General features: G+C 49.7%; 1 protein-coding gene across 4 annotated transcripts; it reads right to left on the bottom strand.

Moving 5' to 3' along the window:
- Positions 1-31462: 31462 nt before the first annotated feature.
- PAX2 (paired box 2) lies at positions 31463-116243 on the bottom strand. Of its 4 annotated transcripts, none has more exons than XM_030940035.1 (11): positions 115522-116243; positions 111873-112041; positions 110895-111092; positions 82142-82227; positions 80375-80494; positions 54301-54476; positions 51778-51904; positions 36649-36750; positions 36414-36496; positions 34305-34391; positions 31463-33857 (listed from the first exon to the last, which is right to left on the bottom strand). In XM_030940035.1, the coding sequence occupies exons 1-10, from the start codon at positions 115562-115564 to the stop codon at positions 34305-34307; spliced, it is 1191 nt and encodes a 396-aa protein (XP_030795895.1). In that variant the 5' UTR covers positions 115565-116243; the 3' UTR covers positions 31463-33857. The 4 variants fall into 4 exon arrangements, with proteins under 4 accessions (XP_030795895.1, XP_030795894.1, XP_010354403.1 ...); XM_030940034.1 differs by lacking the exon at positions 36414-36496 and adding an exon at positions 74747-74815 and having other exon boundaries at positions 31463-33838; XM_010356101.1 differs by lacking the exon at positions 36414-36496 and adding an exon at positions 74747-74815 and having other exon boundaries at positions 115522-115564.
- Between the last annotated feature and the right edge of the window lie 26478 nt (positions 116244-142721).

Below are 142721 nucleotides of genomic sequence, written 5' to 3' on the forward strand. Positions count from 1 at the left end.
AATAAACAAGCCAATAAATAAAAAGAGACACCAGAGAGCTAGCTAGTCCCTTCCACCATGTGAGGACACAGCAAGAAGGCACTATCTTTGAGAAGTGGGACTCATCAGACATGAAATCTGCTGGCACTTTGATCTTGGACTTCCCAGGTTCCAGCGCTGGGAGAAATAAATTTCTCTTGTTTATATGCCACCCAGTTTCTGGTATTCTCTTATAGCAGCCTGATGGACTAAGACGGTTCTCTTTAGGAAGGCCTTATTTTCTCTACCTCCAGATAAGGAGATCCTTTAGGACACGGCTTGTTTTGTTTTCATTCATCTTTACACCCCAGTGCCTAGCATAGTTCTGGGGACATATTAGGTGTTCAGGACTATAAACTGTGCACTGAAGGCAGGCTGCTGTTGAGATCGGGCTGGAGGGGCAGGTGGGCTGGGTGTTGGGCAGGGCTGATTTTAGAGACAAGGCTGGTTTTAGGGGGCTGATGTGGGGTGGAGGAAGCTTTGGCATTTGGGGTAACAGCTGGGTGTTATGGTAGGTGGTGGGAGGTGGGCTGAATGTAGTAGGGGTGGATCTGGTGTTGGGTAGTGTGGGGTGTTTGCAGGGGGGATGGACGTTACAAACGTGGTGTTGAGAGCTAGGCGGGTAACTAGGTGTAGGAGAAAGGGGTGAGCAGGGGAGGGAAGGGGAGGGAGCTGAACGCAGGAGCACAGGAGAGAGTCCCCTCCTGAGACCTCTCCAGGGTTCTGACTTTTAATGCTGCTGATCCAGCTCTTCCTCAGTAACCAGCTTCTCCCCAGAAGGAGAGGAGAGGAGAGGAGAGGAGACCTGGGGAGAAGAGCCTAAAAGGGTGAAGAAGGATTTTCATTATGAAGTTAATTAGCTTCAGAGCCGCTGCACCTTTCAGGACGAGGAATTAGAGGGATTTAATTGCTTTATCAGCCTTCCCTTTGATTTTCAGCAATCAGGCTGATTCCATTTAATTTAACTGCCACAGACGAGGAGAAAATTGATGCGCTCACCTGCCTCGGAGCAGAAAGAGAGAGAGTGGGGAAGAGGGAGAGGGGGAGCCAGAGAGACTGGCAAACACAGAGCCTGTAGATTAATGAAAACCAACAGCATTTGCTCACAATTGGAGATGAAGTGTGCCCTGGAGGTGTTTGGAACTGTGTGTGTGGCCCTGTATGCGTGACTCTGTGTGAGTTTGTGTATGGGGCCGCGTGGGAGTTTGTGATGTGCTTGTTTGTGTGGGTGTGACAGTGAGTGCCTTGGTTGACATGGAGGTGGGTGTGTGGGTGAATGTTAGTATGTGGCTGTAAGTAAGTGATGGTAGAGGCACGTGATTGACTGTTGAAGACTCCTCATACATTGAAACAACAGTGTGAGGGAGGATGGCTGTCTCTGTCTGCGTCACCATGAATCCAGTGACTGTGTGTGTGTGTCATCACATAAATAAGAATTTTGCTGTGTGTGAAGCTGTATACCTATTCATCCATTTGTTTAGCAAGCACTGAATGAATTTGTGCTAAGAAGCAGGCACAGTGCTGTGGGGCAAAGGAGACCGAGATGGAGTCCCTGACCTCAAGGATCCCCAGTCTAACAGAGGAGAAAGACTGGTAAATATGCATCATAGTTAAGAGTACTCCACTGCATGGGTTGCCCTGGGAACACTGTCTGGAAGGCCTCCAAGAAGAGGTGGCTTTCAAGATAAGAAAGTCTCTAAGTAGAGAAGGCGTTGATGGGGTCGTGGTATAGGAAGCACATTGCAACCAGATCAAACAGTATGGGTCACATAAAGGGAAGCTGGGGGTGCTCAGGTGGGCAGACCCCGAGAAGAAGGACTCTGGAATATGCTAAGAAATGTAGGATTTCCTGCAGGGGGTACTGAGTGGGAGGTAACTCTCAGATATATGTGATAGAAAGATTGCTGGCCGGGTGTGGTGGCTCACACCTGTAATCCCAGCACTTTGGGAGGCCAAGGCTGGCGGATCACTTAAGGTCAGGAGTTCGTAACCAGCCTGACCAACATAGTGAAATCCTGTCTCTATTAAAAATACAAAAATTATCTGGGTATGGTGGTGTGAACCTGTAATCCCAGCTACACGGGATGCTGAGGCAGGAGAATCGCTTGAACCTGGGAGGTGGAGGTTGCAGTGAGCCAAGATCATGCCACTGCACTCCAGCCTGAGTGACAGAGTGAGACTCCATAACAACAACAACAACAACAGCAACAACAACAACAACAACAACAAAGATTGCGCTGATTGTTGTGTGGAGGTTAGACTGGAGAAGGCAATGGAACGATCTGGGGAGGGGGCAGGGCAAAAGGAGGTGAACATTTCTGAACAGCTAGGTTGTCGGTGATTCCATAAAGGGGGATATTAGAGGATGAGGAAGTTGGGGGACGATTCAGTCTGGAACATGCAGAGTTTAAGTTGCTATGGGACGTCCAGGTTGAGGTATCCAGTAGACAGCTAAATATGGGTTTGGAGCTTAGCAGAGAGGTGAGAAGTCCAGCCTGAAGATGGAATTGTCCGCATGTGTAGGCTGTAAATAATGCCTTAGGAAGGAATGAGGTGACTCAGGGAAAATGTTGAGATCAAGAAAAGAGGAGGGTCAAGGACAAAAGCCTGGAGATCAGTCATGTATACGAGACTGGAGGAAGAAAAAGAAACAGGGGAAGATGGTGAAGAATCAGACAAAACAAAGGAAAACTGAGAGAAAGGTAGAGAAAAGAGAACATTGTTGAGAAGCTGAGTTTCATTTTTAGACATGTCGGGCTTGAGGTTTGCTATGAGACATCCATGCAGAGGTGGGCAGGATCTAGAACTCAGAGCTCTTAATGTGAGTGAATGCTTGGGGATGTGACAGTTTATGGGGGAAATCTTGCATGGCTGGAGAATAGGATGAGTTGATGGATGTAGAATATTATGAGATTGGAGAAGTGGGTAGGGTTGTGTAGGGCTTTGAATACCAACCTCCAAGTTAGTACTTTAACCTGAGGGCAGTAGTTGTTTACTGTCTTTAATAAGGAAGATGACTTGATCAGATTTTCATCTTAGAGATATCACACTGTCTTAGTTTGTTTTTCCCCTAAATCAGAGCTTGAGACAAGGACTTAGGTGAAGGCAGTTTATTTGGGAGGTGATCACAGGGAGCGGTAGTGAGGGAGTGGGGAAAGTGAAACAGAGAAGAAATCTAGTTGTCTCTATGGGCAACCAAAGAGCCATCCTTGGAGATCCTCTGAAGAGTCGTGTAGAATGCACTTCAGAATTGTCCCTTTAAAGGCCAGGAAGCTGGGTACTTATCTACTACTGGGTACTTATCTACTACTGGGTACTTGAAAGAGATCCCTACTGGTTGACAGTTGCTGCCAGACCTATTACATTTCCTTTCCTGGGCTAGCTGCACTGAAATCCGAGGTGGGCCAAGAGGAAGAGATGCTAGGAACAATAAAAGCATCTACCTCATTCTGGCAGTCTCTTGGGAAGTGGATTAGAGAGGGAGAGGTTGGAAGTTGATAATTGTAAACTGGAAAGGGAGAGGTTGAAGATAGATTGTTGTAATGTCTAGACAATCCAAGATAAAGAACACAGGAACTGATAGAAGGGCTGTCTTGGAGGCATAGAATTAATGGGACTTGAAGATCAATCTGATATTTGGGGTTTATGGCAGGCAGAATAATGGCTTCCCAAGTGTACTATTCTGTCTTGTGTTACTATAAAGGAATACCTGTGTAGAGGCTGGGTAATTTAATTGATAAAGAAAAAAAGTTTATTCGGCTCATGGTTCTGCAGGTTGTGCAAGCATGGCACCAGCATCCACTCAGTTTCTGGTGAGGTCTCAGGAAGCTTTTACTCACGGTAGAAGGCAAACTGAATGGGCATGTCATATGGTGAGAGAGGGAGCAAGAGAAATGTCACAGTCTTTTAAACAACCAGCTCTTACATGAACTAATAGAGGGAGAACTCACTCATTACTGTGGGGAGGGCACCAAGTCATTCATGAGGGATCCATCCCCATGACCCAAACACCTCCCACGAGGCCCCACCTCCAACATTGGGGATCACATTTCAATACGAGATTTGGAGGGAACATTTTAACTATATATCAAGGTCTATGTCCTAATTCCAAGAACCTGTGGATATGTTATATTACAGAGCAAGGGAGAATTAAGGCTGCCAGTCAGCTCCAGGGGATTTATCCTGGATTATCTGAGGAGGTCCAATGTGCTCACAAGGGTCGGTCCTTACAAGTTAAAGAATGCAGATGGGTCAGAATCAGAGAGAGACTTGAAGATGCTATCCTGCTGGCTTTGAAGATGAAGGAAGGGGCCACAAGCCAAGGAATGCAGGCAGCCTCTAGCAGCTGGAAAAAGCAAGGTAGTAGGTTCTCCTCTAGAGCCTCCAGAAGGAACCAGCCCAGTCAATACCTTGATCTGAGCTTAGAGTGAGACCCATGTTAGACTTCTAACTTCCAGAACTGAAAAATAATAAATCCGTGTTGTTTTAAGCCACTAAGTTTGTAATAATTTGTTACAGCAGCTATAAGAAGCCAATAAAGGGTCCAAGAAGGATTCTCTAATAACTTTCAAGATTTCTAGCTTGGGCCACAGAGGGAGGAGGAATTCATGGAGAAAGGGAAGAGAAGTAAATTTGGGAAAGCAGCTTCAACAGGAGGGATTTCTATGTGGAGCTGTCCAAATGGAATATGAAGTCAGGGTATAGGAAAGATTTTGGGGGAAGGGGGGGCCTCATCAACATGGTGATATTTGAAGCTGGGGAAGCAGAGGACATTTCCTAGCAGAGGATGAGGACAGAACCTTGCAGAGATGCCAGAGTGTTGAGGCCAATGCAGAAGCTGCTGCTGCTGGAGGTTCGTTCTCTTGATCTCTGTTTCATCTTAATGAGCTCGTTGAGTTCCAGTGTTGGTTCCATAGCCTCCACCCTGCCTTCTCCAGTATCCTCTGACCTTCCCCAGGACCTTGGTTTCTTAGGAGGTAACCTACAGGGCTGCTCTGCTCTGTTGTGCTGGTTGTACACTGCACAGCTCTAAGGGCATCATTCACATAGGCTACAATATGAATGTGGTGCCCTCCTAGCATTGTCAGTGCACAACCTTGTGAACAGTACACGATGGCCTGGTTGGTCTATTTAGAGAGACAGGGAATTGGACTCTCCCTTGCCTCTAACTCCATAGCTAGAGTCTCAGTCCTGGCTTGAATCCAGGATGCAAAAGAGGTTTCAGGAACAAGGCCCAGACAAAGTGGGAGCGAGCAGCCCCTGGAAAGATGGGGCTCTGGAGGCTAGGCTCTCAGGTGTCTAGGCCTGGGCCCTCCCTCAACCCCCCATTTCTTGGGTGGACAGCTCTTCCCTCTTCCCCCAGTGTCCCACCCTGTTGACTGCCTTTTGATTAGAATGTGGACTCTAACTTGGAATTAACCTGATTAATGTAATGAAGGCAGGGCCGGCTCAGCACCGCCTGGTGATGAGGGGAGATGGATTGGGAGCGAAGGCGCTCGGATGGAGGCGCGGCCGTAATTGCTGCGTTTACTGCTACCTGCCTCGCTGACCCTGCTGTTTAGCCCATTAATGATGATGCACAAGCCTCACTTTCCAGAGATAATGACAGAGAATCTTGGGGGAGGGAAGCAGAACTGGGGGTCTGGGGTCTGAGGGAGACATGGATCTGAGGATGGGGCCATGGTGAGGGTGAGGGGCTGAGGGGCCCGGGGCTCAGAAACATATGAGGGGACAGGGTGCAACAGTACAAGATGGGGGGCCTGTTCTAGGCTCCTGTCCCCTTAGGATAATTCAGGATAACTGCCCAGCACTGAGCTTTGAGTAGGGGCTGCAGCAGCTGGCAGGGCTCTCTGACTGGGCAGGAGAGCAGCACCACTGCCTCCCCAATTCAGGAGGGCTTCCTGGGGGAAGAATCTTGGAAAGAGGAAAGAAAACCCAGAAGATGGGCAAGAGCTGAGAGGTGCTTCTCTCATGCCTTCAGCAACTGCCTGAGGCAGGGAGGAGAGCATGTGGGGGTCAAGGCAGAGCCTTGTAGGGCTTGGTGTGGGCACACATATATGTACCCACATACTGAGCACAAAGAACCTATGCATATCAATAGGAAGACTTAGCACTTTCATTAATTTCTCTTTGATGCCTCAAAGAAGATGAAATGGATGTCTCTAATCTCATCTGCTGTCCCTCTGTGTACTTGATCCTTATCTATGTACGTCATTCATTCATTCATTTGTTCATTCATTCGAGATAGTCGAGAGCTGCCCTAGTTCTACTGCAAACCTGCTGACCCCACGAGGTAGACCTCTTCTCCTCTCTGGGACTCAGCTGGCTGCTCTGTAAATGAAGGAGATGGACCAGGTGGTCAGCCCTGATATGTGATGATGCAGAGATGCTGCCCGTCTTTCTCGACACCTGCAGCCTGCCTGGTGGCTCTGGGTGGAGGGAGGGCCCTCTCAGAGCAGCCCAAGGACCGTGTCTTTCCATGCTGTGTTGGACTCCTTCAGAACTGCCCACACCTATATCCTAGCGTTCTAGTAGCCAGTTGGCTTTGTGGACCCACATGGAGCTCCTGGGCACCAGAATTACCTGCTTTTTCTCACACGAGCCACGGCAGCCAGGCCTCCCTTACTGTGCACTGGGGCAATTGATTTGCAAAACAAATTCAGGACTTGACATTTATCGCTTAAATTTCATTATGTTAGTTTTGACCCATTATTCCAAGCTGCTTGTGAGGCCCTAATTTTGTCCTCTGTCATTTAACAAGTTTTACATCTTCTGATGATCTGATGAGACTGGAGGTCATTAACAAAAACAGGAACTAGGAAGAGCTGAGAGTGGAGTCATGCAACAGAACTCTAGAAATTTCCTTTTGAGCTTACACTCATCTACTTTTTCAATACCTTTCTCCATTTTAACTAGTGGTTCTTGGTGAACCTACATTGGTTACTGCTGTGCATAAATATTCTCTATTTAGTGCCCATGCATTGTTAATAATGCATTTTCCAGAATGTAGACTATATGAGGGCAAGAACCACATTTGTCTGGTTCACTGCAGGATCTCCAGTGCCTGGTGGTCTCTGTCTGAGACATACACATAGAAGGTATAGAGTACAGGCCGGGCACGGTGGCTCACACCTGTAGTCCCAGCACTTTGGGACGAGGCAGGTGGATCACCAGAGGTTAGAAGTTCGAGACCACCCTGGTCAACATGGCGAAACCTCGTCTCTACTAAAAATACAAAAATTAGCCAGATGTGGTGGCAGGTGTCGTAATCCCAGCTACTCAGGAGGCTGAGGGAGGAGAATTGCTTGAATCTGATAGGTGAAGGTTGCAGTGAGCTGAGATTGCGCCACTGTACCCTAGCCTGGGCGATAGAGTGAGACTCTGTCTCAAAAAAAAAAAAAAAAAAAAAAAAAAAAAAAAGAGGTACAGAGTACAGAGCCATTGAGCGAATAATGGGCTCCTCTAGAGAAATAAGGATGGCAGTTGTGTTCTCATGGAGTGAATAGGAATGTTGGTGCGTGTGACCGCCCAGTGCTTGCCTTCTGGTCTCTCACATCAGGCTTTGACAGGAAGTGATGAAGAGGAGAGGGAGAGTTGGTGGAAATTTTTAAGCAAGTACTGAGGTACTTCAAGAGAGAAATGTGGTGTGTGTGTGTGTGTGTGTGTGTGTGTGTGTGTGTGTGTGTGAATTTTGGGGTTAGGAAGACCATTTTGCTTTAGTTATCTAATTTATTAGCTGCATGATTGGAGGCGATTGCTTATCATTTCAGAGCTTCAGTTTTTCATCTGTAAAATGGGGCAAATAATATCTAACCTCCCTCAGTTATAAGGATGAAATATAACTAGATGGACTGCGACTGGATGCAGTGGCTTATGCCTGTAATCCCAGCACTTTGGAAGGCCAAGGCAGGAGGAGGACTTGAGGCCAGGAGTTCAGGACCAGCCTGGGCAACATGGCGAGATCCCATTTCTAAAAAAGATAATAAAATAAAAATTTAAAAATAGAATAAAATAAATGATGGAGGAAGCTGCCAGCACGTGGCTTGGCATTGTGCCTAGGAATGACAGTCCACCCTCTTTCCCCATCTCCCTCTTCCTTATGTGGACTGAAACTCTCAAGGAGAGAGGGAGCAAGAGGAATGTTATTTGTGCTCCAAAGTATCTCTGTACAATTACAGAGATACTGTAAAGCCAACCTTGACTTTTTATTAAAAGCTGTTTCCTTAGCTGGGTGTGGTTGTGAATACCTGTTGTCCCAGCCACTCAGGAGGTTTAGGTGGAAGGATCATATGAGCCTGGGAGTTTGAGACCAGCCTGGGCAATGTAGAGAGATCTTGTCTCTAAAATACATGCATAAATAAATTAAAATGAAAAGTTGTTTCCCCTTATTATATGGGTTATAAATGTTAATCGAGGAAAAACTAGATTGAGATATGCAAAATACAGCAACGCCTGTAACCCTACTGCTCACATGTGTGTGGATCTGTGTCTATGGGGGGCGTGTTGTACTGTTTAGTTTTTAGACACACTGAATTAAGGTTTTCAGGAGAACTTCCAGGTGGAGGTGTCAACTAGGCAGATGGAAATGTGAGTCTAAACTGTGGGAAAGCGATCTGAGCTAAAGACAATAGCCTGGGCAGTTGTCTGTTTGCATGTAAGTAGGCTGTTGCAGCTGTAGGAAGGAGCCTGGGGCCTGAAGGAGAGGGTTGGGCTGAAGGCTGAGGGCAGAACCCTGGGAAGCACCAGCATTTGAGGGTCAGGTGGAATTAGAGGAGTCAATGATTAAGACAGGGAATCACCAGCAGGGAGGATGGAAGAAAGTCAGGGGAGAGTGTTGTCAGGAAGCCAAGTACAGAGAGAGTTTCAAGATGGTGGAGTGGGCAGCAGCATGACATGCTGCAGGGATGTCACACAGGATGAGGCCCCAGAAAGCTGTAAGATGCGCAGCAGGAGGACATAAAGACCTTAGCTAAAGCAGCTTCCCTGGGGTGGTGGAGGCAGAAGCCAAGTGACAACGGGAATGGGGCTCCAAGTGACAACGGGAATGGGGCTAGAGGCAGGGAGGAAAGTAGCAAGTGTGGGCTACTCTTCCAGAAAGTGTGGTGAGGAAGGGAAAGGGGCCTATGGGGTCCTGGACTGTGGGGGTCAAGGGATGGTGAGGTGAGCACATGTGCACACTTGGAAGGGTAGAGGTGGGGAAGGGGCAGTGGAGAGAGAGAGGAGAATAGTTGGAGCAGAGTCATTATAAAGCATGACTTGATTTACAGTTTATAAAACATCTCTGAGGCCAGGTGTGGTGGCTCATGCCTGTAATCCCAGCACTTTGGGAGGCCAAGGTGGGTGGATCGCCTGAGGTCGGGAGTTCGAGACCAGCCTGACCAACATGGAGAAACCTCGTCTCTACTAAAAATACAAAATTAGCCAGGTGTAGTGGCACATGCTTGTAATCCCAGCTATTCGGGAGACTGAGGCAGGAGAATCACTCGAACCCAGGAGACAGAGGTTGTGGTGAACTGAGATTGCACCATTGCACTCCAGCCTGGACAACAGGAGTGAAACTGCATCTCAAAAAGAAAAGAAAAGAATCGCTGTATCTTCCACAAAGTCTGCTGAGGATATTGTCCATTATGTCCATTACATAGGTTCATCTCTTCCACAAGGAACCATGTGAGAGGTGGGATGCACAGGGGTTAGGAGCACAAGCTCTGGAGTTTGCAAACCCTCATTTGAGTCAAGGCTCAGCCATTTACCGATGATGAACTCTTGGGCAACCTCTCCAATCCTTGGTTTCTTCACATGTAAATTGGGAAAATAATACCTAATTTATGTAACTGCCATGCAAATTAGATGGGGTGATAGATATTTAACCTGTTATATAGCATCAGGTTCATAGAACTCAAAAGGGAGAAGTTATTACTATTATTATTTCTCATTAAGAGTTCAGTCACAGGAAAACAAACACCCATTCTATATTAAGCAGAAAGGAAAGTAATACTGGGAACTAAGGGAGTTCTAGGCTGCTTCTCAGCAGTGACTCCCAGGACCTTCTATGGTCTGCCTCCGAGGTCTGGCTGAATTCTGTCCACACCCGTTCTTCATTCCATATGCTGTCTGCAGAGCTTTGAGGCACTAGTTAAAGACACAGATGAAATTTGGGTACAATAGAGGGTGTGGGAAATGATGTTTCATTTTTTTCTGGTTTTGGAGTTCATGCTTCTGGAGGGAAAGGTGAAGAAGGCATTTGAGCTGTGAGCTTAAAGATGGTTCTAAAGGCCTCAAGTGGTGGCTCACACCTGTAATCCCAGCACTTTGGGTGGCCACGCCAGGAGTATCGCTTGAGCCTAGGAGTTTGAGACCAGCTGGGCAACATGGCAAAATCCCATCTCTACACAAAATCTAAAAAATTTGCCAGCTGTGGTTGTGCCAGCTACTTGTGGGGGCTGAGGCTGGAGAATCACTTGAGCCCAAGAGGTTGAGGCTGCAGTGAGCTGTGACTGCACCACTGCACTGCAGCCTAAGTGACAGAGTGAGACCCTGCCTAAAAAAAAAAGAAAGAAAGAAAAGAAAAACAAACAAACAAAAGAAGATGGTTCTGAAGATGAAAACTGAGGATTTGCTTTTAGGCACTGTGCAGGGGTAGTCGGAGAAGTTTTAAGAAGAGACCTGCTGCCTGATGAAAAGAGCTTTAAACAGCAAGTTGATTATGGTGTGTCAGGGAAGGAAAAATCCAGAAAATCTTTAAAATTGAATGCTACGGGGACTGCAGGTGTGATGGCTGCTGTGGTGTCATAAAAGGAGGAAGGCTTTAGGGACAGGCAGACCTGGGTTTGAATTTCGCTTTATTTACTAGCTGCATGATTGATTGTCATTTTAGAAACTCAGTGTTTTCATCTGTAAGATGGGGTTAGCTTCACCTCACCTTCCTTTGTCCTTGTCTCTCCCCAGTCCAGGATCTCAGGGTCTCCTTTCCCTTCATCACCCAACTTTCTGAAAGAGTCAATATTATTGGTAAAATTTACTCCTCTCAGTTGTGAGGATTAAATGCAGAGACGGAGATAAAACCCCTGCCCGTGGCGTGGCATTGTGCCTACAAATGGCAGCCCCAGTCTCTTTTTCTCTCTCCTCCCTCCTTCTTATATGACCGGAAAATGAAACTCTCAGGGGAGAGAGAAGCATATGGAGGAATGTTATTTGTGCTCTAAGATAGCTCTGAATTACCAGAGTCCAGGAAGTCAACCTTGACTTTTTCAAAAGAGCTGTTTTCCTTCATTACATGAGTTATGAATGCCAATTGAAGAAGAACTGGAAAATTCAGATGTGTGAAATAAAACTTCACCTGTAATTCTTCCGCCCATATGACCGCTGTTAATATTTTGGTATGTAGACTTCTGGACTTTATTTTTATGTGTACATAACAAATGCTTTTTGTTTTTTACAAACATGGAATTATAAAATCGTATTGCTTTGTAAACTTTATTTTTGACTTAACAATGTATTGTGGACACTTTTTAACATCAGTGAATATAGCTCTACAATCCATACCAATATTGTGAATGGCGTCAGAGTAGTCTACTGTAAAAGGGTTCAGATAGATGTCAAGATGATGTGTAATCAGGAATCTGCTGTCAGTGACTTTGGGGGATCCTGGAGACTGGGAGGGGTGCTATGGGGTGTAGTTGAACGAATACTGCCATCATAACCAGCAAGGAGTAGGCTTTGGATATGAAAATTAAAGAGTGTCCAAATTAATGCCGATTCCTGGCAAAATTCTAGAAATGATTATTATATATGGGGTCTGGTAATGCTCAGCAAGGAGAATGATGTTTGGCAGAAGCCAGCATGAGGTCTCTACAAACACATCCCAAACTACAGAATATCATGCTTCTTTTGTTGATAAGGATACAGAATGAAGAGGTTAGGGGAATGTAGAAGACACTGTTTTTATACCTACAACAGGGCGTAAAGCAGTTTATCATCGTATTCTTGTGTATGTGATGGGAAAATGTGGGCTGCATGATGGCCCTGCTTGGAGGATTCATAGCTGCTGACTCACTCTACCCAAAGAGATATGATGACAGGTTTTCTGTCTTGCCAGCAGGACGTCTCTGAGCCTGTGACTCAGCCCTGGGCACGTGATGTTTGTATCAGTGACTCAGATGAAGACGTAGGTGTCCAGCTCATCACACCTTCAGATGACACAAAGAGGAACAGGCTTACTAACAGATTGGTTGACAGAATTGAGGTTCAAAATGATCATGGCAGGCTGGAATGATGATCCAACATGAGCAAATGACATTTGGAGAGCGTGGATGTGGAGTCTTGCAGGCAGGTTAAAAAGATCAGAAGTGCAAATATGGGGCCAGGAGTCTCGGCTTAGAAATGAATCACATGAAAAAGACAAAGTTTATCTGACAGCTAATTCATTGTGAGTCGATTGTGTGGCACTACCAGGAGCCTGTTGACTCCCAGGCCGCCTTGGTAAATGCAGGAAACCTGGAAGAAGAAAGGTCAGTGTTCCCACCGGGTCCCATAGTTTGCTAGGTTCAGGCCTGGGGACGCCTAAGAACAAAGTCCTGAGGAGGACAATCCCCATGGTGAAGAATCTAAACAAACACAAAGTCTTGTTTTTGTTTTTGTTTTGAGATGGAGTCTCACTCTGTTGCCCAGGCTGGAGTGCAGTGGCACGATCTTGGTTCACTGCAACCTGCGCCTCCCAGGTTCAAGTGATTCTCCTGCCTCAGCCTCCCGAGTAGCTGTGACTACAGGCATGCACCACAATACCCAGCTAATTTTTGTATTTTTAGTAGAGACCGGGTTTCACCTTATAGGCCAGGCTGGTCTTGAACTCTTGACCTCGTGATCGGCCCACCCTGGCCATCAAGCCTGGCTAAATTTTGTATTTTTAGTAGAGATGGGGTTTTGCCATGTTGGCCAGGCTGGTCTCAAACTCCTGACCTCAGGTGATCCGCCCACTTTGGCTTCCCAAAGTGCTGGGATTATAGACGTGCACCACTGCGTCCAGCCCTAAACACAAAGCTTTAAAGTAAGGTGGTCATTCAAGTTATTACCTAAACTGGGACAGATTAGGAGTGAAAGTGTTCTTAATAACTAGAATGCATCATTCTACCTTGGAGGCATCATTGGAGGGACTGGGACTTTTTATACTGGAGAAGAAATAACCCAAGAGTTATTATGTATTATATATGAGTCAGAAAACTTGTTTTTGTAGTCCATTATCTTTTAAAAAATTATTATTTAGAGGTCAAGACTGGGGGATCACTTGAAGCCAGGAGTTCAGTACTAACCTGGCCCACCTCTAAAAACAAATAAATAAATAAAAATTGGCCAGGCATGGTAGCCCCTGCCTGTAGTCCCAGCTACTTGGGAGACTAAAGTGGGAGGATCCTTTAAGCCCAGGAGTTTGAGGTTACAGTGAAGCTTGGGCAACAGATGGAGACCCTGTCTCTAAAACAAACACATAAATAAATATTTAAAAAGGAATTCCTGCTCACTGAAAAAAATTCAAATGATAAACAACTTTCATCTATCAAATAAGAATAAAACTAGCACACACCTCATCGATTTGCTATGAGGATTAAATGAGTGTAAAGTGTTTAGAGCAGTGCATGGCATAAGTTTGTAGGATACAACTAAAAATAAAACTGTTTAAAAAAGAAAAAAGCTCTTCTTTTCCTCACCCCTCTCATCTCTGTATCAGTCACATGTTTCAGAGGTAGCCATATTATTAATTTATTGTGTATATTTCTAAAATTAAAAAAATTTAAATTTAAAGTAATATGCTTACATGAAGCAAGTGTGGCAAAATCTTGATAAATTGCTAGTTCTGAGGGATTAGAATATGAGAGTTCATTGTACTATTTTCTCTACTTTTGTGTATATTTGAATTTTTCATTAAAAGTTAAATATAGGCTGGGCACGGTGGCTCACGCCAGTAATCCCAGCACTTTAGGAGGCCGAGGCAGATGGATCACCTGAGGTCAGAGTTCAAGACCAGCCTGGTCAACATGGTGAAACCCTGTCTCTACTAAAAATACAAAAAAAATTAGCTGGGCATCGTGGCGGGCACCTGTACCCAGCTACTCAGGAGGCTGGGGCAGGAGAATCGCTTGAACCTGGAAGGTGGAGGTTGTAGTGAGCCAAGATGGCAGTACTGTACTCCAGCCTGAACGACAGAGTGAAACTCTGTCTCAAAAAAATATATATATAAAATAAAAATAAATAAAAATTAAATATAGTTGGCCGCAAGTGGTAGCTCACACCTGTAATCCCAGCACTTTGGGAGGCTGAGGCAGGAGGATGGGTTGAGCCCAAGAGTTTGAGACCAGCCTGGGCAACATAGCAAAACCTCATCTCTACAAAAAATCAAAAACTTAGCCAGGCATGGTGGTGTATCCCTGTAGTCCCAGCTACTTGGGAGGATGAGGCAAGAGGATTGCCTGAACCCATGAGGTCAAGGCTGCAGTGAGCCATGATTGTGGCCCTGTTTCAAAAAAAAAAAAAAAAAAAGTTATATATAGTTGACCATTGAACAATGCAGGGGCTGGAGTGCTGACCCACCATGTAGTTGAAAATCTGTGTGTAACTTTTCAAATGACCAAAAAACATGAAAAAAATGCTCAACATCACTAATGATCAGGGAAATGTAAATCAAAATCACAATATGATGCCACCTTACTCCCACAAGAATGGCCATAATAAAAAAAAATTTTAAATAGATGTTGGCATGGATGAGGTGAAAAGGGAACACTTCTACACTGTTGGTGGGAAGGTAAACTAGTACAACCACTATGGAAAACAGTGTGGAGATTCCTTAAAGGACTAAAAGTAGAACTACCATTTGACCCAGAAATCCCATGACTGGGTATCTACCCAGAGGAAAAGAAGTCATTATTCAAAAAAGTACTTGCACACACGTTTATAGCAGCACAATTCACAATTGCAAAAATGTGGAACTAACCCAAATGGCCACCAGTCGATGAGTGGATAAAGAAACTGTGGTACGTATATGATGGAATACTGCTCAGCCATAAAAATAAATGAATTAATGGCATTCGCAGCAACCTGGATGGGATTGGTATTATTCTAAGTGAGTAACTCAGGAATGGAAAACCAAACATTGTATGTTCTCACTCATAGGTGGGAGCTAAGCTATGAGGATGCAAAGGCCTAAGAATTATGCGGTGGACTTTGGGGACTCAGGGGGAAAGGGCAGGAAGGAGTGAGGGGTAAAAGACTACACACTGGACTCAGTGTATACTGCTTGGGTGATGGGTGCACCAAAATCTCACAAATCACCACTAAAGAAACTTACTCATGTAACCAAATACCACCTGTTTCCCCAAAACCTATGGACATAAGTAATTAAAAAAACCAGAATCTATGTATAACTTTTGACTCTCCCAAAACTTAACTACAAATAGCCTACTGTTGCTCAGAAGGCTTACCAATAACAAACTGTCCATTAACACATATTCTGTGTGTTATACGTATTATATACTGCATTCTTACAATAAAGTAAGTTAGAAAAAAGAAAACGCTATTAAGAAAATCATGAGGAAGAGAAAATATACTTACTATTCAATAAGTGGAAGTTGATCATCATAAAATTCTTCATCCTTGTTGTCTTCACACTGAGTAGGCTAAGGAGAAGGAGGGAGGAAAGGGGTTGGTCTTGCTGTCTCGGGGGTGGCAGAGGTCAAAGAGGTGGAGGATGCAGAACAGAAGGCAGGAAAGGCAGGCACACTCAGAGTAACTTTTTTTGAAAAAATCTGCATATAAATGGATCCATGCAGTTCAAACCTATGTTGTTCAAGGGTCAACTGTATTTACATAGCTCAAAAAGTAACCAAATACAAGGTTATAATTGTCTTCTACTGAGTCCCTATAGGCAACCATTTTGAAATTGATTAGTTATATCTTCTGATGTGTACTTCCCTACTTCTGTGGCTATGTCATGTTTGTATTGCTATTTTTGACTTTTTACTTTATCTCTAATATTATAGATATCATATATATTATGTGTACATATATATAAATTTTCAGGAGTTTTAATTATTATTATTCTCTGAATATACCTTAAAAACACACCCTGGCTGGGTGAGGTGGCTCATGCCTGTAATCTCAGCACTTTGGGATGCCAAGGCGAGTGGATCACGAGGTCAGGAGATCGAAACCAGCCTGGCCAACATGGTGAAACCCTGTCTCTACTAAAAACACAAAAAATTAGCCAGGTGTGGTGGCACGTGCCTGTAGTCCCAGTTACTCGGGAGGCTAAGGCAGGAGAATTGCTTAAACCTGGGAGGCGGAGGTTGCAGTGAGCTGAGATCGCACTACTGCACTCCAGGCTGGGCAACACAGCGAGACTCCATCTCAGAAAAAACAAAACAAAACAAAAACCGCACCCTGTCCTTTTTTCATGGATGTGTTTCTTTTACCTCTCTGAGGTTTTTATTTTATTTTATTTTATTTTTTCATTTATTTTTTTTTTTTTTTGAGACGGATTCTCGCTCTGTTGCCCAGGCTGGAGTGCAGTGGCGCCATCTCAGCTCACTGCAAACTCCGCCTACTGGGTTCACACTATTCTCTTGCCTCAGCCTCCCAAGTAGCTGGGACTACAGGTGCCCGCCACCACGCCCAGCTAATTTTTTGTATTTTTAGTAGAGATGAGGTTTCACCGTGTTAGCCAGGATGGTCTCGATCTCCTGACCTTGTGATCTGCCCGCCTCGGCCTCCCAAAGTGCTGGGATTACAGGCGTGAGCCACCGCGCCCGGCCTCTCTGAGGTTATAAATTGTATGTTTGTTTGTTTTTACTCCTCTTCCCTGAATATTCTTTGATTCTTTCGAGTTCTTTTTTTTTTTTTTTTTCCTTGAGACGAAGTTTCTGTCATCCAGGCTGTAGTGAAGTGGTGCAACCTTGGCTCACAGCAACCTCCACCTCCTCGGTTCAAGTGATTCTCATGCCTCAGCCTCCTGAGTAACTGGGATTACAGGCATGCACCACCATGCCTGGCTATTAACTAATTATTATAGTTAATAGTTAATTATTATAGTTAATTGGGATCTCTTATGTCACCACCTACAATCATATTATCTTTGGCCCAATACATTTATATCATAATTTGGGGTAAAAATCAATATTTCACATTTATGTATATAAGTGTGTAAATATTTTTTAACACCTGAGCCATGTTGTGATTTCCATCACATTTCGTTTCTTGTATAACTATTTTTTTTTCTTGGAATTAATACTTGCCTCAGGTTTTTTGTTGTTGTTTGCTAAATTTTCTGGCTGCTTATTACTAATTCATCTCCAAATTTCCAAAAGAAGTATGAAGCTTCTTTTATTTTTGTCAAACATATTTTATAATCTATTGGTACTATTTTTTAAATAGGTGGCATCCTTTTTGGATCTAAAATTTTCCATTCAGGGCAACCACTAACACAAATGGTCCTTTTGAGTAAGTTAGTAAAAGACACCCCATCTGAACAGATGAACTATAAGAAGGAGCTTCGTGGAATGACAAATTATACAATAGTGCTGCTTCTGGGAAGACCAATTAGGAAGAAATTCCTCTTCCTGTAGGTTTGATGCAACCCCTCATCAGGATTGTGAATTGGCAGTCTTGACAGAGTACAAGAACTAAGGATTGTCAATCCATTGTACTGGATATTTGGCAGGGCCTTTTAATCCAGAAAGCCAAGTCTTTCATTTCTGGGGGATTTCTGAAATTACTTTTTGATAATTTTCTCACTTTCATTTTTTTGGTCTTCTTTTTCTGAGACTTCTAGTTGGATGTCTATACTTTCTGTATTTATTATCTAGTTTTCTTTTTCCTTTTTTTCTTTTTAAGACAGCCTCACTCTCTTGCCCAGGCTGGAGTGCAGTGGGGCAATCAGAGCTCACTGCAGCCTCGACCTCCCTAGGCTCAAGTGATCTTCCCACCTCAGCTCCCGAGTAGCTGGCACTACAGGCATTTGCCACCATGCTGGCTAATTTTTGTATTTTTTATGGAGATGGGGTTTTGTCATGTTGCCCAGGCTGGTCTCGAACTCCTGGGCTCAAGTGATCCACCTGCCTCGGTCTCCCAAAATGCTGGGATTACAGGTGCGAGTCACCACGCCCGGCTTATCATCTAGTTTTCTTATGTTCTCTTTTCTAGTTTTCTCTGTGGCTATTTGTTCTCCTTTTTCAAGGCGTTCTCAACTTTATAATATTCTATTAAATGTTTTACCTCTAATATTATATATTACATATGTAATATGTATATACTTATGTATACATTTTCAGGAGTTTTAACAGTTATTATTCTCTAAATATACCTTAAAAACACACCCTGTCCTTGTTTCATGGGTGTGTTTCTTTTACCACTCTGAGACTATTAATTGTCGGTTTTTTTGGTTTTTAAGTTTTCTTTTCATCCCTGAATATTCTTTGGGTCTTTCGAGTTCTTTTTTTTTTTTTTTTTTTTTTTGAGACAGAGTCTTGCACTGTGTCCCAGGCTGGAGTGCAGTGGAGTGAACTCTGCTCACTGCAACCTCTGCCTCCTGGGTTCAAGTGATTCTCCTGCTTCAGTCTCCTGAGTAGCTGGGATTACAGGCACCTGCCACTATACCTGGCTAATTTTTTTATGCCTGGCTAATTTTCATTTTTAGTAGAGATGAAGTTTCACCATGTTGGCCAGGCTGGTCTCAGACTCCTGACCTCAAGTGATTTGCCCACCTCAGCCTCCCAAAGTGCTGAGATTACAGGTGTGAGCCACCGCGCCTGGCCCCTTCTGGTTCTTTTTCTTATAGTTGTTAATTCTGGTCGTTAATTCTGGTCTTTATCATTCTTTCTTTCTTTTCTTTTCTTTTTTTTTTCTTTTTTTCTTTTTTTTTTTTTTTTGAGACGGAGTCTCGCTCTGTCGCCCAGGCTGGAGTGCAGTGGCCGGATCTCAGCTCACTGCAAGCTCCGCCTCCCGGGTTTATGCCGTTCTCCTGCCTCAGCCTCCCGAGTAGCTGGGACTACAGGCGCCGCCACCTCGCCCGGCTAGTTTTTTTTGTATTTTTAGTAGAGACGGGGTTTCACCGGGTTAGCCAGGATGGTCTCGATCTCCTGACCTCGTGATCCGCCCGTCTCGGCCTCCCAAAGTGCTGGGATTACAGGCTTGAGCCACCGCGCCCGGCCTCTTTTTTTTTTTTTTTTTTTTTCAGACGGAATTTTGCTCTCGTCACCCAGGGTGGAGTGTGCAATGGCGCGATCTTGGGTCACTGCAACCTCCACCTCCCAGGTTCAAGCATTTCTCCTGCCACAGCCTCCTGAGTAGCTGGGATTGCAGGCACCTGTCACCACGCCCAGTTAACTTTTGTATTTAGTAGGGGTTTTACCATGTTGGCCAGATTGGTCTCGAACCAATCTGTTTCCCCTCAGGTGATCCACCCACCTCAGCCTCCCAAAGTGCTGAGATTACAGGCGTGAACCACTGTGCCCGGCCTGATCTTTATCTTTTATGTTAGAAACTTGTCCTAAATCATTAGCATCTTTTCCTGTCCGTCAATACACAAAGGTAGGGCACTAAATGACCGCTTGAAAGCTCTGTGCTAATTTTAGGACCTGTTGATTAGTGGACATCACTGAAGAATGATCAGCTGGAGACCTGGATGTTTTGTGGGGGGACTCTGATTGTATTATTAAAACTCCTGAAAATGTATACATAAGTATATAATTTAGAGGTCTTTTTTGGGGGGCTGGTCAGTTTGTTCAGTTTCCAGCTTGGAGGGCTAAACAATGGAAGACAGCTGTCAGCTTTCTGAAATTCAAGATGGGGGAGATAGCTACTCCCCAAATTTAACCCCAAATTTAACCAGCTCATTTCAATATAACACGGGTGAAACTTTTTTTATTATTGAAAACTTCAAACATATATAAAAACAGAGAGTAGTATAATGAACCCAGCTCCAATGGTTATCAATTTATGGCCAGTCTTATTCTACATATTTCTCAGCCAACTCTACCCCCTAGATTATTTTATAGCAAATCCCAGATAGCACATCATTTAATTTATAAATATTTCAGTTTATATTTTTAAAGTAAAATGACTTTTAAAATAACCATAATATCACTAGCACATCTAAAAACGTAATAGCGTCCAATTAATGCAGTGCTTACATATCCCCGATTGCCTCATAACATCTTCTACTCTTCTTTCTCTTCCTCTTCTTCCTTTTCCTGCTCCTTCTCCTCCTTTTAATTACTTGCAAGATTAAAATATAATGCAATTAGTTGATATATCTCTCAAGTCTGTTTTAGTCTATCCATTTTTCTCTCTCTTTTGATTTTTTAATTGAGGAAACCGGGATATTCACCCATAATCTGGAGTTTTTGGATTGCATCCTTGTGGTTCCTCTGTTGACAGTATTTTCTGCAAGATAGTAGTTACATCTAGAGGCTTGATTAGATTTAGATTAGATTTTTTTTTTGAAAGACTACTTTATTTATTTATGTATTTATTTATTTATTTATTTATTTATTTATTTATTTATTTATTTGAGATAGAGTCTCACCCTGTTGCCCAGGCTGGAGTACAGAGGCGCAATCTTGGCTCACTGCAACCTCGGCCTCCTGGATTCAAGCAATCCTCCCACCTCAGCCTCCCAAGTAGTTGGGGTTACAGCACCATGACCAGTTAATTTTTGTATTTTTAGTAGAAACGAGGTTTCACCATGTTGGCCAGGCTGGTCTCGAACTCCTGACCTCAAGTGATCTGCCCACTTCGGCCTCCCGAAGTGCTGGGATTACAGACGTGAGCCACTGCAGCCAGCCTGGAAACACTATTTTATGGAGTTTTGTTTTGTCTTGTATTTTCTCCATGAAGCATCTAATGTTCAGTTGTCTCTCTTTAGGCAAAATTAACAGCCACTGATCATCATTACCTAGGTCCATTATTTCATTAGAGGTTGCAAAATGGTGATATTCTGATTCTATCCATTCCTTTTCCATGTATTGCCTATAAGAGAAACTTCCTTTTACCCACAATTTGGTTACCAAGGTCTATACAGCTCATGTAAGAAAGGCAGTAGATGTGCTTGTTTTTTTTTTTTTCTCTGATCAGTTTACCAAATAATGAGTTGGCTCTCTACCATCCTTCAAAGAAGATTAGTAAGGTTTCTCTTTTAAGTATAATTATTATTCATGAATTTAAATTTATCAGATGAGTTTCAACCAATTGCAGCTATTATTCTCACGGATGCTCAATTGTATCATCTTTGGCAAATGGGAGCCTCTAATTAGTGCACAAGTCCTTTCGATATGACCCTAGTAGTCTTTCACAGCTTCCTTGCTTGCTGGTTTAAGATTTCCAGAATGATCTTGTACATGTCCTGTTTCAGATCTGAAATTTTTCATTTCCCCCAAAGAGCCCTGGTTCCTTTTAATGAAAAATGGTATTTAAAGACCACAGTCTGGAGACAAGAGGTGCTTATTGCTCCTGAGTTGGTTGGTTTCTTGTCCTTTTCAATGCATAAAGCCGGGAAATACATTTTTTAAAGATAAAATACATCAACAGTTATTACTGATACATCCAACTCAAATGTAAGACTATGGGGATTTTACTAATCACCATTGATCTTCCACCTGTTTTTGTTTGTTTATTTCTCCCTTACCAAAAAACTCTAAGAATATCAATCTCATTACTTATTTGCTTTATTGGTATATATTCCACTAGGGATGTATGTAGAGTCAATTACTGGATTTTAAATTACTTGAAATAGTTTCTGTATGTGATTATTATACCAACTCAGTAGATAAGTTCATTTGTTTCATTTTGCTTTTGAATTTTTATGGATTACTTATTTATGTACTTGATTTTATTGTGTTATTATATAAGGTATCTATATGGTTTTAATCTGCTTTTAAAAATCTACTGAAAATTTATACTCAGTGATGTCTACCTTCTACCCCATCCTCTTCACTTTGTTTTCTCCTTTCTCCAATAATAATTTTTAAAACATTTTGTTTATCTTTTCATTTTGAGAAATGTAAGCAAATAAGAACATATATTCATGTCCATCCTTTCTTAAACGATTGCCCATTACACATATTTTTATCCATCTTAATATTGACCTTTTAAAAAAAGTATGTCTAGGAATATGTCACATGTATATGGTATTATAGGATTATTTTGGGTTAATACTATACTGTTGCTTTGTTACAGAATTAAATTGGTCCATCCAAACTGCAATGCAAAACTGGAGACTAGGAGAGTGGGGCAGGAGGGTATATCTCCCAATTCTACATCCAGAGGCCAATTTACTCCCCTGAGCTACTTCCCTGTAATTCTGTCTATTGGCCATCATGCCCTGGCATGTCAAACTCAGGCAAAAATCCTCAGTATACAAAGGCACCTCACGATCTCTAGCCCCAAGTCAGCCTCTCTTCTTACCTCTGCTGGTGGCCCATCAGCCACCAGGCTCTTGGAACACCCTTGGAGGCAATCATCTTTGCCCTATCTCTCCTCCTCGCCTTCATAACCAATTAGCAGCCAAGTCCAGATATGTTACTTCAGTGAGGCTACCACCAGGCCTTCTTGGCCAGACACTTGGAGATGGAGCCCACCCAGCTTACCTGTCCCACTCTGTCCCTCAGGGAGACTTCCCTATCACAGACTTTCCTTCCACAGGTCAACCTGCATCTATCTCTCTCTCTCTTGCTCTCACTCCATCTCCATCCCCCTATTTCATCATTGTACTAGCCTTCTAATTGTCTTCCTGCCTCAAACTTTCCCTTTAACCACCTTGTCTGGCAGCTAGAATTAACTAGTAAATAAAACTTTGCATCAGGTCACCTTAGAAGCAGTCAGTGCCCTCCCCCAGTTAAGGATAGGAAAATGGTCAAACTCAGTCTGGCATTCATTGCCCTTCACCAACTGGTCTCCCTGGCCCTCATCTCTCTCATCCAGTCAGTACCCAAGTCTTGTCAGTTGAGCCTCCAGTAAATATGTGAATATCAGTTTTGAAAAGTTCCCTTTCCAACTATTACCCAGTATTTCCAACTATTACTTCTCCGTTGAACAATCCCATGCTTCAGCCAGCCCATGTTTGCACAGAGCCTGCTTCTTTCAGATCTCACTTCCCTACTTTTCTGGGAAGTCCTCCTAACCATTCTCTCTGCTGTTCTACTCTCCAGCTCTCAGCAGCCTGGTCTGAGCCCACATGGCACAGCTGATTTGGGTCAGTTTGATGGGCTCACAAGTATTCTCTGAGGGTTTCTCAGCTCTCCAGCCAACCCAGCTTGTCTTGGGCTATCAGGAGAGTTCTGACATCGGGGAACTTGGCCTCAGACAAGCGGGAGAGCCAAGACAGGGCTAGGCAATTCTTCATTCAACACATTTATTCTGGTATCCATTAAATGCCAGGGTCTGAGAAAAAAGACATTGACTCCACTCTTGTGAAACTTAACATTTTGGTGGAAAGATAGATAATGTACAAGTACTTGCCAGATGACACGTTGATGAATGAAAAAGTTTGAGGAGCCGTAAAAGTATATCAAGCAGTCAGGGAGGGCTTCCTGGTGGAGGTGACATTTAATCTGCCATCTTAAGGATCATCAGGAGTTAGTCAAGTGAACATGGGGGTTGCAGGGTAGGAGTACTTCATGCTGAGAGAACAGCCTATGTGCAAAGGTCAGAAGGGAGGGCCAGTGGGGTTGGAGCAGAAAGAGCCAAGGAGCATGCTGGAGGCAAGGCTGGGGCAGAGGCTGAAGCTTCGTGGCTTGTAAGACAAGTTAAGAGTTTGAACTTGATCTCTTGCAGACCATGATGATCCCCAGAAGAGTGTTAAGCTGGGTGTTAGTATCAGGGAGGGAGGCAGTGCAACAGGATGTTATATGCGTCTAAAAAAATAATAACATTATCCACAAGCAAGAGCCTGAATCAGGAGAGCAGGCAGAGCAGGAGAGCAGGCTTAACCTTGAGTGGTGGTAGACAGCTAGAAGCAAGTGGACCAGATGTGATGTATGTATAGGAGGCTGAACTCCCAGGACTTGGATTCTGATTGGATGAGAGAAGATGAGGGAGAGGGAGGAGTCAAGGATAATGATGGGATTCTGGCTTGAGGCATGGAGTGGATGATGGTGCTGTTCTCTCAGATTAGGATCAATGGATGGGACAAAACTATGCCTTGGGTTCTGCACACATGTTCACCTAGGATGTTTGAGAATAATGACAAGGGAGTGTGGGGAGTTTGGGCCTCACTCAGTCAAGGAGTTGAAGAAGTCTTCCCGGCTGGACTAGCTGATGGCAAGGCCATGACTAAATGTGGTTGAGGGGCCAAGATAGGAGGTTGGGCCTAGGACTGGGATCTGGGGGGACCTGGAAGTCAGAGGAGCAGGAGGCCTGGAGACTTGGAAGGGGACCCAGGGTGGCCCAAGGCTTGGGTGACTCCAGCATTGGTTGGTGACAGACGGCTAGGTTGGGCTGGGCTGCCCTCTCCTCCTCCGATAATTAATCCCGCACGGGGGCCGCGGGCGATGACAGGGCTGTCTAGCGTGCACTTAAGCATTAAATGACCAATTTCTGTCAGACTAACTTCCCCAGCCTCCCTATCCCCTCCCCTGCTACCCACCCTCCGCCTGTACCCCCTCCCTGCGCTCGCTGCACTCTGAGTTTTTCAGCAACTGATGGCTCCTGGTTCATTTCTGTGGAATTAATTGGTCCCTGAATGAATTCTGTTGACAAGGCAATTTATCATGTGTTTGGGCTGACAGTGCGGGTGTCGGGGGTAGGGGGTGGGGATATGGACTGGGGAGACAGGATGAGGGGGAGGAGGGGGTTTGATTTGGGGTGAATGTTGACCCTAGATGGTACCAGTGCAAGGGCTTGGGGTACCATAGAGCACCTCAATTGTGGCTTCATCCTTGGCTACACATCCTGACCCCACAAGTTTGAGAGAAAACCTCAAATTGGAGAGGAGTCCCCAGACTTTGTCTAGTCTCTTTCCAACTCTTCAATCAACCCAAATGGGAATATGGTCACTGGGGAAATTCAGCACCACCCTATATTAACACTCGTAAGGCTAGAATGGGGCCTGGGGTTTTGGGTGAGAATAAGGGAGGGTATGTGTGTGTGCGCATGCATGTGTGATGAGGACGCTCATGCACTCAAGAAGTGAAGAACTGATTAGTCTGCGGGGTAAAGGGGCTGGTCCCCAGGGAGTTGGGCGCTCAGCCGGCCTGCCTAACAGGGGCCTAAGGGACTGGCTAATTAGGTTATTGGAATGGTTTGGTCATGCAGAGGTGTGGGGGGAGGCTGGAAGTGTTCTTGGCCCCAAAGAGCAGCTTCCTTTGTCTCCCTCCCCTAGTGCCCTACCTTGCACCCTCACCGGTCCCCTCAGATCACCATTCATCTGCCTCAATGCTTACAGAGACCCACCCAAGAGACCTCTGGGCAGAGAGTGGGAAGAGAAATAGGAAAAGGCAGTCCTAACTCTCAGATGGGGAAGGTGGCGACATATAAATAAATCCATGGCTTCTCCTTCTGTAGATTAAAAAACTTTCCCACATCCCCTTCCCCATCTGAGTGCACCCACCTCACCTCTACAGAGTTTAGGCGAACTCCTTCTGGTCACAGAGATTGCCTAAGCACCCACAGTCTAGAACTACGGAAGCCTAGAATGTCCAAGTGGGAAGGAGCCCTAGTGATCATCTGGTTTTACACACAAGGAAACTGATGCACAGAGAGAGAGTGAGCTTTGTTGAACTTGTGAGCCAGCCTTGTGACTCTCTTGCGGGTCCCTTTTGCCCTCAGCATGGAGATGCCTCCATACACACATGGTTTTCTTCTGCCTGTAGGTTGCATGCTGGGAATTCCTTGGGGGGCAGGTGGTGGCTTTCCCACATAAGGCAGCTGAGGCCACACGTGGGCACTTGAAGATGAACAGTCACAGAGATCAGACTATGAGCATGGGCTCAAGGTGCTGCCGGGGTTCAGTCAGCTAGGGAGGCCCCTCAGAGAAGGGAGATGTGGATGGAGTTTGGGAGGGGGGCAGTGTAATTTTGGGGGCCTGGCTTCTGTGTCTTGAAGGATGGAGCCTAGGACCTCCCCACAGTGTGAACTCTCCCTGCTGCTGTTGGCCATGTGCTCCTGCTGCCCTCACAACTTCCTTCTGAATCCCCAGGAGAGATTCTTCCAAAATTCTCTACCCGCTCAAGGCAGGATCCAGTCCTGCTCCCCTCACTCTCAGCAGACAGCAGCTGTGGCTCCTACAATCTTTCCAAGCAAATCTAGAGGACCCTGTCCCTTCAAGACCTTCCTCTCCCAGGCAGAATTCTCTGGTTCCTCCTGACCCCTCCCCACATGCCTCTGCCCCATTCTTTCAGGCCCCTCATGTCCATCATGAGCAGCTTCTCTTCATATTCCTGCCTTTCACCCTCTGCCTCAGCCACGGGCTTGTCCACATAGCCCTTGGCCAAAAAGAACCTTCTCTTGAGCTCACAGACCATACCATCCCCAGGCCCCCATCCTGTTCTGCTCCCTTCCAAATATTTGAAAAGAATCGATTACATTCTGCCCCTTTCTTCATCCTTACATTTTAGCCACCCCTCACTTCCATCTGCAGAAAACACTAGCTTGGAGGTCACCAGGTATCCGCTATTCTCCAAATCAAATGGCCTTTCCCTCAGTCATAGAACATCAAGAAAAGCCAAATTTGGCTTATTCATTATGCTTGTATGTGTCAAGGACCTGGTTGTCTCTTTACCTTTCTTAATTGAAATTTTATTTTTCATTAAAGTCAAGATTAGGTTTTAAAAAATTATAGTCGCAGAAATGACTATACTTGCCCTGTCCCATCCACATTGTTCCCAGCTCAGAGACAACCATTTTATCTTTCTGTTTATGTGTATAAAGCAAATGCAAGAAAGATTCTTATTTTCTCTTTCTCATACAGCAGGTCTTCTGATCTGCATTTATCTTTCTTTTCTACTTAAAAATAAAACCGTGTCATGCTTCCTTGTCAGTTTCCTTCAGGAGCTAATCTAGTCTTTAGCATACATTCCCATTATCCCTTGCCTGGACCATGGTAGTGGTCCAGTTCTTCCTGTACCCACTGTCTCTCCTTGTATTCCACTTCTTCATTATGGATAGAGCACTCTTCCAAAAATGCGACTTAGTAAGCTATTCTCTCTTGCTCAAAAAGTTTCCATAGCTCACGTTGCCTGTAAGGGGAAAAAAAAAATCCAAAGCTCTTAACAGGGCATGTGTCTTCCAGAACTGTTTAAATCAGAACTTTTTTGGTTGCAAATGACAGACCCAGCACATTTGCTTAGCCAAAACAAGGTGGCCGGGCGCGGTGGCTCAAGCCTGTAATCCCAGCACTTTGGGAGGCCGAGACGGGCGGATCACGAGGTCAGGAGATCGAGACCATCCTGGCTAACACGGTGAAACCCCGTCTCTACTAAAAAATACAAAAACTAGCCGGGCGAGGTGGCGGGCGCCTGTAGTCCCAGCTACTTGGGAGGCTGAGGCAGGAGAATGGCGTGGACCCGGGAGGCGGAGCTTGCAGTGAGCTGAGATCCGGCCACTGCACTCCAGCCTGGGCGACAGAGCGAGACTCCGTCTCAAAAAAAAAAAAAAAAAGGTATTGAATTTTGACCCTGGAAATCCGAAAACAGGGCTTGCTTCGGGCCTAGCTAGCTCCAGAGGTTCGAATGATAGCACCAGATTTTTTTTTTTTTCCTCTACCTCTCAGCTCTGCTGGTCTCTGCTTGACTCTGAGCATGACTTTGCCCTCAGGCAGACATTCTCCACATAGTGGAGTCCCAAGCCCTTATCATTGCAGCTCACAGTCCAAAAACCCCTCCTGTCTTCCAGAACTCCGTAACACCGCTCCTGAGAGAACTCCCATTGTTTCTAACTTTTTATCTCTGTGCTGTGGCCAGGGACATGGGTTCCTCATTGGCCAGAGGAGCATCACAAGCCCAAATATGTGTTAGGAGCTGATGGGGCATTGTGATTGACAGTCCCACGAGAACTACACAGGATGGTAGAGGGGCAGCTTCCCAAGGGAAGGAGGGATGCACTCTTGATGCCCCCCACGGGGACTGTGGGAGGTGCTTTGGGTTGTAAGGAACAGAGAGTCACCCCAAGGAATGGTGGGAGTTATTTGAGGAGTTTAGTGCAGTTTGAGTCTCAATCTTCTGCACTGCAGGAGAGGCAGGAACATCTGCCCTCTCAGTCCTCCTCATTAGAGACTCAGCTACTCTCTCTGTGGGTCATCCTCCTCTTCACATGATTGAGGGCTCCTACCATCAGGCTCAGAGAGCACAGTGAGCCGAGGGAGGTGATGGGAGGTGAGCTAAGGTGGTGGTGGGGATGGGGAGGGATTTTGACTTTGATGCTGAGAGAGATGGGGAGCCACTGAAGGTTTCTGGGCAGAGGAGGGACATGAATTGCCATACATTTTGGGGGACCATTCTGGCTGCTGGAGGGAATCTAAGATGGAAGCAGGAAGGCCAATTAGAATGTTCTATTTGCAAGCTCAGGTGAAGGACCACGGTGACTTGATCCTGGATAGTCCAGTACAGGTAGTTGGAAGAGGTCATGCTCTGGATAGATTTTAAGGTAGAATTGTCTGGTTTTGCTGATGAATCAAATGTGGGATGCAAAAGACAGGAGGAGTCAGGGAAGATGTGGGTTTGGGACTTGAGTGACGGTAGAATGGAGCTATACTGAGATGAGGAGGCCTAGGGAATACCCTCAGGGCCTCCTTTGGGCTTTTCTTTTTCATGGTTAATGGCCTCTTTCTTTCCATACTTCCTAGTTTCCCCCCCTACCCCCCACCCCAGAGAGGTGGATTGATTGGTTCAGCGTAGATTTGTGTTCCAGTCCAATTCTGTACCAGTAACAGAGTCGCTGGTACAAATACATTGTCTACATGGGCAGGAAGTGACTGTGGGTAGGGCAGCTTCCTTAAAGAAGCTGTGTGTGTGACAGGCACCATTTTGGCATGCCCACGATAGTGTTCTGATAACCTTTGTAGCTTCATCTCCTGCCAACTCCCTCCATCCCCACCCCTCCCCCAGCACCTGATACTCCAGCCACATTGTATCTGGCGTATTTTCATGACTTCCTGTCTTTGCTCCTACCCTTCCCTCAACCCAGGACACTTCTGTTCATCTGTTTCTAACTGTCATACTTGGTGTGCCTCGGCTGGGAACTCTGTAGGGGTAGGATGGGGACAGAGCCAGCAGAGTCAACATGACTTCTGGAGAAAACAAACTGAAGCAGGAGAACAGGCTCTTTTTGTGTCTGGGGTGGGTGAGTGGGACTGCAACTGGCCAAGGATGACAGATCATGTTTTGGGGCCCTCAGGTTGATTCCAAGCTGGAATCAGCACTCTAGGAGGGACACCTCATGAAGCCTCTGGGCAGAGGTGCTTACTGTGAACAGTGGAATGTTTGCTGTCCAATTCAGTCTGAGAGAGACCAGAAATAGAACAGAAGAGGTTCCGGTGAGACCCACATGAGGCCATGGCTCCCAAATCGATGGGTTGGGCAGGGCAAGGCTCCCTGTCTGGGGTGGACCTGGAAGAAAAGCCAGGCACTGGGGGTCTGGTACCTGCTATATATGATAAGGGATATGTTCACTGGGCTGCCCTGGCCCAAGCCAGTGCCCTGGCAACTTCCAGAAACGTACTCGCTGGGCACCAGGCAATAGTCAGGAGTTCTGCCATGCTGGGTTTTCATGGGTTATGACCAGGATCTCCAAGGGTGCACATCTTCCAGGGAGTGCAAGATAATCCATTTGGGTATGAGAACATCAGAACTTCTATTTTTACATATTCCAATCTCTTCTTTTAATATTTTACCTTTTACAAGATTTATGATATGTTAGTCCAATAATATACTTATGAAATTTGTAAATCAGTAAATATACTTATATTGGGAGTACACATTCAGAATTCTTTTGGCTGAGAGGGTGTATGACCAAAGAAGTTTGAAGGCCACTCTTCTAGGAGGCTGGTGGTCAAGAGAGCCAACACCAGGCAGGGTGAAGGGAGCAACTACCATTTGCTGAGACGAAGAATAGGGAGGAGACACAGGTGCAGAGGGAGGGGGAAGGGAATGGACTTGATTGAGGGTTTGCTGATTTGTAGAGGGTCCTGTACATCCCCCAGAGGTGCCATGATATGGGTGAACCTGGGCAAATTGACTTGAAAGAAAGGTCTCTGGGATTCTGATGGGAAGGAGGTGTCTAGGAGACACTGTCCCAAACCAAAGGGGAAGGTCACTTCTTAGTCTGCCCCAACGTCCTGCTTGCATCCCTGGCAGCTCAGAGATTCAAGAGCCTTTCAAGTGGGAGGAAGCTGTGATAGAAGCTGAGCTGGGAAGGTGTCCCAGGGGCACAGAAGGAAAGTTTCCAGGTGGAAGCTGGGCCCTTTGTGTTGGCAAGAGGGTGGGAGGGCCAGAGCTGGAAAGTTGTTGAAGGGATGGAAAGGAGGCCCTCCCAAGTATCTCTGATGCAGCAGAACAATCCTGGACAGTCACCACATCCCCCAACCCCTGCAACACCTCCCAAACAGAGAACAGAGAGGTGGAGACATACAGATCTTTCACTGGGCACCTGGACATAAGAACAGCAAGGATGGCTAAAATAAAAAAATTATCCTACTACCACACCCCCAGACCCATCCAGGGACATATAGACGAACACATAGATGAACAGAGAGCCGTACGTATGCAGGAAGCCGCCGACCGCCCCACGACAGACATAGGCGTCTGAGCGCTCTCTTCGGGACACACGCAGACCACAGCACAAGGCGCACCAATTTCAGCCGCTTCTTGCTGGGGCTCGGGGCTCCGCAAGACACTGGAGGCGCGTGAAGACCCATGAACCAGGTCTCGGGGCCTCTGCGGGACATTCTTCTGGCCCAGAAGTAAACGCAGAGAGAGGACATTTGCGGCAAGCCTGTGCGGTCTTCGCGTCTCATGGCAGACTCCGGGGATAAAATTGCTGCTGCGCCCACGAGCAACTGCACTGGATGGGGAACGGAGGGAGGAGATAGGACAGACGACCACCCCTCCACCCACGTGGAGAGGGCCTCAGACGTCGGGTTCTGAGAGCCAGCACCCTAAATCTGGATGCGGGTGTACTGGTAGGACCACAGAGTTGGCCTAGTATAGGCGCCTAACTGGGAGTTATTCTACAGTTTCGGAGAGTAAGAACTTCCAGTCCCAGGGCCAGGGTGCACGGGCAAGGGTGGCTACTAAAGGGCAGGCTTGTCTCGGCCTTCACCGTGGTTCAGCTGCCGCCAAGGAGGTCTCAGCAAAGGAGTTGGAGGTCGCAGTGGGAGTGTAGTTGGGAAGATCATTGAAGGGACTTTTGGGGATCGACCAATCGAGGGGAGGCCCATCTCAGAGACAGGGAGAGACAAACTTGGAGCCATGGGGAGTGACATACAAAATTTTATTCTTTCTTTATTATTATTATTATTATTATTTATTTCTTATGTGCACAAAAGAAAAAGAATGAAAACGAACCGACGCGCTGAAAGTGGCCGGGGAGACCAGAACCGTCCGGGGACCTTTTAGCAGGTTAGGCCTGGGCCTGGGTCTGGGGCCTCTGCCCGGCCAGCCCCACAGGACTGGGATGGGTCGGACCTCGGGGCCCTTGCCGCCCCGTTCGGGCCACTGGGGGCCTGGCTGGGTGCCGGGTTCCCTTAAACGATTCTCTTTTCTCTTTTTCCTTTTCAAATAAAAAAGGCTCGAAGGGGAGAGAGATCTGGGCGAGGACTCCAAGCCTTTTCGGATTTGTTCAAGGATTTTTATTTATTTATTTTCACTTTTATTGACGTTGTTTCTGTTATTTCGAGTCGTCACGATCCACGGGTGAGGAGACATGCAGGGCGCATCGCCACTACCGAAAGAGCAACTACGGGGTGGGGCGGGGCGGGGCGGCCCGGCCTTTGGCCGCACGGGGCGACCGGGGCACGGCCGCGTAGGGGCGAGCCGGGGGCTGGAACTGCCACTTCGGATCTAGCCTGCGGAGACAGGGCGGCCGGGCCAGGGCTGGGAAGAGAGGCCGAGGAAGGAACAGAGACAGACAGACGAGGGCGACAGAGACGGAGAGAGACAGAGCGGGAGAGAAGCGGAGAGGAGAGAGGGGCAGAGGGAGAGAGGGGCAGGGAGGAAAAAGCGAAAACACGGAATTACAGAGAAAGAGCCAACAAAACAGGCCAGAGGAGTCCACAGGACCATGTTCGTCATTTTGCATAGAGATTTCTTTTCTTTCGTAATTTTTTTGTAACATAAAAAATGCCCCCCTCCCCCAGGACGTGCTGTGCTTTAATGGGCGTGTAGCTGTGTTCCCCCCTCCCCCCCAGCGAGCGGCGACTCTCACAGCACAGACAGCGGGGCCTATCTACAGGCAGGGCCGGCGGGCGATAAGGACTCTATGGGGCCGGGCGGGACAGGGCGGAGGGGGAGGGGTTATGTACACTGGGGTTCGCCTTCACACAACACACACCATCTTTCCACAAAGCAGCAGCCTGGTGGCCTTTTGTGTTGTTTTGTTCCTTTTTGCAAAGACCATCATATTAAATAAATGTAGACTTTTTGTGGTTCTGTTCAGTTCCTGCCGGAGGAGGAGGCTGGGAGGGGGTGGGAGGAGTGGAGTGGGCAGCCCCCCACTTCCACCCCGCAGCAGCTCAGACGCCAGCTCAGAACCGGTTCTTACCACCGGCAGATTGAGAGTCTGTGTCGCGGGAGGGGGAATCAAGTAACTGCTGGAGGAAGATCCCAGTCCGCAGCCTTTGGAAACTGGTCCTGCGGCGGTCCCGGAAGAGCATCCGATGGGACTGCGAGTCAGGGAGGAGGATGCAGGGCGTCGAGGGACGGGCGAAGGACGGGCAGGAGGGGAAACTGGGAGACCAGCAGGTGGAAGAGACGGTGAGGTAGGGGCAAGGCAGGGCTGAGAGCTGGTCTCGCAGCAGGAGGTTCCGGGCCCTGGGGAACTAGGCAGTCCAGGCGGAGCAGTGAAGAGCCGAGAGTCCAGCTCTGTCTGTGCGGGACCCCCCGCTCCTGGGGTCCCAACGTTGGAAAGACCTGACGACCCCAAAGCCCGTTCCTAGAGCCGGACCCCCACTCCCTCATTCCACCTTCTGCGGCAGGGCACACCCGGAAGGCGAGGGCAGTCCGGCTGGCACTGGGGGTAAAGAATTTTCCCCAAGGATTCGGCAGCGAGCTCTTCCTACTTCAGCAGAAAGTCGTTTTGTTCTTAATCTCCTTGGCCCAGCCCCTCCAGCGAAGCCTCCCCGCGCCCGAGCGTCCGAAGCGGGTGCCTGGGGCTGGGCCGCGCTGCGGTCCGCGCTGATTGTGTGTCACAGAAACTTGCGGCGCGCGCCGGCTGGTCGCGCCCGAGTCCGGCCGGGTGGCTGGCGGGCTTCGGGGCTGGCTCGGTAGAGGCCGGGGCGAGCTGGGCCGAGTCGGCCTAGCGGCGCCGCGCAGTCTAGGCAGGCGGGGAGGGGAGGCGGGCGGGGTTGGAGGCGGTGAGCCCGGGCCTGAGGGTCCCGCCCGCGGCTCCACCCGTCCTGTCCGGCCTTCGAGGGGGTGATGTGAAGGGTTGCGGGTGTCCTGGGATGGGGTGAGGCTGGGGCGGTGGCTGGGAGGCATCGCGTCGCGTCGGTCCTCCCTCCCTCCGGGGTGGGGTCAGACGGGGACGATGTGGAGGCCGAAGCTGTCGGCCTGAAGCTTGATGTGGTCCCCGCGGTAACTAGTGGCGGTCATAGGCAGCGGCAGCAGCGGCAGGGGCGGAGCCCCGGGGGGCGGCACTATAATAATAAGGGGAACCTGGAAGTTAACACAGGAGAAGAATGGGCTGGGTGAGAGGACAAACAGGAGAACAAAAAAGGAAAGAAAAGCAAAGAAAAGACCTCCCCTGGCTGGGGTCCAGCGGGATCCGGACTGGGAGACCTTGGCTGGGCGGTGGAGCCAGTTGCCCTGGAGAATAGTTGCGTTCACGGGGCATGAGAGGGACCCGATCCGGTGAAGCCCGGCTGCGCACCCTCCAGGGGATCCGAGGGCGAGGGCGGCGCAGAGCCTTCGAGCGACCAGGGAGGGGACGGGAGGGCAGGAGGTGCGGGCGTCCTCAAGGGGTCCCCGGGCCTCAGTACTGCACTAGCAAACCTGTCCCCCTGGCCCAGCCGGGCCCCCAGAGGTCGGGTCGCCGGTAGTGGGACCGTGTCCAGAAGCCGCGCGGCAGCGCTGAGCCGCCGGCCAGGCAGGTGGCGTACTCACTTAGTAAGGCGGGGTTGCTGAATCTCCAAGCCTCGTTGTAGGCCGTGTACTGGGGGTGGCTGTACGGGTTGCCGGAGAACTCGCTCCCTGCGGGAGGGTCGGGGAGTGGGGATCAGACGCGTGCACGCCGGAGCGGACCCCACGAGTCCGGCCGGTGGCTTCTCCGCCCGCTCCTCCCTCCGGGTCTCAGGCGCAGGTGTCGCGGGCAGGGTAATAGCCTGGCGGTTGGGCCGGGCGGAGGTGGGGCGATCACCGCGTCCGCGTGGGGAGAGCCCGGGCAGGCGGGAGGCACCGACGCGCTCGCACACCCACGGGTGGACCCTGTGGGCCAGTGCCCGCCCGGGGCTTCCCAGCGGAGGCGCTCGCGGCCACCCACGAAGGCTTTGTACTGGGGCGCGTCCACCCTGTCGCACTGGGGGCCAGGGCCTTTATAGAGGCCACTCCGGTTCTAGGAGGCATGGCCCCCAATGGGCGGAAATGGGGATGGGGGACAGTGGCGAAGAAAGGCCTTCGGGACACTTTTCTCCCAGAAAGTCCTATGAATGGCATCAATGCGCGGTGCCAACACAAGAGGTGGGGGCTCTGTTGGGAGACACCGCCCTCCCGCTTTTCCCTCAAGAGGCTGGATGCGTGGGCTACGCGGCAGGGGATGGAGGCGGCAGGAAGCAGGTGAACTGCCCGCTGGTCTGCGAGCGGTGAGCAGAGGGCCCGTGGGTTGGGAGCCGTCGGAAGCTGCCTCCCTCCCTCTGCGGGAGAAAGGCCAGGCCTCCAGGTTTCCCCCTCGCCCTTTCTCCTGTGTGATGACCCCAGACTGTTTACAGTGATCCCTAACCGCGGGTTAAGTAGAGGAGAAGGGGCCCCTCTTTGAGAGGGAGCTGGGGTGGGGGTGGGGGATGCAGCCACTGGAAAGCCTGTTTATTGACGAGGAGGGAAAGCATGCGTGCAGCAGGATAATGAGCTTCTGAGCTCAACTGTGACCAAGAGGAACTGAGCTATCTCCTTCCCCATCGCTAATGAAACAAGTGTAATTTCCTCATCAGCACTAGATTCTGTTTAACGACTCCCCCCTCGCCACCACGAGCTCTCTGCAGCTCCCCTCTTCCCCACCTCCCTGCAGACTCCCTGCCCCCACCTCCCCACTCTTCCCTCACCCCCACCTCTTTAAAACCTCCTCCACCCCCCACCTGCTCATTGCTGGGAGCTTCTCCCTAAAATCTCCTTGCCCCCCAATAAGGCTTCTACTTCCCTTCCCCTAAATCTGGGCAGGAATCCCTTTACCCACACCTCTAACTCCCTTCAGCCCCTAGTCTATAAGACCCAGCAGCAATCTCCCTTTTTGCCACTGTCCCACCCCAAGCTCTGCTTACCCATGGTTATCCCTAAATGTCCCTGGATGGATGGGGCCAACCACTCTCTTCTATCCTCCCCCTTCCCCATGCCAATGAGAGTTGAACTTCAGGGAAAGGCCATATAGAGGGCGACCAGAGGGAGTGAGTTGCTGGCTGAATGAGTCTAACCCTTCTTAAGACAAGAGTGTTTTGGTGTTTGTGCACATAGGAACTTCAGCTCTCTTTGGCTTCAAGCCCCTGCTCGCAATCTGGGGATTGGGGATGGGTATAGTACAACCTCCAGCTGCAGTCACCAGACGTTAAATAGAGCCTCTGCCTCTCTGATCCAAACAACCCAAACCCAACTCCTCTGATGATCAGGGATGGGTCAGAGCCCCAGGGGAGCAATGGAAGGCTTGGTGCCTCTGAAGAGGTATAGGGGTGTTCTAGCTTGTCTCGCTGCAGTGAGTCTCCCTGGTTCCTGCCGCAGCCTGACCTCCATTCCTCTTAGGGACTAGCTCCCTCTTGCCTCTGGTTTGGGGTTGGTTCTCAACATTGGTCTTCCCTTGTGTCTTGGTGTGGACCAGGGTGGCTTTGTCTGAGTGACTGACATGCCCCTGGAAATGGTTCTTGGCTCCAAGTTTCCATGGAAACCCGGGCAGGCTCTTCCAAGCAGTGTCAGCTGGCTGGGGTGGGCTGAGCACTGAGGGTGGAGCTGAGGCTGAGTGCTCCTCGGGCACAGACTTGGGTGGGTGGGCGCTGTGGAGGGGCCATGACATACAGTGGGTTGCACACAAGGGGGCACTTCTGAAAGCTTCCTCCCCGGCTTGCTCATGAGGGAGGATGAGGGACCAACTGCAGCCTCTAGGGAGAGAGAGGGACAGAATAGCAGTGGTTTGCAGGGAGGGGACGTTGGGTCTCCCCCCACCCCAGCCTCAGACTACAGACCATTCAGCAGCTCACCCACAATTTAGTTCCCCCCACCTAGATTAGGCAGCTGCAGCATTGTCACCTACCAGGCACCATTCCTGCCAGGGTGGAGGTGGGGTAGCTTCCCTGGCCAGTGGGGGGCACGTGAGGGGGGTAACCAGGCAGAGTGGTGCTCGCCATGTCACGACCTGGAAAAACACAAAGGGGAAGGAGTGAGGCCTGGAAGAAAGGGGCCTGCCTCTACTCACACCAGGGTACTGCATGGAGAGGAAACTCTTGGAGAGGAAAGAGCTCTGTGCAGACGTGTGGGGGTACGTGTGCCGGTCTGCACCTGAATGCGCAAGTCTGAGTGTGCCTTTGCATGTGTCTAAGCTAAATATCTATGATCAGCTGTGTGTATGCATCTCTGTTTTGTGTAGCTCTTTGTGTCTCTCCCTGTGCATTTGTGTGTGTGTATATGTGTGCGTGTGTGTGTGTGTGTGTGTATTTGCCTTTGCCTGTGTCTCTGTGCATTCCAAACCCAGATGGAGATGGGAGGGAGATGACCTGGTTTTACTCCTCCTTTTCAGCAAGATATTCAGCCGTGGTCTCTCCAGTAGCCAAAGGGAGCTCTATCATCTTGCTTATCTTTCCTCTCCCTAATACCCCATCTTTCCTTCAGGCTTGGAGGACACCCCACCATCACCCCTACAGGGACTGATGGCTATTCCTTGTCCTCTCCAAGTGGAGCTGCAGGTGCTGGGCCTGGCAGGTATGGAGAGCAGGGGGCCAGCCAGTGTACTATTTTGCTGTTAGTGTTTATGGCATTTACATGATAGAAAACCACCCTGAAGTGAATCAGGAGCTTTGAGCCAACAGTGCAAGTGGACCAGATAAAGTTCCAATGAGTAAAATCTGCTCCCCCACCAGCTGCTGGACTTCTGTCCCTGGAGGGTTCTCCAGCTAGAGCCTGCAGGGTGGGAGACAAAGCGAGTCAAGATGGGAGTGCTACCCCTGGTCCACAGACATGTCCTCTGGGACACAGCTGCACATGACTGGGCTCCCTTCCTTGCCTGCACCCTCCATTGCTATGAAGGGGTCACCACCTCCCTTTGCAATTTAGCATTTTCTGATCTCTAATAATAATTTGCTTTCTCCCCTCTGCTATAATCCCTTTATCCTCTCCTGGACCTCCTGGAACCCCCTTAACCCCTCCAGATTCCCCTTATCCTCCTCACTAGCCAATGCCACTCTACCACTCTAATGCCTCTGTCCATCCTTGGGAAGGCAAGGCATGGCTGGAGAAAGTCACAAAACTATGCATATCCAGGCCCGTTCACTTTCTTTTCATCAGCTGGACCGTAGTCATTAGTCTCCCAAAGGCTATTCCAAAACATCTCTCTCTCTCTTTGCTACACTCCCGTTGAAGATGGCCTCACCTCCCTGCATTCCAGAGATGTATGAGTTTCCTCACCCCTACCTTGACACATCTGAGTGATCCATCCTTCCCTAGCTATACAGAGCTACAGCTCAGGTTTTTGCATTTCTAGCACCCTGCTGAACATTTTCCTTAGCTGTCCCTCTGTCACCTCAAACCTAACTGGAATACAAACAGATTCATCTTCCCTCCGTCGGTTCTTATGATCTTGAAGATCATAAGACCAAAAACTTTGGAGTCCTTCTTGACATAGCCTTCTTCCTCCCATTCTAGATAAAGTCAGTCACCAAGTATTGTCAATTCTCCTTGGCAATGTCTGTTACATCTGCTCCATTTCCATTTCTTCCACCACCTTCATAGCTCAGCTTTTAAGCACCTTCTTTTTGCCACACAGTATTTTTGCTTGCATTCCCTGCCTCCACATTCTTCCCCTCCTGTCTATCCTAAATGTGGCTGCTTGGCTAGTCCTCATGAAACATTGCTTTCATCACACCACTTCCCTTGTAAAAACCATCACTGATTCCCCGTAGTCTATAGTTTGAAATGAAACTCTGTGGCTTTTAAAGCTGCTAAGGTACTCTCTCCACCCCACTTAAGATTCTCACCCCTCCTGGTTTAGTTTGACTGTTTTTATTGGCTTGTGTGATGTGAACCCCCTATGCTTTTGCCATGACCTTTTCTTCTTCCTTGTCATTTTCCTCTCCTTCCCCCTGAAGTCTTAAAATCCCTACCCTTCTACCCACCAGGGAAATTTCTCTCTTCCAAACTTCCACAGCATCTGTGCTGCATGGTTTACCATGCCATTATATATCATAATGCATCAGCCCTGATGTTTCATATCATAGCTTGCTTCTTCAAACAGATCATAAGCAACCTGAGGGCAGGACCCTGTCTTCTGCTTTATCCTGCATAGTTGAGAACATGGTAGATGCTCAATAAACACTTGTTGATTAATCCTCCATCAGTCTATTGCACTTAACAGCCAATTCCTGATGGGTTATAATTTTTTTATTGTTTCATGTATATTGGTCTCCTTAAAGAAGTAAAGGCTGGGATAAAATGTAAATATTAGAATATGCTTTTTCTTTAAAAAACAATTTAAACAATAGATTATGATTTTTATAAGCTGATGAGAAGTTTACAGTGAGGGACTCATACATTGTGACTTTATCATGCAATAGAATGATTTTCCTCTATACCTGTCTAATATAGCCAATATCTTACATTTCCTAAAACTCGAGAACAAGCAGAGTAGAACTGCCAAACACGAGATCAGTTTTGACTCCTAGAGAGACAGAAGAAAGGATTTGTGTTTGCCTTGATGTGGGTTTTCTTTTATTGACTTCTGTTGTCAATGAAAGCTACACTCCTCCTGACTGTCTCTTAGTGGAATGGACCTGAAGTAGACAATGACAGCAATATCAAAATCAATTCCTAGAGAGATTAATAATATGGCACTTATTGGTCAAAAAAGGCCCAGGACAGGATCGAGTAAGGGATGATGCAGGGATTTGGAAGCTAAACAGATAAAGAAACCTAATTCCTCCTTCCCTGTCATCATAAAGTCTGCAAAGCAGCCAGGAAAAGGGGTGTGCCTCTTTCTTAATAAATAGGAATTTAAATGCATCTGAATTCTGGTTTTCAGTTGCATGATTCCCACAACCTGTCACCATGAATTCCTTATAATCTAAGGTTTTGTCACAAAATCTCCTACCTCATTTCAGGAGGAAGGAAGAAAGGCTGGATGACTAGAAACATGTTTCCGGCTAACCTGGATGCAGTCTTATCAGAAAGTTTTATTTCCACTGGCTTTCTCTCTTACAAAATGGCAGCTTCCCTCAGGTAGGAACTTTCGCATGCTGAAAGTCACCCACTGGACAGTTGATTGAAAGGCACATTGCCAAATTCTATTTAGAAAACTGAAGCTGGGCAGTGCCACGTAGAAATTTTAAAAATGTGAAAGAAGAGTCCCAAGACTAGGAAAAAGCAGGCAAGCTTCCTTGTGTTTTGCATACAGCTGTGCACCTGCTGCTGCGGAGTCTATAACACCAGTATCACCACAAAGAGGTACCCTGTTAAGGACCCCTGAGCCACCAACAGTGCTGGCCACTGCATACAAAGCACTCTCAATTGCTTCATTAGCACACAGGTGACACCTAAATAACAGAAAAAATTGACCAAACTCTTGCCAGAGCCATATATTTTTCTGGAACACCATTGTCAATAATGGAAAACACATACTGCAGGAAGTTTTCAAATTACTAAGACCGTCATACCATTTGCCCAGCAGCATTCTTTGAGCAAGCCTCTTTTAGTGAAAGAATATGAATGGGTAATGGAATCTGTGCAAGCAAGAATCGACAGAGCACTGGGCCTTGCTGTACTATACATGGGTGGAAAAATAGGAGTGCAGACAGACTCTAAAACTGTACAACAGCACAGCCACCTCCGTTATACCAACAAGCAAAAGCACAGAAAAAGGAGAAAACAGCTATGTGACAGAATACATCAGTTATAAAATACGTGCCACCCAACAGAAAGCAGTAGAGGATTTTCGTTGCTCACTGACAATGGCCAGTAACATAAAAACAGCATCAGAAATTATAAATGACAAAAACCCACATACTATTACAAGAGGATGGGCATTTCATGTTGGACACTTGCTTTCCAAGGTTACAAAGTTGTTTTTTGTTTTTCGTTTTTTGAGATGAAGTCTTGCTCTATCGCCCAGGCTGGAGTGCAGTGGCGCGATCTTGGCTCACTGCAACCTCCGCCTCCTGGGTTCAGGTGATTCTCATGCCTCAGCCTGTAGCTGGGACTACAGGTGTGTGCCACCATGCCTGTCTAATTTTTGTATTTTTAGTAGAGACAGGGTTTCACCATGTTAGCGAGGCTGGTCTCGAACTCCTGACCTCAAGTGATCCGCCTGCCTCGGCCTCCCAAAGTGCTGGGATTACAGGCGTGAGACACCGCGCCTGACCAAGGTTACAAAGTTTTTAAAGATGAAGAGCCTTCCAGATGATGAGGTAACTTCCTTGTTTCAAGGGTGAGACAATGAAGGCACAAAGATGCATCATGGTTTTACCATGACTACACAGCTAATAAATGATAGAGCCAAAATTTGAAGCCATGTTTATACCACACTGCCTTTTAATAACATGAAGCCAGATACTCCCCAAAAGAGCCAAAGAAAAGGAAAAGAAGTCATCTGACAAACAAAAATCTCATATCGTCATGGTTGTTGATAAAAAAGGACGCAGAGAACAAAATCCCGACGCCAAAAGTCTGTAATAAAACTCCATGGGGTGGACTATTAATTTCCTGCGAGAGTTTTCTGAAAAACAAAGAGGGTCTTCAAGAAACAGTGGTAGTGGAGAATCTTAAAGTCCCCAGAAGTGTTCAAAGCACTGTACTTGATGAGGATATCTTCTCAGTTCAACTGCAGAAGTCCCTGAAGATGCTACAGCCAATTTCTACAGCAATCACTATATCTGCATCACAGTGCACTTTTGTCAGACATTCCTTACCAAATGGGCCAGATCAAATCAACTGTTTTGGAGAATCTAAGTGCAGCTCCTCTTACAAGTACAGAGAAAAGCAAAGTGAAAGCCTTTATTAAGAAAGTTAAAAAATTGTAGTCATCAGGTAATTTGCGCTACTTTCACTATCAGGTCTAAGATTCAAGGTCAGAGCTGTGTTTCTACTTGTGCCAGGACTAGCTAGCATTCATTGAGCACCTACTATATGCTAGGCAGTGTCCTTCGTATTTTATATGATGTATTATCTCATTTAATCTTCATATCAACCCTATGATGTTGATATTTTATTTTTATTTTTATTGAGACAGGGTCTTGCTCTCATCAGCCAGGCTGGAGTGCAGTGGCACGATCTTGGCTCACTGCAACTTCCGCTTCCCAGGTTCAAGTGATTATCCTGCCTCAGCCTCCCAAGTAGCTGAGATTACAGGCACCTGCCACCATGCCTGGCTAACTTTTGTATTTTTTAGTAGAGACGGGGTTTCACTATGTTGGCCAGGCTGGTCTCCAACTCCTGCTCTCAGGTGCTCCGCCTGTCTCAGCCTCCCAAAGTGCTGGGATTACAGTCGTGAGCCACCAGGCCCAGCTGTTGATATGTTTTTAACCTCCCACACTTTTTTTTTTTTTTTTTTTGAGACAGAGTCTTGCTCTGCCTCCCAGGCTGGCGTGCAGTGGTGTAATCTCCACTCACTGCAACCTCTGCCTCCCAGGTTTAAGCGATTCTCCTGCCTTAGCCTCCCAAGTAGCTGGGAGTACAAATGCCTGCCACTGCGCCCAGCTAACTTTTGTATTTTTTAGTAGAGACACGAGGTTTTGCCATGTTGACCAGGCTGGTCTCGAACCTCAGGTGATCCACCCACCTCAGCCTCCCAAAGTGCTGGGATTACAGGTGTGAGCCACCACGCCTGGCCTTTAATCCCCAGTCTATAGATGAGAAATAAACTCAGAAGGGCCAAGTATAATGTCCAAGATTTCACTGCTAGTAGATGGCAGAAACTGGATTACAGAACAGGCTGTATACTTGGGAACTGATCCTGGAATGATATTATTCTCAAATAGTGCAGACCCAGAAAACAGACAGATGTTTGGTCCAGGAAAGTAATATGGGATCATGCTAAGTGAATCTTTCCTATAACAGAACATCTTGTCACTTCTTGTTTCTTATGTTTCAATTTCTTCCACTTTTTTACAGTGGTGGTTTTAAATTGGGGTTAACTGATCCCTTAGGAACCCATAGATCACTTCAAGGGGTCTATATAAATCTATATATAAGATGTTATAGACATTATATATCTGTATCTTTCTGTGTAGATGGTATATGACTTTTATCATATTCTCAAAAAATATGGCTTAAAGATTAATTAGCACTCTTTATATAAAAAAAAAAAAACAAAAGAGCCCCGTTGTTTAGCGTAAGACACTGATTTGTTTGCAACTACTTGAATTGTATCAATAAACAAGATGATACAAAGCACAGCAAAATAGCATGTGAAGTAGCAGGGAGGTTTATCTCAAGTCAAGGAAAATGTCAGCATTCAGAAGATCAAGGAAATAAAAAGGACGCCATGAAAGAAGCAGAAACTGCTGCTCATGATGGCTCAGATGAGACTTATTAGACATAGATTTATACAGCAAAAGTTCTATTGAGGAGTTCGGAGATGCTTTTCCTCAGCATCTTTCTCTGAAAATAAGCACTTTTGCTACCCACTTGACACTGTGGAGGACCCTAAGGCCAGAAAACATAACTCTTGTTTTACTACCCTATCCTCAAGTTCTGTCTGCTTCTCATAAGGTAGCAAAAATGAAGACATTAGATTTCTTCAAGGCTGGCAGTCTGTGCCTGCATTTGACATAGGCATTTATAATACTTACAGGAATACACAGTTATTAAATTTGTAATTGCTGCCTAAATATATAAATGCATAATTGGTATTTACTATAACAATTATGAGCACCTTATGACCAATTCAACTTACATCTATTACACTAAAGGAACAAACTTTAAATCCACACAAGATGTTTTAAAAGGAGAGGAAAAGAATTATCTACATATTTCCTTTCATTTCTTATTTCCCAAGCTTCCAAATCCTCCCAGGATTTGATTTATCCTCTGGGGCAGAAGGGACTATGGGACGGCCCACAGCCCCAGGCTCTGCCTCAGCCCCATACCCTACCCGAGGCTTGCCTTCTCCAGGTTCCAGCAGAGGGGACAGTGCCTACAACTCAGGGTGGCTGCTCTTCCAGCTGATCTCAGCTCCCACTGACACCATGAGTCCCTGGTCACTGGTGTGTCCTAGGCAGGGATGTTACCCAGATCTGCAGGGGCTTAGTGAGGTCTACACCTTGACAGCCAACTGGCCGGACACAACCAGTCATGCTGTTTCCATTCCTTCTCCTAGCACCCTGCCCTCCTCTGAGGTGTGTAGCCTATTGGCTCAGGGCCTCACATGAGGCGGTTTCCTTCTAATTCAGCTGGACCATGGATGGAAATGCAGCTTCAGCATCCTAGGATAACACTAGGGAGTGTTGGGGAGAATCACACTTTCAAAGGGCTGAAAAGGAACTTGGCTATCTTCTAGTCCAACTCCCTCATTTTACAGAGGAGGAAACTGAGGCTCAGTCCTCTTCCCAGTTCACGTCCCTACGTTGACTTCTCTGGCTCCATGAGCAAATCACAAATGAAGATTGGAGTTGGGCAGGGGCTGGCACTCAAGAGGTTGGGCCCAGGCTCACAGATGGGCTCAGAGCATGAGAGACCCTCATGCTGGGTGGGCAGAGGTTAAGCCTGTTTGCACAGTCTTCTGATACTCCAGGCCTCCCAGTTCCTCTCTGGCTTTATTTTGTGCTCTGAGAGCACTGAATTGTCAGCTCTAATCCTTCCGAAAGCACAGTGTTTTTCAGGCGCTCTGTGTAAGTGAAACCCTAATCCCAAGGAAAACGGCCACTTAAGCCTCTGCAGCATTAGGCTGTTCTCCAAGCCCTGCAGGATTTCCTCCTTCCCTGCCTGCGAGCCCAGCCACCACCACCACCGGGCAGAAGAGGGGAGGATTCAGGCTGAAGGCACGCAAAGCCCTCTCAGAAGTGACAATAGTGACGGGGCCTGTCTCCCAAAGCTCAGGGTTGCAAAAGCACTGGCTTGTTTGTCCTGAGGCTACAGCTAATTGTGGAGGTGGAAGGGATTCTGGCTACCTGGGAAAGGAGTGGGGGGTCTTCCTGTCACCTTGGAGGTGGCCGGCCCTCTGGGGGAAACAGGTTTTCAGGTCTTGCCTAGGTGACTTTGAGGCCACTGGGACATTTCTGAGCCCTTGGTACCAATACATACCTGTTTCATTGGGACAGCAGTCTTTAGGATTTCTGGTCATTCAAAAATGTTGGGTTGACTGACCTTACTTTTACTTAGCCAACATTTTCTTCTTAAAAAGTACCAAATAATGGACTAAAAAGCTTAGTGCTGGGAGATCCCTTTTTTGGAGAATTCCCCTGTGGGACACATCAAGCATCTAAATGACATTTACAGAAGCTGAAAGGGTCCCCGTAACCTAATGAATCGTAAAGCGGTGGCCAGTATTCTCAACTGGGCAATCCTTTATTGGCCTGAGCTGGCTATTGTTATGCACTTGATAGCAAGATCATTGATTTCTTAGAAAATATTTTGATTCAAATTCAGACTGGCTCCTTTCTCTCTCTCTGATCTCTAATGAACAAGTGAGGCCATCCTTGGAGGAAAAAGCATTCCATTTGGCATGTTCAGCCTTTTGGGCCTCACAGACAGAGGGAAGAGATGAAGGGAGGAGGTAAGAAGAAAGGTCCAAGGTTATGGGCCAAATTTGAGCTCAGCGTAGAAAACACCAGAACTATATCTTTGCTAAGATGCCCCAGACCCTTCCTACCTTTGTCACCCTCCCTACGATGCTCCTCCCTCTGCAGCCCCGTTCTCAGCCTGGGTACTTCTGCCATGGCACCCTTCTGGGGAGGGCAGCCCAGCAGCACAGGGTGGCTGGTAGGCAAAGACAAGGACATGGGATTGGGACCTGGGATTGAGGTGGCACAGCTTTTATTCTGGTCAAATTTGGCCTGACTCTGATCCCGAGAGTGGATTAGTGCCTCTTCTTTTCCATATTCATTACCTCTAGCAGTGGACTAGGAGGAAGGGAAAAAGAGGACTGATCCAATGACTCCCTAGGCTGCAGGCCCAGAGCAGCCACATATCTGTCAATGTCTCATTGCTATGGAAATGCCCGTGTAATTAAATCAGAGCTGAGGTTGGGGGCTGGAGGTCCTTGGGGATGTGGCTTGCAGACTCAGGGATGTTTGGAGGAGGCTAGCCTCTTTTCTTGGGACCCTCACAGCCTAAAGGAAGGGTCTAGGGCATGTGAGCACTGAGGAGCAGCCCTCTGGCTTGTTTTGGCCTCCACAGTAAAGGGCTCTCTGACTTGCCACATGTCTGAAGTTGTCCTAGCCCTCTCCTTTCAAGGAGAGGAACTGTGAGGTCTGTGCCCTAAATTCCTCTAGCTAATCAGGGGCTTTGAGCTGACAGACAAGACTAGGAGACTCCCAGCCTCCTTCAGAAACATTTCTCAGTCTTTATTGCACTCTCCTCCCCTAGGGGCTGGCCAAGGGCTAAGCTGTTTGTTTTATGGAGGGAAATGCAGTTGCATTGGAAGGGGGTTGTTAACTACAGGAAAGAGGCAGTTCCTGGAGGTCCTCAGGATGCCCTGAGTAGGAGGAGGAGGTTTCCCAGGGTCCACACCTCTATCTGCTAAAAGGCCACTTTGCTAACCATCTGAGATGTGGGCCAGGAGGCTGAGCTTCTGAGAGTTGGCAACCCTTTCTCAGAAGCTACACCCACACTGCTCACACTGGTCCCTGCTGCTGTCCAGCTGTGAACTTTGCCTCTCTGGCCTCCCCCACCTCTGCTCAAATAAGCCAGCTTCTGGGAGACCAGCTTCTTCTGCTCCCTCTTCCTGCCTTGGGCACTTCCCTCTTGGGCAGCATCTACATCTCTTCCTGGATCTTAGTTACAGCTTCCTTCAAAACTGCAGTCTTCAGGAATTAAGAGACATTTTTCCCGAGCTCTTGAATAAAACCACCTTCCCCCAACCAAGATGGGGAAGCTACTGAGGCTTCCCACCTGTCCCCACCCCACTGGGGAGAAAGGTACTGTCCCCATCTCTAACTCTCTAATGTTCAGACATTTTCCCAAAGAAAACATAAGATTTTCTGCTGAGGCTTAGCAGTCTGGGAGCCTGGATAAGCCTGGAACAGGCTCTACTTTCAGAGTTGCCTGAGGCTCAGCTCTTTCCATGCCTCCTGGACCCCAAAGCAATAATCTATAGGTGTGGTCCTCATTCTTTGCCCTTTTTGATCTCCATTATCTGACAATTTGGTGAGCAGTGGTGGGAAGGGACTAGGGGATCTGGATCTGTGATAAAGATACAACTGATACTTCCTTTGATCTTTTTTAGAATATTAAACATGCTGAGTTTACAGCGCTTTTGGACTATTCTATTGTCTTCAGTTCTTGGGGAATGTTAACTGTTCTGTTTATTACTTCTACTAACTTTCCCTTTTGGAAGTTTGTGTTCACATGAGATGTGTACTTTTTCTTAGTAAGCTCATCATTAGTGGTGGGTTTTCCTCCCACCCACCCTGTGGGAGTCCCACGTGCCCTGGATTATAGAATGTCTCTACAAAGAAGGTTTCTCATTGCTCCCGATGAGGTTTCAGAATGGGTAACTATCCTGGACAAATTTTTATGTAAGTTCCTGGCTTGGGTTTCCTGCGAGATACTCATGGTATAAATTTGGACTCTGATCTGGCATCAGGCTTGGGGTCTCCATGTCTCATGGTGACATTCCCTGTTGCCCCCTGCTTCCTTGTTTCCCTGGGCTACTGGGATGATGAGTGTATGTGTTTGCCTTTCAAGGACAATATGATCCCTGTTCTGTCCCTTGCTTTAAGCAGGATGATACTCAATTCTAGCTTCCTGATTCCCAAATTCACGTTCCCTGACTGGTGTGTTACAACCCCATCCTCTCCCAGTCGGCATCTCCCTCCAGTGTAATGTCAACAGCCTCTCCAATACTGATCTGGCTTTGAGTTCCCCTTGATTTCTAGCACCAAAGAATGAGGTTTGCTGCGTATTAACATTTTTGTTGTTATATTTTATTCAGTTATGTTTTGGTGAGTTTAGCCTGCCTGGGTCCCAGACATCAATCTCCTTCCTCCTTTACCTCTCTGTGACTAAAACAAGGGCGATGACAGCTGCACTTGCCCAAGGCTCTGCCAGTGTGTGGCAGCAATGCCCACTAGAGGCCAGTGAAGCCTGCTCGGTGCAGTGGCTCCAGGGACTGGTGTTTTGCCTAGTTTCTAGAGCAAGCTTGCCCAATCCACAGCCCGCAGGCCACATGCTGCTCAGGACAGCTTTGAATGTGGTCCAACGCAAATTCGTAAACTTTCATCAAACATTATGAGGTTTTTTACTTTTGTTTTTGTTTTTAGCTCACCAGCTCTCTTGGTGTTAGTGTATTTTATGTGTGACTCAAGTCATTTCTTCTCCTTCTAAAGTGGCCCAGCGAAGCCAAAAGATTGGCCAACCCTTTTCTAGAAGGCATGGAACTGTACAATCTCTGACTTCCCCCAGCACTGTCCCTTGCATATGGGCTCTCTCCTTCAGGGTGGACTCACACTGTGTCAAGGGACTCTCTCATGCTCAGAAACATCCCCAGTGACTTTGGGAATCCTGGAGTAAGTTCTCGTCTTCTCCTCCCAGATCAACATCACTGCCAGCATCTCGGCATGCTCCTCTGTCACTGCAGCCCCGGCCAGGCATGGGGAGGGAGGCAAGGTGAGAAAGCCATGGGGAACAGGGGCTATCTTTTCTACCAGGGAAGGGAGACTTTAAGGAATGAAGGCTCCAGCATGCAGCTGGAGCCAGAGTTCTCACTGCAGATGCTCTGACCCAGAGGGCCCTGGGATTACTGAGAGGTGGATGGCAGCCCCCTGGGGTCCTTTGGAGGGTCAAGAAGGTGGTGAAAGGTACCAGCCACAGCCATCCAACCTGAAAAAGCCTGGGGCCAGAATGCCCCTGACCCATTCTCTCATGTAGCTGGTCCCTTTTTCTTTATCACTTAGGAGAGACTCGGCTCCGTTCCAGACCAGCAGCCTAGAGCCGTGGGCTGGAGAGAAGAGATGCCGCTGAGCTAGAGCAGCCCAGCGGCGGAAGGGAAAGTGGGTGATAAATTTAAATAACCAGCTTGACTTGGCAGCTTGCTGAGTTGTGATGCAGTGAAATTAAAATCTCGGCAGAACTTGCAAACACTACCCAGCAAAATCAGTCTCTTTCCTTGGTTCCCTGATGGAAGGTGGGGAGGGGAGGCTACGGGGCTGAGCCCTAGCCTCTGGCAGCCACCCTTGCTTGCAATGTGATTAGCTGTGTCCTGGCCCACTGGGCCCCACTCTCCCCTGCACACAATAGTCCAGGTTCCTCTCTCAGTCCTGACCTTGTGGAATAGCTGCATCAAGTGGCTGGTGAAGTTTGAAATCAGCCTCCAGTGCCAGGAGGTGGCAGGAATCTCAATAAGGTCTGGCTTTTCAGGTTGGGCTAGGGCATTCCTTCATCCCCTAAGGTTTGCAGCCACAGCTGCCAGTCCTGGGAAAGAAGATGAGCAGGGTACCTGAGACGTGGAGGATGAAGAGGGCTCCTTGAACACCTTGGCACTCCTAAGTCAGGCTATGGGCACAGGGTTGACCTAACAGCTCCCTTACCTTTAGCACACACCTCCCCAGCATCACCTACCCACCTGAAAGAGCCTTCTTTCCTCTTCTCCCACCAAAGCCCTTAATATTTGCCAAAAAATAAGTTTTTAAAGACTCTTTGAGGGCAATGTCCACAAATATACTAAGGGCCTCTCTCAAATACCAGTTCTACCTGGAGCCTGGTTCTCATATATGCCAACATCTTTCTAGAAGAACTCACCCAAAGTCCACTCTCCTGTTTCTGTTCTTCTTGCATCACTGCTCACTACTACCCACAATATCCTGGCCTGAAGGCCAACACTCTGGACCCACTGCTGAGATGGCCCATGGAGTCTGAGCAATGCCCCATTGCTCACCTTGACAGTACCTCTAGCAAATTCTGTTTGTCCCCATAATAAACACATCATAAATCATTCATCTTTAATAGATTATGCAAATTAGAAGGACATAAAATCAACAAAGATCAATAACTGCAGCAGTTTAATTGCCAGCAAAAACAGTTTAAGAATGAGCATAATCTGCAGCTCTTTCTTGGGTAATGGCGCTATTAATCCAAACACTGGATCTTGGCCTAAGTGTGGAAAAATCATTCCCTACCCCATCCCCATCTTCCCTCCCCCACCTCTCCACACACTTCTCTCTTTTTGGTAATTTCCAGTTTCTGAGAGAGTTTCCCCGTCATTACCACTGGTGAACAGCTCCGAATGTTAATGGTTCTGCTTTTGTTACTCCTCGCTTGATTGAAATGTCGCATACAGATTGAGATGTTAGTGCTAACTTGCCACCTGGGAATGTCAAGCTGGGTCTGAAATGAACTTTTCTCACACTTGGATCCAGATGGATCAGCCGGAGATGTTCGCAGGCTGAGCTGGGACTGTTCCAGGGCCATGCGGGGGGAGGCGGGTGGGGGCTGCTCAAGGTGGAGGCACTTCTCTGCACCAGCCTCTGGGTCTCCTATGGCAGAAGCCCTACCCTGAAGATCCATATCTCCACCCCAGGAAGTGCTCGCCTTCTGGACTATGGCCTGAGCACTGGGCAGCAATGGGGTTAGAGAAGTCTCCCGGGTTCTCTTTGCCCAGTGCTTGGAGTGGCTATCTTTGGGAAGTGACCACTGTACCTCTGAGCAGGTCAGAAGAAAGGTGGCCTCTGCCTTGGGTCAGAATACCTAGCAGGTCAGAGAGCTTCCCAGCTGGGCAAAGAATGGCTCATGCTGAGGGCCATTCGGTCATGGGCTATGTCCTGGCCCAGCTAACCCAGCTAAGGTCATCACTCCCGAAAGCCCAGTCCAGGTCTCCAACACTTCCAGAACTCAACCTCTGACTCCCTAGCCAAAGATCTAGGCTGGAAACAGTTGTACCAGTACAGCCCCTTAGGGAGAGGCTGGGAAAGCTGACAGGGCTCTCCTAAACCCCCAGGTGGAAGCTGGGTGGCCACTGAGCCCAGCTCAGGCTCAAGTGCAGCTGCACTCAGACCAGCTCCCAGGCAGAACCAGGGCCCAGTCCTAGAGTGCGCTGTGCCTGTTCCCTGCCTTTGCTGCTGGCTGTGCAGCCCCGCTGCCGGGTCCCCAGGCCACCTCCGCTTGCCTCACTCTGCAGGTAACGCCTCAGTGTCTCCCAGTCCCCGCCGAGACCCTTCTCAATCATCCTGTCTCCCAAGGAACAAACGGCACATTGGCTTTAGTGTCTCCAGAATAATTAGGTGAATTTTAATAACACCTCAATGTATGTCTCTCCCACTTGGGCAGTCTCCTGGCCTGGAAACCCTTCTGCAGTGGTACACGCCTTCCACAGGCTGGAGCTCTGCGGCCTTCCCTGGACCCCACCTCCCCTTCCAAACTAACTGGCCCTGCTGCTCTTCATCTGTAGGGGTTCCTGGCCATGGCACCCCTAGCTCTGCATTTGATTGTGGGCCAACCCTGATCCTACCTGGCCTTGAAATCAAGCCTTGGTGTCAGTGACTTCTCTGGGAAGCAGGAGGAAGGCTGGAATAATTGTACTCATCTCAAACTCCACAGAGCTGGGTGCCATGCCCTCAAGCCCAAAGCCATGGTCACCCATGCTGTCTGGAGGGAGTGGGAAGCAGGTCCCCCAGGAGCCTTGCTGACACACATGTGGAGGCTAGACACTGGGTACCCATGCTCCACTCTCACCAGCCTGGCTTATTTGCCTTCTGCAGATGTCCTCACAAGAGGCTCATGATTCTGGGCAACTTGGGAGAGGGAAGAGAAACAGGCAAAGGGAGAGGTGAAGGACAGGAGGAAGAACTGGCAACAGCCCCTCCTAGCATCAGCCTTTCCAGGTTGAAGCCCACAGACACCCTGACCCCAGTTTTTTTCTCCCCACATCAGCACACACCTGTTCAGGAAGCACCCTAGTTTTAGAAGTCTCGTTCTTTCTGTAAATATCATGGCGGGGGATCTGCTTATCACACTGGGCCCCAGATGGCATGGGCTGAGGCACCCTCCACTGAACACGGTGCCCCCACCCTCCTGGAAGCCCCCTTACCAGTCACAACGGGGTATGTCTGCGTGCCTGACACGTTGCTGCCCAGCTCAGGGTTGGTGGATGCAGATAGACTCGACTTGACTTCATCAAGCCCAGGGGTCAGGGCTGGGAGGGAGTACTCATTCCCCTGGGAGGAGAGAGAAAAGTGACAGCTCTCTATTGATGCACACACACAGAAAGGGCTTGGTGTGCAGATGGGAAGGAGGAACGGGGAGCCCTCCCAGATGGGGTAGAAAGAGATGGTGGGACAGAGGGGAGATGCGAGGTGGGCGGGGGGCTTGGCGGATGATGGCAAGTTTTGTGTGGGTAGGAGCAGACCTGACTTGGTGAAACCGGAGGCGCAGCACCCTTTACACATTTTGGGCATTTATGCCAGCACCCTTTATGTTTCTGCATCTCCTGCCAAAGCACCCCCGAAGGTAGGGTGTAGTAGTGGGGATCCCCTTGTTGAGAGACATGGGATGTCGAGGAACCTTGGGGAGGAGGGGGAACCATGGCCTGACTGGCAGAACCAGTAGCTGGGGGAAGGGCCTAGTGGGGCCTTCAGCCTGGCACTGCCGGCTGCGCCGGTATGGGTGCCCCTTTTTTAAAAACAAACAATGACAGCCCCATGGGCCCCTCGCTCTTTGCCTGTGCACTGGGGTATGAAATTGGGGAGGGGGAGAGTCCACATGGCTAACAGAAGGGTAGGAGGGGGCCAGTCATTGACTCTGAAAGGGTGTCCTGCCCGAAACACTCGGGTAATTGCCTTTTTATTGTAGCCACGGCCAAGCCAGACCCCAGAGCTGGGCAGACCAGGAGCCTGCACAAAGCAGGAAAAGTTGCTCTGATTAATATTACGTTAAATTAAAACTGATTTTCTGCTCTTTCGGGTCCGTTTTTTTCCCTTCCGCTTCCTGGCCCCCCCCCCAGAGTACCCTCTCCCCTCCATGGCTGGACGGGATTGCCTCGTCATTTCCAATTCCTTCTCGTATTGATCTTCCTGTAGAAATCAGTTTTGTAATTAGCTGCAAATTAGGCCTTCTACTGGGGGTGAAGCTGCCCCCTGATTTATCACCAGAGTAATTCGCTGTGATCGGAGAGAAATTAAAATGAACTCAATTAGGCTTCGGATTTGCTTTATGGGCCCTGCTCCGAGTTTCAGGGGGAAAAATGACTGTGCTGGTGTTTAATAGTCTAATGAAAGTAAATAAAGGTTATTCATTGTAATACAGCCGGGGACTCAGGGAGGGTGCACCGAGCCGCCTGCCTCGGCCGGCTCCTCCTTTGTTGGTTTATGGCTCAGGGCACCTTAAAAAGACTTTTGATTTTTGTTTTATGAAGACAAACAGCTTATGGGATAAAAGGACGGGCGGGGAGAAAGGCGAGTGGCTGGGAGCTATTGGAGTCTTAGAGTGGAACTGTAGCGTGCGAGGCTGTGGGGCTGCACTGACGTGCATGTGTGGGAGCATGTGTGCGTGTGTGCAAGCACAGCAGTGCTGTGTTGTGCTGCGACTGTGGGCCTGGCCTGGGCTGCATGTGTAGCAGGGATGGGAGTGTGCCCCTGTGTGTAAGCGGGTGTGCTGGGGGCTCCACCCAGCGTATGTGGGTGGAGACATACGCTAGGGGTATGCTGAGCTGGTGATCTGGGGGCAGCACACACCCACTGGCTCCATGCAGCTACCGGGGCTAGCTGTGAGTACTGTGGGCTGTGGGTGAGGGAGCAGGTGGACAGTGGTGTGTGAGCACAGTACCTTGGGCTGTGGATGAGGGGAGCAGGTGGACGGTGGTGTGTGAGCACAGTACCGTGGGCTGTGGGTGAGGGGAGCAGGTGGACGGTGGTGTGTGAGCACAGTACTGTGGGCTGTGGGTGGAGTGTGAACACATGCACACCAGCACATGGAAAAGTTCGGAGGTGGTTTCTGCGTTGGGCGTTTTGCTGGTGTGTTGTATGCTGTGCCCCATGCTGTGTGTCCTGGGCTGCTCAGTGTCTGCAGAGAGTGTTGGGTGTAAGTGGTAAGCTGTCAGCCTACCTAGGGTTCCATCGAATGGCTGGCTTGGGGAGCAGGAGGCAGGCACAGGTGGGCTCTCCTGACACTGGGCAAGGAAAGCTCCCCAGGCTAGCATAGATTTTCTGTAGGACCTGAGGGGCTGTGGGCAAGGGACACAGCAAGAGGATGTTCCTGAGTACTCCATGCCAGAACCACGGAGAAGCAGAGCTAGAAGGGACTTGTCAAATGCTACATCCAAGCCCTTCATTCTATAGATGGGGAAATTGAGGCTCTGAACAGAGATGATTTACCCAAGGCCATACTCTTGCATCCAGAACTCATCATTTCTAATTACTATATACAGACCATAAAGATTTGTCTTAACGATACTATACTGTCTCATGTAAGCCTGTTCGCACTGCACACACACAGAACACATGTGTGTAACACATACAATGCCAGCTATGCACGTGGTGTTTGGTGAACAAGTTCTTGAGAGGCCTTGCTCTGCTGGTTCCTTTCTACTTCTGCAAGCAGAAAGCTCCCTCCTCACCTGTTCTGATTTGATGTGCTCTGATGCCTGGAAGACGTCAGGGTAGGAAGGACGCTCAAAGACCCGGTCCAAAGCTTCCAGCTGCTGCTGGGTGAAGGTGTCAGCTCGCAAGTGCTTCCGCAAACTGTCCACGCCACTCTGGGAATCTCCATTGGGGACTGAGCCCTCGGACACATCTGGAGAACACATGGACACTCAAGGCATTAGCGCCAGACCAGCAGAGGCACAGAAACAGTGCAGGGCAGAGAGGTGGGCACCCGGCCCTGGAGCTCTGCACCCCTATGGGACCCCCTACTCTCAGCCCTAGGCCAGTGGGGCTGACACCAGAGGGTGGCCCTGCCTCAGAGACCTGGCTGAGGAAGCCCAGGGAACAGAAGGACCTGAGGACCTGGTAAGAGACGGAGTGGTCACACTGTGGGGTCAGGAAGGATTAGCCAGAGGTGGAGCCAGCGGGCTTCCAGGAGCCAGCTCCCCAGGGCATGTCTCCCTGAACCACCCCCTGCCCCCAAACCAGGGCCAGCCTGGGGAAGAAAGAAGCTGGGTGTCTCAGACGGGCATTACTGAGCCTGTGGAGAATTGAACTCGGCTCCGAGATGAATTTCAGTTCCACTGATTCCAAGGGTTGAAAACCATCAAATTTCCAAGGCCGAGTGTAACCTGGAGACTGGGTGAAGTAATTAACTTCACCCTGAGGGAGGAGGGGCTCTGAGGCAGAGCTGAGGCACTCTGCTTGGGTTGGGCCAGGACCGAGGCCAGAGAGAAGCCAAGCGGGAGGAAAGAGGTGTCGCTACAGCAGCAAAGCTCCCACTTGGGCAGAGCCCACAGAAGGGCCCCCGTGGATGCCGCTGTGCCCCGGCCACCTTCTCGGCCTCTGTCTCCAACCTGGACCTGGGCTTAGGCCTCCTACAGGAGCCAGTTTCTTGGTCACCTGGTTCCTCCTGCAGGTCTCCAGAGGGAGCAGAGACTTGTCACACTGGTGCCCGCTCCCCCTAGGCTACAGGTCAGTCCTGTTTCCATGTCCCCTTTCCCCAGGCGTTCTCAGCCCTCCCCTATCCCTGCCTCCCGCCTCGGTTCCCTGGCATTTTCAAGGTGTACAGTAGGCAATGAGCCTGCTCTGCAGCCTCTCCCTTAACCCACACCTTGCAACTCCCCACAGTGGGGTTTCCCCCACAAACCCTATAACAACTTGGTCACTCCTGGGCTCCCCTCAGCCCATGACCAGTTGAAGAGCCTTGGGCCTGGGGCCAGCCCATGCCGGAGGCCCCAGGGTGTTCCTCTGGGACTGTTATATGTATCAGTTTATAGGTGATTATGCGATATGATATAATCAATATTGCATTATGTACAGTAACACCATACAGTATCATTCAGGAGACCATAGAAAATATTATATATTGATTAACTCAACCTGCAGCCATCCTCCCTTGCTGGCCTCCCAGACCGAGCGTGGGGTCTGCTTTCCTGATGTGACCTCTCATCTTCCCTCCATATCTATTCTGGAGGGAGTGGGAAAGCAAAGAAAGTACGTGCGCACGCGCGTGCACGCGTGTGTGTGTGTATGTGTGTGAGAGACAGAGAGAGAGAGAGAGAGAGAGAGAGAGAGAGAGAAGGAGAGACAGAAAGAGAGGGAGAAAGAGACAGAGATCAAGACCAGGACCACATCTGAAGCAGACAGACAGAGGCGGCTTCAATGGTATTTGTTCCCATGGACACAAAACTTGGTGGTTGTGGTTTTTCAGTGTAAGGCTCCGGAATCATTTCAGTCTTATGGGATGTGTGCATCAACATGTGAGTTGAAAATTGAAGTGTGGTAAATTTATTTTTCCCTTTTGTGTGAGTATTGTGTGTCTATGCATTTGTACACAAATAAACATCCAGATAAACAAGGGTCTGCGTGTGTTGAAATGAGAATGAGAAGCTTTCTGAAAAGAACTGTGTGTCTGTGTGTGATTGCATGAGGACCGTGAGGCCACATGCCCCATTTCTCCTGTGCCTGCTTCTTTTTTCAGGATGTGCCATCATCCTCATTTCACTCCCTGTAGCTATTTGCATGTCCTATTGTGTCTGATTCTCCCTTCCTGGAGCCCTCCTACCTTTTGGGGAAACCAGAGTCTCAGGGGTGAGGGAGGCATCAAGTGTCTTCATATATGGTTATTGCAGGGGCAGAGAGGGTGTATTTGTGAGCATGTGTTCACACATTATGTGTGTGCATGTGTGGCAGGACTCACCTCATGCCTCTGTGTAGATTTGTGTATATGCCTGTCTGTGTGTGGCTTGGCTCACTGTGTGTGTGTGTGTGTGTGTGTGTGTGTGTGTGTGTGTGTGCGCCTCTGTGTGTGGGGGGGGTGGTGGGGGGAGCTGAACTGAAGCTTTGTCCTCAGGTCACTGGCTGGAGGAGTCTCTTTGCCTTCATTTATTCAGGGGCCCTTCAGATCTTGACAAATCTGTCACTCTAAATTTGCGAGAGATTATGGTGCTCTCTCCCCGGCCCGCAGAGAGGTGATATATGATATCTGCTGCCCCTATTGATTGCCTGATCTGGTGGCAGAGGCCGGCGAAATGAACTTGAAATGAACATCATGCCTCAACTCATTGTGCGTATAATACACTACTTAATCCCACATTTTTCAGCCGCTATGGAATTCAATTGATCAATCATGTTCCACTGATAGTACTGTTTTAGGGGTTATTGCTGCTCCCTCCACTCACTGACCTTTTTATTTATTTATTTATTTATTTATTTATTTATTTATTTATTTATTTATTTTTTGTATACTCAGGCCCTGGTGGTAAGACAGGTTACAGAGGCAGCAACGGAGGGGAAGGGAGAGGGAAGGGAGGCAAAGGCTAAGGAAGCCTGCTACTGGAAGAGGTGGCAGTGGGAGGCGGGGAAGCAGAGGAGAGGGAAGTGGGGAGGAGAAAGGAGGTGCTAGAGGAGAAGGAAAACAAAGTGGTGTGATGAAAGCATGTGGAGAACCCCCGCCCCGCAGAGAGGCTGGAGGAGGCTTGCGGGAACTCTTGTAGGAGAGGGAAGGCAGCAGTCATGATGAATGGTGAAGGAGCACAAAGAAACTTATGCGGAGCAGGGAGGTGAGCCGCAGGGCCGGGGAGAGGGCAGCGGCGTTACTGATGGGGGACAGCCAGCCAGCCCTCCAAATCCACCACATGTCCGTCCAGTAGGCTCTCCCGGCTCTTTCCAGAGGAGGGAGTGGCGTCCTTCCATCAGCTAGGGAAGGAAGGGAGGAATGAAGGCAAGGAGAGAAGGCAGGAAGGGAATGAGGAAAGGGGGTTGGGAGAAGCCCTGGATCGGAAGGTCCAAGGAGGAGAAACTCAGGGAAGGAGGAAGCCCAGAGGCACGGAAGGGCAGAAAGCGGGAGGGGAAGAAAGGGAAGAAGCCTTCCTCGCCAGAAGCTGGAAGCCCAGCTGGGATGAGGACACTTACTGCAGGAATACAACCAGCTGGCTCTGCTTTCGCTGAAGCCTGGGTGTCCTGCTACCTGGTGCCCAGGGCCTGGATGAGGGTGGCTTTCCAGGGGAAGGAGAGGAGGAGGAAAAGGAGAAGAGAGTAAAGGAGGAGGAGCCAAAAAGGAAAGAAGGAAGACAGCTGTCAGTGCTGACCACCTAGAGGGTTCTCCAGGGAAGATGGGGAGCGAGCTCAGCATGGGCTTTCCAGGGGCAAAGTCTCAGATGGGACAGCAAGGAGGAAGAAAGAGACCGCTGTTAGGCCCAGCTGTTGAAGGGCTGTCTGGCAGAGTTGGGCTCAAACAGAGGTGGAAGCAGAAGCCAATCTTAATCTAGGTTTCTAGGACGTAAAAGCCGATCTTAATCTAGTAAGCAGGGAAGGAAAGGGCATAAGTGATTACACACCATCCATTTCAAAGAAGATCCCCTACCCAACAGACCCTTTGCCCCCATGCCCAGCAGCCAGTCTAAGAGCACCTTGTGGCAGGGACCATGACTAATGCATTTCTGCGGCTCCAGCATCAGGAATAGCCCCCAGTAGGTACTCAGACTCTCCTGGGTGGTATTCAAAGCCATACCTCTGGCAGAAGGTTTTGGGACTGGCCACCTGACTGGCCTGGCACCACAGGACACCCAGTCTCTCATCAGGCAAGCTCCACACATCCCTGGCTAACAGATGTGCTATCCCCACTGCTTGTTAGCCTCTAACAGCATCAACTCTGACCCAAAAGCCTTTCCCACTCTCAGAAACACCATCCTGCCCATCTCTGGTGCCTCTACCAACTCACAGAGAACACTGTGTTCCTGGTGAGCAGCAGAACTTAACCCCGGGGCTTCTGAGCTGCCATCCAAAGCAGGTGGCAGAGGCTGCTTGAGACCGGGGCCTGGAGAACGCATCTACATTTGAGCTCCCTGCACCAAGAGGGCTGGAGGCTGCTGGTCACGTGTCCTGCGCGTTCAGGAGCTATTCTGATTTCCAGTATTCTTTCCCATTCTCTGGTCACATTTTTAGACTGGGGCTGGAGGTGGCTGTGGGTTTAATAAGACCAAACAGAGCAAGGAAGAGACCCTGTGCTAGTCAATCTCCATAGAGGGAGGGTTCAGCCTCATTCTCCGTCTGCCCCCTGCCCAACTCCCATTCTGTAGCAGCTCACAAATATCAAGAACTCATGACATGCCATTGCTGTTATTTACAGAGCTCATTCAATCCTTCCGACAACCCTGTGGGGGAAGTACTATGATACCCATTTTAAAGATAAGGAAGCTGAGGCAAAGAGAGGTTAAGTAGCTTGTCAAAGGCCATGCAGCTAGTAAATGAAAACCAGATTTGAATCCGGGTCTGAGTACAGAGCCTGCCCTCTAAATCATTTCACTCTGCAGCCTGGGTGCCGAACACAGTGGGCCCAGTTGAAGGCCACTTGGCTCCATCCAGGGCACAGCCTCCCTCTTGGCATCCCTCATTCTCTGCCTGGCACCCTCACCAAATAGAGGCTACAGCCTGTGGCACATGTGCTGGCTGAGTGCAGACTGTGCCCAGATGATTAGGGGATGTCTGGTCCAAATTCTTCATGTTACCATAACTAGCAGGGGTGGGCAGTGACTTTTCCAAGGTCACACAACTGGGGAATGGGACTCCCAGGACTGGGCCATTCCAGGTGCTCTGTCCACTCTCAAGGGGGTGAGCTACCACAGGTCTTTTTGGAACACGGATAGTATGTAAATAAATTAATTCAATTAAACAAACTGCTGAGTCAAAACTTTCACATAGATTATTCTTTCAAGGATAACAAAGCTCATATTGTCTTCTTCTCTGACTGTTTCATATTTGTTTAGCATTTAACGAAAGGTTTTCATAGATCTAGAGTATTTGGTTTTCCCAACCACTCTCCAAGGTAGGTAGGGATTCTAATCCCTTTTTACTGGGGAGGAAACTGAAGCTCAGAGTATATAAGGTGCAGGGCAAGTGACTGGCTCAAGGGGACATTTACTGGGGATCTTGGCACAGGGCAGGTGCCCTGACAGCTGTGGACTAAACAGACAGAGTGGCTGCCTGCCCAGCCAGAGCCCAGAGTGTGGGGCTGCTGGCAGCAGGACCCTAGTCTCCGGGCAAACGAAGAGAACTCCAAAACCAAAGATCAACTTGACTGGAAGGAGAGCTGCTGGTGTGGTGACAGTGGTTACTTCCTGATCACAAGCAATTTTTATTTTCTTTTCATCTAAGCTTTTCCATATCGTCCAGGCTTTGTGCAATTAGTATGTGCTACTTCTAGAATCACTATTAAAAATGTCTTTACTCCTCAACCAAAAGATCTCATCTCCTCATTCATTCAGCTCTTCCACTCACTCCCCATCTATTCCTGGGTGGCCCTGGAGCTGGGCCCTATCTCACACCTCTCACCCCAGGTCAGGGCCCTGGCACTGGCCAGTCATGAACGGAGTTGTCCAGTGGGGTCTCAGCAGCTTGGGGAGGGGGACACTCCCTGAACACTGTCTTGGGAACAGGGCTAGGGACAGAAGGGTCACTGCAAGGGACAAGAGACAGTTGGGGGTGGTGGTAATAGATAAAATGAAATAATGGGCCAGGCATGGTGGCTCATACCTGTAATCCCAACACTTTGGGAAGCTGAGCCTGGAGGATTGCTTGTGTCCAGGAGTATGGGACCAGCCTGGGCAGCATAGCGAGACCTTACCTCTACAAAAAATAAAACATTAACTGGGCATGGTTGCATGCACCTGTGACTCAGCTACTCAGAAGGCTGAGGTGGGAGTATTGCTTAAGCCTGGGAGGTCAAGGTTGCAGTGAGCTAAGATAGTGCCACTGCATTCAGCCCGGACAACAGAGTGGGACCCTGTCTCAAAAAAAAAAAAAAAAAAAAAAAAAAAAAAAAAAGAAAAAGAAAGAGAAAGAGAAAGAAAAGAAAGAAAAATAAAGAAAATGAAAATGAAATGATGTCATTTCCTCTGTCAGAAAGCACCAAGGCTCATCAAAGTCTACAAAATTAGGATGGTATGAATGGGGTTGCCCATCAAATTCCAGGAAGCAAGATGAGGTATTTTAAAAGAATTTAAGTGGCCGGGCGCGGTGGCTCAAGCCTGTAATCCCAGCACTTTGGGAGGCCGAGACGGGCGGATCACGAGGTCAGGAGATCAAGACCATCCTGGCTAACATGGTGAAACCCCGTCTCTACTAAAAATACAAAAAAAAAAAAAAAAACTAGCCAGGCGACCTGGCGGGCGCCTGTAGTCCCAGCTACTCGGGAGGCTGAGGCAGGAGAATGGCGTGAACCCGGGAGGCGGAGCTTGCAGTGAGCTGAGATCCGGCCACTGCACTCCAGCCTGGGCGACAGAGCAAGACTCCGTCTCAAAAAAAAAAAAAAAAAAAAAAAAAAGAATTTAAGTATAGCAAAGAATTACACTAACTTTGGCCGGCTGCGGTGGCTCACGCCTGTCATCCCAGCACTTTGGGAGGCTTGAGGCGGGTGAATCACAAGGTCACGAATTCGAGACCAGCCTGGCCAACATGGTAAAACCCCATCTTCACTAAAAATACAAAAAGTTAGCTGGGTGTAGTGGCGGGGGCCTGTAATCCCAGCTACTTGGGAGGCCTGAGGCAGGAGAATCGCTTGAACCCAGGAGGCGGAGGTTGCAGTGAGCTGAGATCGTGCCAGCCTGGGCGACAGAGTGAGACTCTGCCTCAAACAAACAAACAAACAAACAAACAAAAAAAAGCAATTGCACTAACTTCAGTTTTCTAAGCTCAAATACAAACATCTATCTGTCTATGGAGAAAGTAATGATATTAGGGCTTTCACCTACACTCATCAATCTCTTCAAACTTTACGAGGTACTTATTATTATTCTCATTTTCTAGAAAAGGAATCTTAGAGAGGCAAAATTATTTGTTCAACACCACAAAGGTAGGCAGCAACAGAGCCTGGATGTGAACTCATGGATGTCGGACTCCGAAGCTCTCTCCATTCTGCCACATTTGCCTTCTCTGTCAAGGATCCATCATCACTTACCAAACACTTACTGTGTTCTGGGCAGGCTCAAGGTACTTTATGCACACTGTCCACAGTCTTCACAGAACACTTGCAAAAGTGACACTGTTAGTTCAATTTTACAAACGAGGAAACAGGCTCAGGGAGAGTTCAAAATATGTGCAAGATTGCACAGCTGGCAAGAAGCAGTCTTGGGGAAACGGAGTCTTTATCCGCAGGCAGAAAATGACCTCAAAAAGTGATATGGGAAGAAAAGAGAAAAGCGTGGAGGCAGGGGGAACAGTGGCTGATGGGCCTCAGACCTCAAGGGCTGGGGGAGCAGTGGGGTTCAGGGGCCAGCTGTGCTGGGGATGGGGCTCTGCACGTTCTGATGGTGGCCTCTGCTCAGACGGTGCTCTCTCTGCCTAGCTACTCCACACATTACTTCCGCCTCTGAGGGGTTCACCCCCAGGCTGCCCCCCAGTCTTCTCAGCTGCCAGTTGTTGCAGTTTCAAACTCAATTGTTCTCCTCGGTAGTGAGGCAAATGGAGTCATTAATTACCTTCTATCGGCTGGGCTGAGTTCAGAACGCGATCAATATCCCCACTTGTCATTCAGGGCAGCCCGCCTGTGCAGCCCCAGCCCCACCCCCACGGCAGCACAGCAGAACCAGGGAGGTGGAAGTCCAACTGGGAACAGGGAGTGAGGTTTGGGAGCTGAGGAATGGGGTGGCTCTCCAGAGGTCAGGTGCTGTCCAGACTAGTAGAGGAGGGAGGATTGATGGATTAGGGGGGTGAGGGTTCACAAGGGAGAGTGGAGGAGGAAAGAAAAAGAAGGAATGTTTCAGAATGAAGAGAGAGGTGAGATAGGAGACGGAAGGGAGGAAGAGAGGATGAGGGGGAAGTGGGATTTGGGCAGTGAGGGAGGAATAGATAGGTAAAAGGAGAGGGGAGGGAAGGGGCTCCAGAGGGCCAGGCTGGGAAGGAGCTATGGTGACACTGCTTGTCCAGGGAGATGGATGATACCCCTCATTGCCTTCCATCTTTAAACTGGACATTCAGTGAGTCTGGCCTGGCCACAGTTCCCAAGCCAAGCTCAAGAGGTGGGCATACAGTGGGCTGGGTGCAGTGGCTCACTCCTGTAATCCCAGCACTTTGGGAGGCTGAGGTGGGCAGATTGCTTGAGCTCAGGAGGTTGAGACTAGCCTGGTCAACATGGTGAAATCCCATCTCTACTAAAAATACAAAAATTAGCTGGGTGTGGTAGCATGTGCCTGTGGTCTCAGCTACTTGGGAGGCTGAGATGGGAGGATCACTTGAGCCCCGGGGGTGGAGGCTGCAGTGAGCTGAGATCATGCTACTGCACTCCAGCCTGGGAGACAGAGTGAGACCGTGTCTTAAAAAAAAAAAAAAAAAAAAAAAAAAAAAAAAGGGGTGGACATGAAGAAGGCTCTGGAAATCCGGCCCAAACCTTGGCTCGGGACAAGACCAGGTTCTGCCCAGCCATCTAGCCCTGGAAAACTACCTGCTGTACTCGACTAAGCCCAGCTTCTAAACACTCAGTGAGTTCATGAACAGGGAGAGGCTGGGGTGGCTGTGGGCCTGCCTGACCTCAGGCTTGCTGTGCCCATTCACACCCACCAGCCTCTAGGGACACTAACTGTACTGGTAACCCTAACACAATACTGGACCAGAAGTAACATCTCCTGGGTTGAAATCCTAGTTTTGTTGCTCACTTGGTATAAATCTCCTGAGCTTTTTGGGATTGAGTTTCCTCAGACATATACAAGAGGGCTGTTAGCTCCTCCCTCACCATTAATTTCTCCTTTGTCTGCATTCCAACAGCCATCTATCCAAACCTTTATTGTAGAAATTCACTAATAATAACTAAAACAGATCCAGTTTCTACTTGGATACCAGACACTATGCTTAACATGCATGCACTGACTTAATCCTTACAATAACAGCAACTAACATTTATAAGTGCTTAGTATATATCAGGCACTCCTCTGACAATCTTACATATATTAATTCATCACTTAATTTTCATGAGAACTTAAACATTATTGTCCCCATTTTGTAGATGGGGAAATGAAAGTGCAGAGATTAAGGAATTTCCCAAGGTTACATGCCTCACTGATGACAGAGAAGTGAGAACTCAACCCTGGCAACATGCCTCTGGCAGCTAAACTCCTAATCTGGGGAAACTGAGGGATAGAGAGACTAGGTAATTTACCCAGAACAACTTATGATAGCCAGTAAGTGGCAGAGCCAAATTTAAAATCTCTTCATATCATAGTTATTTTTTAATGTTGTTTTCTCCTCTGAACTGTGAATTTTGAAGGCAGGGGTCCTATAGTTTTCAGCTTTAAACTTCAAGTAGGGAAGGTGATCACGAATGTTGACTGATTTGTTGACAAGAATTCCAAAAGGAAAGACTAATCAGTTCTTAACTTGCTACGCTCAACATTTTACCTTTTAGAAGGAAAAAGAAGCAACAAAGGAGAATGCTACTCTGAATTCAGTGTCACTCACGTTCTACAGCTGGAAAATATCATGAAGGGAATTTAACTGGATTCCCTCTTAGGTATTTAAAATTAAGACAAAAACCAAAAGCCTGGCTCAGAGAGGTTAGGTAGTTTTCCATGTCACATAGCTAGTTGTCATAAGAATGGAAACTGAAGTTCCTAGCTCAGAGCCCTTTCCACTATTGCAGGCCACTTAATTCTGACCAAGAAAGAAAAACTGATGAAAGGGAAATGGGGGGGATGCAGGGAGAAAGCAAGCACGTCTAGAGTTGACAGTAGCTCAGGAAGGGGGTGCTGGGCAGAATCTGAATTGAAGAAAGCAAAATGATCCATGCTGGGGGAAAGACATGGCTGGGGATTCCATGGCAAGAGATTCTAAAAGAGACCATAATTCCACAAGGATGGGATGCTCTAAAAATGAAATTCTGCTTCTATAAGCTCATATAATCAACCTGACAGCATAAAGGGAGTGGGAGTGGGGGAGGGGGGTGAAAAAAGAAGGACATTTAAGGAAAATCACTGTTGTTGCACACAGATAAGCTTTAAATTATGATGATCCCAGATTTTAAAAGGACATGTACATTGAACAGCAGAAGATTATGCAGCCATTAAAAAATCGTGTTTTCAAAGAATATTTAATGATATGTGAAAATGGTCCTATGTAATGTTAGGTGAAAATAGCAAGACATGAAGCTTCTTATACGGTATTGTTCAATTTTTGATTAAAAAATTATATATACACAAAAAAAGAAAGAGATTGGGAAAATCTACCAAATTCAACAGTGGTTGTCTCCTGGTGATGACATTGTGAGGGAATTTTTAAAAATTTACTATCTCTTCCAAGTATTTCCCAATGAGCATGTATTCCACTTATGATCATAGAAGTCACTTTTTTTCCTCTTATACAGGATACATGACAGATGGAAAGGGGGGACCATAACCAAGGATGGATATGAGGGTGGCATGAGCCTGTCAGGAATACAAAGGCTCAGAACAAGCTGAGACAACAAAAAAGGGCCTTGGATGCTATGTTTGGAGAAAGAAAGAAAAGAAAGGCAGGTTTTGGCTCAGTCCTAGGGAAGAGGATGTAATATTGAGAGAGAAGGCAGAACTTCTCAATCCTCAGCTTGCTTTTGTCTTCACCAAAGGAAAGCATCTTCAAACTGAGCCCAGTAGGAGGGCACTGGTGCCCTCGTCAGGGAGGGGCCAGGCAGGTAACCTCTGGCCATTTCAATGAACTTTCCCAGGTCCAGACAGGGCCTAAAACTGCTGCTGATAATCCCTGAGATGTCACAAAGAAAGGGTGAGGCAGTGACAAGCCCAATGCCATCCTGTCTGTCAGAAAAGGGGGGAGAAGTACACGTATGCAAATGACACTCAAAATCATAAATTCAGGATCAGGTTCTGGAAATCCTTTAAAAGAAATTATTATACAGTTAATTACGGCCAACAGAAAAGAAAATGATGATACCTCAGAGCTTGCACGCACTCACAGAAATAAGTTGTGGCATATTTACTTGATATCAACGCTTAGATCAAATACCTCCCTCATAAATACTTCCCTAGTTGCCCTGACTGGAAGCAACTGCTCCTTTGTTTTTTTCATTCATCATATGACTTCATGCCTTGATCACGGCATTCATCACATTCTGCTTATATAATGATGTGTATGTCTACCTCCCTGCTAGATTGTAAGTTTCTTGAGGTCAAGGACTGTGCCCTATTTACCTTTGTAAATCAGTCCTGCCATATGTTGTACATAGCAGGCGCTCAATTTGCTCATCAATGTAAACTGGATTTTTAAGAATAATTTATTAAGGAAATTCTGTGGAAGTAGTGAATGTTAACATTTGACAATCCTAGCATAATGGACAACATGAAAACAAGTAAAATGATTGATGGCTGTTGGACTCAGTAGTTCCCAAAGCATTCATTCACTTATAGCAGCTAGGAGGAGTTCTCCATTGGTGGGCCATGTGGCTTTCCTGTGTTTTCAAGGAAAATAACTCTTTTGAAAAAAACTAGTTTGATGATGATATAGAAGACATCCTTATGACCTTAATCGGGTAGAATTAAGAACCCAAACCAACAAGATGAAATTCAGCAGGGATAAATGGAATGCCCTATGTTTAGGTTAAAAAAAAATCAATTACACAAGTGCAGAATGGGGTAGACCTGGCTTGATAGCAATTGATGTGAAAAAGATCTCGAGGTTTTAGTTGACCACGAACTCAATATGAGCTTGAGTCTGACACGGCTGCTAAAAAATCGAATGTAATCTTAGGCTATATTATGGATGTAGAGTCTCCAGATGGGAGTGTGGCAAGGCTCTACTGTGCCTGGCATTGGCTAGACTGTCTCTGGAGTTCAGTGTTCATTTCTGAGGAACTTTAGCCTTCAATAATGAATTCTGAGATGGGTAACCAGGATGGTGAGGGAACTCCCTCAAGGGCAGGAACCGTATCATGTGAGAATCTGAAATCTACCCAGGACCTAGCCCGGCATTTGTCAAGAGCTCAGTAAATATGGTGGAGTGGATGAAAGGGAAGGAGGGAAGGAAAGAGAGGGTATCAAATGGAGAGCTTTATCGCCACCACCATTCTCTGTGGCAAATGCCATTACCTCTATTTTAAAGATGAGGAAACAGATTCAGAGATACTTTTTTTTTTTTTTTGAGGCGGAGTCTCGCTCTGTCGCTGGGACTGGAGTGCAGTGGCCAGATCTCAGCTCACTGCAAGCTCCGCCTCCCGGGTTTATGCCATTCTCCTGCCTCAGCCTCCCGAGTAGCTGGGACTACAGGCGCCCGCCACCTCGCCCGGCTAGTTTTTGTATTTTTAGTAGAGACGGGGTTTCACCGTGTTAGCCAGGATGGTCTCGATCTCCTTACCTCGTGATCCGCCCGTCTCGGCCTCCCAAAGTGCTGGGATTACAGGCTTGAGCCACCGCGCCCGGCCTTTTTTTTTTTTTTTTTTTTTTTTGAGACGTAGTCTCACTCTGTTGCCCAGGCTGGAGCACAGTGGCCGGATCTCAGCTCACTGCAAGCTCCGCCTCCCGGGTTTACGCCATTCTCCTGCCTCAGCCTCCCGAGTAGCTGGGACTACAAGCGCCCGCCACCTCGCCCGGCTAGTTTTTTGTATTTTTTTAGTAGAGACGGGGTTTGTAATCAGTCAAAGGTCCCAGAGCAAGTAGGGAGTGGAGATGGACCCACATCTGGACATTTGGATCCCACATCCTGTGCTCTGCCCTCAACCCGCATGACTCAGTATAAAGTGGTGCTGCAAAAAAACAATGGCCACTGTCCAACTCTGACATATGTCCAGGCAGGGCTGTGACCTTTCAGGCAGAACTACTGGAGGAAAGAGTTCTATGGTGAGTGGCAGATAAGACAGGATGACCCTTAAGAATCTGACACTGTGCCTTGTCACCATCCAGCCCAGCCAAGGTCTCTCAATCTCAGCCACTCCCAGGCTCCCAGGCTCAAGCCCCATTTCCTGCTTGCCCTTCTAGTCCATTTACCCAGATTCCTATGGAACACGCAGTCACGTGTCCGGGCATTTAACAAACAGCCAGTTGTCTGAGTGCAAAAGCCTTGCCTTCCCCAGCAGGCTGTAAGCTCCTGAGAGCCACATCCTGGTTCTCTGCTCCTCTCATACCTCCCAACACAGTGGGCACCTGGGCCCACATTGATACAAAGATCCCCAGAGAGGCCAGAGAGGAAGGTGTCAGTTTCCTCACTATCCCACCGATTTACACACCAAAGCAGTCAAGGACTCTTAGCTCACTGAAAACTGCCCGAGGACAGGGGGATAATCTGAGGGGCCCCTTAGGGCCCTGGCATTTCCTAACCAACCTGTAGAGAAGAGGGAGATATGGAGGAAACCTAGAACCCCAGGGAATTGTACCAGCAAATTTACTTTCCTCACTTTGAATAACTTAGCTCCCCCAAAAAAGAGCCCCCAGGTTACCTGTGGAGAAGAAAAGTGTGGCACCCACTGCCAAGTCCCAGCCAGCCTAGATGTATGCGACCCATGTATGAAGAAGTAGAACGGGGGAGAGTGGGTACCGACAAGGAGGAGGGAGATGAAGGGCAGAGGCCCCAAGAAGGGAACACACAGGTTGTGGGAGAGGGAGGACAGACCCAGGGGAGGAAGGAGAGGGGAGAGCCTCCAGTGGATTTAGGGAATTCCCCAAGGAGACCAACTTTCCCACCTGGGAGCACTGGTGTGCAGTCCTGCTGGCCTGCTGCAGGGGCTGGTGGGGAAGGAGGACTCACTGAGTGTCTAGCTCCTGGGACCCTAGCCCTTCCTCAGCCTTCTCTGGGCTCTCAGGGAGGGGGTTGGGCCCTCTGCCTAGTGCTGTCCCCATTTGGCTCCAGCAGGGGCCAGAACCAGTTAGAAATCTCTGGAGCCAAGAGGAAAGGGGGCTTTGTTAGCTCAAAGGACACAAGCAAGGCGAAAAATTACATACCAGGCCGCCCTAAGTGTGCTTGTTTAGAGAAACTGCTTGCATTTATGAAGTCTTTGGTGCGGAAAGCAGGGTTGCAAATGACTGCATCAGAGCGACAGTAAAGGCCATTAATTTCCTGTTATGTTTTCCTGTGTTGGGGGCTTTATTAATTTAATTTTACACTGTCGAACAACAGCGAGAGCTGACACTGCCACACCGCCACGGCTAGGGTTTTCTTTTTGTGTGTGTAGCAAGGCTTTGCCTGACATGCAAATCAAAGCTATTACCAGAACCAATAAAGATGTGTGGCGGGAAGAGGGGAAGGAGGGGAAGGGAAAGAGCAGGGGGGAGAAAGGACCAATGCCATCCTTGGCCAGTGTCTGCCTCCTGTGCCTAGCACCTCCTGGCTTCCCAAGGCATCCTCCACAGTCAGCAATTTCTGAGCATCCTTTGCTATCCTTCTGCCCTCTTCTTCTCCCCATCCTCTGCTTCTGGATGGTTCTACCTCTGTCATCCTCCTCTGTCTCAGTTCCTGGCAGAACTTGCATAGAGACATGGAGTTCCCAGAAAGAAAAGGGAGATAGACTTCTCACTGTCTGACCCCAGCTGAGGTATGTCGCAGAAGCCATAGGGGCAAGCAACATGATGGTGCCAAGCCCACAGGCCAGAGCAAAGGCCTATGTTGCGGACTTCCTCTCCAGGCATTTTCTCCCCCACACTCCCTTTTCATCTGAAGTAAAGGGTCCTGGCCCACTTACACATTATTAGTGCACACATGCATGAACCCATGTGCTTGTGCATGTGAGGAAGAGTCCAGAAGAACAGATACTCCAACACTCCAACTTGCTTTTAAGCCCCTCTGTGAGCTTTCATACTTTAACATTGTCAACCACTTATTTCCTTTGAATTACCAGGAAACAAACAAGGTCTCTGTTTCTCCTTAAAAGACTCCAATAGCTATTTTCAGTAGCTGTAAGGCACCCACATAGTTCAGACCAAAATGCCAGAGAAAAATGGATCCCCAGCATCAGAAGAAAAAGCAAGTCCCTAGAGGTTCCTTTGTATAGCATTCTGGTCCCTTTTGCTGCCTAGGCCACATACCCACTGCCCAAGACCACCTACACTGTCCCTCACCCAGGTGGCTCCTGCAAGCTGGCTGCCCCAGGTGGCCCACAGTGCCCTCAGCTCCCCACACCACCAGTCCACCCAGGTGCCCACACTGCCCAAGTGCCCATGCTGGGCACTCTGCCTAAAGAGATGGAGGTGGCAGGTGAGGAGGGAAGAGAGGAGGAAAGAAAGGCTCCTGGAGTCACCCCTACCAAATCTACTGTCTGCATCCCTCCATCCCAGGCTTCCCAGGCTGCCCGGGCCGAGGGAGATATGTGTGAGCCAGCGAGTGTATGTGAGTGTGTCTGTGCATCTCTCCCTCTGTCACTGGCTTACTTGCTCTCCTGCTCGCACTTTCTGCTTCAGGAGCTGTTTGGCAGGCTCTGGGAGGCTGCTGGATGGAATCCAGCTCTCCCTAGGAGGAAAGCATAAACTTCATAAACTGCATTTACTTTAATGCAGGTTCCTGGAGCTGCTCTCCTCTGGCTTCTCTTCCCTCCCCTTGTCTGCTGTCTGGATCACATTCTACCCCTGCCCCTGTGTGTGCCCCAACCTTACACACATGCACACACATACACAAGTACCCACGTACACATGCACACACACTCTAGCCAGTCCTCCTGAAAAAGGTGAAGCCTGGGGCAGAAGGAGAAGGGCAAGGTGTAAAAGCTCTGGCTGCAGGATAAAGTCCCAGCCCCTGTCCTGGAAAGGCCCCCAGGAGATGCCCACACACTTGTCTCCAGTAGTGATGAGCACAAAAGGTGCTTTGAAGCAGGCAGGCCGAGCCTCAGGGAGGGAGGGGATGCTGACATTTCATGGGGGCAGCCAAATTAGGAGCCACCTGGAGGATGGGTCACAGGGCTCCAAGAATGGGAGGGAGGGAAGGCCAGGCCTCCGTGCAGGTTGAGGTTTGTGAGGCCTCTCTTGTCTAGTGCTGTCAAGGTCAGCAGGTTCGGGTTCACTGAAGGGTCAGGATGGTTTGAATTACTGGCTCCACTGCAACTCGGCTCTGAGGCTCGTGATCTGTCTCACAGCCCCTGAGCCAGGCCCAGCCCTCCCCCAGCCCTCTATGCCTTTCCACCCCAATGGGGCAAAATGGAGAGGGTCCCAGAGAGCCCTAAGGCCACCATGGCTCTGAGGAAGGCAGAGCAGGAGGGGTCCTTCTCTGGGCTCCGGGGCGGGGGCAGCAATGGTCAAGGAGGCTGCCAGGACCATTCTGCTGGCAGGCAGGGATCTGAGGTCTCCCCGGCCTACGTCCTCTACAACCCTTTTTCCAGCTGCCTGCCCTTCTCAGCTGCCTGCTTGTCTGCAGAGGAAGAGGAACCCAGGGAGGCGAACTCAGGAGCAGCAGGGCCTGGGGATAGCCTTGGCGCCCATCTCCTCCTTCCTGCTTCCATAGCTTGTGCTTGGGGAAGAAGGGCAGAGCTGAGGCAGCGGATTTCCTGCTTGGTGCCCTTGCAGGGTGGGAAAGGAGAACAATGTCTGTCTGCAGGGCTGGAAGGTAGTTGCCAAGTGAAAGACTAAGAAGTTGAAGATGTATTCGGACAAGATGGGTGCTCATTCATGAGGGTGCAAACGTGGAGCTGGGCAGGAGTACCTGACAGCCTTTGCTGAGACAGTGGTATACCTGCACCCACCCACCCCAATTTCCAGTGGTGGATGGACACATACAGCTCCCTCCAAGGCAATTCTGTACATTCTCTCCTGATAGGGTGGAATTGACCTCTCTATTCTGAATTTCTGGCATTCTGTGAACAAATATATACTCTTTTGTGCTAAATCTCAAAATACTTCCCCAAACAACCAGATGGAACTCTTCATCCACATAACAGCATTAACTAGTTGGGAAGCAAAGGTAGCTGGTGATTTGGCTGCTGCCTCTGATATAAAGGCAAGGACTTATATGCAGATGCATGCACCTACGTCGATCCACACAGCCAGGGCTAAACCCCTGTAATTCCCCACAAAAACATACAAATCGCCTATGCACAGGGCCCAAGATAAAGGTCCTTCTAAAACATCGACAAAACCTACACCTACCTCTGGATAACGACATGGTCAATATTCAACAGGCTCACCGCCAACTCTACCCAGCGTTTGGCTAAAATATGTGATCCAACTAAGACAGAAAACCTGCCCCCTCAGGTATGAGCAGTTTAATTTCCTTGGTTACTAGGAAGATATAATCATAGCAATGAATGTGTGTTCATAAATGAGTTTTTTTCCCTGTGTTTTGGTGAGTGCTGACCTTTGAACCTCAGCTCTTTCTTGGACTGAGTGAACATTAGGCAGGTTTTGAGTTTGAGTTGGAAAATGAACATAGGTTGAGCCAATGCAGTTTAAGTCAGGCACTTGCCTAGACAGACAGTTGCCATCATAGAGATTTGGTTTCTGGACTGTCATAGGGCCTATCTTCTAGGGAGGGGAGAGTCTGTGATGTGCTAGACAGTACAGTGTGTGAAATCATGAAACCCCACCAATAATCCACAGAGAACCTCTCCTTAGAGAAGCACAAACTCAGGCTGGGCGCGGTCGCTCATACCTGTAATCCCAGCACTTTGGGACCGAGGCGGGTGGATCACCTGAGGTCAGAAGTTCAAGACCACCCTGGCCAACATGGTGAAACATTGTCTCTACTAAGAATACAAAAATTAGCCGGGTATGGTGGCAGGCGCCTGTAACTTCAGCTACTCAAGAGACTGAGACAGGAGAATCGCTTGAACTGGGAGGCAGAGGTTGCAGTAATCTGAGGTCGTGCCATTACACTCCAGCCTGGGCAAAAAGAGTGAAACTTCATCTCAAAAAAAAAAAAAAAAAAAAAAAAAAAAAGAGAGAGAGAGAGAAGCAAAAACTCTGCTCAGTTGCCCTCTGCCAACAAAAATGTCTTCTTGCAGTGCTGAACTAGGGTCTGGGAGGAGAGCAAAGGCAGAGAGAGGCCCTGCAATTCCCTACCCAGGATGTAAGCTCACTTTAGAAACCTGGGAGCACATTCCTTCTCCCTTGTCTTCTCTAGGAAAAGAGTCGGATGGCTGGGTGTGCATGTGTGTGTGTCTGTGTGTGTGTATGTGTGTCGGTGTGTGTGTGTGCAAGAATTAGGTGGTAAACAGACATAATTGTGCCCAAGTGCTGGATTTTTGTTTACCAATATGGTGCAACCTCGCCACATCTTCTGGGCCCTCCTCAGCCTCTCTCCAAGCTCCTTCAGGCTGAATCTCATCCCACTAAAATAGTGTGTACTCAGCAAAGCTTCCCCAAACTCTTCCTACGCAGGGAGCACTCAGATCCCTCTCTAGTTCTGCCAGCCCCCTGCATCTGGACCAAAATGCCACTGAGAGAGTCAGGCTCTGGCTCCTGCCTCTGCCCCCAGCCATACCCAGTCCTCACAGTTCAGAGCAAGCCTACCAAGGAGCGCTCACCCACCGACTTCCCCCATCAGCCTCGGTCAACACAGCAGGCTGCACCCGAGTGTCCAGGGCCTGGGAAGCCGGGCAGTGGCAGCCTCTGGTCTTCCTTGGGGTCCTCCTTGCCTGCCTTTTCTGACCCCAGCCCTCCTCCCGTTGCCCCTCCAGAAGGAGAGCGGGGAAGAGAGCTTGGTGACCAGGGCACGCCTGGTTTACATTAATGAGATACACCGAGTGTAATCCAGCCATGGAGGCAGTCTACAAAAGGAGGCGATCGCGGGCGGCCAGAGCTGCTCAGGTAATTGGTTTATCTATCTGGAAGCAGGGGGAGCAATCTCAGCACAGACAGACTAGCAGTAAAGTCTCTTCCTTAAGGCTATTTCCTTTGTCTTTTCAATTGCTTGCACATCCATGTGAGAGAGGGAGAGAGTGTTAAAGAGAGAGGGAGAGGGAGAAATGTTAATTTGTGAATTAATGGCTTTTCTCAGCGGAATTGTAAATTCAAATGTCACCTCACACGGTGATACCACGGCTGGTCTGCTGAAGAAGCAATGATAAGATCCCCCACCTCCCTCGGTGCCCCTCCCTCCCCAAAGATAGCTGTGGAGTGGAACATGCTACTTTTAATTTGCAATAACAACACAACAGAGGTATGCAGTAATGACTGCCTTCTTCCACCCTCCTGGCTTCCTTCCCCCATAGTCCAGAGGCTCCCCCATTTCCTCTCTCCCCACACCCTTCTCAAACAACACCTCACTTTGCCCTGGGTGCCCCCCACCCCACCCCAGCCAGTGCCCGATCACATGGGGGTTGCATTTGGAATTGACAACGCTGCAACCCTCTCTTCTCCTTCAATAATCAGGGAATTAATGACCCTGAAGTTAAAGTGAGGCTGATACCGAGGCCCTGCCCAGCATTGGGAAAAAGCCTTCATTGTTTTCAAGCAGGAGGCGGGCAGCAGTGAGGGAGATTCATGGATGGAGATTGAATATGCAATTTTCTTTCACCTTGCCAAGAGCTGCCCCTGGGCTGTGCCTGGCCTAAATTTTTCCTTTTACCATCTCTGCCTTATCCGGCCCTCCCACCTCCCTTCCATTCTTTCCAGAAAATTACCTTCAAAATTGATTTCCACTTTTACAAACAAATATAATGGGAACACAGGAAAAAACTTGGGCCGTGATGAATTGGGGCTGTCAGGTGCTTCCAGGTCTCCTTTGCTTTTGTTTTACTACCCGATCTGCTCTTTGTTTTTCCAAGGGCTGGAAAAAGTGCCCCCCATCCACTGAGTGCCTGACCCTCCAGGCCACCGGGGCCTCAGCCCCCAAACCCCATCAGTGGCCCATGGCAGAAGTAATCCAGGCCCTGAGACTCTATTAGCCTCCTGGTCTCCCAGGGAAAGCCTGAGCCAACTCCTCCTTTTCCACACTCTGGCCCTCAGGAACCCACTCTCTGAATGTTCTCTAACCGCCACCCCCAAGCTATTTCCCTTGACCCCCACACCATGTTCCCTCTGGCCCTCATACCTCTTAAAGTCCAGACCAGATGCAAACCTCCACCTCCTCTAATGTGGGCAGGATCAGTGTATACCTCGACTAGAGCAAATAAGAGACAGACAAACACTGAGAGATCCCAAAAGACAGGCAGGCAGAAGATTGGGGGCAGGACCCCAAGATCAGGAGACCAGATTCCCCTTCTAAGGGTTACAAGGGTTCTGAGCTGCAATTCCCACACAGCCTGGCTGTAAGGGCCTCAGTCTCCCTAGCCTTGGGCCCTAGGCCACCCCTGGAGGCAGGCTCAGGACAGCCTCTCCATTTATCAGCAGAAGGTAGGGTGATGCCTGTGCCCAGGACCATGGACAACCCACACACTGAGGCCTGGCTTAGAGCTCTCCCTGATCACACGGTCACACCTGGCACTCTCTTCAAGCATGCACACTACCCAGGTAACTGCATACCTTCCCAGTGCATGACATTCCCATCCCCTTACGCCCAAAGATCTCAGAGCGGTAGAACACAGGCATACTCACACTGGCATAAACTGTGTAAAAAATTACATTTGGATTTATAAAACAAACACACATTTTCCAAGGTAAATAAATAAACTTTGCATGTGGGAGCAGAAATGTACACAGATGAATAGAGGGAGAGATGCCCACATGTTAGAAAAAGAAGGGGATCTTATATTTATTTATTTATACACATCTAAAATGCCTGTGGAGGCAGAAAGATGACATGTGGCCCAAGTGGGTAACCACAGAGTAAATGAACAGATAGAAATGGACAAAGGTTCTCCCAATCCCAGGTGTGAGGATGACGCCTTTCCTCCACTGCACTGGTCCCATCCAGGTTAGCTAGTCCCAGCATCCACTAAAGACTGCCCTAGTTACAAGGAGCTGCACCAAGGTTAGGGCACCTGTGCCCAGATAAATTTCTTTCTAACACAACTTCATTTCCTCATGAAACATAAACCTGCCAATTAGGCTTTCTTTCCCAGATACACAAGGATGCATCTTCTAAGATGAAGTCAGCTCAACACTAAATTCATGACCTCATGGAATCCTCTCCACAGTGCCAAGAAGGAAGTGCCATTACCATCTCCATTTTACAGAGGAGAAGATTGAGCTGATGAAGGTTAGGTGACTTACCCAACTAGTAAGAGGCAACAGGATTCAGACCCCGCTATGCTCACTCCAGAGGCCACATTCGTTCCCACTGAGCCCCACGGCCCATCCATGTCCTGCTCTAGGGATGGCATGCTCACTCCTACCCTGTGCCTTCCTTCCTGGTGGGAGTCTCTGCAGCCTTCTGTTGCCTCAAGCCAGGCTCCCAGACAAGGGCAGGTCTTCTAATTTCCATGGCTTAATCCCTTCATTTGCTCCAAGTCTAACCTGAGCAACACTCTTGGGGACCTCTAGAATGGTAGCTAACTAAGGAAATAAACTGCTTCTTCCAGTTATAGCTTCATCCAAAGCAGAAGGGAGCTATTAAAGGCAGTGACAGGACTCGGCCATTTGCAACCATGCAGCCTGCCCTGCCTGCAAACACACAACTGCATCAGCTTGGCACCACTCAACGGCACAATTCATTGTAAACCTAATTAATGGAATGCAGTATCATGACCCCCTGCAATCTCACACCTCAAAGGATGATCCCAACACACCTCCCTCACACAGACCAGCAGACTCTCACCATATGACTTCATTTGGATTCTTGGACAAGTTATGTAACTGCCCTGTGCTTCAACACCACCACCGATGAACAGCAACGTTTTGGGCCCCAGCCGAAAGTAACTGGGTGAAGGCGAAGGACTTCCAGTTTTCAGCCTGATTGCAGATAGGGAAATACAAGAATCTCTCTCCTCCAGCCACATAAACCAGCTCACACAGTGTTCAGGGAATTGGCTTTCCTTCGAAGGGACCAGGGAATCCAGCACTAACATGCTTACCCATAATTACAGCTAAGAAGAAGTGAGGATTTTTGCATGATATGAACAGGGATTCTACCTTCTCAGACTGATGGACAGCCTGTCTTCTGGGTGCTTCAGAATATAACTTCCTCATCCATCTGGCCTGTCTACCTGTCTCATTCTGAGAGCTCCTGGGCTCTTGGGATGAGGGTCAAAGCCTCTTGACCAGCACATTTCTCAAAGGAAAGTCAGGGAGTGTTTTCCATACTCTCAAAGGCCAAGGCATGGGAAGGGGTCTCAAACAGACTCACAGTCACGCCAGTTTTTCCCCAGAGTCACAGCTGATCAGTCCTTTCCTAATATCCCCAGGGAAATGATGACTGCAGATACTAATAACACTGTCCATATTCTGAGTGCCAATGCCAATAATGTTCTGGGCATTATCACTGTGAGCACCAATAACTACTGCTGAGATTGTCTCCAATAACGCCAGCACGCACTGCAGTGATTGTCCTCACTAATGCCCATCACCGTGACATTGTTAGAGCTGAAGAATAGGCCAAACTGTACCCAGAGCAAAAGAGGAGCAGCTTCCTGGAGGACAAAGAGGTTCACAGCTTGCCCCCAGGGTAAGACACTCCTAGGAAGATGCCACAGTGCTTGAGGCCAAAGGAGGGCCAGTCTAGCAGGGTCTTTAAGGGTCCTCCTGGAGGGAGATGAGCCCCTCCATTCCCTCTAGGGTCTAGCCCTTTGATGTGCGTCCTCAGTCCCATCCCAACACCCCTCAGTTCCCCGTCAGTGTTCTCTTTTGCTGCAGTCCTGGCCTAGTCACTGAAGGACACACCTGGGTGTCTGCAGCCCATGCCTGAGGCTGCCTTCTGTGACTGGCCTGCCAGCTGCTTTGCTACCTTGGCCTGACTGCAGAGTTGGGCTACATCATCTTGACACATAATTATCTCCCCTATTCTTAATCATCTGAGCTGCTCCCTAATGCAAACTGGGCCTGGCTGCTTAGAAGCAACCAGAGTGGGGGAAACGGGAGGAGGGGCTGTCACAGCTCTACCTTTGCTCTCTCCTCTCCCTTCCCACCGGGGGGCTGGTAGATCAGGATTGGAGGGGGAGGTCAGGGAGAACTGGTCTCCCTCATAGGCCTGGCCTCCTCCAGGGAAAATACAGCTCCATTTGGCCTGGGGTTGGTTAAGAGGAGTTGGTAAGAGGAGGAGAACCGTCTCTCAAAAAAAGAGTGCAGCCTCTGATATTTCTTGACACCTGGATAGGCCCAGCAGGTAAATGTTTCAGAGGAAACTTGGGAGCCCCATAATCTCTTGCTTTGAAGACTTCCACTGCTTCCTGCAACATAGCCCTGGTGCATCACTGTCACACTGCTGGAGCATGAGCTTCCCAAACCCAGCCCTGCTCCTGTCCCTTCCTGCTCAGACTACTCCTGCCTTCAGGAGAAAAAAAAAAAAAAAAAAGCCCAAACTCCTTCTATGGTCTAGACCTGGCCTGCTATCCTGTAGCCCTAACCTGTCTCCTCAGCCTGTCCACCACATCTCTTTGTGCCTTCTATCCCTGCCAAAGCTGCCCTGCAGCCGCCGGTCAAAGGGCCTTCTGGTCACAAGGCTCAGTCTATCAGATAGAATTTCAGGTTACCATTGTCTCTGAACATTCTCCTCTTCATCCCCCAGGCCCCTCTTCAAAGAGCAGCCCTTCCTGGCCATGTACTCCCTCCCCAGCCCAGTTCCTGTGGCCCGCCATCTAAACCTCCATCGCAACAGGGTATCTGATGGGCCTATCTGCTCTTTGGGCTCATATGTTTAACATGCCCCACTAGAATGTAAGCTCCTTAAGGACAAGAATCATATCTTGTTCTGCTTTGGGATCCTATAGTACCAAGCCTTTCTTGAAACTGAGGTCCAAGAAAGGTTCACTGAACTGAACTGATCAGAAACAATGAAGGCAATCAACCGCTCAGGAGAGCACCCTGTTCTGGGCCAGCCAGGTGCAGCCCTGGGTGGCCACAGCCTCATGCCAGTGCCTCCCTACCCCCCGCCTTTCTTGCCCCACAGGAGCCCATGCAGCAGAGGGCATACTTGGCCACAGCCTCAGACTGAAAAGGGAGACTACAGAGGGGCATCTGTGGCCTCCCATGGGCCGCTGGGCCTCTCACCCCCTAAAAAACACAGGGGCTGCTGGTTAAGGGAGAGACCATTAGGGTTTGAGGCAGATTCTACCAAAGAACTCGGGGTGCCAAGGAGCTTAGCCAAGGCCTGAGTATGGGGAGCCTCAGGGAGAATTGGGACTTAGGGCCTTTCCCACAACCTCCCCCTGCCCATCAGGGGCTGCCGCCAAAACAACCACAATGAAATTTAGTGAATGGCAAAGGCCGTGGCAGCCAAATCGGTTTGGATATTTTGGAAGAAGGAGAAATAGAGCCAGACAAGCTGTTTCCCTGTGAAACGAGGCCATTAGGGCTTCTGGAAGGAGGCCAGCGCCAGGTCATCACTGTCTTGCCAGGCCTAGGCCTCCCCTCCACGCTGTCCCTTCCGCTGGGGGCCAGGCCTCTCCCACTCTCTTCCCTCAGCCTAGGCTGGGGGATCTTGGACTGTGGGCCCAGGCAAGCTCAGCGTTGTCCCTTTTCTCTGCTCCTCACTCCATTAGGCTTCCCCTACCGAGGGTTTGTCTGTGTGTGGAATGACCAGATAATTTATTGTCCAAACAGGACATTTCTAAGAGAAAAGGGAGATGCTGAGATGCTGACTGGCCAAGATGCAGAGACAACAGGCATAAATTGGGACTGTCCTGGGCTAATGGGATAGATGGTCACCCCTTTATGCTCATTGTTTGAGGATTCTGTCTCTTTCCTGGGAGATGTCTTTAAAATCCTCTGAAGGCCAGGAGGTTACCACTTCTCCAGAGGGAAGCATGAGAAAATGGGGGCAGAAAGCAGTCCGGAGACACTGGTGTCTCTGTTGATCTGGGTCTGCCAGCTCTGTGCCCCAGCTTCACGCATCAGAACAGAACCAGATGATCACTAAGAGACCCCCAATGTCACGACATTTGAAAAACACTTTGTCCCAGGCTCATCCCCACCACTCTCCCCCCTATGTCTTTTCTTCTCTCCTCTTCCCCTTCCTTCCCCATTCCCTTTGACACCCTTCCTAACAGCTTGGCTGCACCTTGAGGCATTCCAGGGAGGTGAGGGAGAGGGCCAGGGGATTTGGAGTGGCATCTCTACTCATGGAGAAGAAGAGGAGAGAGGGGTCCCATGCCCAGCTCCCTGTGAGGTTTGAACCGGGGGCGGTGTGCATGTGTTAAAGAGAAAGGGCACCAGGGTTGGCTGCACATGACATCACTCCCTCACCTCCGGACAGATTTGGATCATGTAAGGACAAGGTAGGTTGGCCTTTCATCCTCAGGTCAGAGACCAGGTGTTCCCCCAACTCCAAAACCTTCCCAAGGTAAACGGTTCCTGCTTCTCCTCCTGGCATCCCACAGGGATCGACAGGGTGAGCCCTAGTGGCAGGTGAGGCAGCCTGGGCTGCTGAGCAGATGGTGAAGCTGATGGCCTCACCAGCAGCCACCCTCCCTCTCTCCAGGAGCCAGCAGGGCAGTGGGGGGACCTGGGCTTTGCTACTAAAATTGATCTTACAGCAGAGCAGCTGCGAGGCCAGGCCGAAACCGGAGCTTGGAGTTCAAGGACAAAGCATGCGAAGGGGAAGCCACACCTCTTCCCTCCTCCCTACCTTCATCACGTTTCCTCTTCTCACCATTGGAGCGAGGAATCCCCAGGATCCCATTGATGGAGTAGGATCCCACTGGGTCATTGGAGGCGCTGGAAACAGGAGGGGAGGCCGTGCTGGGAACTGGATGAAAGGAAGGAGGAAATGGCATCAGGATAGCAGTTGTGATCGTAGGCCAAAGCCCCAAGGCTGGGCGGCAGAGAGAAGCAGAGGACATAAGGAGGGATAAGGAGCCCACGTTCCTCTTGTTCCTCTACTTCCTCTGGGGTCTATTTAAGAGGGGATTGCATTGCCACATACAGGCTATTATTCACTTCTGTCCAGCCCTGAGGTAAGTGGTGCCCAGTCAACCCCAGGCCTTCTCTGCAGACCTGTGGATTTCACTGGGGTTCTCAAACTCACTATCCTAAAGATGGATGAAGTACAGGCCCAGGAAACACCAAAGCTGTCTCCATCTAGGCAGCACCTCCATGGTCCTCTAGAGAGCACAGCTCTTTGGATACCCCCTTGCACAGCTCATCCAGTCCCTGGAGTTGGGCAAACCCTTCTAATGAAGACCCAGCTCATTGTTCTCAGTCTCCTGGACTGAGTCTTTACCAATCCTGATTTAAAGTCTGTGGCTTTCTAAGATCTGTCTCTGATTCTCTAGGGGACACAAGACTGGTCCTGATGTTCCCCAGGAGTGTGCAAGTCTCTTTCTCAGCTGCTTTTGGTCTTGAAATCACTTGAGAAACTCCTAATTTCCCCCTTAGGGCACAGATTAGTGAACCCATTCACTCCATGGTGATCAACTCAGGTACAGCCTGGCCCAACCCTCCCTCCCAGCACACATTGTAACACTGGCCTAGTAAACAACAGCTCCTGCCAACTCCTGGAGGGCTGGAACTAGCCATTTCTATTACCTGCTGGTCAAGAAAGAAGGGGACAACTGCCAAGAGGAGCAGCAGGAAAAATGTAACCACATCCCAGCCCCTCAAACCCCAGGCCTCATCTATGGCTACAGTAGCACCAAGTTTCTCCTTGGGCCAGAGGGAAGCTAGTCTATGTGCACTGGGGACAGAGGAGGAGTGTTAACAGGTGTTCTAGTAGGCCTGGGTCACGTCTTCGAGAGGCCCTAAGCATGGCTCAAAGAATGAGGAGGATGGAGAGAGGAAAGGAGATACAGAGTGGGTGAGACAGAGGTTGAGCAATTAAGAGAGAAAGGCCAAGAGGAAAGAGGCCATGAGGAAGGAGGGAGACAGAACAGAGCCAGAGCTACACCTAGGAGAGAAGAGAGGGAAGGGCAGAGGGAGAAAAGAGGAGGAGGCAAGGGGAGAAGACAGAAGGACAATGTTAAGAACAAGATGGAATGTTAAACAAAGATGGAATAAGAAAGTTGATACGAAAGAAAGAGGGCACAGGTAGGGAGACAGAATCGGATAAAAATAAAAGATGATGGAGAAGGAGGGAGAGGGAAGCAGGAGGAGGAGAAGAAGAAAAAGAAGGAGAAATGCTAGAAGAAAAACACTTAGAGAGAGGAGAGGAGGGGAGAGGATAGGGACGACTAAAGCAGGGAAGAGGGAGGTGACACAGGTGGGAGGCAAAGAACAATCCTAGTAAACCAGTATCTCTCAGGGAGACACTATGTGGACAGGAGTTCAGGCGAGAGGAGTTGGCAAATAAGATGGGCCCTGGACCTCAACCAGGCAGGCAGTTCCCAGTGTTGGAGCTGCGTTTCCTGCCTTTCTTTAGGTGGGATCTGGCTTCCTCCCCTTCCCTGAGCCCTCTTACCAATGGTGTGGCCAGGGGCGGTCACTCCTGTCCCAGCCCCATCCGGCGTTGGGTGGAAAGGCTGCTGAACTTTGGTCCGGATGATTCTGCAACAGCGTCACAACAGCATCACACATCATATGCCCACTCCTACCCCGGCCAATTCCAGCCCAGCCCTGCAAAGGGGCTCTCTCCCAAGTTCCTCAGTGATTTCCTCATCCATCTGCTCCCTGCGTCCCTGCCCTCACTGACTGCTGCAAGGCACAGGGTTTTCCTCCTGTTGGCTCTGCAGATCCAACCTAATGCAGCTCTGGGTGAATGAAGCCTGCCTTATGTCCTGCTATGTGCATCACCCAAATTATTGTTTGATTTTTGGTAGCAAGGATCAGGGCAGTAGACCCAGTGAGCACAGCATTCTTTCTCTTTCTGCAGGGTGAGGACTGCCCTGGTGGCTTGTTGTCCATCTTTCTCTCCTCAACCACACACGCATCTCCTCCTGGTACCAGGACCTCCTGGGTTTTGAGATCATTTTGGAGCTGGCTTTCCTATTTGGGGCTGTATCACAGTCCTTCAGAGTTGAGAGGATGAGATTTCCCCATATCCTGAAAGAATGAGAAGTAGTCAGGGAGGGGCTGGGTCACAGGTGACCCTTTTGTCCCCAGGACTCCAACACAGCACACAGTCCCCTTGCCAGATGTCAGGTCCTGAACAACCTCTTCTTGAGCCCACTTACTGCCCTCAAACAAGTCAGAGCCCTGTTCCCATATGGCTGGCTGGTTTGCTGGCCTCCTTTTCTGAGGTTCTTACTTGGATTGCGGCTTCTTCGCCAGCCTGATTGAAACGTCTGGTGCCCTCCCTGTACATCTTGGGGAGAAGGGGTCAAATCAAACATTCCAGGAGCCTGCTTTTCAGGGATCTGAAAAACCCAGGGCTCAGTGATGCCAAAGACCAGTCCCAGGGCCAAGACTGAGGAATGCTCCCCCCACCCACTGGTCAAATGAGGGGCCTTTGGAAGCCACTTTTCTGATAGCATTGCTCTTCCCCACAGAGAGGCATGTGAGCCAAGCTCACCTCAACCAGCCAGGTGAGTCACAAACCATGAACCAAGTCAGTTCTAAAAGATTTTCCTGAACACTTGCAGGCGTTGGGATAAGCCAGCTCACAGTGCTGGATATGAAGGTGGGGAGGGGAGACTTAACCCCTGAAAAAGCTAAGTTACCAGAGGGAATCAGGTAGTTAGTGCTGGAAAGTTGGAGCGGGGGAACCATTCCCCTTGCAGGAGAGGAACTGGGGAAGAAGTCGCTGAAGACGGGGAAATTGATGTAGTTCTTCAAAGCTGAGTAGGGCTGAAATCAGAGGCACAGAGGATGGTGGAATACACTGGGCTACGTGGCAGGGGCCCTGAGTCCTGCTTCTGATTTTGCATTTAAGAAGCCACATAGCCTTGGTCTCATCTCTCAACTTCTCTGGGCCTCAGCTTCTTCAGTTGTAAATGAAGGGGTTGGACTACAGGATCTCCACCTGTCTCTTTCCCCAGTAAAAAATAACTTGATCCTAAGATGAACAAAGAGGTAGAGGGGAGGGCATCACAAGCTGGTGGAAGCAGAAGCCACGCGAACCTGCTGCCTTCTGGGTTAATGCCCAGAGCGGTCAGCCAGAAAGAGTGGAGGCAGGCAAAGGACTAAGAGGAAACAAGGGTGAAAACTTGGATGTGATGAGAACCATCACCATTTTCCACTTACTGAATATCTACTATGTGCCAATATTATACACAATTTATATGACTTATATACATTACTGTTAATTTGCACAACCACCTCCAAAGTAGAGACTATTATCCTCATTCTGCAAATTGAAAACCAAAGCTGAGACAAGTTTAAGTAACTCACTCAAGATCACACTACTGGCTGGGTGCAGTGGCTCATGCCTGTAATCCCAGCACTTTGGGAGGCAGAGGCAGGCAGATCTCGAGGTCAGGAGTTTGAGACCAACCTGACCAACATTGTGAAATCCCGTCTCTACTAAAAATACAAAAATTAGCCAGGCGTGGTGGTACGCACCTGTAATCACAGCTACTCAGGAGGCTGAGGCAGGAGAATCGCTTGAACCCAGGAGTTGCAGTGAGCTGAGATTGCACCACTGCACTCCAACCTAGGTGACAGTGTAAGACTCAGTCTCAAAAAAAATATCACGGTACCAATTAGGGCAGACTCAGAACACAGCCTCTAAAATCTATGCTTTTTGTTACTTTGTCATCCTGCCCCCAACATGTAGGAACCAGGTTTAGAGGGTCTTAAGCCATGAGTGATTTCTAAACGAGGGGGTATCTGTACAAACGGATCCCAGTAAAGCAACATACATACACATGAGGCATGAGGCGATATGGAGCTGGTCTCAGGAAAGAAAGGGAAGAATTTGCAAGACAAGAGGAAGGCAGAATGGCTGGAGTTTGGCAACCAACTGGAGTCAACCATGGCTTTACAAGCTCAGTTTTGTGTAACTGGAAGCTTGGTGGAGTTTACATCAGCAGGTCAGGAATAAGGCTGTAGGGAGGTGACTGGTTTTGGAGGGAAGTGGTGGTGTTGGTCCTAGATGTGCAGCATTTGAGATGAAAGAGGAGCATCCAGGTGCAATGCCCCTGCATCAGCAGGCAAAGAGGTATGGATTTAGGAGACTGTCAGGGACCAGGGAAAGGAGTGTTTAAAAGACAAGAGGCCTAAGGAGTGGATACTGGAGGACATTTACTTCTAGGGACTGGGAAACGAAAGTGACCTTGCATAGGAGTCAGAGAATTGGTTGCACAGGAAATGGCAGACCAAGGTAGGTCAGTTTCACCTAAGTCAATGGAGAAGAATGTTTCAAGAAAAACACAACCTGCAATGCCAACAGCAACATGGAGACTGAAGGGAATCGGGAACAAGAAGAGGCACAGATTTGGGATTCCGGTGGCCATTAGTGGCTTTGAGGAGGAGGAGTCTCAGCAAAGCAACTGGAGCAGGAGCCAGACAGAACAAGGTTAGGGAATGCATAGGGAGGAAAGCGAGGCAGGGTGGTAAATGCAGAATATTGCCTCAGAAGTTTTTGGAAAAGGAAAGGACAAGAAAGTGTGGAAGGTGGAGGATGGAATGGGTAGCTAAGTGGAGGGAAGGACTTCCTGGGTAGGAAAGACCTGGATAAGCTTGTAGACTAAGGAGGAAGAACCAGTGAAGAGGAAGAGACTGAAATTGCCTTAGGGACTGTGGATGATTAACAGAGCAAGAGAGAACAAGGAAAAATGGAGTGCAGACTCCAGGGAAGTGTTAGCCAGAGATGGCATATTTTCAGGTGACCAAAGCTTTGAAAAGGAGCTTTTGCGGCTTTTATCTCTCAGCAAAGCAGAAGGCAAGGTCATCTCCCAAGAGTTGGAGGGAAGGTTTGGAGTATGATCACAATGAAAAAGATTGGATAGTAGCTGAGAGGTGGTGTACAATCACCTACAAGAAAAGTCTAGAAAGATGCTGAGCAGCTCAGAGTAGCTGCTCCTAGTTTACTGCAGCAAAAGCTTCTGTGAGCTCACTGGGCCTGTGGGTGGCTCTGGCTTTAGGGCTGATGGGCTCTTTACTAAGGGAACCCCAGGGGTGGGGCTGGCTGAGAGAGATAACTGGATGGGCTTGGGGAGTTTCTGTCTTTGTTACCCAGAGCCTCTGACCCCTAGGGCACTGGTGCAAATTTAGCTGAGGCAGCAAGTGATGGAAAATCACTACTCCCTGACAGCGGCTTGTGGTGCATGGAGGAGGAGCTGGGCAGGGTGCCTGCTGTGAGTTACTAATGCTCTTGGTGTCCATCCATGACCCCAGGCAGTGGGCACTTGCCAGTCCCTAGAGCTGATCTCGGAGAATTTAAGAACTGGGATCGTGGAAATCTGACGGTCATCCATTGTCCTCTTGTCTCCCATACGACAACCCAACAACTCATGGCAATTTCACTTGGGGCTAAAGGATGAATGAAGTAAAGCAGTTGTTGATGATGATGGCCTGATACCATTTCCCCATGTTCCTTCTCCTTCTCCAGTTCTTTTTCATACTTGGCCTCACAAGACAGCCAGACACACCAAACTTCCATGGCCCCCGGCAGGTTTAGCCTGGAAGGTCAAGTTCTGGATATAGATCCCTAGAGGGTGCAGCCGGGACCCTGGAGGACACAGCTCTGCTCAGAAGCTGGGAGGTGTCATTTTTTCCATATCCACAGAGAAACTGACCTGCCAGGGTGCCCGCTCCCCACTTCTCTTTCCTTCACAGGATAGTCTTTCTCCTCCACCATTTCTGATGAGAGCTCGCCCTTTCCTGGGGACCTCCAGGGCTTTGGCCAGGGCCCCGCACGGGGACTTCCAGGCACTTAGAGTCTCCCACACTTCCAAGGGAGTGAGAGCAGCAAAAGGAAGAAGGGTATGGGTTCTGGGCTCAGCCTGCCTTAGTCTGAATTCCGGCTTTGTTACTTGTTGCCTGTGAAACCCCTGGCAGTTTCTTATTGCCTTCTCTGTAAAATAAGATAATACTACCATACACTTCATAGGACTGTAGTGAGGACTAAATAGGACACTCCATGTAAAGTGATTAGTATGATGGTTGGTTCAATAAATGCTACCTATAATAACAATGATGACCAGTATTATTATTCCTACGGGTGACCCCTAGGTCCAGCTGCTTTCAATTTAGGGGCTGAGCCAGATGCAGGCAGGAGACCTCCCTACCCAGTATGCCCCAGACTGGTCAATGCAGGTGCCACTGAGACCCTGGGAAGAGCACTGAGAAGACGAGAAACTGCAGCAGCGGTGGCAACATCTGACCCAAAAGGAAGTTGCATCAGACTCTGAAGAAGACAGACTGGGGACTGGACCAAGCCCCACTGGGCTCGCTGGCAAGGATCCACAGGGGACCCAAGGGATGGCAGGGGGTCGTGGCAGGACTTCAGAGCAAAGGATGACAGGACAGGTGGGGAGGCCACTCCCTCATTGGTTAAATTCCCGGAAGACCCCCACCTCTCGCCAACTTGGATATCAACACAATCTCAGGCTCTGTGAGTAAGAATGAAAGCCCTGTATGAGACTCCTATTAACACTGTGTTAGACTCAAGAAGAAAGAGAGAAGCCCTCCACCTTTTAAGAGAGCACAGACATTCCTACTCCTCTTCTAGTTCTGCTCTCTCTCTTCCTCCTCCTTCCCCATTCTTTTCACTGTGTTTCACTCTCTGTCTCTCTCTTCTCTTTCTCTGCTCCTCTCTCTACTTCCCCTCTCTTTGTATGTCTGTCTGTCTCCTTGCACCCTGAAGTCCCAATGTGGCTATGTGAGTTTATTGATTCCTGGGAGCGGGGGGAAAGCAGGAGGCAGGGCTGGGGTGCAGGCTCAGGGATGGAAATAGAAGGCTATAAATTATTTGTGACAGGAAAGCAATAGTGGCAGAGTGCTGAGCACAAGTCCTGTGTCACTATTAGATTCCTTTTAGCCTGATGACACTGTAAAAAAGGTTAAGTGTCTGCTGGAATCGTACACCTGGGGGGCCGGGGCAGCCTGGGAGCAGAACAAGCCACTGAGAGCAGGTATATCAATTCTCCAGGCCAATAATATTCCTCTCATTGATCGCCACGCAAAGTTCAAAAATCTCATTACAGCCAGGCAGACCGGGAACTTTTTACAAATCAATAGAATGATATAATGTATGTATACTTAGTACAAATGTATCTATTCATCTATCCATCCATCCACAGTCCGCCTCAGGGTTTCCAAGTTAACCTACCCATCATATTATGTTATGTTATGTCTGATATTATATTGCATTATATTATATGATAATAAATGGTGTGCAAAAACTCCCTGAGGTGGAGACAAGAAGAGGTCCTATTAGCATTGAGGTGACATCAGACAGCTCACCTTGGGAGGAGTAAGGTGGCAGCATTTACAGGACTAGGCTGGGCAGGATTTCTAGGAGCAATGCTTCCTCAGGAGAGGCTCTAGTTTAAAAACAAAACCAAAATACTGTCTACTAAGTATCTACTACATGTTAGGCAATGCTCTATGTACTTCAAATAAATAGTTCACTTAATCCTTACAACAATGCATTTTGCACACAAGGCTTATTACAACTTGCCCAAAGTCACCCATTTAATAAATAGCAAATCTGGGATTTGAATTCAGGTAGACTAATCCTAGGGACTAATCCCTTACCTGATAAAATAGACTGCCTCCAGGGGAGAGACAACCAAAGGCCCCATATTTAAACTTCTATGTTCAGTCCCTTCTGAGAAATGAAGGGTGAGGGGTTTCCCTGAATCTCAGTTTTCCTCACTAGAAAATGGGAGTAATAACACCTGCTGGACCCAACTGCTGACAACCCCTGTACATTGGGTCTCCAAGCTTGTCGCCATGAAATCCTTTCCTGCTGCCTAGAACAGACTTGCTTCCCAATTTTAGAATTACTTCCTGGCAGAGCTTGAACAAACCAGTGACATGACCAGGCTTGGGGCAGGCTGCTCTTAGGAACAAGATGTCAAGTATCTGGATATATGTGTTACATACATGTATAAATCAGCTTAAATTGTCCTGGAGTAAACTGCCCACTTTAGAGTCTTTGCAGAAAATATTTAATCCCTGGTATGGGGAGAATCTTTCCTGATTCAGTAAATCAAAGGCACTCCAGGGTAGAGAATGTGCCAGATTAGCTGGCCCCACTGCCCACTAAGTCAGACAAGTGGTCATGGGGGCCTCTGCCAGTGGCCTCAGGCAGCCTGGGCATTATAAACTCAATCATCCTAGAGAACAAAATGATATTTGCAGCTGGGCGTGGTGGCTCATGCCTATATTCCCAGCACTTTGGGAGGCTGAGGCAGGTGGATCACTTGAGGTCAGGAGTTTGAGACCAGCCTGGCCAACATGGTGAAACCCCATCTCTACTGAAAATACAAAAATTAGCCGGACAGGGTCTCACACACTTGTGGTTCCAGCTACTCGGGAGGCTGAGGTGGGAGAATCACTCAAACCCACGATTGCAATGGTGAAGTGGAACCCAGGATTGGAGGAGGCAGAGGTTGCAGTGAGCCGAGATGGTGCTACTGCATTCTAGCCTGGGCTGCACAGTGAGACTCTGTCTCAAAAAAAAAAAAAAGATATTAAAAAGGATATTTGCGGCCAGGCGTGGTGGCTCACACCTGTAATCCCAACACTCTGGGAGGCTGAGGTGAGTGAATCATGAGGTCAGAAGTTCAAGACCAGCCTGGCCAAGATGGTGAAACCCTGTCTCTACTAAAAATGCAAAAATTAGCTGGGCGTGGTGGTGGGTGCCTGTAATCTCTGCTACTGGGGAGGCTGAGGCAGAGAACTGCTTGAACCCGGAGGTGAAGTTTGCAGTGAGCAGAGATCGTGCCATTGCACTCCGGCCTGGGTGACAGATTGAGATTCCGTTTCAAAAAAAAAAAAAAAAAAAAGAAGACATTTGCTTCAGCGAAGGATATTTTGCCCAGTTAATGCAAGTGGTTATCGCTTCAACTCAAGTCTTTGAGAGCTGCCTATATCACGCACATATCCATGGCTTGGCCCCGAGGCAAGTCAGCAACACTAACAGCGGGAGACTTTTCACAGCAGAACCTTGAGTGAGATATCATAGATCACCCAGGAAATGTTTATCTCTCCTGGAAATGGTCCCTACTCCTGAGAACTCTAAGGAGCTAGAATCTCCGGCTTTGATTACCCCAGGAACTGAAAAATTGAAATTTACTTCCTCCTCTCCACAGAAACACAAAGGAAACAGCATCTCCCCTGCACGTGGCTTCCTTTAAGGCAGGCCTGAATCACTTAACACAGAGGCTTTTGTAACCTCTGGCTGCAGTTTGGGTTGAGTTTAGAGGTCTTTTTGCCCATGCTCACTAACATGCCTTGCAGGTTTCAGTCTGGATAACTGACCATATGTCAGGCCCAGTTCTGGACATGGCCACTGATAAGGGTCAGGTCATTCTTCAGAATTGTGGGCAGGACCTTCCATTCTGGCTGTGGCAGGCTGTTGCTGGCATACACAGGTTCCAGGTTACCACAGTTCCTTCCAAATGTGTCAACTCTTGTTGACTCTCAGAATTCATAGCTGAGCGCCAAGAAATGAAAGTCCTACCAAAAAGCTGGCAGAAGGGTTTCCTCAAACTACTGCCCTTGAACTACCTGCATTAGAATCCCCTGGGGTGCTTGCTAAAATGCAGATCACCGGGTCCCACCTCAGACCTGAATTAGAGTTTCTGAACTCTATTTGAGAAGACCAGCTTAAGTCAGGGAGTGAAGAAACCATCCTTCTGGTTGGTTTTTCAAGGATCCTTGAGAATCCTCCCAAGGATCCTTCTGGTTGGATCCTTGGGAGAGTTGGGAAGAAATCTTAGTGAGTTAAGAAATTTCCTTTCTCATACTCTATCAATCCACGTTTCTCTCCATCTGTTTACCCTGACTCCAGCTGACATAGTCACCAAAATTCAATAAGCTATCAGTTGCTCTGTGGAAACAAAACCATAGGTTAAAAATTGAAATAATTTCTTTTTTTTTTTTTTTTTTGAGACAGAGTCTCGTTCTGTTGCCCAGGCTGGAGTGCAGTGGCGTTATCTCGGCTCACTGCAAGCTCCGCCTCCCGGGTTCATGCCATTCTCCTGCCTCAGCCTCCCGAGTAGCTGGGACCACAGGCGCCCGCCACCTCGCCCGGCTAATTTTTTGTATTTTTTAGTAGAGACGGGGTTTCACCATGTTAGCCAGGATGGTCTCGATCTCCTGACCTCGTGATCAGCCCGTCTCGGCCTCCCAAAGTGCTGGGATTACAGGCTTGAGCCACCGCGCCCGGCCAAAAATTGAAATAATTTCAAAATGGTTTTTGGTACATTCCGGGATGATAAATTCCAAATTCCAAGTAGGTTACTTAGATACCAGGCATATATTCTGCATCAACTTAGCCTTCAAAGACTGGCATTGAGGGCGATTATCTTTCTACCTCATGCCCCTGAGAGCCCAGGCCAGAGACAATTTACCAGGCTAGATGGGCCATGGGGCTGGCCCAAGGGGGCAATAGTGATGCTTTATATGATGAATGGTAAGCATATGGATTGATTTAACTTCAAGATATGCATAGGTTTAAAAATTAAGGGGCAATGTGTTTAACTAACCATTTGGAAACCAGTCTGCGGTGCATGCCAAGCCCAGAGCGTGACCAGACTAGCTTCTCTCACCACTGGCCCTGCCCTCATCTGTCAGAGCTTCTGGCTAGAGTTGGAGTCTACCAGCTGTCCACCCCCATGGTCCTGCTTGGGAAGCTCCAGAGGCTTGAAGACTGCTTGATATAAGGTGAACAAGGTACTGCTATAGATTCATTGCTGGAATCAAGTCTCCCACTCTGCACCTGTCCATCACCTACTCCCGTCCCACCACAGGCATGCCCACCTCCCTCTGCAGTCACCTGAGCAGGAGCAGCAGCCTGATAGTGACTGCCTGGCCTCCCTACCTCTAGCCTTTCCTACCTCTCACCTATTTAAGCATTCGAAAACAGTCCAACAGTCTTTCTCTGTCTCTTCCTGAAAGAATGTGATACGGCTAAACCCTACAATCACTTCCTATCACCTATAGGATAAATTCAGAATTCTTTAGCCCAACCTTCAAAACCTTCCCTAATCTGGCTCTATCCTAGCTTTCCAATCTATTTCTCTCTGTTTCCCTCTTCCTCTCAGGGTCTAGCACAGAGCTGAAACCTTGTTTTCTTGCTTACTCAATTCACATAGTAGAGTCCTTCCCTGAACTCTGAGCTCTGCAAGGGCAGATGTCACTGCTATTTTTCTCATGACTGTCTTTCTCCAGCACCTAGCAATGGTGTCTGGTATAATGTAAGTATTTGATAACTATTTGTTCAATAACAAATGAATGTTATTAACAATAACAATAATATGCTCTTGTTTTTTGTTTTTGTTTGTTTGTTTTTGAGATGGAGTCTCACACTGTTGCTCAGGCTGGAGTACAATGGCACAATCTCAGTTCACTTCAACCTCTGCCTCCCAGGTTCAAGCAACTCTCCTGCCTCAGCCTCCCGAGTAGCTAGGATTATAGGTGTGCACCACCATGCCCAGCTAATTTTTGTATTTTTAGTAGGGACGGGGTTTTACCATGTTGGCCAGGCTGGCCTCAAACTCCTGACCTCAAGTGATCCTTCCACCTCAGCCTCCCAAAGTGCTGGGATTACAGGCATGAGCCACTGCGCCTGGCCAATAATAAAAATGACACAATCTTAAGGGACACAGTGGGCCAATATACGCTTACTATGTACCAGGCACTGTGCAAAGCACTTCATGCAGATTATTTAACTTAATTCTCACAAGTACCTATGAAGATTATTGTCCATAACCTACAGGTGTGGAAGCTGAGACTCAGAGAGGTTAGGTAACTTACAGAAGGTCACACAGCTGTTAAGTAACACAGCCAGAATTTAAATCTGAGTGTCTCACTCCAGAACTTATGCTGCTAACCATTGAGTAGAATAAGTCAGTCATATCAAGAACAGATGGTAGAATCTATGAGAGGCTAGGCCTGAATAGAAGAGCTGAATTTAATAATAGTAAAAACAATAACTATCATTTATTTTGTATTCACTGTACGACAGGCATTATAATGAATGTATTTTCTCATTCTAATTCAACTATAACTCTATCAAATAACCATCCTCTCTATTTCACCTAAGAAACAACAGAAAGGCCAAGCAACTTGCCCAAAGTCACATGCTTAATAGCACTGGAGTCAGAATTTTTTTGTTTGGTTGGTTTTTATTTTTTTCAATTGATATATAATTATGCATGTGCATTGGGTAAGAGCCAGACATTAGATCCAGGCTTGTGACTTCAATGTCTGTAGGATGAACCATTTGACCTTTTTGGGAAATTTATATATATATATATATATATATATATATATATATATATATATATATGCACATATATATATTAACTATTTGGACATGAACAAATTTTTCCTTCAGCCTTTTCATATCCATGATTTTGGAAAATTGAGCAATTATATATGTAGACAATTAACAGAGAGCACATGTAGCTGTGATTTTAAACATGCTTATTCTCTCCCATGCATGTGCCATAGCTGTATTTAATAAGCATCATGTCTGCGTTACAAACAAACCACAATTTTAGATTAAGTGGCTATAGGCTTCAGTGAATTTTATATGCACTGGTAGGTTTGGGGGGCAAATTTTCCAAATTATTTTCACCTATCTAGTGTCCAAATCATGTACATGATTGCATGATGATACTACATATAGATGTTTCTCAATTTCTGTTTTGAGGATCCATTTCTATGATTAGTGTATCTTTATATTCAGGTCTGCTCCAATGCATTGATCTAAGGTTTATAATAGTGGATATATTTATCAAAACCTACTTCATGAATACCTGCCAAGTTATGCCCATTTCTGTCAAATATGTAAACTACAGCGAGACTACACCATCACTGTTCCCTTCCCGGGGTCTTTGAGATTTTCACATCACAATCATGTTTTTATATTGGTCCATGCACCAGTATTGATGTACATAAATGTGCATTTGTATACCTGTGTATCTCTCTGTCTATGGCCAGGATGGGGTGGGGGAGGGGGATGTGGAAATGAGAGAATTATTAAATGCCAAGTAGCTGTGCAATAAATTCCATTGATTTTATAAACTCCAACTTGTCTTCAGTCTCCTTCCATTCTTTATCCTGGGGGCATTGCAACAAAAACCTATTTTAAATACCTTTGCTTTCCCCCCTCCCCCTCCCCAAAAAAGTGTCAATATTTTATTTGGATTTTTAACTTCGCTCCATAACAGTTGTTTGACCTCCTGACTCGTGCGAGTCACATAAATTCTGGGACTTTATTCAGGAGCCATGTTCCTGCTATTGAATAAGCAATTTGGGAGGGTGAATTAATGACTTGTGCTGTTGCTGGAAAGTCCCTGAAGAAATATTAAAATTGCTTGCAGACTGAATCGATACTCCGTGAACACCCAGCAAGAGGGCTTTGGCTCTGGAATGGCCACAGAAGGTAGGGCTGGGTAGAGGAAGGGGAATTCCTGCACCCAGCTTGGTGAGCTCTCCTCCCACCACCACCTTTTCCTTTATCCCTAGAGCTCTGTCATTTTCAGTAACAGCGAAGTCTTATTAAACCCCAACCAAGATAGAACTGAATTGTCCTGTCTCAGGGAGCAGGCTCAGGGGACAGTTTACTCTCTTACTAGCAATGAGAGCCCAGAGGCCTTATTAGAGATGATGGTCTGGACACGTACACCTGCTGGAGAAATGGCATGGTGCTGCTGCTTTCTGGCAGGTTGCATTGTGCTTGGGAGGACTGCAGCTGCGATCGTTTTCTGCTGGGTGTGCAGGAGAATTGGGTGCTGCGTTACTGGCTCTGTCTCTGTGTGTGCCTGCCCACGTGGCTCAAGTGGCCACATGATTTCAGCCTGTGGGTATGGGTGTGCCTATGGGATGCAGAGTTTGAATTGTGTTGTGCATTATCGTGTATTGTTGCATTGTGTTGACGCATTCCAGCAGCTGGCTTAATGTTTGTTACTTGGTGTTTTGTGGTATTGTATTGAGGTGGCTGCACTTTGTGTAACACTGAGTTGGAGGAATGTGAGTATTGTTTGGTGGCAGTGTCTGTGTTTCTGCTTTGAATTATTGTGTTCATTGATCATATCAGCATCTTTTTTCCCTAATGTATGTCTTAGAGATTAGGTTAATGGATGTCTCCTTGGTGATGTGGGTTGAGTAACGATGCTGGATCTGGGTGGTGGTGTACGATTCGGTAATTGCTTTAATTGCCTTCTGGGTGTGGTTGTGGGTGAGAGGATCCATCCTTTAGCTTTTTTAGCTTACTCTGGCCTGGTCATTTGCACTGCTGCTTTTCAGAAGGAAGATTCGAGATGCAGGACAAATATCTTCTTGATGACCAAAAATACGATTCTTTTCTTCTTGGAAGCAAATGTCCCTGCTCTGCTGAACAGTTATGACTTTACCAAACGAGAACAGGTCTGCCTGATTTGGAGAGTTAAGCCCCTAGACCAAACCTTATGCCAATTGAGAGTCTAGATCCTTGCTGCAGTTACAGGAGGATGGACGGGAGTAAACTTCCCAATCCCAATGGGAACAGCAGCATAAACTCTAGTTCTAAGAATCCCCATTCCACTCTACTCTGTGGCTCTAGCCATTAGCATCTTCTTCCTTCCCAGTATCTCCAGATGACATGGCTCAGCAGTGACTTGCACTGAGGAACACACACCATGGAAGAGTACAGAGATACATAGAGGTGTGACCATCTGCTAGGGTGCAGGGTCCCTGTTTTGATCTTGTAAGAGACTGCAAAATATACAGAGTTCCCCAAGAGATTGCCTATGCCTGCACTTCCCTTGATCCAAAGTAGATATGAAGTATGGCATAGGGGATAAGCATGTGGGTTTTAGAGCCAGGACTGCATGGGTTCAAATCCTACTTCTGCTACTTAGCCTGTGACCCTGAGCAAGTTATTTAACTTCTCTGTACTCCAGCTACCTCATCTATAACAATCCTATAAAGCCCTATGGGGTTGTTTAGGATGCTTAAATCAATTAATGCATGTAACATGCTTATAACAGTTCCTACTGTAGTAAGCACTTGCTAACCACTATGATGATGATAATGATGATAAATATAAAGGCTTTCTGAGTAAAGCAGCCATAAGGTTGACCTATGTATGTGTATAAACATGTACGCATATGTGCTAGTGTACATAAAATCCTAAGACAAATTAAGGTGTGTGTGTGTGTGTGTGTGTGTGTGTTTTAAGCAGAGAAGTGCAAAAATTGCAGCCAAGTAGCACGGGGCAGAGGGTAGTTCTCTCTCTGCCATCTGGGCAGTGGCAGGGGCTGGGGGCTGACAGAGCTCACCACTGCCTATGCCCACACAGAGGGCAGCATCTGGCCCTGCATCCGGTAATGAATAGGCAACCCTTGACTTGTTTCATACTGCAAGAAAAATGTAAGGATGATTGAGCTTTCAGGATTCTAATTTTGTTCATTAAAAACATTTACTTTCTAATTTGAAAATCAGAACCTTTACCAGCTAATAGGCATAAATGAGGAATAATGAAATCTAGGAATTTGAGAATGATGCAAAAGGTATAAAAGGTATCAGATAAGTGATTGTTTAGGTATTTGGGTGTGGGTCTTATGGCCATTGAGCTGAACTTGGTCACCTAACTAAGCCAAAGGGGCAGGGAGAACTTGAGGCAAGAATGGGATTGCACCTCAGTCTTGTTCCATGAAAGTTCCCATAAAGATGAGAGACACATCTTTGGGAGTTGGGAGTTTGGGAAACTTTGGTTTTCATCTTTACTCTTGTCAGGCAAAGAATAAATAGAATTTGCAGTTGTCCAGTTAGTTGGAGCCATTGCATCAAATAGATTAAGCCCAAAGTAATTTTTTCCTGAAATTTTTTTCTTAAAAAATTTTACTCCTTAGCAATGGAAATAACTGCAATGATTGTCAAACTCCCATGCTTCCTTAGAATATCCAGACATGCCAGACAAGAATAGACAGATTTGGTTTGAATTTGTTAAATATTTGCTCACTTTTCCCTTTCCTCTTTCTTCTTCCTTTGTCTTATCTCCATTTCTCTCCTCTCTTCCCATCCTCTTCCTGTTTACCTCCCTTTCCTCTCCCTTCTATGACATTTAAGAATCAGTGGAGCCCTTCAAATGCATCAAATAAGGATTTTTCCCCACTACCATTTCATTTTATCTTTTAAAAAACCTACAAAATGCAAAGCGCCACAACCTACAAAAATGCCATGAAGCCCAGAAAATGCCAACTTTCAATTCCTCAAGCAATAACAGGCTCATCCAAGAGAAGGAGTGTGCAGTTATACAAAGTACACACACACACAAACACACACACACACACACAAGGGCTGGGCTCTCAAAGTCGACAAAGGGACAATTATCTGACTAATTCTGCTCAATGGTCAGATTACTGAATCATAGAGGGTCTTTTTTTCTGGAAATACACTGAATGGGTCCTCTTCCTAAATCCATCTGGGCTCACGAGGGACCATGATTCTCACTGGTATTCATGATACACAATTCTGTTCACAGAATATCCTTTTGGCTCTTCAAACTTTTTTACTTAAAAATACTTCAGCCAGGCGCGGTAGCTCATGCCTGTAATCCCAGCACTTTGGGAGGCCAAGGCAGGCAGATTACCTGAGGTCAGGAGGTCAAGACCAGCCTGGCCAAGACGGTAAAACCCTGTCTCTACTAAAAATACAAAAATCGGCCGGGCGTGGTGGCAGGTGCCTGTGATCCCAGCTACTTGGGAGGCTGAGGCAGAGAATTGCTTGAACCCGGGAGGCAATGGTTGCAGTGAGCCGAGATCGCGCCACTGCACTCCAGCCTGGGCGACAGAGCTAGACTCCATCTCAAAAAAAAAAAAAAAAAAAAAAATTCAGTGTGTGTGCATACACAAAGCAGAATGCATACACACTGAAACAAACACATAACAAGAAATACAGACTTGATGATTACTACTGCAATAATAATAACTAGCATTTATTGAGCACTTAATACCTGCCAGGTACAATTCTAAGCAGGTTTATGTGGACTCACTCATTTAACCCTCACGAGAACTTATAAGAGACCTACATGATTATCTGCCACATTATATGAGTGAAGAAACTGGGGCTCAGAGAGGATATGAGATGGACCCAGTACCCTCTGGCCAGTGAGTAGGGAAGCCAGCTTCAAACTCTGGCAGTTTCTCCCCACAGCCTGCTTTCTAACACTATGCCACATAGCTTTATGTGAATTGTCTGGCACACAGTAGGTGCTTGCTAAGCATCTACTTGCTTCTGAATGGATGAATGAAAAGATAAATGAAGAAAAAGTCACATGTATTAAGAACCTGACAATCTCCCTTAAAATGGCAAAGTGAACTCCCTTAGAGAAATCAGGCCTAACAGACAACCTAAGCTTATGTGGACAAAGTGATCTGCCCTCCTGGCCCCGACTTTCGGGGGAAGGAAACCTCTCACCAGCTGTGCTCGTTCCAATACTAACGACTCTAACTACCAGATCTCCACTTGACTTAGAGCCCAGCCCAGCCTCCTTTCAAGCCAGAAATCAGACTCAAACACATCAAAGATGCTTTCTAACCAAAACACTTTGTTTCCTGGAATATTTTTCTCTGAAAACAGGTGTTTCCCAATGTGTTGATTCTGTGCCTGGATGAAAAACTGAGAAATTCAATCAATTATGTGGACATTTCTAAATCGCCAGATCTTTGGCATCATATCGACAACCTTTATAGATGATTGACTAAAGTTTTGGTTTCCATCCAGATGTTTGGGAGTTGCCACAGTCATTAACCTGTTTGTCAGCAAGTGCTCATGCATTTCCAAGAGGCATAAGTGAACACTAAAAAGGAAAAGAATAGCCCAGAATAAAACAGACAAAAGAGGACAGGGGTAGCAGCTATTTGACAAAACCAGTCAAGCAAGCAGTGTTCTGGGAATGGGTTGCTACCTTGGAGATCCATTAGAAGGCGGATCCAGCTCACAAGAGACTCATGTGTTTAAAGACCTTTAAAAACCTCATACAGCTATATCCTCGACTGCCTACCGACCTGTACCCAATCAGATCCCTGGATGGAGGAACTGATGGATCAATCCCAGAGTCCAGCACAGACAACAGCTTGCCCATGGTGCGACCAATCCACCCTCTGCATACTGACACTCTCTGGAAGCCTGTGTGCCTGTGCATTTAACATCACTATGTATTGTCAGTCCAAGCTGTGGATTCTGCAAAGCTTGGCGTAAAGCTGGTTTGTGACTTTGTACATGTACCCCTATTTGTGATTTAGTGCTCTGTCTTTTATCATTTCTCCTACCTCCATTTCCTTTCCTGCTTTACTTTTTAATGCTATTTACAACTTCCTTATCCAGAAGCAGCATAGCTATCTTTCAGAGTCTTTAACTGATATATCCAACTAATTTTTCTTATGCAGGTTTTCTCTCCCCTTGATTTAATTTATGTTTTTAGTAAATAGGAACTTTAGATTGTTCCATTCAGTAGCATTTAGGATTACTACTTTTATCAAAGAGATCATGGCACTAAAGGACTCCTTGCAAGGGACATTTGTTTATTCTTATGAGAAACTGGCTCTCCTTATGTGCAAGAAGGCTGCGTGCGTGCAGGCGTGCATGCACAATGTTCTCCTCGGTTTGTGCCTCTATGCTTCACTGCCCCATGTCAATGCCACTTGGCACTGGCAGGAAGAGCCCAGTGAAACCCCAATGTGGACGGCAGCTGACCCTCAAACTGCTGGAGATAAATCCAGGCCCTTGACCCTTCCTGATGGCCACTTAGTTCTTTTTTTTTTTTTTTTTTTTTTTTTTTTTTAATAGAGATGGGCCTCACTATGTTGCCCAATCTGGTCTCAAAGTCCTGGGCTCAAGCGATCCTCCTGCCTCAGCCTCCCAAGGTGCTAGGATTATAGGTGTGAGCCATCATGCCGAGCCTGGCAGGGCTGCTTCCTCCAAATTCTCTCTCCCATGTACCCCTTCATCTCATAGCTGCAGAGGAGGCTTGTGGTGATATTCACAATTAAGGTTTCGGGGGTCTATACTCCTAGAAGTGTGAGCTGGTGGGGAAGCAGGGTGGGAAACCAGAACAATATTTCTCTATATTTCTAGTAATCTATTGCCTTTTTCTCCTTCTCTTCAATTCTTTCCACATCTTCTCCCCATTTACTAACTCTATTTGACCTTGAACTCTGGCCTCTCCCTTCACACAAGAATCTGTCACAAGGGGGACAGCACCTCCAAAGAAGCAGTCACCTGACCTGACAGGCCTGGAGACCAGTAGCCAGAGGGGCCAGACCATCACTCCACTCCTGGAAATAAATCCCATTGTATTTGCATTTTAATTTTCCACATAAACAAAGGCCCAGAGTACTCGCTTGGGCAGCATCACTGGACGAATTTAATTAGAAATGAAAAGTTTATAGGGCCCTCTTTAATGCGATTAATGCTCAGTTAACATTTATCACATTCGGATGCTGGAATCGCCTTTTCTAAGCAGCCACTGGCCATGAAATGAATTTCTCTCAACTTTTTTTGTACCCACCCTGGGAGGTCATCTCCTAAGGGAGTCTGCATGGCCTTCCTGGCTGTCTCCATGGGGCCAGGAGTGACCTGATCCACAGAGCCAAGTTCAGGGGAAATGAGCGTGGGTGAAGAAGAAAAGTAGATATGCTGGGTGGGAGGGCAGAGGGTCGAGAGTGCCGGTGAGCACTGTTTCTAGGAGGAGCTGAACCCTAACCAGGGCTGTACCCTGTGCAGGAGCTAAGCGCTCAGCCCCAAAGATGGGCTAAATGGCTTCACAGCCCCTTCCCTAATTAAAAAAAAAAAAGGAAAAAAAGATACCACACCCCACCCTGTAGAGTCCGTTTCTGTGGCCAAAAACTAGGCCTTAGTGGGGCATGTCTGTATTGATCACATCTGGCTCCCACTTCTCTCTTCCCGTCTTCTGCCGTGTCTCTTCTACCCTCCCCTCGGTCTCATCTGGAGTCTGCTAGGGTTTCCCTTCCAGGACCATTGCAAATGGGGTAAGGAACCCGAGTCCCAACCCCGGTCATACCTCCTTCTCTCTGGCTCCCCCAGACTCCAGACAGTCACAGTCAGAAGGCTGCCTGCCCTAGTGTCACCTCCTCAGGGAAGCAGCGGGGAGTGGGGAACATGAAACCTCCATTGGTTCCTAGAGGAAAGATGGCCTTCCTTATCTTATCAGATTCTCCTCACTCTTTAATTAGAGTCTTCTGAGATTGGCCCCCAACCCAAACCAGCTAACCTGAGGAACGAGGAGGAGGAGGAGAAAGAGGAAGAAAAGTAAGGTACTGGGGGAAGGGAGTGTGGTATCCACTCTGCAAATGATAAAAGGAGGTAACTATCTTGATCTTTGTCTCTGCCTAAACACATGCTCCCTTTGAGGACGTCAACAGACACACACGAAACAACTGCTTCCAGTTCTCCTAGTGCGATACTACACACACCCTCCACCCTGGCCATCATACACGGCTTGGTTCACTCATCTAGCAGAGCAAATGCACACTGGTCACAAGTGTTCACATCCCCAAACATGTGCATGCACACAGACCAGATGTGTCAGGGCCCTGTGTGTATCTTTCAGGACCCCTGTTCATTGACCCATCAGGACGTCTACTGTCCCTTCAACCATGTGCTCTCCAGAGAACATTCACTAACATCCCAAACAGGCAGTGATAGCAGGGACTTTCATTCTGGGACCAAGCAATCCCTTTAGCCGGAAGCCTTCTGAATAGCAAACCACCAACTCCCACTTTGACAAGACTGACTCCTTTCGAGAGCTCCCTGGGAGCCAGAGCCATTTAGACAGCTTCCCAGGACATAGAAGGCAGGCTTAGCTAGCTACCACCAGCACACATAGTCTTTCCAAAGCAGAGCCGTGCACAGAGGCTCCCAGCACATCACTAACTTCTCTTGGGACAACACGCTAAGGCAGGCACCACTGCTTGCCCTCCAAGATTAGGATGAAAGCTTCTGGACTAAGGGGCAGATTGAGTGTCTCCTTCCTGACTGCCTCCACGTCCAGCAGGCCAGAAGCTGCCTGCAGAATCCTCATGCCTTTTAGCTTCTATCACCTGCCTGCCAGGTATGGGCTGGGCAGTTGGGCTGAACAAAGACCCCAAGGCCAAGAGGGAGCACCAGGACCAGGGAGAGCAGCCCCCAGGGCTCACTCCCATTTGCTCATGCTCAGGGGCCGCTTTTATTCTCCCTTTCTGCCTGCTCCCCTCTCCCAGTCCTCTCCAATCCTTCCTCTCTGATTGCTTGACTCACTGTGCCTACAGGGTGAACACAGTTGTCCTCCCAGCCTGCTGCCCTGCCTCAGCCCTGCCAGGAGCCACGGGTCCTGTCCCTGGCTTGCTCTGTTTCCAAGTGGCAGCAGAGAGAAATCTGTGGTTCAGGAAGAACTGAGGGCAGGCAGAGGAGGAAGTCCAGAGCAACCCGGCCAAAGGCTCTGGGTGGAGACGGCTCTCGAATCTGGAACCCCCAGCAGGCAGGGGCCTCCCTCCCTCCCTTTTGGCTGCTCTACAACTCTCCCTCTCCAGCCTGCCAAGGACCAGGCTGGAGCCACTGCTGCCCTGCCTCACAGCCTGTGGAGAGGGGCCACAGCCAGGCCGTGTGGCAGACTCATGAGGTTCCCTCTCAGAAAGGGCTGGATAATTCCAGCCAGGCTGCTTTCCCTCCCATGCATTTCCTTCGCTCCACACTCTTCTCAGAAACCTGCTCACCTTCCTCTTCCCCTTTCTCCTTCATCACCTCTGGGCCTCTCTTCAGGGCCCATCAGCCTGAACTACCAGCTGCCTGGAGCTTGGGCTTCCTCCCACCACCCCCAAGACCTTGCAGGGCTACCGAAGGTCCTAGCTTGGATGAGCAGATCTAAGCTCCCCTTGCAGGCTCTGCAGTGCCACATTCTGTTCAGCCATACGCTCCAATCCCAAACAACCCTGTCCAGCCCAAGGCAGCGCCCTTCCACCTCTCAGCTTCATCGCTTCCTGCCTTATTCTCCCAGTCCTCATCCTCACTTTCTGCCCCTCTCTACCCACAGCCCACCTCTCCTCCTCTGGCTATAGAGAGTCATAATCTCTCCTCCATTCCCTTCCCCAGGAGCTTCTGGACCAAGGGACCCAGCAAATATCCCATCCCCTTCCACTTGCGCGGATGTTACTGCTCTGGTCTAAGGCAGAGAGATAAGTCCATCCAGTCAGGTCCACCAAAGGCTGCTGAATGCTGGTCACTGGACAGAATCAGGCCCAAAGATGTGTTTTATTCGGTCAGCACAGAGTTTTTAAAAATCCAGTCTTCCTGCATCACTGCCTGTAGGCTGGGCCCATGTGCTCCAGCTGTTTGTCCAGTTCTTGCCACTTTTCATCTTATATTCTGGAACCTCTCTCCGCTGGTGCCCAGGAGTCATTTGTGCTCATGATTCCTGCAACCATCCCATCTCCATCATTGCTTTCGGCAAACCCCAGTCTGGACTTCTGTGTATTGCTTTCCTTTCCCCAACATCCCTACAATAAACCTGAACTTTTCTAGAATCGAATGACACCTGACTCACTCCCCCTGCCCTGCTCTCTTTCTCTCTCTTTCCTTCTCTCTTGGAAGACACAGAATCTGTTCTCATTATATTATCTCTCAGAAAGCAAAAGAAAGGGCTTCATTCCTCCCATGGTTGTCGCGGATGTGCCATGAGGGGACCCTGGCTCTACAGCCTTGTCTGTCTACTCTTTCCTGCACACTTCCTCTCTTACCTGAGAGTTCCCAGCCTACAAGAGGCTGCTCCCTCTCCTGTAGGGCCAGACCACTCTTCCTTAGCTTCCCGTACCTTCAACAGCTCCCCTGTGCCCAGCCCTCCTCAGGAGGTCTGAGGCGGCTGCCTCTGACATCATGTCTCACCTACACCCCAAGCCTTCTGCAGTGGCCAGCTCTGCATTTCTCACAAACAGTAAGCCTCTTCTTTATGCCCCTTGCACCTGGATTACTGAGGAAAGACTTGCAGGCTGGCCCTGGTGTGAGCTCTGCCCACCATTGTGCCTGCCATTGTGCCTCCTACGGCGGTACCACAGCTCTGGAGAAGGATTGTGCTGGGAAGAGCATCTTCTTGGCTGCTTATGCAGTTGGTCCCTAACTAATCCTGCCAACAGGGCTGGGACCCAAGTGTCAAAGTGAGGATGGACAGCTGGTCGCATAGCTCTTCATCACAAAGGTGGCATCACTGTAGCAAAGCCCCTCTTATCGGAGGTTAACTGGACTACAGAATGTTACAATGCAAATAACTGAAGGAAAATGTGGCTCCAATTTGCCTAGATTATGAAGTGAGGAATCTTCAGCCTAGCCTTATTGCTGCTGCCACCTCTCCCAGTGGCCTAATGACTGCTTGCCAATTACAAGGTGTCCAGTACAAGTACAAGGTGTCCAGCCTTGCCTGTGACTGCAGGTCATGTCCTGTGAGTCTTCCTCCCTTTTCTCCTCTTGGCCTCAGAGCCTTTTCACTTAAAAGCAGACTTAGGTAGGCACCCACAAACACACACAGATCCACACACACAGAAGATATCAACTTTTACACTGCAAACCATCATGAATATATTCAAGCCATGCCTTGCTAGCCCCAAAACAAATAGCCTGTTCCACAAGAGAAAACCATCTCAACCTAGCAGTTCAGTGGTAGATAGAAAAGCCAACGTGATTTAATTTTTCAGCTGTCTAATATTTCACTTGCTATTTGGGCATTGGTTGTGAGACTCTATTTCGCACTCCTCAGTTTCAGGAGCCCTTTCCTCTTCTCTAGACTCACTTGCATGCCTGGGGAGCTGCAGTGGGGATAGCTGCACCTGAAGCTGCTTCCCCTGCAAGAATCTAAGCTCTGGACACCTGGCTTGGAGGGGTGGGGGAAGTGTAAGAAGAAACAGCAGGGATGCAGAGAATTGGTAGGTTGGATGAGCACCCTTTATACCACATTCTTTTAAAGAACAGGAAGTGAAAAATAAATTCTTTTCAGTGTACAGATGCTCTTTAACTTACAATAGGGCAATGGCTCGATCAGTTGAAAACATTGTGCATTGAAAATGCATTGAATACATCTGATCTATGGGACATCATAGGTCAGCCCAGCCTACCTTAAACATGCTCAAAACATTTACAGTTGGCCAAAGTCATCTGACACAAAGACTATTTTATACCAAAGTGTTGGATATCTCATGCAATTTATTGAATACTGTACAGAAAGTGAAAAACAGAATGGTTGTTTGGGTACTTGAAGTATGATTTCTACTGAATGCACATCACTTTTACACCATCGTTTTCCTCTCAATATAAAAACTCCAATTCCAGGTAGACACAAGGAGGGGGCTGAAGATAGACCTGAGTATTAAGAGGCAACCTGCAGAGTAGCTATTGTTGGACACCTAAGAAGCTGGGAGTGGACAATAGGGCTCCTTCATCAGTCTTACTAAGAAGAGTGGGAAGCAGGACCCCTATCCCATGTGGGGTCATAGGAATCCCTTTTCAGAGAGGGTTTTAGTGGGTGGGAAGTGTGATTAATCTTCCACACCAGTTACTACTATTGTTCCTCTTTCTGTAGAAGCTATAACATTCTAGTCCGCAAGCACATACCGTCATGCACAGTCACACTATCCCATGTGCACCAGAACAAATCCATTTCCCAAATGCTGCCTAAAACACATGTTCCCCACCACCTCAACTTCCAACATTGCCTCTCATTTCCTGGGTCTACTTTGCACAATACTCACCATCTAATACCAACATGCATATGAAGCTATTGCTCTCCCCTGCCACATCCCCACTCCCTCCCTAATCTTCCCTATTCCAGGCACCCCTGTTTCCCTTCTCTAGGGGCTGCTCCTGTTTGGCCCCATCTCCACTTGGCTAATTCCCCCTGTGGCCCCTCTATTGAACTGTTGTGTTGTCCATTTCCCTGTGACAAGGGCTCTGGTTACAGAGTTATTGATTGGTTTTCATGCAGACAGATGGGCCCTTCCCGGGCTCCCATCGAAATCCCTGGCTGTATGGGCTGATTGTTGCCTCTCAGGGTGTAGGATTGCACTGGAGACCACCCTCCATGCAGCCTCCTTTGCCCAGGCCATGAACGGTAATAAATGGAGGCAGCCTGAGCGATAATAAAAGCAATTGAGTAGGTTACCTGTGCAGACACAAGATTTATGCCTCTTCATATTTGATGTGATTGTTTTATTGAGTTCTCAGAACAGTTGGGACACTATTTATTTATTTATTTTGGGTTTTCCCTCTCTTCTCTTTTCTTCTTTGCATCACCTTGTGAAATGCACCTGGAGCTGTTGTCAGGCCCAACGCCTCCTGTCTGCCTCTTCTCGAGAGCCGCCAGCTGAGGTAGGAAGGCAGGGCGATCAGCCATTGCTATCACTAGAAACCCCTTTTGTAGCCAGAACACCCACAGAAACAGCCAACAGGGAGACAGTCAGACCAACAGGACAGAGGGCCAGGAAGCCCAGGCTAAAACAACTACAAAAACAAAAAGAGCCTTTTCAGGAGGACAACTCTGGCTCATTTTAGGGAATGAGAATTTCAACCATCACGCCTGTTTCAAATGTTATTCTGATGATGGGCAACCTCACAGTAGGGTCTGTCTCTGGGAAAGGACAGGTGAGCAAGGCTTCTCCGACAGAAATTGGTGCATTGGTCTGCTATTTGTGGGCCCAATCTGCTAGGTTCAGGCCACAGAAGGCGAGTTCCCTGTCCTTGTTTCTCCTATTCTTGTGTGGATAGAAGTCTTTTTCTTTTTTTTCTTTTTTTCTTTTTTTTTTTTTTTTTGAGACGGAGTCTTGCTCTGTCGCCCAGGCTGGAGTGCAGTGGCCGGATCTCAGCTCACTGCAAGCTCCGCCTCCCGGGTTTACGCCATTCTCCTGCCTCAGCCTCCCGAGTAGCTGGGACTACAGGCGCTGCCACCTCGCCCGGCTAGTTTTTGTATTTTTTAGTAGAGACGGGGTTTCACCGTGTTCACCAGGATGGTCTCGAACTCCTGACCTCGTGATCCGCCCGTCTCGGCCTCCCAAAGTGCTGGGATTACAGGCTTGAGCCACCGCGCCCGGCCAAAAGTCTTTTTCTTAACTCTCCAACTTGTCCTGTCTGTTTGCCACGAGACCAACACCCCTAACCGCCAAACAGCTGCAAAGGTATGGAGATGCGGCGGGCAGTACCGCCCCTCTGGCCCAGCTTCATGCCAAGCCAGGTCCAAGAGTTGAATAGGCAATGTTCTGGAACCTGAGTTTCAGAGAGGGAGAAACAGACTCTAGCCCTGAACATATCTTCAACATTCCCTGGGCTAGGATGAATGGCTCCCAGATTATTTGGAAAGGTCTTTGAATGAACAATTGGTAGACCATTGTCACCCCACTGCCTGACCCAAGGGGAACAATGACCTGAGAATGACTCAAAGTCCTGAGAATAACAGAAGAGGGACACCCAAATGACACAGGATGGAATTCCTTAACACAGCCCTAGGTTGCCATTGCTACAATGAATGTGCTCACCTAGAGCCTAACAGGCTAAGAGAGAGTGTGGATAGTGGGAGATCCGTGAGAAGCTGATTCTGGCAGGGTCCACTCCAAAGATCTAGGGGCACAGAGTGTCCTGACTCCAAAGAGTGTTAGGCAAGCTAAAAAAGTTAGAAGGTGACACCCTTATTGTCAGCTTTTCCCAAAAGAGCACCCTCAGGGGATCATCAGTAACCCTAGACTCTATTTGGGGTCTGTGCCTGTTCTTTCAAAGGAGCTGTATTCTCTGCCCAGAGTAACAGCCAAACCAGAAGACTTTGGCATATAATCAGGAAAATCCCTCCTGCTTAGACAACTGCTCAGCGATGTAACTAGGTGACTTTTTCCTTTTTCAATAGCATGGATCTCCCTCCACCTCTCCCCTCTCCAGGCCATTTCCCATACCAGGTTTCAATCTAAAGTCCCCTGTTTATAAACACCCGCCCTTTACAGCAGCGGTGTACAAACCAAAGAGCTGGCAACTCCATGCTCAGCCATCGGTAACCCAATATTTAGAAAGATTCAGATAAATTCCACGTACTAAGGAGCCCAGTCAAGCCTTGGGATTTTTGACGGTGGTCTGGGGGAGTGGGGAGGCATTCCTGACCCAGTCCTCTGGTTCAGAGAGGCATTTCTGAGAATTTGCTAGGGGAAAATACAGGCTGGATGGCCACGCCTTGATCGCAACAGGATCAGAGAATGCCAAAACCATTTTTAAAGAATGAAAAAGCAATTTAGTTTATAACCATAACAGCATATTTCAAGTGCGGCGACAGCATCTGTTTTGGGGAGGAGAAGTTGAAAAACCTTTGGCTCAGGTGGGTGAGCATGTGTGGACTTCTTTTCTTGCCAACCACCAGCTCATGCACAACCTTACTCATAACTGTTATAAAGCACCCAACACAAGTGGGCAGGTCACTAACAACAAAGCTCTGAACTCAAGAACCACCCATTCCCCAGTGCACCATCCTTTCTGTACACAGGAAAATCTCCAAGCTCTTCCTATAGTGAGTGAGAATTCTCAAAACCGATAAAAGGCAAAGTTTCTGATACAACCAGCACTAGCAGAAACATCCTGTTTTTATCAGGCTTTTGGGTGAAACAACACATCTCAGATAAACCTTCCCTCTTCAGAGGAAAGCACCTACAGGGATGAAGATGACAGCATGGTTCCTCAGGTGGATTTCTCCAGCCCCAACTCAGCAGCACACTGGAAAATCCCCAGAATTCTTTCCAAAATATGAACCATGAGAGGATTCGGGCCTAGAGCAAAATTGAGAATAGTTTGCCTGCTCCTTGTAGACAAAGCCAGCTGTGAAGCCTAACTGCGGACCCAGGGTGGGCTGCCCGTGTGGTTGGTGGCTTACCTGTTCCTCTCCTCCTACTCCCTCTCCATCTCCAGCTACACCTGCCCATAGATGGCTATTTCTCCACACCCAAAGGAAGCCTGTGTGCCCCTCAGGTGATAAGGCTCTGTGCTGGGTGGGTTCTACAGCTGTCACAGCTGTCAAGCTGAGGCTACTCTTTCCCTACCCTCATCTCACTGGTGGCTCACTTGTCTACTTTGTCCTAATTCTGGTGGGTGCACCTCAAGACCTCTGGAGCTTGATCCTGGGGTCACCTGGCCCTTGCTCTCCATGGCTTTTCAGGATGGAAGCATTTCCAAACTTATGCCTAAGCCAGCTTCCAAAATCATCTCAGCCAATGAGGAGTGCATGTTGTTGGGAGGAGTGACAGGGGGTGTTGGACATGGCCACCACACCTGACTTGTTGTGGCACTCCTCTACCCCATTCAAGAGAAACAAATTACCTAAATCCTACATGACTCGAGTTTCTCCAAGGGCTTGCAAATTCTATTACTGACAACAACTTAAATGTTCTGTAGAAGACTACTACCCAGTCCCAGGAACACTGCACACAGCAGCACCACTCTTGGCCCTTGCCTGTTCTTCTCTTGAGATCTCAGTTCCAACTCACTCCCAGAACCAGCAGTCAGCCAAGAGACTGAGTCTCTACATGGCTCATAAAACATTGCTTTGTCCCCTTCACTTCCCGAAGTGCCACTCTTGCCTCAGTCCAAAGCTACCCCAGCCTCCTCTCCTGGCTTTTAAAGCAAAGGGCTTATTCCTCTCCCAAACCACCCAGCATCTTTCTCCAGCTCCTTTGGAAGGTATCTGAATGTCAAATTGCTACGCTTTCAATACCTGGCTGAGCCAGGCCCAGGGAGCTGGAGGGTTTTTGGAGGGTGTATAATTAGCTGATCAGTATTATGTTACCCTGTTCATATCTGAATAACCATTTTAATACAGATGGCACACACTGGGATAATTTCTGGGGTCGCCTCGCAGTACATTACAGCATGAGTGTGGCAGAGGGAATCTTCTTTAGCCAAGGTACATTCTACCAGCTAATTTTACCTGCTGTTTTCAGGATGATTTGGGATAATTCCATATCATTTGCAAAATATTTTAAAAATCCTTGATATGTGATGCCAATTTCAGAATAAGGCACCATCAGAGTTATTAGTTGTCCTGATAATGAGCTTATGAGGAGTGCAAAAAATAACAAAGTTATGAAATGCTTAGCCCTCTTTTCATTTTGGGGTGTCTTAATATGGGGGACCAAGGCTGTCTGGGACTTCCTTCTGACTGGTGTGTGACTTGTGCAGGGACTCTGTGAACAACTGTCAGTTTGTACAGTTCTGTGATCTTGAAACCAGCCCAATGTTGATGTTCTGTAGCTACCACAGATAGGCATATTGGCACACTGGCTAGTGTGGACTTGAATGGAGTGTGCACACGTGTTCTCCCTGAGAGCACGCTGGAGGGGTTTGGAGACCAGGAGACCTAAATATCCTATACATCAAGCTGACTCAGCCCTGTGGTGTCCTCATGTGTGTGAGCCTGTCATCAGTGCAAAGACATTCTGGAGACAGGCACCGTAAGTGGTTTAGGGTACCACCCAAGGTTCAGTCTCAGAGTCTGGAGTTCTCCCTCCCTGCTTGGCACCTCCTTCTTGTCCAGCTCCTCTACTCCCTGCCAGTTGCTGGCTGGTGGTTGGCATTTGTTCTGCAAGCCCAGATCCCAGTGCTTATAGGCCGGAAATTTGTGTAGAGCTGGCTAGCAAGACCAGGCTCCTGGGAGGTGAGCTTTGTGGGAACCGGCAGGGAGGGTGGAGGAAGGAGAACAAGCGGCTGCCCCTGGGGAAGGAGCAGCCTTTAGAAAGGGCAGTCTGTTTGGCGGGATGAATAGACACTGGTCATTTTAAAGGCTCTGGCTGCAGGCTGTGATTGTCTCTAGATCCCAAGGCTGGATGCTTGTAATCTTGGAGTCTTAATTACCACAAACACTTGGATTCATTTCCAGGACGCCTGCGGGAGAAGCCTGGCAGGGAATACCCAGCCCTGAACTGCAGACAGCCCTGTCTGTCTGTCTATCTCTCTGCCTCACAGGTCCCCTTTCCCTGACGGAAGGATTTTGGGCTGGCAGCAGGGAGAAAGGGCAGAGGCTGGACAAAGAGCACAGACTGGGTGTGGGACACCCCTGCAGGCAGGAGCCAGGAACTGGAGTCCAGCCCTGAAAACCCGGGTGGCTTGCTCACCTGTTGATGGAAGAGACGCTGGGCACTGTGTCATTGTCACAGATGCCCTCGGCCAGGAGCCGGTCTCGGATCTCCCAGGCGAACATAGTTGGGTTCTGTCGTTTGTATTCAGCAATCTTGTCCACCACTTTGGGCGTCGCCACTTTGGGCTTGGAGCCACCGATCACACCTGGCTTGATGCTGCCGGTCTCGTAGTACCTGCGCCGGGAAAGCCGGCGGGGTCAGCCAGAAGTGGATGGTGGCGGGTCAGCGAGCTGCGGGTTCCAGAGCTGCTGAACCACTCTCTCGCCCGCCAAGGCAGCGGAGTGGAGGGAAAAGGCCCAGTGTGACTGAGCTGACTTCCTGAGGGTGCTTAGCTAGGAGGAGGAGTGCCGCAGAGTAGGAGGACAAGGGGTACCATCCCTCTGGGGAGACGGCCACACCAGGGCCTGGGTGCGCATCAGCACGAATAGGCACCCGTGGGCGTGAAAGCCCAGCCTTTCATTTGGGAAGAGCAAAAGGAACAGCGCTGCAAGGTCTCCGGGAGGCCAGGGCTGAGGCACCACCTCAAGCCCTTCCCTACTGGGCACAGAGCATCTGTGGGAACCAGGACCCTCCTTCTGCCTCCCAAATGCTGCTTTTTCTCCTCTTGGGGACCCATTTTCATCCCCACCCCATTCCTCTAATGTCCCGCACCCAACATCTGCCTTAACTCCATTAAGAAAGTCATCCTTCCCTTTCTGAAGACAGAAACCAGGGACCTTCTCACCAGGGACCAAGGGCAGGGCAGGCACTGGGTGACACTGCCCCACCCTCGCTCCTGGGTCTTCGGCCACCATCTGAATACTCTCCCCAAAAGGAGCACCTCTCCAGACCCCTTTGGGGATCTCCCTCTCCGGCTTGGCGGGCTGGACTTTTAGCCAAGTCCTCCGGCCGGAGACCCAGGGCTGGCCGGGGAAGTAGGCAAGGCGTCTCACGGGACAGCTGCGAAGCCCTCACCTGCCCAGGATTTTGCTGACACAGCCGTGGCTGACCCGCAGCTGCCGGGAGATGTCACAGGGCCGCACACCCTGGTGGGCCAGCTCCACGATGCGCTGCCTCACCACGTCGGGTAGGGGCCGGCCGTTCACAAACACCCCCCCGAGCTGGTTCACACCCCCGTGCCCTGCTGGGGAGAGACAAGAAAAAAACACAACACCCCACACACAGCAGGGACCAGCCATTAGTCAGGGTCCGCGGCCCGGGAGGGGCGAAGGAAGCAGGCAGGGCGGAAGGGCATGTTCCCGAACTTGAAAAGAAAGGTGGCAGACCCCCACGACCACGCGAAGGAGTGGGGACTGTAACCCGCCCGGCCCTAGAGACGTGGAAGCGCAGACGCTGGGCGGAAGACTGGGGGCTGGGCGAGAGGCGACACAGGCCATGCGACGCAAGGTAGAAAGCAAAGGGAGGACTGGAGAGAAACCAGATGACAGAAAAGAGGGGAGAGGGGAGAAAATGCCAAAGGGGAATTCATGCCAGCGGAAAGAGCGTAAGAAAGGGAGGAGAGGAAGGGCCCGGCAGAGGACTGGACTAGTGCGAAGCAGCATCCCGCCTGCGCCGCAGGCAACCAGGGAGCTGTCCGCGCGTGCGAGGCTTGGAAGCGGACGATTTGGGGGCGTCGGGGCTCGGCTGACTGTTCATCCGAGCTCCGAGCACAGAGAGGGGATAAGTGCCTGACACACACACACACCTTTGCTCTCTGCCTCTTCCCTAAAAAGTATTAAATTGTAATCGGAATTTTTCTACCTCTTTTCCTGTGTTGTTTGTTTTTGACGGGAAGTTTTTCTAATGTTATTTATCTGTAGGGGGACCGCATCTCTCTTTCACCTCCTTAGTATCTAAAGTGGAGCAAGGAAGACGGATGAGGCAGGGACCCGGGGTCTGCTGCGCTCAGGGACAGGGAGGCGGCAGACAGCGGCTCCAGGCAGCAGGCAGAGAATGCCGGCTGCTTGGGCTCGCTTGCCTGCCGTACCGCGCAGAGCTTGGTCGGGGCCCACCGTCTCGCCCAGGTAGCATGGCACAGGCCGCGCCGGCGGGTTAATAACTATCCGGGCGCCCTGTGTAGCCGGCCCAAACCCGACTCGCGTCCCTTTGACCCCTCAGACCTCGGCAGCCTCCCAGGAAACCGTGCGGCTCGGGCGTTTGCTCTCCGGGCAAAGCGAAGGGCACGGGGTTTCCAACCCGGTTCCAGCGCGGGCTCCCGATCTCGTAGCCGAGGTGGCCACTGGGTACTAGGCCTGAGGGTGCTTCCTCGTGCCCCATTCTCCCTGGCCTACAGCAGTCTAGAAATCCTGCACCCAGAGCGATCAACCCGCAGCTGCAGTTACTGAGCAATCCAAGCGCAGAGACTTCTAGAGGCCGAGTCGGGTCGGCCCGGGCTTGCAACCTGCAGCCCCTGCCCCGCTAGCCTCACGCGAGTTTCGGAGAAAGCGGGGACATCTGTGCCCCCCTCATTTCCCTCCCGTCCCTTTCTCGGGTGGGGGGTACCTAGAGCAAGCTCGGGTAAAACCCTGGGGAAAGGCCTCTGATCGGGCTGCTGGGAGAGACTGGCACCTCTTCTTTTACCCCCGTGCCCACCCCGTTAATCTCCCTATCTCTAGCCCCACTCCTCACCCCTCCCCTCCCTCCAAACCCCGACCATCAATAATTTAGGCCCCAGGAGAACTCGCGTTACCGGTATGAAAAGGTGGCAGCTGCGGGCAGATTAAAGATGAATAATTCAGCCTCCCCGGGCTCAGGGCCCGGCCCCTCAGCCCCAATCTAAGGGGTAGGGATGGGAAGGGGACACGGGAGTCCAGGACTGGGGGACTGCAGGGAGCTGGCGCTGAGTCGGGCCTGGAATGCGCCACTGCCGCCGGCACCGACTCTGGCCGCGGTGTCTCACCCGCCAGTCCACCGGCCCGCGGGCCCGCGCTGCGGTTCTCTCCCTCCGACCACGTTCTGCTTGGCCGGTGCAGAAACCCTTGGGTTTCAAAGTGGCTTCCCGCGGGCAGCCAGGACTCGGCAGATCCCCGGCGGAATCCGCAAAAAAGGAGAACGAGAGCTGTGGCAGCGGGCCGAGAGGCAGGCCGGCTGGGCGAAGACTGCGTGTGGACCCGGTTCCACTCCTCCCGAAAAGGACCGAGGCTTTCCGGCCGGCTCTCCGAGACCCGCAGCGGCCTGATGCCCTCGGCGCGGCTTTCCTGCGCTTGGAAATTACTTACGAAAATATATTTTATCCCAGGAGTATTTTTAAACGGCCCCTGCCCCCCCCAACGCTAAATATATGCTTGGCGAAAAACACAGCTCTCCCTCCTTGGCTCTCTTGTCCTAAACAGGGTCCAAGCCAGGTCTAAAGTTTCCTTGTGAAAAGTTACAAATTATCCTTAATTATTAATCTGCAGATAGGGAGGAGTTTCTATTTAGAATTTTATCTTTCAAAAAAAAAAAACCTGCAAAAAAAATCTCAGAATAGTTTTTCAAGCTAAAGACATGGTATAAATTAAATTCAATTTTTATTAAAATAATTCCCTCTTTTCTCTATTTTTTTCTCCCCTTCTCCCTTTTCTTCTGTAACATCATTTCAACTTTCTTTCTTTAATTTCCTTTCCCGTGTTTGGATTTCTCTTTTTCTTTCTCCTCAGCTTTGGCATTTGCTTTCCTTTTGTTCTTTCCCCCTCATTTTTTGCTCTTTGCTGACCCCCTGGCCAGGTTGCTGGCTGCATGATCCTCAATGGGGAGTCGGACGTCTAGGCAAGGAGCCTCCAGAGCTGAGAGCAGAGCCGCACTTTGCCGGGGGCCCACCTGGAAGGCTGCGCTGCTGGCTCTCTCCCTGACTTCGATTTCTTTTTGGATCCCCTCTTTGTTTTTAGAGCATCCCCCAAGCAGAGGCAGGGAAAGATGACCATTCTATCGTGACAACCTGGGATTCCCAATGTGAAGGGAAGGGGAAGGCAAGGAAAGAGGGGTGGGAAAGAAAGGAAAAGGAAGAAAATATTTCCAACCAGCCCACAAGAAGCCTCCGCTGGGCTGGAAGGGCCTGGAGATGCTGAGAGATGAGGGTCAGAAGGGGGCACCCCACCCCCACACTCGTCTGCCCAATTGTCCTGACACCGAGGCTGAACACTATTGGAGTCTCCTGGACCCCACGACTCTTAAGTTTGAGAAAGGTAAAGATGTGGGGAGACAGGAGAGGGAGGCAAACAGAGGAAGAGAGGAAGAGATAAAAGAGAAAACAACAAAACAACACCCTGAAAACTGCCTGCTAATTTGTCCTCCAGCTCAGGGCAAGAGGCTGACTGGGGAAAGGGTGGCTGGAACCAGGGCTACGAAGCCCTGGAACCATGACCTAAGAAGGAGCGGATGGAAAGAGCAAAGGCAGCCGATAGGCACCAGGGAAGGTAGGAAGGCAGGCAGAGAGGTAAGTACGGGTGACAGAAGGCAGGAGAGAAGCTGGAGGCATTAGAAACACCGGGCGAGGGAAAGAGAAAGAACGAAAGGAGGGACTAGGAGAAGCCAAGGAGGCCTCCAAGATGGGACCTGAGCGCGAGGGGCCGGGGCCACGCTGAGACTGGACAGGGTTGGGACGGAGAGCCCCAAGCCGGGACAGGAGCCGGGCGCCGGTACTCACGGTGCATCGCGGAGAAGGGGTCTGCTTTGCAGTGCATATCCATGGGGAGGCAGAGGAGCGGGAGCAGCGCGGCCGCCGCCGCCGTGTCGCCTCGCAAACTCAACTTCAGGACTTGAGGAGAAAAGGGAGGGACGGTGGGGGAGGGAGGGTGAGTGAACGCCCGGCTGCTGCGGGGCGCGCGGGGGCGGGGGGCGCAGCACTGCGCTCCCCGCGGGGGCTCCTCCGGGCTGGCCGGAGGTTGCAACCGCAGTAGTCGCAACTTGCCACCGTCGGGGCTCGGGGCCGGGCGGTCAGCAGAGTGGCCCCGGGGCAGTGGGCCGGGCCGGGGGGCACTGGGGGCGCATGGTTCGTGCGGCAGCTGCAGCCAGGGCTGAAGCCCGGAGGGGGAGGCGACTCGCTCAGCTCCCCTGGAACCTGGTCATCTGAGAGGCGGTGGTCGGAGAGCGCGCGGGGCGGGGGCGGCCAGAGGGCGCCGGGAGGGGAGACGGGCCTCTCCAAGTGCCGGCGAGTTGGCGAAGTTGGCAGAGAAGTAGCAATCCCGGGGATGTCCGAGCGGGCGCCTGCGGGAGGGGAGCGCGCGGGCCCGGCCCCCGCTCCCGGAAAAGGCAGGCGCACGCCGCCGCCGCCGAAGGGCCAGGAGGGAGGGAGGGAGCCGAGTGGCGCTGGCAGCGCTGGGCTGGCCCCAGGTGGGTTGCGGCTGCGAGAAGACTCGGCCGGAGACTGGAGCCTCCGCTCCCGGTGTGTGTCTCTCTAAAAGCTGCAAAGCCCCCTCCAGACCCCCTCCCCCTCCCCGCGCTGGGAGATGGATGACTTGTCAGACAAAGGCAATAGATTCCACCACTCTGTGATTCGCCAGCGCCGGAGCCCGGAGCTTCGGCGAGGAGGGCCCCGCGCCTGTCACTCCGGTGCCGGCAAAGGGGAGGGTAGGGGAGGGGGAAATGGGAGGGAGGGAGGGAGCAGCCGGCGAAGGAAGAGGGAGGGAGGGGAGCGGGCCGGGGGAGAGGGAATGGGAGCCCGGGATTAAAACTACACTGAGAAACGAAACTCGCTGATAAGATAAACGTTAGATAAGGATAAAGAGCGGCCAGTCTAATGAATATTCAGGTAACGACAGAGGGCCTTGGAGCGCGCTGCGCTCTGAAGCCGGGCTCTCAGTTCTAATTCGCCCAGCCCTGCCATCCACCGGCCAGTGCCCGCCTGGGCCGCGCGGCCCCCGGCCCAGTGCGCATCCCTAGCCCCAATCCCACCACCCTCGGCTCTGAGATCCCTTCCGTTCCTTCCCAGCTCTTCCTCTCTTTCTGGTCCTTCCCTTTGGCCTTTCCCTCCGGAGGTACCTTCCCACACACGCATCCCCACTTCTCATTCCACGGAAAAGTGTCCAGCAGTTTGTCTTGTCCCCTCCCGTTCCATGCGACTGCGCGCAGGGCCTCCCCAGTCCCCTTGCCCACCGGGTCTGGGCAGTCCAGAACGCTTGGTTCAGAATCTAGCTGAAGACCTCCAGCGAGTACCCACCTGCCTCGGTGGGACCCAGCGGATGGCGGGAGAGCCGGGGGACTTGGTTTCTGAACCCTCGGGTGACTGGGGAGGGGGGCAAGGGAGGGATACAGTGCGGAGCGGCAGGTCGCTGGCGGCAGAGGATGCGGGAGACGAGGCTGTCTCTCCCCGGCTGGGGAGAAGAGGAGGCTGCGGACGCGGCTGAGCGCCGCCCGCTGCTAGTTCGGCGGATCCCGGGCGAGCGCAGGAGGCGCAACGCACGGGGCCGGCCCCACTCCTGCCGGAGCCTCCGCAGCTCTCTCCGGCACTCGCTCCCTTGCTCGCTGGGATCCGCACCAGGCAGGAGAAGCCCTTTGTCTCCTAAGTGGTTAAGTACAGAATATCCGGGAGATCTTTATGAAATATTTTCCCTCGTCTCATAAATCATCTTGGCACTTCAGCTGATGTTTTAACTCTCTCTCCCTCCTTCGCTCCCTCCCCCCGCTTCCCTGGGTCTGCGAAAGGGCGGCTCGGCGAAGCCTGCGCAGCGCTCCTGCAGCCGGGATCCGAGGTTCCTCCAGCTCCTGTCTGCAGCTGCGGGCGCCCCGCGGAAGCGCGGCGGACTCACGCTTCCCTCCCTCTGGCCGGAGCCTGGGAGGCAGATAGGATGGGGAGAGATGCACCTGCCTAACTCAGCCCGACTCAGCCTGACTACTACTACTGGGCGTCTTGTACCGGGTTTTCGGGATGCCCTTATTCCTCAGGAGGAGTTCAGAACAGGCTCAGCGGGACGGGGTTCTGAACCTCACTCCTGTGGGGCCTGGGTCCGCTGGGATCCTGGCATTTGCCCTCCCTCCTGTATCCTCCAGAGCCCAATAAGCTTATCTCCACCTGCGGGGTAAAGTCTGGGAGGAAAACACTCCTCCCCGTCTGCCCCTCCCAGCCCCCACCCCACTTCCCTCGGGTGGCTAGGCAGGTTGGTTCCCTTGGGCTAGGGGTTGAAGGCGCAGGGCCCAGCCCCTAAGGTCAGTCTCTTCCTCCAGAGGCCTGCAGATGGCGCTCCCGGGTTTGCTTTGGCCTCACAACCTCACTAACACTCACTAACTTCGTGTAGGGAGCGAAGAAGGAAAACAGTTCGGGCAGCCGAAAGGGAACAGCTACCAGGCCAGAGTGCAAGGGATCTCAGGTGGTATTAGCTAGCACAGCCCTGGATTTCCCCTCTGGGAAGTAATTAACCCAGAACTGGGGTGAAAGGAACATTGAGAAAGGGTTCTTACTTAGAGGAGCTCAGAACTAAAGTAACCTTTGCCCCAGGTCCCTCCAAGTTGGTCATTCAGGAATTTGTCTCGGAGCATCTGAACTATTGGAGGAACAAAGCTGTGAGTAGAAGCCCCCTTCCACACAGAGGCAGATTTTTCTAGAACCAGCTAGGCATGTCCCTATGTTACAAGTACCATGAAATGTGGGTGCCCACAACAAACATGTTCACATGTTGGGTGAGAAAGATTTTCCATTTTGTAGAGAAGGGGACTTAAAGCACCAAGTGTGCTGGAAGTTGTCCTCACACACCTATCCTTCACATGCACCCTCTGAGGAGTGAAGACACTTCCGAAAGTCCCACTCCCAGATAGTCCTTGAGAGTACCCCCTGCTCCTGGGATCCTCTCCCCAGCACTGCACTAGCTGGACACTCACTCTCCCGCCAAGCTGGATCTTGGCCGCTTCCTCCTTAGCTCCAGCCCATTCCTGGGTCTAGAGAGTAATGCTCCCTAGTGATTAGGAACCCCTTTTCTCCAAAACTCTGCCTTCTCCTAGGGCTCCAGGATGAAGGGTTGGCCTTCATCCAGTCACTGGCTGCTCCTCTGACTCCCTCTCTTCTGTTCTCTTTCTTCTTTAGAGTCTAGTAGAGGGGTGGAGGGAAAGGAAGAAAGGAAAAAAGGGAAGAAAGAAGAGGAAAGGGGAAAAGAAAGAAAACAACCCAACCCCAAACACTACCCGGGCTTCGACCTGTCAGGGTTGGTTGCTTTTCCCGTCCGCCTCTAAATGAACCTTTTCTCTCTGGTGTTTTCAAAGCGGCCCTTCCACCCCCCAACCTAGGGGCATTTACACTTCAAACAAGGCACCCGCCTCCCTGCGGAAATTTAAAGGCAAATAAACTTTTGGGGAGTTGCTCTGATACCCATCTCGGGATTTGCTTCATTAGCCGCCTCTGTGCATCTGATCTGCCCAATAAATCTTCCTTGTGGATCTCGGCTCCTTTGCCTTCTCGGCTCCCTTCCCTGCCAGGCTTGCCCAGGCGCCTGGCGGCCCCCACCCTTGCCTCCGCCCTCCAGGCCGAGCTACTGCTGGCCTGGCTGCCTGGCTGGGCCGCGCCTGCTTTGCCTGGGTGTAGGTGTCGGGGTGGCGGATAGGCACACCGCACCTCGAGCGTACCCACGCACCGGCGCCCCAAGCCAAGCGAAGCGCGACTCCCGGGCTCTCAAATGCGTTTCTGGGTATGTTGTGTAAAAGTGAAGTGCCAGTGTAGACCCAGTCCACTGCCCCGCTGCCACCCACACATGCTCCCTTCCAGAAACCCTTTCTCCCATTTTCCGGTTTCCAGTTCCCTGGCCCCAGCGTTTTCTGCCCAGGCGAGAAAAGGCAGAAGTGTTGTTGCCTCCCCTCCTCCTGCAGGGCCCTGACCCAGGGCCCAGGCGCCCGGCCTCCAGCCGCTTGGGAAGGCGGCTGGGCCTTGGTGAGTAAGGCGGGGGCTGCAGGAGCATCCCAGCCGCGCCCCTCCCCGGAGGCCGAGAACTGCCTTCTTCCTTCCACTTCCCGGGGAGAGGATAGGGGAGCTAGGGCCGGGCTCTGAGGAAGGGGATTAGAAATCCCGAAATTAAATGCACCTCCCCAGGAAATGCTTCCCACAGCGCGGACCAAATTAAATGCATTAAAGTTCAGAGGGGAAAAAGCTGTTTAGAACCAAGGGGGGAAAACTAGTCCGAAAGGAAGAGAAGCAGAAAGGGAGGGGAGAGAGGGAGAGCAGAGCTGCAGCTCCGCAGCCGAGCTTCATTTCTGGATTATTCCCACTTTTGGAAGTCACCACCAAAAAGAAAAATAAAAGTTATTCTGACAACTGAACTCCAGAGCCTGCCACCGAGGCTCACTCGCCCTCTGGGTCCCAGCGCACCCCAGGGCGCATACCCTCGGCTGTCAGATCCCAGGCAGCCGAAACTTACACCCCAGCCCCTTCCGCAGAGGGGCCTGACCGGCTCCTGCCCGGCCTTTCCCCCTCCTCCTCCCCATTCTCTCCCCGCCCTTCCCCCTGCCTGGCCCTCTGGTCACGTTGGAGGATGGTTGTGTTTTTTTTTTTTTTTTTTTTTTTTTTGGAAGAGCTTCTGGTACAATATGGAGCACCATGGGCTGCAATTTCACACTCCACAGCACATTCCCCCTTAAGCTACTTTCTTTTTTTTTTTTTCATCTAAGACCCCCTAATTTCTGCTTCCTCGCTCCCTCCCTCCCTCCTGCTCTCACTCTTCTTTTCCTGCTTTTGTTCCCAATATTTGGGCTCCCTGCGTGAAGCCCGGGGGGCCTGACTCCCAGCTGGCCCCGCCCGCTCGGTCTGTTGGTCCTGTGGAGTCCTGGCGCACGTGCTGGGCCTTTATCCTCCAGGGCCCCTCCCCCTTTAATCTAGCTTCCCCTCACAAGAGGTCTTCGCGACCTGCCCAGCCCTTCACAGGCCCTTTGAGGAGCAACAACAATGCAAGCCACTTGGCCACCAAAGCTGCCTCTTAGTGGCACGGGCCAGCCAGGTGGCTGCCGCCCATGGGCCACTCTACTAGGGAACTGAAAAAACAGTGAATCTGGGAGAAACCCAGCCAGCAGGTCTAGAAAGTAAGAATGAAAGTCCTGTCCAACAGAGAACAAGCTAAAAGGGCTGGAAGCCCAATGAGGCCCTGGTACTCCTGGCTCAGACCTGGACACAGCCTGTACCTCCTCCCTAGATACCCATGGACCTCTGCACACTAAAGGGTCCACTCACCCCACAGCCTACAAGAAAAAGCAACAGCCACTACATACACAGTCCCTTTGCTTCTCTGAGCCTCAGTTTTCTCACGTGTAAAATGGGGATAATTACACGTCTTGTCTACTCCATGGAACTAATCAATAGGCATTCTGCAACCCAGACATTTCTATAGTAGATTATGGAGTAAATGCCCAGCTTTCTGAACTCTTACCCTTCCACAAAGAGGTAAAGGAGGGATCTGAGTGCTTAGGCAGGGCAGGAGGTGGCATTTTCCACCCAACTTCAATCCTATAAAGGTTACTGGGGATTCCTCCCCGCGCCGCCTTCTTGTTTTATTTTGTTTGTTTCCCTTTCCATTGGCTATGCCACACCTGTCCAGGTTTATCATTCTTCCCTCTGTCTATCCCTCCTGCCACTCCTCCATTCCCATTTCCTGCACCCCCCTCCCAATTGCACCAGCGCAGCTGCTAGAGGATCGGCTAAATTCCTCACTGACCACCCCCCAACCACCGCCACCAACAGCCGGGTTAATTGTGGCCTCAGGCGCGGTCCTCTTCAGCCAGTCCGCCAAAACTGTCGGGAGGAGCTGGCCCATTGGCGGAGACCTAGGGAAGGAAATCCCGTCCGGTCCGGTTCCAAACAAAGAAAGTTGGTCCTCCCAGGACCTGCAGTTAATCAGTCAAAGCCAGAGCGGACAGGAGACGGTGGGGAGAGGCCTGGCTGGGAGGAGGCTTGAAGGAGGGAGAGACAGGAGGGGAAGAAAGAGGACCTAAGAGAGTTGCCGAGGGAACTGAGAAGCCACCACCTGTCTCTGGGAGGCCTGAAGAGGCTGGTTTGTGCGAAGCCGAAGTCCCCACCTGGCCAGCTGTCCCCTCCCCTCCTCCCCTAGGCACGGCGAGAGAGTCGGAGGGAGGCTGAGTGTCGCTGGTGAAGTAATGATTAACTCTCTTAGCAGCCGGGCCCGGAACCCGTGGCCTCATCGGGCTGTGGTCGAGGGAGACGGTGCAGGCTGACCCAGGACGTCCCCGGTGTTACCGTCACCGTCATCGCCGCCGCGACCGAGGGACCTGCAGAGGGTGGGGGCACGCGACAGCCAGGGGCAGCCGAAAGGGAACGGAGCGCAGGGCCAGGGGAGCACACTCCAGAGGTCGGGAGACCAGAGGGAGCGAAAAAGCCACAGCCGAGATACAGGGAAAGGAAGGGCCCCCGCGGGTGAGCGCGCGCAACCCGGCCGCGCTGGGGAGAGTTGGAGAGGGGCGGGAGGACCCGGGCTGAGTTTCCCGGGAGTTGCGAGCCGGCACCAAATCTACCGTCTGGGATCCATCCGCGGCGCGCCCGCCTTCCCTGCCTCCTCTCCCAGCAGCTGTGTGGATGTGAGGAGCAGGCGGAGAGCAGGCCACAGCCGGGAGCTGGTAAGGCAGGGGGACCCGCCAGAGAGACCGGGAGGCCCAAAGGGCAGGGCCGCCAAGGCAGTGACAGGCTGCGAGGTGGCTGGAGACAAAGGACCCGAACGCAGGGGAGAGGGGACCAGGGGCGAGAGCGGCTGACTGAGACAGGGAGAGACCCGAGGAAAGGGGCGTCGTGGAACCCGCCTGGGTTTTTCCACTCCTGCCACCTCCGCCCACGTCCAGCCTGGAGCCGGGACGTCCCGGGGGTTCCTGGCCCGCCGGTCTTGGGGCCTCGGGTAGGGGCTAGGGCTGTTGCTGGGAGTTGCGGTGGCTGTGGGGGTCGTGTGTATGTGTGTGTGTGTGTGTGCGCGCGCGCGACGGATTAGGCCGGCGGGGAAAGGGGGAAGGAGGGCTCTCGCTGTAGGGTGAGACCCCTGCCCCAGGCGACTCCAGCCTCTGCCCTCCAAGGCCCAGAGCCATCCGTTTCCCGAACTTGAAACAAAAGGGCTGAACCGAATCCCTCAGGAGCCAGGACAGGGTCTCTTTCTGGAAAAAAATGCTTTGGTTTGAGACTTTCTAAGGGTCACCTGCATCCAGAATTATTTCTTAACTTTCTGTAACTGTTCCTAAAAAAGAAAAGCTGCAAAGTAAATCTTGGAAAGAAAAAAAAACTCAGGTCCCAGGAGTTCGTTCCGCTAGGTCTAGACCGGCTGGGAGGTCTAGACCCGCGGATAACGAATACATTGAAGAAACTAATGGAGGAAGGAAACCCCTTTCAATTTCTGAATCAACTAAGGAGAATTTCTGATGTGTCTCTTTGGGGACTGAGCGTCTGGATGAGGGGATCGTGGGAGTGTGCTTGAGTGTTCTGAGGGTGTGTAAAAAGTGTGAGGGGGTGGCGAAGGATGTTTAGGCAGACAGCTATGTTCCAGGCGGGGCTGAGATGGGAGCTGGGGACCCATATCCAGCACCTCCCCCTCCCCCTTTGCCCTCAGCAGAGGCTGCTCGGAGGCCAAGGCCTCTGCAGCCTCTTCCAGCGGGGCCGCCAATCAATCCTGCAGGTCAACACAGCAATTAATAACGGGGTGAAGAGGCCTGGCAAAAGAGGGCGGGGAGGCATCAGGCTGTGTCTCCCCCAGGCTGTGAGGACCTGACGCCCGAATGGGGAGAGGAAGGAGAAGTCTCCCAATGTAGAAAGAAACCTGGGAACTCAGTACAGGCCAGGGAGGGAGCTCAGGGCCCCAGAAGGCAAAGGCAGGGGACTAGCGTCAGGGAGCCAGAGAGCCGGCTGGGACAGGGCAGCGCAGAAAAAGGGAGGGCATAGAATAAACGGCTTATTTTTGTAAGTTCTGGGGGTATAGGCAGCGATAGCTGAAGGCCACAATTGCCCTAGTTGCTGATTCAGTCCCCTTCCTCCTTCCCTCGCCCTTTCCTGATGGTTTTCGCTGCTCCGGAACAGGCTCAGCGAGACCAAGTAAAACCCGCATCCTTCGCAAACCCGGCTGCGGCAGTTGCGCCAGGGCGTCCGGCAGGCACGTTCGGTCAGCGCGTCTGTCATTGTCATTTTAAATTAGCCGGATGAGGTCCAAAAGGGCTCAGGGCCGTTTAGGGGAGGCAGGGCCTCCAGGGAGTTGTGCCCTGGCCAAACGTGGCTAACGAAGAGACGAGGAAGGAGGCGGTGAAAAGAGAAAGAGGCAAAGAGAGAAGGCGGCTGGGAGGGCGTAAGACTCCGCAGCTCTGTTCGGTGGGGCCGCCTCGAAGTGCGGTTTCCTTTTCCCAAACACAGCCCTGTCTCCTGCCCAGCTCCGCAGCTCCTCCCCACCTTTCCCGGAGCTGCTGCTGCCTGGAACACGAGCCATGCACCGGCAAAGGTGGGAAAGGAGGGAAGGGAAAGGGAGTGCGGTGCGGAGCCCGACCGCTGGCCGCTCTGCCACGCGTGCCGGGGGAGCGTCTGCCCTAACCCGTCAGGCACAAGTAGGCGCAGGCGTCCCTGGGTAAGTGGAGAGTGCCCTGGTCTCTTCTGGAGTATCCTGAGCTCCTGGAAATTTGGAATAAGGACCCTGACAGGCACGCAAGGATGCCCCCCCATCACACTGCCTTCTGTTTCCCGAGGTCCTGGGGAGGGGGCCTAGATGCCTTGCTGGGAGACTTTCTGGGACTGAGAACCTGGTTCACAAACCTCAGGCCTGCAATGCAGGCAGAGCGCCTGCCCGGAGGGAAAATAGAAAAGTGGGAGTCTCTGGAGCTTGAGCAAATGGGACAGGGAAGGAAGCAAGGCTGGGGACAGGAGGCATCAAGGGGCAAAATAGATTCAGAAAGAGTTTGGGAGAGAGAAGCCCTGTGCAGAGAGGAAGAAAGGGGAGAGAGTTTCTCAGAAAGGCCCAGACGTTAGGTCTGTCCTTGGGCTGAATATTTATACGGTCGAGGGGGTGCACAGATGGGCTCTCAATTGAATTCCATCTTCAACACCATCAGAGATTGATTTTGTACTCGCTTTTAATTTTGTCATAATTAATTAGATCATTACAACTGTTTGCTATTGATCTCCCTACTTAAACCTCTGGTGCACAGGGTGTGCCCAGAGCCCTAAAAGCTCAGGTGGCCACAGTTGACACTCCAGGGGTTCAGGTTTCCCAGTGGGGATAAGGCCCTAGGAGAGAAATTGGGTACAGCCCAGGGATTGGGTCAAGAAGCTAGATCAAGGGTAGGGCTGGGGGTGGGACCTGGGTTATCAGCTGAAACAACTGGAATCTGAACTAGGGGAGCGGGGAGCAAGGAATGAGATTTGGGAAAGGTTAGGAGTGAGGCAAATAAAGGCCTCAAATTAGGCCTTGACCTCTGTGGAATTATTTGGAAAAGTCTGGAAACCTGATCCAACCCTCTGCCTCCCCCAAGTCCAAAACTAAACTTGGGTGCCTGACTTCCCACCGCTGTACACCACCAGGGCACCTAAAGGGCAGTTCAGAGCTGAGTTGGCAGCCCTGGGGGACAGGAGAAGGAAGGAAGGAAAAGAGAGCAGCACTCTACTCCCTTAGCCCTTTGGGTAAACATTTTCAGATTCCTCTCCCCACTGGGTCCCCTGGGGCCTGCCACCTCTCCCCATGCTGCCCTGGATTTGTGGGGGGCGGCGGGCAGAGCCTTCTCCCTACACAGGTTAGGCTCATCTACATTAGTGTTCACAATCAAATACACAAGACCCTACACACAGGTATACACAGCGTTTCCCCACCCACTGGCATAGGCGCTGGCCCAGCTCACACTCCCTTCTTAGTGGAAGCTAAGGCCTTCCCAATGCTCCCAACTTGGAGGAAGTTGTGCAAAATATCTGTACGCCCAAAGTAGAATGAGAAAGTACTAAACACACAACAGAAAGGAAAAAGCAAAATTCTGCAAAGAGACCAAGTGAAGTTGTAGAACTCACGTTTTCTGAGTGGAAAGTTTTTAGAAGATTTAGAGGACACCGGGAGGGACGGCCCAGGAGGCCCCAGAGTCCGCAAAGCCTCAGTCCCCAGCCTTCACAGTAGCCCGCTGGATACTGAGCACAGGGATGAAAGAGAAGAGCCTGCCCCGGCCCTGACCGCCCCCATCCATCTGCCCGCGTCCTCGCCCGAGGCGCGGACCGGTCTCTCCCGCTCTTACCTGCCGGACCCGCGCGCTCTTCCATGTTCGGCTCCCCGCCGCTGCCGCGTCCTGGGCCTGGGTCTGGCTGTCCCGCTCCTCCGTGGCCGGACAACGCGTCTCGCCTTCGCCGCCGCCGCCCGGAGATCTGGGCGCAGCCACCCAAGACCAAACGGCTCAGATAACCCGAGCCGCCCGCCGCCTCGGCTGTGTGCTCCGCCCGCGCCGGCTCTCTCACTCCCGGCCGCGCCGAGGCCCCGCCACCCCGAGGAGCCCCGGGTTCTCCGCCCCGCGCACACGCGCGCACACGCACCGAGGCCCCTGCCAGCCGCAGGCAAGCAGCCACCCTCGCTGCCTGAGGCGCCCACGGACCGCAGCCCAGACTAGACACCGGCACACCCTCTCACCCCACCCCCTCTTCACTGTCATACGCCCCCCTCCAGTCCCACAGCCTGGCTCTCGCGTACTCCCCAACTTTGTGCGGTTCCCCTTCCCCACCACACTCAGCTCTCGCCTCATCCCACTTTCTGGAACGTGAGGCTCCACAGCCTGCCACACAACCCCGAGTCCCCGTCTGCCTTTCCAGGATCTCCACAGACCTGCCCTAACTTTCTCAGGCCACACAGTGGTTCCAGGGGGCCCTGTCCCCACTATGTTCAGTGTGGAAGTGCTCGATAAATCCCTCATAGGTTCTCCTGCTCCAGGAGCTTTTTTATTTTTAAACTCTAAATAAAAGAAAAAAGTTCTGGCTTCCTTGCCTTCAAAGAGATGGCGAGGGCCAGGGGGAAAGGAAGGAGGAACTCACCCCTTCCAAGCTCCTGCCACACTCACAGGGACACCCGCTTGAGCCATGCCTGTCCATAGCATTCTGGTCCCAAGTCTCCTGTATCCTCAGACTCACACCCTCCTCTCCCAGCACATTGACACTTCCAACCCTGATGAAAGGCCCACCTTAGCTTTGCCCCACATCACTCCCTCTCAACCTGGAATTTACACCTCTCACACCTTAGCCCCAAGCTCTCCCTAAAACACTCACACCCCCTTTGCTCACCTGTACCCTCTTGTACTCCTACTTCTGACACACACACACCTCCTGAGGACCACAGCTCCCACTCCTGCTTGCCCCAGGGTTCCCCTTCTTCATTTGCTCCACTTAATACCCCTACCCAAGTACCGTGGGCCTCCCACTTCACACAGCCTGGCTCACACTTACGGGGAAACACTGAGAGACTGTCAAGGAAAGTGCTGGGTAAGCCCCTGTGGGCAGGCAGAGGCTGGGGCTGGCCCCATCTTGAGCATACCCCACCAGGCCCCAGGCAGGAAGGCACCAAGGCAAGCCAGGCAGCAGGTTCACCAGGCCCACTGGGCCAACTTTCCTTAGGAATTGGAAAGGGGCTCCCACCACTTCAGCTGAACTTCCTCTAGAAAGGTTGTATAACTAGGGATGGGAAGCCGGAGGGGCACAGGAGCCCAGAGGCAAAACCTATATCATGGTTCTGTGACTTAAAATTTGAATATCTTCCTACAGACATATAATTTTTTTTACCCTTTCAGGCAAATTATGGCCAAATTATTATCTTACTAATATCTGTGATTTAAAATATGAGATCATGGTGTTGTTTTTTTTTTCTTTCTATTTTTCATCAAACAGTGATTTTCCAACCCAAGCCCACAAATACTTAGAAGCGAAAAAAAAATTTTTTTTCACTTTGTTATCCACAGAGCAACATTTCCAAGGACAGGGATGGAGAGCAATATGTATACATGAGACCCTAGTTACATACACAAAAATCTCACACCGTCATCGTGTGGTCCCTCCATTGCATACATGTGAGATGATCACACATGTAACTAGCCTCTCGCTGTCACCTACTCAGAACCACACCCACTCACACACAGGGGCTGTGGCCTGCTGAGTCTCAGCTTCACTGCACAGCTCTTTGTGCCCTTTTGTGGCCTTTTCTCTGAAATAGTGATGATAATCCTTGCCCTTCTAGCAGGTTTCTCGTGAGACAGTATGTGTGCAAGTGATTTGTAAATTGTGAAGTATGACCACACATACTTCTGGTGCTTTTGCTTCTGTTCTATCAGAGACTTGAACTGAGGCCCAGTGTACCAGACACATACATAGGGAAGCACCCACTGGGAGCCAAGTGTTTTGAACTGGGAACACACAACACACGTACTCAGTGTCCCCTGCCTGCTCCTGAGCCAGTTGGTCACAGTTACCTGGGCACAGGGCCCAGAGTTGGGGCAGTGCCAAGGCCGGGGCCTAGGCTCAGGGGAAGGGAGCTGAGGCCATTGTGCAAAGTCGCCTGTTGCGTACCAGAGGGGCCATGAAGAGGAAGGTGATTTCTTACCTCTGGCTCTGATACTCTTCCTCCGGAAGCCTGCAAAGTGATGTCAGTCAAAGGGCCCAGCCCTGTACCTCAGACTCCCTCCAGCCTCCTCCCTCAGGCTCAGCCTCTCTTTGTCTCCTGGCCCTCACCCTTGTCCTGCACTGTCTCTTGGGCCCTCTTGCTCATTGCCCGCCCCATTGATTGAAAGTCTCTCTCGGGTTCTCCAAGGAGTCCCAGGAAAAATGATCCGCCAGCCTATTGATTCTTCATTAGAATTACATTTTCACGTGTGCTAAATTGGTTTTAAAAGCTTTTTCTGTTGTTATTGTCTTGTCAGACCCTGAGGTCCAGGGCAAACCAAGTTTAAATGTTGTAGCTTCTTAGGAGAAAAAATAATCACTGGGGCTGGGTCTGTGATTACTGGCTTCTCTGCCTTATTGTTGTCATGATGACAATTGTGATTTGGTGTAAGTATCTTTAGGAAAGGGCCCTGCAGGAGGCTGCAGGGTCAGGCTGGGGCTAGCTGGTGAGAGAGCTGAAGCCCCTGAAGGAGAGGTATCAGGGCAGTTTTCTTTTCCTGAAAATTAAATTTAGCACTTGAGCCTGTATTAATTGCTTCTGGGACAAGATGAAAAGCAAAAGTTTTCAAAAAATCATTTTTTATTTCCTCACTCCTGTTCCAGATCAAATAGAGCAGAAATAATAAACAGGACCCTCACTTCTTCTACTTCCCTCCCTTCTCCCCTAAATAGCTGGGGAGCAGGGAGGAGCATCAGTCTCCACCAAGGTGCTGAGGGAGAGGTTGCAGCCTCCCGCTTTGTAGCAGGGCAGCGGCCTAGTCACAAGGACTGGTCGTCATTATGCTTTGCACTGGCTACGGAGGAATGAATCCAAATGATGGGGAACAAGGGGGAAGAGAGAGGCAGAAACTCCAACAGAGGGAGGAAGAGAGGAGAACCAGAGAGGGAAGGGTTCAGGGCCCAGACTGGCAGAGAGAGAGAAACACTACCAGAGACAGAGGCAGAGAAGTACAGGGCAGAGGAGGAGGACAGAAATGGATGGGAGGAAAGGAGGAAAAAGGGAGAGAGGGAGACAGAAATAAGGAAAGAAGGGAACAAGAGAGACTGAGAAGAGGAAATGTACAGAGGAAGGAAATGAGAAGGAAAAACAAGAGAGAAAGGGAGGAAAGAGACCAAGGCAAGAAGAGGAGCAAGCCCCAGGGAGCTCTCAGCCCCTCCAGCCTGTCCCACCTCCAGCAACCCCCCTCCCCCAACTCCTTCTGGCCTGGCAACCCACAGGCAATGCTTAGGAGTGGTACCAGGCGGCAGCAGAGCCGAGGCAGGAGAGCTGAATGTCTTCGTGATATGTTTATCCCCTAATCAGTTCATTAGTTATAAACAACATGACATTAGAAGTTAGGAGGCAGTTGATATTAATTTTTATTTAACTAGTTGATGTTTAATCCGTCACGCCAGGCTGGGTAGCAGCGAGAAAGATCTTCCTGACACAAAACCAGTTAGAACTTCATAAGGCGCAATCAGTGTCCGCGCGTTGAAACAAACAAGAGAGACAGAGACAGAGAGACAGGGAGAGACAGAGAGACAGTGGCAGCCCTGCCAGAGATGGAGCCAGAGATGGAGTCAGAGATGGAGACAGGTGGAGGGCTGGGAGAGAGCTAACCCAGGGCGAGAACTGGGGGAAAATAAACTAGAAAGGCAGACAGCTCACACAGCTGGCAAGGGGCTGACAGCCCTGAACGTGGGCTCCAAGCCCAGGACAGCCCCGACTTAATAGGAAGCAGGAGACCAACGCCCTGGGAAAGTCCGGCCAGGGCAGTGGCGGGGTGGTCGGCCAGGGACCTGCCAAGCCTGGCCGCTGCAACTACTAGCTCCTTCCGGCAAGGAATGTGTTTAGTGTCCGTCGGTCTGGTGGGGTGGCAAGGGTCTAATGTCACAGCGAGGCGAGGTCCTGACTTTCCGAAACTCCTCTCCCAGGTCTGGAGGCCAAGAACCTCTTCCCTCCCTGCTCCAGGAGGAGCCGGCCCAGGCAAGAGAGGAAAGGAGAAAAGGGCGTGAAGTTTGCTCCCAGCGGTTCAAGTTTCACAAAGTTTGTTGCGGTCACAGAGAGGGGTGTGTGTGTGTGTGCACGTGTAAGCTCGGCAGTGGCAAAGAGGGAGGAAGTAAGAGACGGCGTGGGGATTCTGCAGGCGGGGGAGGGCATTTCCCTGGGTTTGCCTAAGCCTTCAGGAGCGTCCCTGCATGCGGGCTCCTCGGGTGGCGGCCCTGGTTGCAAATCTAAGGTCCCCTTGGCTTGCCCGGATTAATCTCCCCCTCTCAACCCCGCCCCCGAGCAGGAGCGCTCGGCTTTTTCCACCTTCATTCTGGGCACCGGCGGGCACTGGCTTTGTCACGGCTTCCTGAGCAGGCACGGGAGCGGGGGCGGGCTGTAGTTTTCCGCCGTCGCGAAGGACACTGTTTGGGGCGACAGAGGCATCTTCGCCCGCGCGTAGACTCAAGCCGAGCATCTCACCGTTTGCATGTTAATCTGAGTCCACCGAGAAAAGGAAATCGCTGAAATTCCGAAGAAAATTGCCTCTCGCCGGCGGTTAATAGTTAACTCAGACAGGAAAGTTCCCAGGGAAAGGCGAAAGCCAGGGCGAGAGGTGCAGGGGAGGTGCCCCGGGAGGGCCTCGGCCATCCCCAGTCTCTCCCCTCCCCGGCCGCGCTCGGCCCCGTGCGCCTCCCCTTCCCGGGCGGCGCATCCCCCACCCTGTAATTAGCATCGTTTAGTTCACAAAACCTTTCCTGGGAGAAATCTGTTCCCTCGTTCCGGGGCTCGGTTCAGCACCTGATTCCGCCGGGTGAGGCGAATAAATCACTACGGCGGCGGGGGAGCCGGACCCAAGCCCGCCAGACGGTGGCCGCCGGGAGAACGAAAAAGTGAGAAAGAGGCGGCGGAGTCAGAAAAAATGATGCAGGGAGACGGCGCAACCCTAGCCCAGGAAGAGTGAGGGGCCCGGGAAAGGGAAAGCCAGAGAAAGAGAGGGACCCAAAGGCAGAGAAGGGGCCAAAATGGAAGAGGGAGATACAGAGACAGAAGAGAGCCAGAAGGAGAGTGACAAGGAAAAGCGAACGAAAAGAAAGGGAAAATGAGGGAGGGAAATAAGTTAAAGAAACAAGAGCGAAGAGGGAGATTAAGAAGGAAGGGACAGGCGAATCAAGAAAATAAAACCAGAAGAGCGAAAGGTTTTGTTTATCTACAAAACTCCCTTGCAGGGCGCGCTTTACCGACCGCGCCCTGCGGCGGGGAGGGTCAGGGCTCTTGCGCTGAGGCCGCAGACCCAGGAGGCCCGGGCGGGGCGCTCAGCCTGTGCGCTTGGGGCGCTAGGCGGGGTCCCGCGCGGACCTGGACTCCAAGTTGGACTTCCGGGCTCGGGGCGCGCTGAGCATCTGCCCCTGGAAGGAGTGGTGTTTGGGTGTGGGGTTTCATTCGGGGTCCATGTCGGGGAAGGGGACGGGTAGATAAAAGGTTCACGGCTCGTTCCTCGGCGCTCATTGGGCTCCTGGGACTTTCAGCCCTGGCGCGAAGGGAGGTGGGAAGGCGGAAACCCGGGGTGGGCAGGCTGTGGCCGCTAAGCATAGAACCCCAACGTCCCCGCAGCTCGGACTTCTCATTCTTCAGCTGGCCCTAGGAGAACTCCCTTCTTGCGGATCTCGTGTCCAGGCTGGCGCGCCGGGCCACAGATGCAAGGAAAAAGTAACGCAGCCAGAACCGCCACCTGGCGCCAGCGGAGGGCGCATTTCCTGAGCTGCCTTCCCACTGCGACCCAGAGACGCGGATCAGATTCTGCCCGCTCCCAGCGTCTGCTCTGGCACCAGTGTCCCCAGGCCAGAGGGTAGGGAGGAAGAAAGAAAACGAGAAAGAAGCGGGGGCAGGAGTGGGGTGGGGAGGAAAAGGGATGGGAGAAGGGTTGGGGGGGGAGAGGGGGCGGTGCAGAAGAGAAGCAGATTGCAGTGAAAAGCGGAAATGCAGACCAGATGAAAAGGAGGGCTTAAGGATGCTAGGGAACTTTCCCTCTTCGGTTTGACTAGGTCTCTGGGTAGACAGAGGTGGGAGCGCCCAGTTTCCCGGCCTCACCATTTTGAGCCCCTGTGCTTTGGCGCCTCCAGGACGTTGGGCTGAAGACTGAGACCCCAGCAGGGCCGCTGGAGGCTCCTGTGTGAGGAAGACCGGGGTCACAGAGTGTAAGACTTCCCTGCCCACCAGGCAGCCCCTGGGATGACAAAACGCCCTGAAATTTTCCAGCCTTTTGAGACTTCTGGGTCGACCTGGTCCAACCGACTCTGCTCCTCCTCTCTCCTCCTGTCCCCTCCTCTGGCACTGGCTGATGGGTCAGCTGCAGAGCTGGACTAGAGGAGTGGAAAACCAAACCAAACCAAACAAAACAAAACAAAAACCTCCAGGAAGGAGACTGGTAGCTCAATCAGTTCTTACTTCTGCACGGAGGCAGAGTGCAACTGATACCTAGACCAGAATTCTTTGGAAGTAGGAAGGCAGCGACCGAGCTGGGCTAACTCAGAGAATCAAGGCACCAGTTAGTCAGTAAACCGGGATCAGGGCACTGGGGCTAGAGAGGTAAATCACACACTGGCCCTGTTTTCAAGAAAGACATTATCTGGTTGCAAAGACAGAGAGAGCTATCAACCAATAAATTCTAGGAAAGTGTCAAGATAAAGGTGACTGGGATACAGAGAAAGGCAATTGGGGGTGTCAGGGAACACTTCGTAAAGGGAATGGGGTTTTGCAAGATCAGTAGATGTCCACTAAATGCAGGAGCTAAGCAGGTGAAATATTCCTAGGCAGAAGGAACCTCAAGATAAAAGCATGGGGTGGGGTGGGGAGCGGGGCAACAGCCTACCTAGCTGGGGAAGGAAAAAGGATTCTGTGAAGCCAATATATGGGTGAAGTAAGGGAAATAAGGCTGGGAAGTGGGCAAGGCCTAGAGCAAGGAGCACTTTTGCTAAGAGTTTTGCTTTTCACCTTTAGGTCATGGACACAATTGAGAGATTTTTTTGTTTGCTTGCTTGTTTTGTTTTTGTTTTTGAGACAGGGTCTCACTTTGTCACCCAGGTCAAGTGCAGTGGTGCTATCACAGCTCATTGCATCCTCATGCAACCCTCCCACCTCAGCCTCCTGAGTAGCTAGGACCACAGGTACATGCCACCACACCTGGCTAATTTTTTATTTTTTGTAGAGACGAGGTCTTGCTATGTTGCACAGGCTGGCTTTGAACTCCTGGAGGCAAGTGATTCTCTCACCTTGGCCTCCCAAAGCACTGAGATTACAGGAGTGACCCACCATGCCTTGCTAAGAGATGTTTTCAACAGAGGAATGAAAAGATCTGATTTGGAAGGGAAAGACTCTATGGACAATGGTCTGTAGGTAGAGAAAGCATCAGAGACTGAGTGAGTGGTCTGCAAAAGAAGATGTGAGGCCTCAAAAAAGTCTAAGGGATATAGAAGCATTAGATGAGAGAGGCAGAAACAAGATGGTCACAGATTGTGTGTGTGTGTGTGTGTGTGTGTGTGTGTGTGTGTTGTAGGGTGAGATGCTAAATTAAGGTCAACCTAGGTTTCTAGGTGAATTTCATCTCATTTCTGATTCCTCCCCTCTACCTTCCAACCCTCTTCCCTTGCAAATCCTCACCAGTAGTGGTTGTGAAGTGGAAACCCACATGTCCTGTCTCACTTGACGAATGGGTATTTCTCCCAACCTCATGCACCCTTTACCAGGCAGTCTCATAGAACAATGCACACTATAGAAGATGATAACTTCTCACTAATCCCAAGACATCTGAGAAAGCAGCATGCAAGAGTAGAAGATGGAGTCAGCAGTCTGGAGATGGACTCCACCTTTCTCAGATCTGAAATGTACCAGCTATGTGACCTTGGGCAAATCCCGTGAACTCACTCTGCCTAAGTGTTCACATCTATAAAATGGGGGCAAAAATTTCTGCTTTATAGAATTGTTGGTCAGGTTAAGTAAGTTTATATATTCCTGGCACATTGAAAGAACACATTTCATCCTGTTATTTCATTCCCCACCCCCACCCAAGCCTTGGATTTCTTCATGCATTGATTGAGCTTTGTCTCCTGCACAGGTACAGGGTGTCAGGGGTACAAAGAGCAGTAATGTAGTGATACTCTGGAAAAGTTGTCAACAAGAGGAAAGGCCTTGTACTCCACTGGAGCAAGGTTAATGATAATAACAACAAAACAACTAACATGTCTGAGGGCTGACCGCATGTCAGGTATTGTTCTGAGTGCTTTATAAGTAGTAATTCCTTTAACCCTCACCTACTGTTATGAATCCCATTTTACAGATGGGAAAACTGAGGCACAGAGAGCTTTAGTAGCTTACCCACAATCGCGCAGTGAGTAGGTGGCAAAGGTTAGGTTCAGATCTTACCTTTGCCACCTACTGCCTCCCTAACCTACACTCTTTAAGCATATGCTGTATTAGATACTCCTAGTCCCCAGAGGGAAGTCAGAGGGAAAGAAACCATTCTGACTGTGGCTGAGAGGACTCTTTAAGGACATCAGTTGGTGAAACACAGGAGCCCCCCACCCCCTGCCTTCCAGATCCTCATGTCAGTCCCTTTTCACTCCCTCCACACTCTGCTGTTTTCTCTGCCCAGGGCCTGTAAATCAGATAACTCAGATCTGACTGCTGCAGGCAGACTAGCCAAGACTGTGAGGTTGCAGGGCTCCCCACCCTCACTCAGCCCTTCAGGAAGCTCTAGGGCCCCCACGCCAAGAAGTGTTTTTTGTGTTGAGAGACTGATTTTTCCCAGTCAGGTCTTGCCCCTCTCCAAGATGCCCTCAGGCTCTCCCAGCTTCCAGACCTGCAGCCTTACCGTGGGGATGTCCTCTCCATGCCTTGTCCAGCTGGGCTTAGCCTCTGATCAGGCCTAAGTGGGCCCTGATCCTTAACACCAGCCACAGCAAGAATTCCCTAGACAGATCCTGATGGGCCACACGCAGGCCTGACCTGGGTTGCCCCATGCAGATCCTCCATGAGACTGGCCAAGGTCCCTGGGAACTGCAGAGCACAGAGGACCCTGCCCATGAGCCCATCCTGTCTACAAGCTCCTGTGTCCACACAACAGGCACTGTGGCTGATCTCAGAACTGACCTCACTGTGGCCAGAGCTGCCCCCATCCCAATCCTAGAACTGCCCTATAGTTCCTCCTTCCTGTCATTTTTTGTTTGTTTTTTGAGACAGAGTCTCACTTTGTTGCCTAGACTAGAGTACAGTGACGCAGTCTCAGCTCACTGCAACCTCCACATCCCTGGTTCAAGTGATTCTCCTGCCTCAGCCTCTGGAGTAGCTGGGATTACAGGCCTGCACCACCACGCCTGACTAATTTTTGTATTTTTAGTAGAGACAGGGTTTCACCATATTGGCCAGGCTGGTCTCGAACTCCTGACCTCAAGTGACCTGCCCACCTCAGCCTTCCAAAGTACTGGGAGTGGAGGTGTGAGCCACTGTGCCTGGCCAGTTCTTCCTTTCTCTAGGCCTGCAATGGTCTTTCTTTTCTTTCCTTGGGCGGGAGTTGTCTTTGCCAGAAGATAGAAGCTGAAGTTCTGAAATGATTCAGTTCTGTGGAGACCAGAATGAGTAGGAATGAAAATATGTGTGTTGGTGGAGGAGAGGCCAGGGCTTGTTTTTGAAGGGTCTCATTTTTTACTGGAATGTAAGCATTTCCTCACCAAGTAAGACTGAATGGCCTCTTCCAGATGACCTTTGAATTCTTTAAAATTGTCCCCGTAGCTCAGCAGATGCTATTCTCAAAGTGCTAGTATCATGGAGCCAAACTATTGAGGCACTCCTTTTGGAGGTCTGCCTTCCTAGCTTGCAGTCCAGGCTTTTGAGATCCCACCCTCTAAGACGGACAGGGTGTCAGGCCACAGGCCAAGGCATTCAGAGCAGACCCTGGGGGTGAAGGTGACTGGATGCGTGTAAATCAGAGAGAAGTGCTTTCAGTCTTGCCGCCCCTCCCTGGCTCTTCCTGTCAAGGAAAAGTGTTGTGTGTATGGGGGGTGGGCGGTGGTGGGGGACAGGGTACCCCTGAAGTAGGTGTGTCCCTTTCCAAGGACAAGTTGCTTCTCTTAGTTTCCTCATCTGAGAAGTGGGAAGCCTCATCCCTTCTGCAAGGAGAAAGTAAAGCCTCAGAGCTCCCAACACAGTGCCTGGCACACAGTAAGGGCCCCATAAGTGTCATTGTCATGATCATATGCCTTTCAAGCAGCCCGCACTTGCGCCAGTCCCAGGCTGGGGGTTCACGGCAATCCTCGACACCTGTGGGAGTTGGGAGCTGGGGGTGGGGGTGGGGTGCGCTTTCTCTAGCAGAGCTGTTCCTCACCGTCCTACAGCTGCGGGCCTGGGGCTGGGGACCTGCTCGCCTACCCGGCGCGGAGCCTGACGCTCGGCTGCGCTGGCGCGCGGGCCAGGGCGGGAGGTTGGGTCAGAGGCTGGCAGGGGTGAGGAGAGCCGGATGGGCGCAGAGGGACCCTGCAGCCCGCAGCCTGAGTGGGAAGCTAGTCCGGTCGCCGCCACCGCCGCGGAGCCCGCCGGGCTTGGAGTTGCCCCGGGGCCCCACGCGTCCTCCGCACTCCGAGCGCCGCTCGCCCGCGGCCCGCTGCGCCCCGCCCGCCGAGCGCGGGAGCTCGATTAATAATCATAAACCCCCCGCTCACCCTCCTCTTAAAATTAATAACTCTGTAATTAGAGTCATTTCAGAAGCCTCCTGAGCCGCCGAGGCCGGCCGGGCCGGCGTCCGCCCAGCGCGGTGGGCAGGAGGGAGGAGGAGGCCGGGCGAGGCGGCCGCGGCATCTGCAGGTACAGAATGAGAATTAAAATCGCTCTCAACAATCCAATACACTTTTTATCAGTCATCTATCTGAGAGCCGGGCCCATTCATCATCCGAGGCATTCTCCCTGAAAACAAGACCCATTCAGATTTTATACAAATTATCATATTTATCATCGTCTCCAAATCCGGAGTAATATCTCCGCAAAGTGTCTGCCGTCTCCCCGGGGAGCCGCGCAGCTCGGAGCGCCCGAGTGCCCGCCCGGCAATTCCCCCATCCAGCCCCCTCCCCTCATCCCTTCCTCCCCACCCCGCCCCCCACCTCGCGGGCCTCCTCTCTGGCCTTTGATCCACCGGCTCTGCTTCCCCCGCTGCTCTTTCTCCCCCCACCACCAACTTCCCATCAATCTCTCTCCTGCACTCTTTCCTCTCTCTCCCTCTCATCTCTCCCTCGCCTTTGATCTACTCTTGCTTCTTCCTCCTTCCCCCTCAGTCCTCTCTCTCTCACTCACTCTCTCTCTCTCTCTCTCTCTCTCGCTCGCTCGCTCGCCAGGTTTGGGTCTCCCTTCCTTTCCTATCTTTGTCTCCAGCTCTGCTTTTCTCTCTGGATCTTTGCTCTCTTCCCATGGCCTCATCTCCTATTTCCCTGGCAGAACCAAAAAACCAGAGGGGCCACTTGGAACAGAGCATCTTGAGCCTCCCCTCATGGACTGGGGAGGTATTCCAAAGTGGGGCTCCCCAGGCTCATTGGAGGGGTCACTTTGGGCCCAGTCCAAGAGTCTGAGGAAATAAAGTGGGGCCACAGGAGAGATGTGTACATGCCCATCACACACTACAGCTCACTGCCCTCAACACACCACACAGGCTCCCTATATACAGTCACCTCACACCACACACACAACCCCTAATACACATGCAGCTCCCAATACAGCCCTTGATACACGTTACCCGACAGCTCCCTAATCATACTCATGCAGCCCTCCTCATAGACACACAGCCCCCCTCAACACTGCACACAAGCCACAATATGTACACAGTTCCCTACCACACACATAGCCCCCCAATATGTACAGATACACATAGGTGCAGGAAGATACACGCATTCCAAACACACAGGTGTGCAGATCTGCAGACCTACCTCTCCTGTCCTCTTACCCAGATTCTCCACCCCATTCCCCTCAACCTCCATTTATTTCTCCGGCATTTGTCTTTCTCTCAGCACACACATACCCTTCAGATGAGAACATGGCAGGCACCGCCATGTTGTGGTGCTCAAGAACAACTTGTGGCTTGAGTTTCCCTGGAACCAGCAAGATCTCAGCTGTCCCATCCAGCTCCTGGAAGAGCCCTCCTTGCTCTGCGCTGACCTTCAGAGGTCAATGAGGCTTCCCTAGGACAGGCCTGCAGGCACGAGGACATTTCAGAAGGGGCTTTTATTCAGACTCTAAGGAGGGAATACCTCACAAAAACGGACAACAGGGATGTTCAGAACACAGGTTTCTGACTCAGACAACCATCCATAAATGACGGCTTCCTTTCTAGACCTCAGTCCTGGGGTGACCCTGCTGGCTTCCCTGGGAGCATCCAGTCTCCAATATTTTTTAGTTATATTTTTTTGAGCCGGGTCTTACTCTGTCGCCCAGGCTGGAATGCAATGGCACAATCTCAGCTCACCGCAACCTCTGCCTCCCGGATTCAAGCGATTCTTCTGCCTCAACCTCCCGAGTAGCTGGGACCACAGGTGTGCGCCATCACACCTGGCTAATTTTTAGGAGAGATGAGGTTTCACCAAATTGGCCAGGCTGGTCTCAAACTCCTGACCTCGTGATCCACCCACCTCAGCCTCCCAAAGTGCTGGGATTACAGGTGTGAGCCACCGCACCTGGCCAGTCTCCAATATTATACTGAAGTCCCCTTTGACTTCATCTCCCCAGTTTCTCCAAGAAGGCTGCCTCAGTGGGCTAGTATGGAGGAGCCTGTAGTTGTGTCTCCTGCAGGTATTAGTTGGTTCATTCATTCATTCATTCATTCATCAGTTATTAATTCAAAAACCATTACTGAGTGCCTTCTCTGTGCCAGCTCTTTGCCTGATATGAGAATTACAGTGATGGACAAGAGATACCCAGTCCCCACCTCTATGAAGGTCATAGTCTGCAGCAGGGTGTCCAATAGAACTTTCTGTGATGGTGCAAGTGCTCTGTATCTTCACTGTTCAATATGGTAGCCACTAGACACATGTGGCTATTGAGCACTTAAAATGAAGCAAGTGTGACTGGGGAACTGATTTTTAATTGTTTTAAATTAAATTAATTTATGTAATATATTTGTGGCTAATGGCTACTGTATTGGCCAGCACAGATCTAGCCGACAGATTAGTCTTCATTTTGTTAAATGGGACAGGATATATGTAAAGGAATTCCCTCTTCCTTCCAGAGCTGTGGAAAGTGCAGGTATGGGGCCTCTGAGTACTGGCACTTCTTGTTTGGACCACTAGTTTCCTACATACTCTAAGAATGCAACCCATCCACACATGCATGACACAAAAATCTGTGTCCCTAAAACAGGCTCATTTTCAAAACTGTAGATGAGTGATTTCTCATGCAAGAGTAATAATAGCATTTATTGAGTATTTATTTCATTCCAGACACTATTTACATATGTTCTAAGTCTTACCGGGGCTCATGCATGCAGACGCCTGTAGGGGCAGGAGGAGTTGTGAAGACAACAGGGAGGGGGGTTCTAGAACAACTGGAAAGGAAAGGGTTCTTTAAAGGATGTAGTTCCTCAGCTCTAGAGACTGTTGCCATGTAAGAGTGGCAGTCAGTGATGCCAAGTTGTCTGACTTTTATAAAGCAACCAAAGACATTGATTTGTATTTGAAATCTGTTGGAAAGTACTTAAATTTTTTAAAAAAGAAACAGCCGAACTGGGCAGATGATCAAATGATGAATGTGAAAGGATAGTCATTGCAGCTTTATGTGCAAATTAGAAGTAATCAAAATGTTCACAGCTAGGAGCCTGGTTAAATGACTTATAATATGTCTATTTAGGGTAATACTGGGCAGCCTTAACCAAGAGTGAAGTGACTTCATATATAGATATGGAAAGAGCTCAAGATAAATTAAGTTTATCTCTACGAGATGAGATCAACTTTCTTTATCTTAGAGTTCTTTCTATATATGTATGTGTGTGTGTGTGTGTGTTCCATATATGCATGGAACAATGTGTAAGGTACCATTCATTAGAGAGAAAAAGAGAACACACATGTACCTGCATAGACTGTTTCTGAAAAGTTATTGCCTTAAGGAATGGGGCAGAGGTGGAAGGAAGACTGTTTTTCCCTGTATCCCCTTTCGTATGTTTTGACTTTTGCACTAACTGCATGACTTACCTATTTACAGTGCAGGCTGAGCAAACCTGGCTAAAGGCCAGCTATGGCTTTTGAGCCACATGTGCACAAACTCTGATCCTTATGGGCTGTCCCTTTGAAGTAGGTGTTACTGACTCCATTATACAGATGAGGAAGCCAAAGCTCATTTGGATTAAAGTATGGCTGCTCAAGTTTATACAACTGGTTAACTAACTGGTTAGTGGTGAAGCTTCGATTTTAACCCAGGTCCCTCTAACTCACAGGTGAGAACACCACACTGCCTCTTCCTGGAAGAGGGGAGGAATCATGATGATAGTAGCATCACTGCCTTCAATGGCAGTATTCATAGAGAACTTGTTACCTTCCAGGCACTGAGATAAATATTTCAGGTCACATTATGAACCTTATGAGTTAGACACCATTATTATCCCATTTTACAGATGAGGAAGCTGAGGCAGAGTTACATTGGGCAGGAAGTGGTAGAGCTGAGAGCCTTACCTGGGTATTATAACTCCAAACTTACCTTTATCCTTTAACTATTGCAATGCACATAGAGAACTCTATGTCCTTTTTTTGTATCCCACTGTGGGCTCATCCCCAAAATGCCCTGTCACACCTCTCTGGGGCCTGCCATGAGTGTACACTGATTTCTCTAGTGTGGACCTATGTACATATGTATTTGCCCAAACGCATATGTGCAGCACCACAGCAGATGCCCTTGGGGGACAGACTTCCTGTGTCCTCTTCTGTAGTGAGGAGAAATGGATATCTAACCTCCAGCAATGCTCTTTTGGATTCCCTGTGACCCTCCCTTCCTACTTATACCCTTGTGCTGTCGCATGCCCAAGAGCAACCAGAGTTGTTAAATGAGAGTTCTTGGCTCCAGGGCCCTAGGCATTAACAATACCAAATATTTGTAGAGAAAATCTCTCTCTCTCTGTTTTTTTTTTTTTTTTTTTTTTCATTCTCATCACCCAGGCTGGAGTGCAGTGGCGTGATCTTGGCTCACTGCAACCTCTACCTCCTGGGTTCAAGTGATTATCCTGCCACATCCTCCCGAGTAGCTGGGATTACAGGCGCCCACCACCACGCCTGGCTACTTTTTGTATTTTTAGTAGAGATGGGGTTTCACCATGTTGGCCAGGCTGGTCTTGAACTCCTGACCTCAGATGATCCACCTGCCTCGGCCTCCCAAAGTGCTGGGATTACAGGTGTGAGCCACCATGCCCCTTCTGAGAAAAATCTCTTTTGATTATCTTAACACCCTGTAAGGAAAGAAGGACAGGATTAGTATTCCCCTTTTGTGGATGAGGCAACTGTGGCTCACACATCGCATCACATCACACACAAACACAAACATACATGCACACACATACTTGTAAGAAATAAAAATCTATTGTGTCTTGGCAACATGGATGGAACTGGAGGACATTATGTTAAGTGAAATAAGCCAGGAACAAAAAGTTAAACATTGCATGTTCTCCCTCACATGTGGAAGCTAAAAAAAGTTGATCTTATAGAAGTAAAAAGTAAAACAGAGATTACTAGAAGCTGGATAGGGAGGGATTTGTTAAAGGATTCAAAATTCCAGCTAGATAAGAGGAATAAGTTCTAGTGCTCTATAGCACTGCAGGATGACCATGTTCACAATAATATATATTTTCAAGCAGCCAGAAGAGAGGATATTGAATGCTTCCAATGTAAAGAAATGATAGATATTTGAGATGACAGATATACTAATTACCTTGATCTGGTCTCCATACATTGCATGTATATATCACTATTTATGCCATAAATATGTACAATTATTATGTGTCAAATAAAAAAATTAAAAGAGCAAAACTAGAACAAAAAAAGTATGTGTTGTGGTGAAAGTTAACTCAATCATTCCATTTTCTCATATCAATGCCTCCAAGTCTCTGTCCCAATGAAGGAACCATGGGGGAATCATTTACACAGGGGCTCTAAGCTGGAAATGGAGGGAGACAGAAACAGAAGCAAAGAGGTAATGGAAGAACCATGGTCTTTGAGCAAGAACTCATCCCATTGGTGGCTTGGGTTCTATGGCTAAGACTGTGACTCAGTGTGGCTCAAGGTCTGGTGTAGCTTTCTGTGCATGAGGACATGTGTAT

Source organism: Rhinopithecus roxellana, chromosome 11, assembly GCF_007565055.1.
Source record: "Rhinopithecus roxellana isolate Shanxi Qingling chromosome 11, ASM756505v1, whole genome shotgun sequence".
NCBI classification, from domain to species: Eukaryota; Metazoa; Chordata; class Mammalia; order Primates; family Cercopithecidae; genus Rhinopithecus; species Rhinopithecus roxellana.

What these genes read in the sequence shown, in the direction of transcription:
- PAX2 (XM_030940034.1), bottom strand. Translation starts at nt 115,564, where the DNA reads ATGGATATGCACTGCAAAGCAGACCCCTTCTCCGCGATGCACC. An exon ending in GTCAGCAAAATCCTGGGCAG is followed by an intron (nt 111,093 to 111,872) that starts GTGAGGGCTTCG and finishes TTCCCGGCGCAG; the next exon opens with GTACTACGAGACCGGCAGCA. An exon ending in GACATACCCCGTTGTGACTG is followed by an intron (nt 36,751 to 51,777) that starts GTAAGGGGGCTT and finishes GTGTTTTTCCAG; the next exon opens with GTCGTGACATGGCGAGCACC.